We start from the raw sequence: 134,131 nt of genomic DNA on the forward strand, positions 1-134,131 counted from the left end.
TTCCCTTTTGCGAGCGATTCCTACTTGCGTGCGATTCCCATATGCGAGCGATTTTTCTATGCGTGCGATTCCCTTTTGCGAGCGATTCCTACTTGCGTGCGATTTTCATATGCAAGCGATTTTTCTATGCCTGCGATTCTTATATGCGAGCGATTATTCTATGCGTGCGATTCCCATTTGCGTGCGATTCCCTTTTGCGAGCGATTCCTACTTGCGTGCGATTCCCTTTTGGGAGCGATTCCTAGTTATGTGCGATTACCATATGCGAGCGATTTTTCTATGCGTGCGATTCCTATTTGCGTGCGATTTCTTTTTGCGAGCGATTCCTAGTTACGTGCGATTTCCATATGCGTGCGATTCCCATTTGCGTGCGATTCCCTTTTGCGAGCGATTCCTACTTGCGTGCGATTCCCTTTTGGGAGCGATTCCTAGTTACGTGCGATTCCCATATGCGAGCGATTTTTCTATGCGTGCGATTCCCTTTTGCGAGCGATTTTTACTTGCGTGCGATTCCCATATGCGAGCGATTTTTCTATGCGTTCGATTCCCTTTGCGAGCGATTCCTACTTGCGTGCGATTCCCATATGCGTGCGATTTCCCTTTGCGTTCGATTCTTTTTTGCGTGCGATTTCCGAGGTTTTTTAGTGGGTTCGATTCCCACACTACCCTGATCTTTTTTCTGGGATATGGTAATCCCTCAGAAGAGATCAGGGTGTGCGCGGGCATTTTTCCTCGTAAAAAAAAAAAAAAAAAAAATTGCGTGCGTTTTATTCACGTGTGAAGGTTGTATAAGTATATGTGTTGCAGCAGAAGCATATGTGCAGTGCGTGCATGCATGCATTTAGCCTGTTCTACATTGATCGCAAGCGCGAACGCAAGGAACAGGTCTGGTAGAATTGAGTAATTGTATTGATCAAATCAGCCAATCGACCAGCGTGATTGGTCAATTCTACGAGATCTATACCTTGCGTTCGCGCTTGCGATCAATGTAGAACGGGCTTTTTATGCACGATTGTGGTGGATGTAGTAAGTTTTAGTCGGTCGTGCACTATTCGCATGCGTGTACAAGTATTACATATACGTACGCTCATGTGTAATTTCGCATTCGTTCTATTGTGTGCATAAAAGAAGTATCTATTTAAAAAGCAGTTTACTTAGGTGTTATGGATCGGATATGTTACGTGACATATCAGTCACATATTCATGATGATATATTCTGTTTGTTCGCTTTCTTTGTAACGGTCGATTTTACAAATTTCGAAATATCGAGCATACAAGTTTAATAAAATTCGTGGTTTAAAAGGTAGTTTTATATATGTAATAAAGATACACACACTGGAAATGCAAGGTGAAGTAATATAAATGTTGTTTTACAATAAGATTTTATAACAGTTAGTCTCAAAGTTTTCATTGAAAAGTAAGAAAGAAATAGGAAAGTTATTATGTTTGGTGATTGTAAAATTGTAGGTTTGAACATTATGTTATATCGATAAAAAATGAGTGTACCGTATTGTAACGTATTAGTTGTTTGTGAAAATCACATGTTCTTGATTTTTCAAATTCCATTAAAGCGACAGTTTTGTTTACTTTGTGTGCGTCAAAATTGACGCTTGAATTGCGCCAGAAATTGCAAAGCTTTAGAATATCGTCATTATTTTGCGAAAGATAATAGACCTTTACTTTGTTTATTATTTTTAGTGTTTATTATATCTATTTTTTTCGTGTCTAGTATAGTATCTATTTTTTTATATTTATTATGTTATCTATTTTCTTTTTGTGTTTATTATATTATCTATATTTTTTCGTGTTTACTTTTTTTTTGAGTTTTATGATTTTGTATTTCAGCAGAGAGAAGACTGCAGAGAGCGGCTAGGGTCAGGTGTCGATTTGACACTTGGACTCGTGCACATAGCACGGAATAGAACCATGTTGATGTTTGGACATAGTGTACGCACCGACAAGTCGTTCGTGGATATGGCTACGTAGTTGCCAATGTGCACCACTTGTGGACATTGCGCTGACTTACAGGGTAGAATAGCTATTAAGCCTGTTCTACATTGATCGCCAGCGCAAACGCAAATGCAAGGAACAGGTCTGGTAGAATTGACTAATCGTATTGATCAAATCAGCCAATCGACCAGCGTGATTGGTCAATTCTACGAGATCTATCCCTTGCGTTAGCGCTTGCGATCAATGTAGAACGGGTTTTACATACACGTACGCTTATGTGCATCTGCGCATTCGCTCTGTTATGTGCGTGAAAGAAGTAGATATCTATGGCTATGGTTATACTTTAAGTATACATATACTTTATGTCTATGAAAACAGGTTACTTAGGTTGTATAGATCGGATATTTTGCTTGATATATCATATATGTATAAGGTAATAATTTTGGTGGTTCGCTTCCGTCTGATCGTGTTAGGTTTTTCAAAGTTTGAAATAGCGAACATGCAAGTGTAATATATTTCGTTGTTTAAAAGATATTGATACATATACATAATAAAGGTACACAAATGCAAGTTGAAGTAATATAAATTTTTTTTAACAATAAGAATTGATAACAGTTATTCTCAAATTTTTCCGTGAAAAGTAAAAGAATGAAATGAGAAAATTATTAGTTTTGCCGGTTTTAAAAATAAAAGTTTTGAACATTATATCAATATAACATGATTTTACATAACATATTTGTTAGTTTTTGGAAATTACTTGTTTTCGATGTTTTAAATTTTAGTAAATGACAATTTTGTTTGGTTTGTTTGCGTCGAAATTGACGCTTGAATTGCGCCACAACTTGCAAAGCTCTAGCGTTCCGGGATTATTTCGCGAAAAATAATAGACCTTAACTTTGTTTAGTATATTATCTTCTTTAGTGTTTATTATATTATTTATTTCTTTCCGTGTTTACTTTTTTTTTATTCTTATAGTTTTGTATTTGAGCAGAGTAACTGCGAAGAGCGGCTAGAGTCAAGTGTCGACTCGAAACCTGGACTATGTAGTTGCCAATGTGCACCACCTGTGGACATGTGCGCTGGCTTACAGAGTGGAAAAGGAATTACACAGTTTCTTATGGGCCTGGCCGCTCTCAGGTTTCTCTCTGGTCTGCATTCTTCCACGAGCCCACACGGACAGCAAAGACTGGCCGGTGCCTAAACAGTTAAAGGGGCACGGTGCCATAAGTGCAAAGAAGAAGAAGCCCACACGGACAACGGTCTCGCTTGTATGCTTATCCCCACCACGTCGGTGTTCTCATAGCACGGAATAGAATTATGTCCACAAAAAGCTATCGCAGAAATTCTTATGGCCGTGGCCGCTCTCAAGCTTCTCTATAGGTCTGTTCGTTTTGCCTGAACTGGTCGCTCTGGGTCGCTCTGGGTCGCTCTGGGTCAGAGTTTATCCTTCTTTTTCCAACGTAGAGTAAAGAGGATGGGCTCTGACCTGGAGCGACCTGGAGCGGCCAGTTCGGGTAAAACGAACAGACATTATGATACGTAGCTGGAAAGCGCCCCTTATGTCCATGGATGGTGCACATTGGGTGCGTTCAGACAACTCAACAGTTGCACAACGGTTGAGAGATAATCACTTCTGATTGGATCATATGTTTGGGACCGTCTTAGATTTTGAAGAATAGTCCTATCATAAGTGATGATCTTTCAACCGTTGACTTTTCTTAACGTAACCATTGGCAACTACGGCTGTGTTCCAAAATTCACTGCGCTAAAGATCTATAGTTTGCGTCACATATACCATACAATTTTAGTACTGGCAGCGTGCTGGCAGCAATTCTGGAACACAGCTTACGTGATCACGAGCGACTTGTCTGTCTGCTTTAACAGAAAAATGTGTAGATTTTTAATTTTATAACAATGTTCAAATTTGGATTTGCTAAAGACACAATCAACACTAACGAAGGTATGAGTAATTATAGATAAAAAAGTTTTTGAATGATTCAAACTTTGTGTTTGTTACATTCGAGGTTACGGAGCATCAAATTGTTTTCCCGCAAAAATTTAACTAAGAGTACACACAGTGTACAAATTTTTGAACTTTTATTATGCACATAAAGAAAGTTTAATTATTAAAACAATTTTAGAGCAGAAGAAAGATGAACTGGAATGGATTTCTGCTACCAAAATCGAAATAACACCCGAACAAATCCAAGCAACATATAAAACCGATTCTTATATAGAAACAAAAATCTTTTCTCATTACAATCTAGGATTAATTCGCTCCGATAAAGTGTTGGAAGATTTAACTAAGCAAAACTATCAGAATATTGTTGAAGCCGAGTCACAACATTCCGATCTTGTTCCAGCGAAATATGAGGGTGATTCTTGATAAAAATGAAAATCGAAAAAAAAGTTTGACAAATAGTTTATTCAAATAACTAAAATCTTCAGTAATACGTCAAAAACTATTTAAGGTGGATTAAAAATTTGGGAGTGCACATTTGATTTGAGCCGATACATATTGCAAGAGAAAATCGACTTGAAAGATAAACTGGTCATGGATTTGGGATGTGGTGCTGGAGTGATTGGCATTGTCGCTCTTCTCAACGATTCTGCAGTTCATTTCCAAGATTACGTAGGTGTGATTTATATCTAATGAAAAACGCGATATTTGTGAGATCAACAAAATAATTTTTATAGAACGCCGAAGTACTAAGATCTGTGACCATCCCAAACGTAATATTAAATTTTGATAATCATACAAATGTATTTACAAAATGCGAATTTTATGCTGGAGACTGGACTTCTCTCGTAACATTATTTGATAATGACGAGAGTAGAAAATACGATTATATCTTTACAAGCGAGACAATTTACAATCCAAATAATCATAAAAAACTGTACAATGTTTTTAAACAAAGATTAAAAATTAATGGCGCTATGTGAGTATATTTATATTGCGCAGATTCTTCATTTTTTTAAATAAGTGGCTTCAATAAGTAACTAAAACATCGACTTCTGTTAGATTTGTCGCCGGAAAAACCTATTATTTTGGTGTGGGTGGTGGGATGAGACAATTTGAGGATCTCGTGTTGAAAGATGGGTTCTTTGACGTTAAATCTGTCTGGAAAAGTGAAGATGGTAAATTAACTCTAATTATATTTTTTATCTTGATGACATAACATTTTTGCAAATTTCAGGAGTAAACAGAGAAATTATAAAACTCACAAGAAAGGTTTATTAAAGAGATAATGTAAATCGAATAAACATTATTGTCTTTGAAGGAGTACGAGATATCAACTTGGAATGATGCAGCAATATTCTAGAATAAAATATTTTTTTTTCAATATAACAATTATTAATCACACACAGACACAATCGCTTTTTGTCAATAAAGATTGCAAATTGTTTTATGGCGAGAGTCTTTCGTAAATCCATCCATCTTCTCCTTGATGCACGAGAATGTTGTCTATTTTCTCGTCCGATTTTGGGCGTCTAAAGCGAATTCTGTCGTGAAGACGATCACTCTGACCTTGCCAAAATTCTATAGTGTGTGGCACAACAAGATATCCGCCCCTAAAGTATAAATATACATGATTAAATTACACTTTGTACAGATAAATGTTTATATCTAGAAACAGCAGAATGTATACAGGGTGCTTCAGAAATAGATAGCCAAATTTTGGTTGTATTCTACTTTCTCTAAAGATAAAAAAAGGTTATATAAACAATTTTGGCAACTCTTCCTTTTCGAGATTTAAATGCTTTTTTGAAGTTTTGGATAGATATCACACGTAGAATTACAAAAACTGTCAACACTTTTTTTTAAATAATTATTGCGAGCAAGTCACCTTGTTATTAAAGTCTTATGTCGCAGGAAATCATTTTTAGCAATTTCTTTAAGTTACAAGCATTTCTAAAATATTATACATCTTATAAACAAGAAACGTTTATACCGCGAAAAGGAAGAGTTTCCGAACTTAAATTTATGTGATCTTTTTTCATCTTTAGGCAGAGTAGAATACAATAAAATTTGACCACTTATTTCTGAAACAGATATTGTATATAAATGCAACTCTGGTATTTTTTTTGTTTTCATTTTTATATGTATCTTATATTTTTTTTAGCACGTGCGCGGCAAAAGATATATTTTAATATCATAGTAATAATTTAAAATAATAATAATAATTAAAAATTTCAAGTATACGATTTCAAGATTACTTACCAATGATCAGGTCTTTTAACTTGACCTTCCGGAAATTTCGTAAGTAATTCTTTTTCTTTCACAATAAGAGTCTCTCTACTAGCAATCACGGTACTCTGCTCACTGGACATAGAGCCGATTTGACTTTGATATGGCCGCATTTGAAAATACCGATCCGAGTCTTCCGTTGATGTTTTTTGTGCAACACCTTCTATACGAACCTAAGATAATTGATAATACAATAAGTAATTGTGATAATATACTACACAATACTTAATAATTGATAATAAACTACACAAACACTTGATAATATAATAAAATTATGTTACAACAAAACAATTTTTGCCATAAGAAATAAAAGCTAGTGTAAAAGTTTTGCAATTTATAATTTGTGATAAAATTTAGTGTTACTAAAGCATGTTGTTAAAAGCATTTCATACACTTCGGTTAAGAGGTTCCCAGTAAAAAGTCATCGCGACATGTGGATTTTCAGCCTAAAAATACGTCAAACAATGAAATACGTTTCTATACGTTTCACGTGACAATATAAGTTAGTCCAAACTTACAATTTCGCGACCTTTTCTGCTATTGTAATTCGTGAAAAATTTGAAACCTTCTGTGCCAAAAGTTTTTAGCAATACCGCACGCACAGATGGCACACCATCTCTGAAATGATTTTAAAATTACGTAAGTTCGATAAGCATAAAGACAATTATTTGCATTATTGTTTTGACTCATTAACGAGCGTTTTAGTTCTCTTCCTTTCGCAATTCTGTTTTACTAATTATTAAACAATTGGAGAAAGTTATAATTATATTTGTAAAAAAAAACAATGGGAGGAAAGTGGCCAATATAAGACAAAAACCAGATCTTTGGGTCGATAAACTTTTTTATTTGAAAAAATTATTAACAAACGTTTTGACTCTAAATTTGGGTCTTCTTCAGTATCTAAATACAATAATTATGTAAATTACTTATACATTCTAACAAAGTAGGGAACTGTCGCATAACGCGAAATACAGGGTTTGAAAAACTCACTCAAAATTCATAGATATAGGAAGAACTCTGTCCATCAGCCGTGTATAGCCGCTAACAAAAGATAATACTAACGGGGATGACATCTCGAAAAACAACGCGAACTAATAACTAACGCGACGGCCACCGCGCGGTTTGCCTCTGGTTTTTGCCTCGTATTGGCCACTTCTCTCTTATTATAACATTTCACGAGGAAGAATACAAAAGTTACAAAAAACATGGTATTGCATACAGTTTGCTTTCAGTAAAAATATAAGCGAGTGTGCGTATTAATTTTCTAATTTTTTTACAAAATTATTCTAATATTTCTAATATATATTTATACGTAAATTCTTTTAATAATTCTAGAAAAAATTCTCAAGAAAATATTACTTTGTTGAAGTTCCGAGAAGAACCGCATTAGGTTCTAAAATTTGTGGAGTGTTGCAAGCCACTTCGAACCATGCTTTGAATTGTCCGATCGGTTCTTTGCTGGCTAAATGATCTTCTGTGAAAGTTTCACTTTTATCTTTGTATTTTATTCGCATATCTATGGCACATTATGTCGATTAAGCAACTATACATATATGGTAAAAAATAGTAGACAACATTAATATATTGTATTGATTTACCTCTTATGTCAACGGTGTAAGTGTTCTGTGACATGACGTTATTCACTCGCGACTGTGTCGCTGACTCTTGCCACAACTTATTGTAAGATATAACTGGTAGTAAACGTGTATGAATGGCACGTAATGTATCGATACACAAGGACGAAAAGAAAAGTTGCACTGGCATTATCTCATCTTGACATGTCATCCAGAGTCAGCTGACTGAATCATCAGCTGATACTATTAACGTAATCACGTGACGTTACTGATCAAAGTTATTTTAAAAGTCCTTGTGCAAATTGAATTCTGAACTTATAGTTGCGGAAAATTAGGAATAAAAAAAATTTAAAAAGACAGAGTTCATATTATTATTTTTAATATCTAGTGAACTTATAAAACATATTTCTGTAAGATCGAGTTATCATTTAAGTTTTCGAATTTCTATATAAAGATACCCTTTCGTGATTTCGTATAATCCGTCATTGAAACGAATCTTCTTCAGTCGCTCATCAGATGGCGCCGATTAAGAGATCAGAGAGAAGCCTGAAGAGACTTCAGGCTTCTTTCTGAAGAGACTCAGGCTGCGTTTCGTTTCATGCATATGCGCGCATCTATCTATAGTACACGTAACGTATAATATAGATAAATGCGCGCACATGCGTGTGAAACAGAACGCAGCTTTAACGATATAGACTGCATTTCAATGTTCATTTCCAGTACTGGAAATCTATAGAACATGTGTAACGTATAGTTTTTTACTACTGGCAGTAAATATCGAAATCCAGTCATAATTTCAAATTGACACATCACTGTACATTTGTAATTAAATTGTGTATTTAGTACTTAATCTAATATTTTTCTAATATTTAAATAAATAAACAACATATTTATATAATATTTTTAATTCTTTATTATGTAAACTTGATGATTTATTATGTTAAAACTTGATTGAAGGTGTGAGTTAAATTGCAATATAACAAGTCGTTATTTGGGTGTTAACTTCTTCATCATTTTTATTCGGCAAAAATTAGACGCAGTTATATTTTTTTTGCAAACAAAAACACATCATTGGCATTATCATTTATTTATCTTATTTTAAGATATATTTCTTGTCTACTCTCCTCACTTCTTTCTTTATCTCTCTTTCTTAGTTGTAAATTTCAAGTATTTAGTTTGATATGTTGATAATTAAAATATTATATTTTTCTTTCCTAATGGCCATGACGACTATTAAAATATTTGAGATCGCTGCGGATCTAAGCTCTAATGTCTGGCAGTTAATTATTTGACGCAATCAAAGGCACTCTTATCATATCGTCGTCGCTGTTTTTTCCATCGAGAACGCCGGCGATGGTGTTGGTTTTTGCTGCGAGTGGTGCGACAGTCAGCGCGGCAAAAATCTCGGAGCTTTTCGGCTTCGACACTCGTTCAATTTTTGCAGCGCGCTCGCGATTTGCTTGAATGTCACGATTTCGCACGTTGTTTACCGCGATTTGACCGTCGATCTTGCGCATAACTATTGCGTGACGATTGTTTCGCGTGTCGTTGGTTGTTTTGCGTACTCGCAGCCATCGTCGGCGCGTTCTATTCGCAATCGTGGTATTGTTTTCGTCGCTCTTGATTGTCGTACTAGCCGTCTCCATCGTGCTCGGTGTCGTCTCATTTGAATGACGATTTCCGCTGTTGTCAGCGGACGCGAGTGAATCTGTACAATTCGGCGGCGGTTCTCGATGCAGATATGTGATTGGCCAGTGTCTACCGTAGTAACCGGGATCACGCGGACGATCGTGTCGATCGTCACCGATCGTAGGCGGCCTAATTGGTCGCGGACTCGGAAGATAAGGGAAATACTTCTCGCTGCAAGGACGCCATTGTTCCTCCGACGATCCAACGTAGCACCTTGAACAAAGTTGTTTTTATAATATTGTCCATTGCTGATTGTAGAAAGGAACACATGTGAGGACAGAACTGCATGCGAGATTGGTGTTTTAAAATCTTGTCACATTTATAGTTCCTTTACAATCAAATAAGCACATAAAAATATGGATTTAAAGAAAATGTATGTGTACGCAGAGAGAAAATCTAAATAATATACCATGGATAATGATATCCTTGTGAGAAGCCGCAATTATGAGTCGGAGCACAGCAATAGTCCCAACTGCCGTAATCGCCTCCTTCGGTCTCGCAGACCCAAAATCCGGCAATTTTATTTCTCTCGCACTTCGTGCCTTTCTTGCACGGATAACCGTTTACTGTGTAATAGCGAAAGATCGAGTGTTCATCCGCTAGATGATCCAAAGAAAATCCGTGTTTTAGTTGTAAATGTGAAAAATATAGAACAGAAATATATAGAGATAAATGCGAGCCAAAACAGTTTTGGTTCAAAACAAACTTGTTCAAAACACTTGTTTTGGCTCGTATCTATCCTACTATATCCTGTTCCATCTTCTTACAAGATTGCTCAATTGTAAAAAGTATATTACAAAAGATCCACTCACGATTAGATCCATGATCGAATCCACCGGGACGATTACCGTATCCAAACTTATCGTCGTGACCACCGTATCCTCCCTCAGGACGATATGATCCGACAGGATCAGGCTTATCCGGATTAAACGGTCTCACGCCGTGATGATGACCGCCTGGTTTTGGTATCATAAAGAAAGGTCTTGGATCTGGATAAGTACTTTCGGGTCTTACGCCCGGATAATCAGTTCCTCCTAGAGTAAAGTCGGGTCGCGATGGACCCGGAAGTAACGGTCTTGATGGGCTCGGTCCTCCAAACACGTGATCGTCGTCGACAGAATAACCAGTAATCACGCAGTAAGGATCAAGATCTTTCCACGCGAAAAGAACGTGATTGTTGTCATAGATGTAATCCAAGCCTGGACGCAGATCTCTTATAGGTACATCACTTAGCAAACAGTTCTCTTCTTTGCCGTGTGTGGTAAGTCTGGAGACCGAAGGAAGTTGAAAAAGTTAACAATCGTTGATAGAAAAAGAAAGTTAATAGAAGTTTTTTAAATTTTATTAGTCACACAAATCGGCTTCAATGTGTTAAAAATATTTTTAAAAAGTACGTATAAATTTGTTTAAATCCAACAAAATTGTCTATGCACTTACTTGTAACTATAAGACATGCAAGGAATAGAATCAGTTTGTCGCATTCTTGAACATTTCTGCCGACAGTCTTGTTCAGAATTCACATATGTCGCCAAGAGCACGGCATACGGTGTCAACTTGCACGGCTTGTTATATCCAGAATAGCATACTGCAAAAAAAAACAATTGTGTTCAATGATACATTTTATACAACAAAAATTTATATTTCTTGCTCGTAAGTACCATCGTCTCCTTGTGAAGACTGCTTGCCGTTGAATCGTTCCATGTTAAAGAATGGTACGCTATAAGGTTCGCATCCTCTGCCGAAACTACCCCTTTCGTATAATTCTGCGCCGTCCATGTCCGGCATATTGACAGGATTAATATCTTGCGACGGCCAATCACTCAAATAACAATTAATTGGAACATCCGATCGTCCTTGATCTAATCTGTATCTGAAATATTTCGCAATTTATGATAGAGTTTTAAGAGAATCTCAGTTAAACTTGTCTTTATTATCGTTTTATTGTTTTCTATGAAATATTAGTGTCCGAATAATGTGAAACTTACTTGAACGCAAAACTTCTACACGTAAAGTCTTGCGCTATCGTGCATTCTACCTGACAATCTCCTAAATTATCGACTGTCATTGATTTTTTAACAACATCCGTTGGCATTCCGTATCCGCTTCTGACTCTCCAAAAACACTCTAAAAAAGTTTATAAAAAAAACTTCTCGTGACTCTTGCGAATCTTATTGAATAAAACAGGGAAAAAAAGGAGAGACAGAGACGAGTCGTTGTCTGTCGATTTTAGTTGTTACCGGAAACACAAAGCGGAACGCGCGAGATACGGTAACGTAATCGGGGCAGTAGTGCAACGCGCTACTCGTCGCAATAAATAAATAACATTCGCTGAAAGTTACTTTTTAAGTAAACGTTTGGGAACGGGTAAAAAATAATACATTAGAAGTTGATTTCAACTAAATTGCATTTGTATTGAAGATAATTAGAAATTCAATCATTCAATTAGAAAAAAGCGATTAAATCGTCTATACCATCCGGAGGATGTGCGCTCGATTCTCTCCTCGTGCCGCAAGTTCTCGAAGCAATCATAGCGTAAATATCGTAATCGCGATCTGGTTCGAGATCATTGTAGAAATTCAAATCTTTGTACGAAACGTTGCTGAGAAGACAATTGTCCGTGGGATCTGTGGGCGCTACATTATATCTGTAAAAATTAATATCCAAACTAATTAGTGTAATTTAAATTAGTAAATGTTCCAACTTTATCGTAAGTTCCATAGAATTTTATTGAATGTACTTATAACGCGGTAGAAGCACACAATTATATAGAATTTAATTGTTTATGTTTTATTTCTATTATTGAAGTTTACCTGTAACTGAAGCTCATGCAAATGAAATTCTTTTCGTTAATGCACAGACTCTCGCATTGATCCAAATTTGGTGTCAGGTACGTCTTTCGAACGACGCCTCTGCTGAGTCTGAAGCCCGCGCCGGCTCTGACAGAGCATTCCTCGACTTTTCCACTTCCGCTGTAGAGCGTATCCTGATTGGCCGGTATGTAACTGTCACCGTAACCGAAAGCACCGCCGTAATTGTAAAATTCTCCATAGAAATGATCGTTCTCGTAAGGATGCGGTGATTTAGGCTGCGATTTCGGATAATATTTTGGTACGTCGAATTTTCCCACGTAGTTCGTATCATAACCGTAAGACCCGCCGTAAACGCCGTAAGAGTCCCAATTATTTTGATCTCTTCGATGATCTGGCAAATATGAACCGACTTCGTTTGTTCCTACATTGCGATGTAACGGATACGTATGTGTAAATAATAGCTCGATTTCGTTGATGTAAAATGTTTTGGTAACAAAGTTTTATTTGTTGATGTGATTTGTCGATATACCTATGTCGTGAGCAGGTCCATAGCCGATTCTTCTGTTCGGATATTTTGGCGGCGTCGCCCATGGCAGATTTCTGTTATAAAAATCGTCGTCGATAGGCCGTCTAGGTGGAAATCGACCACTGTAGCTGAATCGATCTTCTGGTCTTGCCGACGGATATCTATCTTGAAACGAATCTTGAGGATAACCTCGTCGATTAAACGCATCGTCGTACAGTGTGTGGTGTCCGTAAACTGTGGATGGTCGTCGATCGTGATTTACAGGTCTGTGATCGTAATCCAATGGCCGCGGAATCTCGTTCGTAGGACGTCGATCGTAATCCGAGGGTCGCGGAATTTCTTTTAAGGGCCGACGATCGTAATCCAGAGGCCGTGGTATTTCGTTCGAAGGATGTAAATCCGGAGCGTAGGGTCTTATGCCAAAAATTTGTATAGATATTAAATATGTGTGAAAATATTAAAATTGACATTTTAATCCATTTGTGAACAGTAGATAAAAAAACAGAATTCACGCTCTAGTGATCGTACAAATGAAAACAAATTGCTGAATTGTTTTTCCCGGAAACAAACATATCCGTCGCGTCGTTTAATTACAATCGCCTTTTTTTCACAAACAAATTCGACGTGAACAACTGCGTTTCTTAGGAATTTAACTCATATACGCGGGAAGTGATATTAAACGTAAAATAAGATAAAAAATTTTCGTAGAAATTTTAAATGAAGGTTTGCTTGTGCCGTACCTCGTATCTGGTCTTCTATTGATCGAATAAGGTGGACCGTATAATTGAGTGGGTCTAGACGGCTGATTCCACCAGGATGGTCGTGTTTCAGGCGCGTTTGCCGCGCAATTCGGATCTTTCTCGTAGTAATCGCATTGGGGATCCGCTATAAAATCTCGATGAAAATCCATACGAGAAAAAGGTATTGATGTCAACTCGCACATCCCTCTTGTTCCATGTCCGTAGCGTCTATCGCGCGGAATGACAATATTCAGATGGATTCTTTATCTTAATTTTGCACTTTTAATCTGTTTGTATATTATAATTGTCAAATTGTTGTTATTACTATTACTATTAACTATTATAACGCGGTGTTTTAAGTATGTTAATTGGATGCTGGAAAACACAGTGGCAACTTTTCCAACGCGTGTGCGTGATAGTTCTCCTCGGCGGAGAAGCGTGTCACAGATTGTGGTGCGATCAAATTGTTCGTGATGCAATCGCACGGTGGGTCATGCATATTGTACGTATTGTATTTTGCGTGTGCGTTTGATGATTGGTACCCCAGATATATACGCACGCGTGATATAGAAATGCGTAAAATCATTGAAAAATTCCAAGCGTGAATTAATCATTGTTAACAGTTGCGCACACGTTATCTTTTATTTATTATTTTTGGCGCTTTGTGCGTTATGTTTCTTTCTAATAAAAATTCGTAATTATGTCATTCTGCGATAGATCTTGAAACGCAATATATAAATTCCCATTTTACGCGCGAAAAATTTAACAACAACATACAATTAAAATATTGTAAATATATGTGTGAATTTTGTTTTAATTTTATACACATTTTTCTCTGTGAATTCTTTCTGTGAAAAATTCATTACCTGTAATTGAAACCTTCACAAACAAAAAGTTTCTCGTAATCACAAGCACGATGGCAGTCGTCGATTCTGTCGCACTCGACGGCGCGTCTGACGTGCAGTTCCAGACTCTTCTTGCCAGATAGGAGTCTTCTGTAACACGCTGCAAAGAGAAATTTCAATGCACTTTCTCTGAGCACACTGATTTATTTTTGCAAAGAAAAAACTTACGCGAGCATTCATTGTCCACTATAATGATAGAGTTCGAACATTTGGCCCACCGAGCAATTACGGCCAATACTAAGGTCCACAACCATCGTCGTCGTGACATGATTTTCGCGTTTCAATTGAGACGTCGATTCACCGAAATAAACATATTATTCGAGTTGAGATCGCGAGAGAAGCCACGCGAACACGTTATTCCTAAGCATTTGTCGCGTTTTCCTTCGAGCGGCGATTTATTTTCGCGATACGCCACAAACCGCGACGAAGCGTAGCCATTTTTTTGGTGTCTTCCGAGAAAATATTCGCATTCAAGTTTCCACCGATTTAACGATCCGCACGACGTTTGCACGAAAAAAAAAAAAATGGCGCAAACTGAAAATCGCGCAAAAAGTAACGGAGAAATTACGAGCTCGCATCGTTTTATAGAAAAGTGAACGTTTCCGCGAGAATAGTGGGAGGAACTCACACGTCGGGGGAGGGATTTCAACGTTACATGATCATTAATGATTCTACTTGCTATTATATTTTTCTTTTGCTCACGGACACGCGAGCGTTGCATTCTTTTGCCGAGCATCGCCATTCGGTGCTTTGTGCAATTATGTAGAATTGACTCACGAATGACTTGTCTCGTTTTAAGTAATTGCAGGATGTAAATCTTTAATTTGAATTGAAGCTTACGAACAGGCGTACGCACATATATCGTCTGTTGCTTAGTTATAACGTTGCTTGGTTCATTTTAATATCTCAGATATTATTGTGTGTTATTCTTTGATTGAATTAATATTTACTTATTCTCCAATCTTCTCTATCCGTATCGTTTATTTAATATTTCTTTTTGTCGCCTTACGAATCTCTTCTGTGTGATTAAACAAATAACGCAGACGAAATTAATATTTATTCGCCGAAAGATCTTTACCTAGAAATCATCTGCTGGAACCATTTGCATTTTTCCGTCGTTAAAAGAGCTTTTGTGCCAAGGAATAACAAAGAGAAATGACATCACTTTAGAAGGGATATGCCGTCACACGTCCTTCGAGATTCGTCAGGGTCACAATTAGCTCAATTATTTCAACCAGCCTTAGGTCTTAATGTCGCACCATAACTTTAGTAAAGTTGTATTTCCGCGATTCGAATCAGTCAGTCAAATTTAATTTACGCGGCCTGTTGCGTTTGTTTAACTTCAAAGTTATTTGAAAAGCAAACGTTTGAATGTTATTCTGTCGTAAAAAATTGTGTCGCAATCACAATCGATCTAATCGATTGCGACAATTCCTTGATCAAAATAACAGCAGTTAGGTTGCGCGCGCAATTAATTTGAAGCGCTGGAAGAAATAAGGGACTGTCGAAAGTAAAAGCGCATTATGCTCGTAGATCACGCGAGCCGGAAGTCGGGCGTCCTGTAATGTCTCGACATTTATTTTTTTTCCTTGTGCAACCTGTCATTCCCTGTGTTTGTGGTGGCACAATCGCGAAAAGTCATCGAGAGTTTCCTTTAGAGCTGGGTCGTTGCTCGGACGATAAACTTTGCACAAGAAAATCACCAGTTCTCGAATCTTAGACGTGTCTTTCAATTTCAATGAGTATTTAAGTGAAATTAGTATTTAACTGAGTTTCTGGAATTCTTAACATATATATATATATATATATATATATATAACAGGAAAAAATAGAGAGATTATATTGAGTTATTTTCTGCAAAAGATATGCAAAAGTTACGGCGATAAGAGCGGCCGGAAGCCGATGGATATAGCGAGCTAATTCGCATACAGTTTAAAATCCGTGTCAATGCCGTTGCCATTTGTCAATCGGTCGTTTGCAGATGAGCATGGCTCGATAAACGCTGGTTACACAGCGACCGTCTGGTTGAGCCAGTTGACGGCGCAGGATAACGAATTAACGATCTACGGCGTTGCCATTGTACGGTAGAATTTTTCGGCAATTATTTCACTCGTTCTATTTTTAATAAAATACAACATTGTGATAAAACATCGTATAAGCTAAAAGTACATACAGAAATATTTGCTTCTGAAAATGTGTTGTGGACTCATTAGAGCTGTGTTAACTAGATACACAATGTTATATTTATATATATAGATTTAAAATGTGGAAATCTTAAATAATAGTGATTCTACGGCTTGAAAAAATTAATGTAACGGAACAATGTCGTTTTACGTAAGAGGGTGATAATCAGCTTGTGGAACACAATAAGCACGAGCACATATAATGCAACCGTATGATTGCTGCAAAAAAAAAAAAAAAAATTGAGGTTGCGTCTCACATATGCATCATACGCGAAGTAGCTGCAGCGACAATTGCTCGAAGATTTGTGTCTCCGGTCTTTCGCGTACGCCTCGTTAAAGACGGAGATTTGTGTTTCCGTTCCTCGAGGTGCTAAAATTGCACCGAAAGCTTATGCATCACGCGCAAGTTAATTTGAACGATATTTACAAAAGAAATCGAATCAATTATATGCCAATATTGACAAAATTATTGGCAAAAAAATAAGCGGTAAAAAAGTGATTAAAAGAGATTAAAGGTGTACTCACATTTCGGTTTCTCGGTGATTCTTGCGCCAAAATCGCGAAATCCAGTTGACAATCCGGAATTCCATATTTTAGAAGTGTCTTTGAAATCACTGTTCGCAATTTTTGCACTGGTTGTCTCAAAATTATAAGAAGAACTGCTCGGACTAGATACTTTGCTAATATCATAATTTCCCGTGATTAACTCGTTTTGCTTCGGTCTCGTGATAATTCCCTGATTTTTATCCGCGTTATTAAAAAATTCTTGATTTCGATGTTTCGTTGAGTCGTGATCAGTCCAGAATCCAAAGTTCAACGGAGATTGATTTTTCGAGATCGTATCGTAAACAAAGAGAGGTCGTGAGAATAATTCAAAGGGTCCGTTATGCACAGTGACAGCTTTATAGGAATGAAAATCGCTGTCTGTAGTTGGTCCAAAATTTACGTAATTGAGGTCGGTGAAAGGATTTCGAAAGGACGATCCGCTAAAATCAGGACGACCTTGATTCGGATTTGAATGTATCCTTTGACCAAAGGTTGATTTCCGGTTTGAGTATATCGATGGATTATCGATTTTTGCGTTGTTAGTTCCGAAAGGATTGTTGGCAGGCATCGGATTTCTGTTTTTAAGGATATCAGAGATTCGGCGTTCGTCGTCAAAAGATGGCGTGTATCCTTGTTGGTATAAAGGTTCATCAGAGATGTTACGCATCATACTTTTCATGGTTCTTCAAGTGTAACGTTGCATGAAAAAAAAAAAAATCATAAAAATACAAAGTAACTGTGTCCGTTTTTATATTATATTTTAGTTATAATAAAAATAAAAAAACCGTTAGAATTAAATTAAAATATTTATATTTCATGAGCTATTTGTTGAAAAGCAATCACATATGAATAATATATTTACATACATTTTGACAATCAAGATAATTACTAAAATAAAAACGTTCAGTAAAAAGTCTTTTTTAAATACGTACGTACGAATATTTCTCATGGAATATAATCATTCTTTTATTTCCGTCAGAAATATCTATCACAGTTGCGATAAGATCGAACAATGGAAATATTAATGGCGGGATTGTTCTCCGTTTGCAATTAATAATCGAGTAAACGTACCTCGGAGATGACAGCATACTTGGCATTGTCGGATTCCAAAGACCGCTTCCGAATCTCGTGACTGGCCTTGTCTCGTTTCTTTTTTCCTGTCTCATAATGCCGCTTCCCATTTTGTAGAGCCGATCTGGTTCGCATTGCGGTGAACGTTGACTTCTCACGTAAACGTCGTAATCCGCGTGAGATTGTAGATCTTCGAATTTTGGCGTTCTCGTGCTTAGCGCGCATGTTCCGTTACCTTTGACGCCAATCCTACATCAGTGCAAAAGTATGATTTAAAAAAATATAATTTTTTAAATTATTTGTGTATAAGTTTTTATATAAATTTCTTTTGACAGTTTAGATTTTTGATAAATTAAATGTTCATTTTGTTTCATACCCGAAAGCAAACGCGTTGCAAGAGTTTCTTTGTTTCGAACATTCGTCTTCACATTCCGAAATGCTTCCGACCGCGACGCTGAAGAAGATATCCGCGTCTGGCAGTTTAGATCCGATGGCTATCCTCGTGTAGCAATCTGCGTTATGTGTGTAATATCGTTATATTTTATTTACTTTTTATTTGGTGTTTTTTTAGATAACAATTGCTGTCACTTACCGTTCGCGATTATCACAAGCTGATTGTCAATTGTAAAACCGACCGAGCGCGACACTTGACAAAACCGCAGGAAACAAATGATGAGAACGAGAAATTTCCACTGATTCCCCATTGCTGTTGCTAAATTCTACCTTAAGAACACTTCACTTAATTTCACATGATGCGTAAAACTTCCTGTTTTCATAGTTCTGATGAAAACAAGTGTTCTTTTGTTTTTTTTTTTACTCTCGTTATTGTTACAGCATGATCACCCAATTTATTCTCAATAACAACGTGATACAAAGCGTAACTTATGTCTCAATTAGGCCTGTTTTACTTTTTGCACCTCATTAGTACAAACGTGAACGCTTTAGTTATTACTTTCTAGTCGTTATCTGGCATTCCATTCTATTCGCGATCTATGAATCACGGTTCATTCACACGAGACGTCCCTGGAAGAGTGTCAACGGAAGATACGCGCACGATTAGCGATCACTGTGAATTGCAAAGATAATTGTCAATAGCTTTTCCCAACGATGATTCGAGTAAAATCACATAAACGCTCGGATAAATTTTTTAGGTAGAAAATTCAACAAATTATTTTTTTTTTGTTTTAATGTCACTGTGTAAGAATCTTGTCTTCACTCGATCACCACCTAGATCGATAGCTCATGACAAGCGAGGATGGCGCCGATTCGGCGTCTGTCTTCTGGCGGCTTCTTCCGGCGGTATTAACTAGCGTTCGCTCCTTTAATTAACGGACCGAGCGTAATTAGCGTGTCGTCCTTGCTGCGGTTCATTATACTTTCGCGTACGAACGTTTGTGTCGTGCCTCTTACGAATAGCTCACAACTGAGAGCATCGTGTAACTGTATCATTGTCTTATACAGCGGAGAGCCGGCGGTTATGATCGCCGGCCTCTTCTGCTTCCTTTGCTTGTTTGCCGCTTCTTCTCTTCCTTCGTTCTTCGGCCTTTTCCTCCTACTCGCTCTTCTGTGTGACGCTTGCACGCTCAAAGGAGCTCGTGCTCGCTCGCAGGATTCGCGCACGCGAATCTCTCTCTTCTCTTCCCCTCGCTTTGCGGTTTCGCGTCTGCATTTAATTAAAACGCACCGACGAATGTAGCAGATACACGGTGCTCGTGTTATTGCAAAATCGAATTGTGTACTTCCCCGTGGCATAGATCGTCTGCGATATTGTGCAGATCTTGGTTAGTAGCTTGTTACGACGCTTTTAGTATCAGGATCCTGTACGCATCATCGCTAATGACAAAATATTAAGATAAAACATTATTACGAATATTATGAAATTAATTAAAATACAATTTGAATATTATAAAATTACTTAAAATAAAACATTGAGAATTATGATTTTTGTCTAATGAATATAACTAAAAAAATTACATGTTTATACTCGTTCTTTATAAAAAAAAACAAGTTGACAAAATTTTTTAAACAGTAAAAATAAAAATTAGCGTGTACTAAACAAACAAATTTTATTTTAACTTTTTTTTCTATTCTGTTTTATCTTTAAGGAATTTATAATAACAACTAATCTCAGTTCTCAAAAATTGATTTGTTGTCCCATTTACCGGAAGATCTCGATTACTTGGCTCGAAGAAGCGCGACTCTTTTGTGCAGCCGCGATCATTAACAAGAAGAAAGTGAAAATGCACCTGTTGCAACGGCACCGCGAGATAAAATTCTTCCTGCTTGCCAAACCTCAAAACTCGAGTTGTCTTGTGCGCGTGTCAAGGACCTGGAGGACAATTTTCTTGTGTCGTGGGCGTGTCGAGAAGGGCGTGTAAAAGCGCCCATCACGTCGGTTTTCCTTTGAAACAATCTGGCGAGTGATTGATGTAGCGATTGCATCTAGTCAATCTCTCGGATATAGTATTTTACAGCCTATTGTTTTTAAAAACGGCAATAAAAACCTCATTACGCGCGCCGCGCGGCATGCAAATCGATTCTCCTGTTATTAGAAAACACTTTGCCTTCGACTAATTGGCTAAGCGCTTTTACTCGCGCTCAAAAATCGCGCATTTATGATTGCATCACAATTTACCTACTTTGGATTAATATTACATTTTGGAACGCACTAATATTTTTTTCTCAACAGGTATTTATTATCTGTGTTACAGTTTAACGGTACTCCCATAACGCGTCTAGTTCCAAAGTCAGATCTGAATTTAGTTAACACATATGCTGTGATTTAAGAAGACATTGATTGTTTTCTTTTAAGTACAGCTATTTGCAGTGGCGTAACGCGACGATCTCATTTTGTTAACAGACTTTTTAATTTGACTAACGTCAGGTGATGTCGACTTGACTGTTTCATGTGAAAAAATGAGTATTTTTTCAAGTCAGAAGTGTATTCATATAGAAGTTTTCTTCGGTCATTGAATTCTTTGCATCGCGTGTTTGAATTCTTTCGCCTTCGAGCGCGAAGTTCGAATTACGCCAGTGGGAAAAACATGAGTTTCGGGTTTCTTGACTCCCGTACGCGCACGGTCGACCCTGAGCGTAGAACGCGTCTTTCTACTACGTGTTGCTTTCGAAGACGCCGCAGCGTCCTAATGGGCCTAGATGCATAGCAAATGGGCGCTTACATAATGAAAATGGGATGAGTTACATGTAGACAAAGCTGGGACGTCACGCTCCGCGAGACTCGGCCTGGAGTGAGAATGAGTCATTGTGTGATTATCGCGCTCTTTGTCGTAGCGCGACGAGCAGATTTCCCGTAGAGACGCAGCTTTTCGGATTTCAAATTTAAGTGCATCCCTTCTCAACTTTTACTATAGTTTTACTAGTGTTACAAACACAAAATGCAATAGGTAATTAAACAAACAAAAAGTATAAATTTACACGCTAAATAAAAGATACACAAAATACATACATACATACGTACATATATATATCATCCTACATGTATATATATACACATATAGTATATTTCACTACTTTTATGATAAATTTTGTGTCGCTAATCGCACAGATGCAAAGGGAAGGTCGTGTTTCAAATATGTAAATTTCTGTTTTATGCAGTTTTATTAGAAAGATAGTTTTGTAGAGTATAAAATTCTATAAAGTAATTGACAAGGCGCGTAGCGTATCACAACATGTGTAAAACTAAACTGTTGAAGTGTTGAAAAGCATTGAAAAGACTTCTACGAAAAACAAAAGAACTTAAAGTTTAGCAGTCTTCGAGAGAAAAAAATCATTAACATAAATCTATTCTATTTTTTTTTATAAATAATTTTTGCACCAATATAAATACTGTTATATAAAATTATTAAATAAAAAGAAAATTAGTGAACATATATATAATAATTAACATATAATAATTAGTTAATCAGCTGTAAAGAAAGTAAATTTCTAATGGCAAGATCGTCATTGAGCGATCATTGTCATGATTATGTCTCGTCAATTAGAATTACCAAGTGTTGCAAGTTTTATTTAATCAAATTATTGAATGTAGCTTGTGAAAGTTACAACTGGGTTTTGAACTTATAGGCTCTTACACAATGCTACATTTTCTAGTTTGCAGCTTGTTATGACCTTAATCACTCTGACACGAATTAACGTACCGCGTTAAATTGTACCACAGACACTTTGTTTACGTATAAATTTATCTATTACAAAGTAATACGTTATTCTTCTTTCCATCTTGTCTTTTAATTTACAAAACTGCTCAGTTTTTATAAATTTTCTCTGCTTTACTTTGACAATTGTTTAATCAATATCGTCGATTTAACGCCCGCGGTAAATCGACGCGAACTTTGTCATAACAATTTATCATAACAATCTATCCGAACTCAAAATCAAAGCTTCTTGGAAGATCTAGCGATCGTTCACTTTGCGTTTTCGATAACAAAGACACGTCGTGAGACCGAAGTGACGTTTTTGTGGTTTATCGCCGAGAAAAGAGCAGCAACGAGATCGTGGCTCTTTGGTAGTAAACGAAAGACAATTCTCATCAGCACGAACTTCTAAGCAAGGCGCGATATTTGTTTTCAATTTTCTATCGTTGTTTCTGAACTACAATTAACAGCAAGTGTACGGTTTTTCGTGAATACCGTGTGCAATACTGGTGTTCTGTCCGCTCTCCTCGCTGGAGGGCGAGGGTGGCATGTCGGCGCCGTTGAAAAAATTATTAGAATCATAAATCTTGAGAGTGGTGCCCTTATTGTCCGACGCCATTGTCATTAGGCTCATAGCGATCGCCAGAAATACGGTCTCGACTCCTTCGTTATGTAGCACCGAAATCTCATGATATGTAGCACCAATTGACGTGGCGTATTGCCGGCCTTCTTCACCGTCCACCTGACGCTGATGCGTCAGATCGGACTTGTTGCCTATCACAGCCAATACCATCGTTTCTTCCACATTCTGCTGCAACTCCTTCACCCAACCCTTAATCGCGGAGAACGTGTTGTACTGAGTGAGGTCGAACACCAGCATGGCCGCATTGGCATTTCTGTAATACATCGGCGCCATAGAACGAAATCTCTCTTGACCAGCTGTGTCCCATACCTGTTTATAACGTTCGGTTTACTTTATATTGAGTCTATATCACATATATTAAGTTTTATAATACGTTACGGAATGATTGGATAAAGAATGTAAATTTTCGGATTGCATCAATAACGTAACCTTAATAATATTAGAGACAGCTGATGCGCAGAAAGAGCGGAAAGGTCAGGAGGTTAATTGAAGAGATAACACAAGAGAGCGAGAAGAGAGATAAATTTTATGTCTAATCATCTTTCATTGAAAGACCATGTTAATCTCTTGATATCAATTAATTGTTAGATATATACATAACGTATAATAATAAAAATAGAAATTTTTAATCCTACTTGCAATTTTATCTTTGTATTGTCCAAGGTGAGTTTGCAGTTAAAAAATGATGCTCCTATTGTGGGACTTGCGGGTTCCAAGCTTCCTAGATAACGTCCAATGAGACTCGTTTTGCCAACACCTGAAAATAACAATGTGATTTGTTTGCTAACACTTGTGTTTAATTAAATAATAGAATGAGATTAGTCCGAACATGTATCCGTACATCTATAAATATAGCTTCTACATATAGAAAGTATTAATCTCTTATCTGATAATAAATTTATATATGAGAATCGAGCTTATTTAAATTATCGATCGTATAACACGCGAAGAAATAAAAATTTAGCATTTGGTTAATTGCGACGTACAAAAGTTTAACTTATCATTCGCGTTCTTTTTAATTATAGTGTTTTATAACACTTATGAACATAGTTTTCTAGAAAATAATAAAAATCAGAATTGTATTAATAAAAAGATTTATTGATTAAACAACGATACAGATCATAAAAACAAGACATTCGCGTATTTTTGCTATAATTGAGTAAAACCGATTATGTGACAATTTAAGATTCGAGGAAGTCTCTTTGAGCATATATATAGAAGATCATCATTTTCTTTGCATCTTAATTTCCACCTTAAATCTTCTTCTCCTCTTTTTTCTACAGACGAAATACTTTATTTATGTATACATCAATAACATTAATGAAAAATACTGCAACTGCAGTGTCAGTTTCGTTTCTTAATGCTATTTTCCAAAACTTTTTCAAAACGTTAATTTAATCCACATCTTGTGTTTATTTAATATATTATATACTCTACAAATAATTTGAAAAAGTTAATATTTCACAGTTAAAATTAAATTATTAGAATTCATCTCATATAATGCGATCAGGCGTATGTAACTGTATCAAATGTTGCAACATCTAATTTCCCAATATAGAACACAAACAAGAATGCTGTTCTAACACACACGTTTAACCTTTCTAACGGCGCAACACGTACCAGGAACAATAACGCGATGATTGATTCCGGAAATATGTAAACACGTCACACGCAATTTACAAGTTGCTTTCTCGAAACTGTAGCGCTTTTTTTACATTGCATAACGTAGTAATGAGAAGATAAAATTTTATTGCGCACCAATTATTGCTTACCTTGCGATCCTAACATTACCACTTTTCCTTGTATTGTCTTCATGTTCGAAACGCACTACATAATCAAACTAAAAACCGCCCGTGAAACCGCAAGTGTCATACGCAACAAATCTTCACGATTAAATAAACAAAAATGGCTCATTTAACGTTCCTACGCTTGTTAGAGACAAATCTCGAGAGAGACTTATGGGCGCATTTTACGTGTTTTTGTTTACGAGCGCCGTTCACGAGCGCACATTGAGTACACATGAACTGCACACAAACCGACCCATCAATGAATAAACCTGCTATCTTTCCGATTAATACGGTTCTGTTCCGTGCTACGTACGCTCTGCGCGTTGTTGGGTCGATGTGTCGCTTTGTGCAAATAAAGAATCGGTTCATTAAATAAAGAATCGATTTAGAGAATAAGAAAAAAATTAATGCAAAATGATTGCAAAATGATTAGCACAAATGTACATAGAGAAGCTAACCGTCATTGTTTGAGAGAAGCTAACCGTCATTGTTTGAGAGAAGCTAACCGTCATTGGATAATTTATCTGCAGAAGAGAAAACTTCAACAATATTGTTCATACATTTAAACTTACGTTACAAGTTTCTTATGTTCTTTCATAGGTGGCTATTTTGCACTTCTCATGATGAAATTTAAAATAAGTTTTAAGTTTTTGTACGTGATCGGCTTTTTTGTTTCTACTAAGTTCTCGGCGATGACGGTCTCGCCTCAGTGCAAAGGGCTGCGAACTCGGAAGTTTCTTGAGGTCGAATCCACTTGTGTAACACCTTAAGATTTTTTTCCGGGCCAGTCTTTTTCAACCAAGTTTGATTAAAAGAGAAGAACAATATTTGGACTTTCAAAGATTAATTTAAGTGAAAACTTGAATTTTTCTCTCAATCGATCCAAGTCGAATAGACCAGTTTTTCCCGATTACGAAGTCTGGTGGTACGATAGTTTACCTACCACGAAAGATACAGCTGGTGCATTGTTTGGATAAAACAGCATTGCATAATATAGAAGTGAACAATGATTTTTTTTTTTTAAATTCGAAGAAATAGCGTATGAGTATTGATAGCTCACTAGCCGTTAAATCCAAATCATCTTAGCGAACATGTTGAATTTTGTTTATTTGAGCACACAGTTTTTTTATACAATCTAATATCGCTTTTACACTTAATTGTTTTTACTTAACTGTTTTTACAACGCAATGTTATGTGTATATAGCACAACTTGACATTAATTAACGTTTGGAGCGTTTTATTTCGCTAAAACCGTCCATATCGACGCGCAAAAAACTGCGTTTATATCACGTAAAACTGCACTGTATTTTATTACGGTAGATTGCTTTTATTCGATTTCAGACAGGGGTCTCTTTTTACGGGGCGACGAATAGCCCGCAGACGTTAGTTTAATTCGTATTACTTTCCTCATAAATCCGTCGGGACTCGTGCGGCTGTGTAGGACGGTGGTATAACGCGGCACATAACGCAAAATTCATACACGGTATATACATACATATATATGTACCCCCCGTATATACACGATAAGCGTTCGCCAAAGGATCAAAAGGGTGGGGAAGAGGATGGAATCGTAGGTAGGAAACCACGAGAGAGCTTCACGGTGCCACCGTTCACTCTCAATTCCACCCTGGCGCTTTTCCCTCCGCCTCCTACCCGGTCTCGTCTCTTCTCTCCCTGTGAGCCGGAGCTGTTCCGATTCTAGACAGTTTTTGCTGAAACATCGTACCGTTGATCCGGCATTTTCCAGGCCGCTTGGTTTATCGCTCGGCTTGATCCCTCTGTTCGTACCGCGGTGTTACAAGCCCCTGCAATCGATGTTTTCGTCCCATCTTTCTTACTCCGGTGCTGGCTCTTATACGACCGCCTCCTTCCGCGCGCGCGTTCGTCGCTCCTCTTTCGCGTTCGCCGTATCAGAATTTACCTATTTCTTTTTATCGCCGCAGCGCGCTCTCCTACCTACGCTCCCTTTTTCAACCCCGGCGAGATAACCGCCGCCGTTTGTCTCTCGACTTTTACACGTATACGCGGCAATGTAGAGCACTGTACGGCTCCCTGACCGCGCATTCGAGATCTCGATCTTGTTCGGAAGAGAATTCGACCTGACAATAGCAATGTAGTCGCGATAGAGATGCGTTACCGACATTGATTGAATAGAATTTTACTGAAATTTATTATTAAGAAAAACACAATGCGACAAAAAAAATGACATGTTTTACATGTATATCATGTCGATTGATTTACTTTCACCGTGCGCCTCCAACAATTCTATCCAGAAAACACTATCTTTGAGTGACCGGACCTGTGTGTTATCGATCCGCGATCTCGTTCGTCCATTAGCTCGGTTCCCTTTAATGCATCGAAGCTGCGGCTTCTCCACGCTGTTTTGACACTCGCCGATGCGTAACGTCGACCACTATAACACCGCTCGGTCCATTTTGCAACGGGATTTATTTGCGTCATCCTCCCACCCACCGGGAATCGTCGCGACGCTCTCTCGCTGCCGATAGAATCATCGTCGTATTTCATAGAGGAAGTGGAAACGGGCGGGGTGCGGGATCTCTCCCGGAAGTGAACGAAGTGGCGCAATCCCGAAAGATGTGCGCGCCGCAGACAGGAAACGCGCGGCCAGAGGATATAAATTGAATCGGGGCTTCGCATCCGACGCGTAAAAGCGAATTCGCACGCCCTTTAAATCGTAAATGCGCCCTCTTCTTCTCTCTCTCTCTCTCTCTCTCTTGTTCTCTTTTCTCATCGCTTTATTGCGGCGCTAGACAACCATTACAGAACGGAAGATGCCAATAATTTTCATGACGCGCCGCGATTACGTCGTTTGTGTAACCCGGCGGACAGTTCGGGGGACGTTAATTCGGTGTTCTCGACTTTCGGATGTGTTTGCTCTTTCGTTCGAATGACTTTTCATCCCTGACATAGCGTCATATTGCACAACAGATATTAGAGTATCAGATTTTCGGCAAATTTAAATGTTCTCTTGAAATTAAATTATTCTCACGCAAAAAATAATTTTTTTATACTCCGTTTGATTAATAGGATTTTTTATTTGAAAAAAATTGGAGCAAAATAAAATTACTACAATGTAAATATGCTAAGATGTATATACGCACATGTATACACACAAATTGCAAATGTCACGAGAATGAAATTCATCGGTAAATTTGAAGCTGTCGTAGATGACGGTGAGCCGCAGGATTAATCTGAAGTATTCTCGTACGGGTCGCGGTGACCTGTGGCCAGCCGTTGGCTTAGATACACGGGGCTTAGATTCGCCTTGGGTTTGGTTTAGGCCACCCTCACGAAGGCGATACGTCAACGTCATAATGGGGGTCATAAATCCGGCTCGCACGCGCCTAAACCTCGCTCGCTCGTGGGGGTCGCACGCGGACCACGCATCGCGACCGTCCATAATCCGTCCGCGTGTTCATACCGCCGCCACCTCCGCCTTAGTTTGCACGCTGACTTTGCTGGATATTAGAGACTTCATATTGTATCAATTTTCGCTCGACCGTGAGAAAATGTTCGCAACAAAAATTTGTATAAATATAGAAATATAGAATTTGTATAAATATACACAAAATATGTTTGTGCAAACGTATCGAGAGAAATATCGTCTGTTTTCTTGTAGCAGTAATAATATCGAACAGAATTGATACGCGTAGCAATATATATATTGCGTGTTTATATAATATTATTTTAATAAGTGTACACACAGAAATTGTGTATGAAAAGATTAAGAAAACAAATTAAAATAATTTCAATCTTAACGGTGACTGTTTTTCCGTTAGTCGTGATTTATATAATTACGTGATAATTAATCGCGTTGCAGAGCGACAACGTAATGGCGTCACAATAACGTTATTTCACTGTGAACGTTATCACAGTTTTACTCAGTAGGTGCTAGAATCTAGATTAGAGCTATATACGCGAGTAATTAACAGAAAGTAGTTTGTAGAAATAATTTCAGTCTTATCGGGCGCGAGTGTGTGTGTGCGCGCGCGCGCGCGCGTAAGGAGAATAAAATAAATTTACTACGTCTTTTTTTTTTATTCCGCGTATTAACTCGAGCGTGTTTCACTCGCAATCAGTAGCCCCCACAGCGGTCCGAGTCGCAGTGTCGTTCATGGCGAAATGTAAGTGGTAGCAGTAACCTCGAAGTTATCGTGCGACCAACAGGGTCGTAACGAGCACACCGTGTAGAAATACAGGTTACCGGTCGAACGGTCGAAGGGTCGACATTCTGCCACGGTGTTATGGCCACTAAGGGTTTGTTTACACTGGCGTTGTCAACCGATGTGTAACGTGCACGCGATCGTACATACCTATAAGACGACGGCCGGCGGTGTCACCGTAAAGTCGTCAATCCGTTATATACTCGACAGCGTATATATTATCGCCCGGCAAGATTATTAAACTCGTGTTTATGTCACTTAATAAAGCATCGCATATATTGCGCGATAAAACAGCAGCGAAGGAATTTTTGCTGCGAAAAAATTCGCTCAACGTTGGTCGTGGAATCTCTAAATTAAAGATAGCGCTGCGAACACACGAGACGTGCCGCTGCATGGTCGTTGACAGATGCACGAGATGTTTCTTTTTGCCTTTCAAGTCGCTCTGTCGTGAGAAATAGATGCCATGATTTCCCAAGAGCTGCGGGGATGCTGTATATTTTCACACGAACGTGTGACCACCTATCTTTCTGTCACATAACGTTGTAACCAAGATATCGGGCTTTAAATGGTAATATCATTGCGCGGCAACATTAAGCGTTGAAGATAAAATTATAAATAGGCAAGTGTGGTACGATATCAACTTCAGTCAACAATTTCAAGTAATTAAACAGTGTCGAGTAAAAACATGTATTTACATGTGTTTTTATCGTGTACCTATATACACACGTTCTCGTTGGCAGATCATTGGATTATGTGCTACATTCACTTCGCTCGTATCGGTCTTACTGCGGCAACTGGGTCAATGGCGAAACCATTTCGAGGTCTTCGATATCGGTATCGCGAAGTGATAGAGTTTCAATTCTATTTGGAAAAGTCTATTTCTCGTGGAAACTGGTAGTACATATCTTGTTAGATTGCTCGCGATGTATTCGCAGCGCGAGAAGCAAATTATATCGCGAAAATATTCACTCATCCGCGCTACATTTTTTTTACATGTAAAAATAACAATGAGTGGATAATTGGTTTTATTTTAATAAATGCTGCTATTGTCGTGGTGTATAACGGAGTAATGAAAATGGGAGAATGCAAGCTCGTTCGGAAAATGCGGAGTGATGAAATAACATGAAGCAATATCGTAATTGGTATCTGAAAATTCATGAAAGCGGAACGCGAAACGTCGAGTAGCGATTGAAAATTGCAGAGACGGCCGGATAATTTATCAGTGGAGAAATTTAATTTCTTTGAAAGCAAAATGCTATGCTACCGATGAAGAAAACTCGCGGTTTAACCGAAATCGCGCGCGAAGCTCCGCGCGATCATTAAATAAACACAGCGATTTGAAACGATATCGATCTCCTTTTCTTATTCCACGAGGATGGGGAAAGAAATTTCACGGTAAAACATCGACGAGCGCCTCTCATTTGTCAACCTGGAAAGCGGGAACGGATCGATCAATTCACGCGTATTATTCCGATTCGAGGCTAATCATCGAGCATCATTAAATGCATAAAAAATCGAGGGGGAAACGTTACATCGTCAGCGCGCAGCATTTCCATTTCCCGAAACGTCGTTTAATTCGAAAACGAAGAGGGGTGAGTGAGCAACGAGAGAAGCGAGAAAATGACGAGAGAGAGAGAGGGAGAGAGGGAGAGAGAAAGAGAGAGAAGCGGAAGAGCGTTGCCTTCGTCTTCGAAGACGAAGACGACGACGGCGACACTTGCTGGTCGCCAAGAGCAACGTAGCAACAATCCCGTTTAGTACTCCCAGCGTGTCTGCGCGGTGGAGAGTACAGAAACGTGGTGGTGGCGGCAAGCGAACGAGCTCTGCGGCGGTGCCAGGGGGAGGGTGTGCACGAAGGGTGGATGAAAAGTGAAGAGTGGGGTACCAGGATACGAGACGGCTGGCTAGGACGTTGGTGTTGCGAGGGGCGCGCAGGAGGATGACGGAGGCAGAGAGTCGGAGGATACAGGGGATCGGGCGGAGAGCCATGGCAGAAGGAGGTGGAGGAGGGTGGTCTGGGTGGTTGGTTGGTGATGCATTGCGCGAACTCCCCGCGGCGAGGTCACGTGACTCGTACCCCCGGCCTATCATTGATCGCTCCCCGGAGGAACGTCGGACACACTGTACCCACCAAGCATTGTAGCTTGCACCTTACTAGTTTTTGGAGGACATCCTTAAAACCGAATAAGAATAGAGAGGCGGTGAGGCAGACGGAAGATGTTTCGTTAGCAGCACTTCGAGACGTCTTCTTAACGATGATTGTGATTTTACGCGTTTGCTATTTTATTTGCACAATACTTTATGCGGAATTTTCGGTGAATGTCTTTTTATGATCTGAAAAATCTCTGTCTTTCTTTGTTCGTATTACTGCGTCGCAGCAAACATTCTCTTCGCAAAGTAGGTTGTAACACAATAAAATAGGACAAGCTAAATATTTCATGCTCTCATGTATACACACACAGACTGTTTTACAGGAAGTAACCTGGTCGCGTAGAGAATAACAGAAACAAAGAGAAATATTACGAAGCAGGGCGCTTTTTCCATTTGGAACATAATAATTTATATGCTTCGAAGAATTAAAATTTCCTATATTTCATATGCGTGCGCGGTGTTGAGAAGAGCCAGAGAATAAATATTAATTATTTTAAAATGCACGATAAGAGAGAGAGATAGATAGAGAGAGAGAGAGAGAGAGAGAAAAAAAAATGAGAGACGGAGAGAAAGAAAGAGAATAATCACAATTCCGAACAGTCGACGCGATGTTATGGTTAATTCTCACTGAACACGCAGCCAGAGCTTCCATACATCGAAATAGACAGAATAATTTATGGTTACACGTCGAGCGATGAAGCTAATTAGCAAATGATATTTAACGGCGTAATAACGCTCTCGCATGTCCGCACACTGGCACGAAAATGTACAGCATCCGTTTCGGATTCGTTCAATGTGTAATTATGAAAAATGTGTTTGTGTTTTATATGATTCCTACTGATCGTTACACGTGTGAATGCCACCAATGGCGCTTCTGCCAGCAGATTACAGCTGCTGTTATAGATTTATTGACGTTATCGTTTTGCGTTCGTAGTGACAGGTGGCATTAATTGGCGCAACTATGAAAGTATGAAATTGCACATTGAATATTTATCGAAAAACTTGTATTTTTGAGGGAAGGGCGGGGTTTTCTTTTTTTTTTTTTCAAGCATATTTAATATAAAAGAAAACAAAAGTTTTTGACAATATCTTTCTTGATAAACAAAACAAGAGTTGCGGAACCGTTTATCGTCTCGACGTTTATTGTACAGATTCTCGCTAATACGAAAATAATAACGTCGAACAAAAGAGCACCGGTAGCACGCCGACGATCCCGAGCTGACGTTCGACGGGAATTGGAATTTCCTGCGGTTCTTTTGTGATGCAAAGAGAAGAGGCCGGGAAATACCGGCATCGGTGCGAGGCGGGAGACAGCGATGTCTTTTAGAATTAAATAGTTACGACACCCTCAAAGGCCAGCTGCTCGGACTCGGAGGAATCTCGGCAACCCTCTTCGCAACCTGCTTCTTTCCCGCGAAAACTCTTTAAATCGCTCCTTTCGCTCCTGGCAAGAGTTTATTAAAAGGGTGAAGTCGAAGAAAAGAAGGGTAAGCAACGGGTCTCCTAAAAGCAGACCGAGCTTTAATATATTTTGATTGATAGAATTAGTACTTACCTTCACGAGATTCACGACGGATCGAAGAACAAATGATAAAGAAACTACGTGGAGATTTTACTACGTGAAGATTTTACTTTTGTAAAAAAAAAAAAAAAATATTCGCGAATAATAAGATTTTAAGAGAGAAGAAATGTGCAAACAATTTGCGTGAACGATATATACGCGCGTCTATACGTTTTTCACGAATGCAAATGAATTCCGTTTTGTCTGTCGTAATTCCATAAACTTGTTGTTCGTCAGAACTGCGTGACAGATGGAAGAAAGAGGTTCGAGTGCCGGGGAAATATCTGAAGAGAGAGGAAAGGGATGTAGATGAACCGGATGGCGGCAACGCGGCAAGCCGTGTAAGAAAGAACGAGAGACGAAGCGAAGCGGGAGACAGGCTGTGGGAGGGAGGCTGAACAAGAATAATTGAAGACGAGTTTCCTTCACTTCGCGGATAAGGGTGGTTGCGCGAATGGGCGTGGGGGAGTAGGCTGTTGATGGAGGCAGCACCAGATGTTATCTTCCTCCTTGGGGTGACGCCATCAACTTTTAGACAATGCGAGGACTTTTCGGCAAAATATCAAACTTCGGTCGCGTCTTGTCGACGCCAACCCTCTCTCCCTCTTCGCCCTCCTCTCTCACTCTCTTTCTCTCTCTCTCTCATCCCGCTCTGGCACAACTCCGCTCGCCGATGAGCACACAGTCAGCCATTATTATTAAAATGTAAATTTCTCCCGAGATTCGTATCCGGTGACGGTGTCTGGAATTTGTTCTTATCCACTGTACAATCATATTGCGCGGAAGTTTTTATACATACGGATCGAGGACGAGAATAAACAAAAAATGAAGAACACAAAAATTAGTGTTTCCGTCAACACTCTCTTGTTTTATAAATTAGAACAACACAGAAAATATCCTGTATTCTCGCGGAAACGTTTTGAAATATTGCAAATTACAACTTTCTTAGCGACATTAAACTGAATTGTTGTAGTGCTAAACTGTGTTTGCGATGTAATCTTTGCATTTATCACAATCGTTTATCTTACGTTATCTCTCTCTCTCTCTCTCTCTCTCTCTCTCTCTCTCTCTCTCTCTCTCTCTCTCTCGAAGATAAAGTCGCGTGGAGCTTTTCCTTTGCCTCGTACGTTGTCAAAAGCGGACTATTACTAGCCGGTCGTATCAGTGTGAAGTAAAATGACCATCCGGTTCGCTATCCAGAAAGAGAAAATAGCAGTAGGAACGACCCTCTTTTTCTCTCGAGGTAACAGCAAGACGATTATGGCCATTCGACTCGCGGAAGGGAATCGAATGATTTGATCTCGGCGAGATAAGAGAGCGTGGCGAAGGAAGGACGAGAGAAGAAAGAGAGAGGAGAAACGAAGGCGAAACACGGCCAGTTCGCAGTAGGAAATGAAGGTGGCTCCAGGTACTCGAGGTCGGGCAAGAGAGACAGATACCACGATGCAAGATGGCAAGTAGATGGGAGAGCTAAGTATGAGATCGGATACCTTTATCGACGCCATCCTACTCGTAAATTGAATCAAAAGGAGCGAAATGAGGAACCCGCGCCGAGCGACGACGATTTCGGAGAAAGAGAGGGAAGGGAGGAGAGGTTTTCGTGTGCGACGACGACCGTGGAGGTATTTTACCGGGAGTTAAAATGGGCCTTTAATCAATGTCCTTTCTTAACTACAAGCCATGAGATAAACGACCGGAAATGACGCCCCGATAAGAAAATTGCTTACTCGACGTCTCGGCTCGACGTCTCTTTCGAGAATTGCCTCGCTTTCTCAGCATCCGTTGCGTATCTTTGTCCCACGTAAATCCTTATCAAAATTGATGTCCGCTCTGTTGACACTTCATCCCAGTGTTGATCTGAAAGCAGAAGCCACACAAACATAGCCATTAAAACCGTACTTTGTTACTTCGATATGTTAAAACATATTAAAATATTAAATCACATCATAGAAATTATGTTAAAACTGTGAAACATTGGTTTTACACTCGTTTTACATTCTGTAGAAGAGAGAGAAAGAAAGAAGCAGCTACGACAAATTTTATTTGCACAAAGATTTCGCCGCGAATAGAACTTGTTACTTGTAGAACAGGTTACACTCTCGTTTACCGCGGCAGTTTATTGCAGATATCAATCTTCAGTATGTGAAGTAGTCCCGCGACATTTGCATGCACGGGATGTTTTCTCGGCGACAGGTGCGGCCGCAGATAAGCGGTCGAATTTTTAGGCCAATTATTGGCATTTCGCAAAGCATTTCGGGCAGAGGATAAGCGATGTACTTAACGAGCATCGCGGCATAATGCGTTCTTTTGCTGATGCGGCAACGCTGAGGGCATGAACGCAGGTGCTGGCATCTTCCGCGCGTTCGCAGGATGTCGATTGTTCCGTATTTGGTTGCAATTTATTACGCGAGATTACACTATGTGAGATTTACGATTGCGTCATTTAAAAAACGTTATCTCTTATTTCTTATTACATTTGTATACATACAATGACGACGGTGTGTCAGTATGTTTACGCATCGTGTGCGTAATCTAATAAATAAATTATAACTATTATAATTTATTGTACTTTTTATGTAACTATGTAATCACACGATATCAACACTTGTATTTTGCATTGATAATGCTACACTAAGTTTTCGAACATTACGTTAATATCTCGCTGATTAGTGTGTAAATGACTAACTAAATGAATATGTAGAGACCGCATGTGCGGTAGGCGTAGATACGGTTCGAGAAAAAAATTCGAAATTGCCGCCGCCGAACCCGCGAGCAGTTCATTATGCGTAGATATCTGGAGCAACACTGGTAGCGAATCTCACAGAGAGGGCTGTATGCAACAATTATCATGCAAATAGCGACGGTCGTTTCAGCGAATCGCGCGGAATTGAAATTCCGACCGCGTCTAGGGAAGGAAAGACGCGCGAACGCGGCGGAACGCGAGAGACGAGCGGTTGCCTGTATTTTAATGCTCTTACACGCAGCGCCAAGTATTTAAGATAGTCGGTGGGGAAGAAGGTCGTGGATACGAGGGGAGATGACAACGATAGAACCGGGAGAGAGAGAGAGAGAGAAAGAAAAAGAGAGAAAGAGAGATTAACAAAATAAAAGAAAATCAAAGAGCACGGAGGTGGTGAGGGAGGACATCGTTCTGCGGGAACGGACGAGCCGACACGCTGTTAAGTATGGGTTTACGGCAGATACATATCGCGATGTATATATTGTGTTTTACCCGAGGAAGTACGTTCCGGAGTAGTAAAGGTGCTGGCGAATGGCCGAATATACCGCCGCTAACGTTTACGCGCAAAACGATCTTTGATTACATATTCAGACACGTCGACAATCGAGACGACGTCAGTTCGACTGGGAATAATAACTATATAGATAGAATTTCAATTTGTGAAGCGAACTGTGTTATCCGTAGAGATACTTTCTTTTCCGAAAAATATAAAATTACCATCTTAAGCGTAGAATTTACATGACGATGTAAAAACAAATGATTAAAAAAATGATAGACGAAGTAAATTTTAATGCGTCATATTTTAGCGAATTTTTATATTCTTTATATAGAACGTTGCAATACATATTTGATATAAATATAATTCATGTATCAATTTTATCAATAGATATTATGAGTAGATCGATATTGCGAACAACGAGCATAACCGAGACGTTGTAAGCGGAGATTCCAGTATTATTGAGATTTATGTATCTCGATGGAGTGCATCTCCCGTGGCAAAGGAGCGTTCACGTGAGTTCGCGCGAACGAGAAATCAAAATCTCAACGATGGAGAGCAAAAAGGGACGAGAACGAAGCAAACAGTTGTTTCTGAATGCGCACGAGAGAACGACAAATATATCGAGGTATTCCCGAGGAATTGAGCGGCAGCTCGCTCTCTCGTCGAGGCGCTTTTGCCGCGGGGTCACGCAAAATATGCTCGTTCCTTCTTCGACAATTTGATCTCACCGGTAAGATAGCATTGTGAGCTTCGCGGTGAACGCGCGAGCGAACGCGCGACGACGGCTCGACTGGCTCGGCGAAAACTCGGCAACCAGCTCTTTTTGTCCAACTTCTCTTTCTTTTCGTCTTCTTTCTGCCAGAGTCGAGATATTTATATCGCGCAACTGTGACCCGCCGATAACGCGGGCGCGCGGGTAACGCTCTTTTCTCGGCGCGACCACGCCACTTAGACGATGGCAGTCGAGCTTTCGTGTTTCTATCTAGTATCGTGCCGCCACGCACTTTTTTTTTTCTATCTACGCCACCTTCCCTGTGTCTCTCACCGTCGCGATCGCCCGTCTTCGTTTCACCCGCAAATCGGCCTTGGCGTGAGAACGGTACATTACTATTGACTGAGTTCGCACATATCGTTCGTCTCTTTCATTTTTTTCCTTCGTCTCGTTTTTCCTTTCCCCTTCTCTCTTTTACTTTTTCTCTTTCTTTTCTCTTTCGACTCGCCCTGCTCGTTCTTCGTCCGTAAGTCTATTCCTCTCGAGTTCTCTTTTTTTTTTCTCCCGCTTCCTTTCCCGCCGCTTTCTTCTTGAGCTACGTAGATATGCAACGTGGTCGCATGTTTTAACACGTGTTTCGCGCAAAAATTCACCTCGCGATCCGCCGATAAGCGCGCCGATGTTTCCCCCAGGTCGCGCCGTCTACACTGCCATTATACTCCCGCGGCGATTTCTGGATCTCGTCGTGGTAAATATCCTACGGCCAGTTTCACGCTGAGAGATTCCTTTACTCGCACACGGTTTCGGGAATGCCGTCTCTCACCAGATAGCGATCGCGCGCGAGACGTCTGCGCTTAACCGAGATGTCTCGTATGTAAGCTGGCAAACGCAACGATAATCTTCAGCTTTATTCGAATTAAATTTCTATTAAACAACAAATACAATCAACATCGCGAAATCTCTCGCTAGTTCGATACAAATACCGAATTTTGCTTTTAATCGACAATTATATTTAAAAAAAAAGAAGAAGAAGAAAATGTGACAAATAGACAAAAATAGTTTTGATTTAATTACATATAGCTGATAATAATCAAAACAAATAAATAATTAAAATGTCTCAAAATTATTAAACTTGCTGTTTATTAAAAATATTATCTATTATCGGTGGCTACGTGACTTCTAAGATTTTACGTTAATTTGGATTGTAAAAAAAAAAAAAACTTTTAATTCGGATTACAAATGTAGCTAAAGATCTCTTACAAAGATAGAACACGTGTCCAGTTGCTCGTGAAACGAGCGTGATCTCGGTTTTCACCCATGTCCAGGTAGAATGATGGCGATTTGGCATATCGTCGACAACCACCCGGGCTCGTCGGTGCAAGTTGCAATGCCGCCAGCGTAAACGCTCACGTGGCCGCGTTCGCATGATATAATGCTACGCATGAACGCTACCGGGACAGAGTATTACTGGAGTATGTACGCGTTATAGAGAATAGGGTGGCTGCGCATTATGACGAGGAGTAGATTGGTAAGTACACAACCTACTCGCCATAACTCACACCAGACCGGCAAATTATAAATTATGGTCGACCATCGCGCGCGCGCGCGCGCGCGCGCTCCCTCGCACCTGGTAAGCGGCAACGAGACGAAGCGGAGACTGGACAGGGATGATTTCTCACCCGGATGCTTAACGGGCGGAAAAATTATGTTTCAAGCCTGGGATCATTTTGTCGTGGCCGTGCCGCAAGGTGCGGGCGCGCGTAAAAATTATCGCGCGTTTATTGCGAGTTATCGCCGTCTGGCTTTTTGCGTGTGTATACGAAATGTGCATTATACACACCGTAACGCGTGTGATATATCTTGTAACTTTAATCTCCGAACATAGAAGCGATAACAATAGCGAGATTACGGTGTTAAATAATAATAATATTACATATATAATGTGGCGAGAAATTAATTAAAATCCGGTATCTAATTAATTTCTGCGTGAGAAGTAGATTTGATATTCATAATAGCCTGAGAAAATGTATACCGACACTGTAGAATGCCGTCGAACCGTTCGATGTGTCCGCCAGGCAACATTGGCCGGGTTCCCAAATCACCTTGCCGCAAAAAGAGCCGATCAATTTTAGATTTATAGCTCGATCGCGTTAATTAGTAACCCGGCGTCTGCAACGGCGAGAAAAAACACAGTCTCCCCTTCCTGGCTCTTGAAGTTTCGAGAGAGAGAGAGAGAGAGAGAGAGAGAGAGAGANGAGAGAGAGAGAGAGAGAGAGAGAGAGAGAGAGAGAGAGAAAGAGAGAGAAAGAGAGAGAGAGTAAGAGAGAGAGTGACAAGTTGCCGGTTTTTGCTGGTAGGTCGCACGACGAAGAACCGTTGAATGCGCCGTGATTTTACGCAACGAATCGTGTAACTTTACGTATTGCAAAATACGATGCGATATTGCAAAATATACTAATTAATCAAGAATATATCGTATACTCGTCATCTTCGTGCGAGAGAAAAAATACCGCGTGTGTCGACAGTTGTAAGCGAATATAGATGTAAGAAATTTCGAGTGGACAAGCCAATTAGTGTTCACAGCATCGCGCATCCTCGGGATCTAAAGCGGACAGGTGTGAGATGAGTATAATCGTGTACATGTGCGCTCGTACACGTGAAACGACTGTGTTAACACACGTGCGAATCCGCCGGACGCAGCGGGGTATCAAGTCATTCCTTGTGTCGTGGTTCAGGTTTCTGCGTTGCGTCCTACCTGCTTCCAGCCGGCAGAAATCGCGTCCTCTCTCGTAAGAATAATGCGTACGAAGTAAGTTTTTATACAAGCGGGGCAAGCGCGCGCGAACGCATATCTTTGTGTATTTGCCGTGTATGGCGCTATGTTGCAATTTTATGCAAGAGGGTCTCAAAAACAAGCGTTTCCGTTTATCCGGAAGAGAACCGGGTCGCGCTCGTTATCAATCGGATGACTGTCCATTTTGTCGAACACGCGGTTTGCAACGGGCTTGTCAATAGTATCGTTCCGACATACGGTTATCAACTGCACTTCATCAGCGCGCAATATCGTTTAGACTTTGATGGCGGCGCGTATCGCGTCGCACGCGCGTACATACGCGCCGTGTGCGTACGTGTGTGTGCCAGTTGTGCTTCCTCTGCGGCTACTATCGACTCCGCCCCCGCAAACGCCCCTTAGGAATTATGCGGTCCGTGTGTCACGGAGCGGTACACCTGTGCGGTCGTGTCTCTTTAGCAGAAACGTGACTTACCTACCGATGGGGTTTTTTGGCGGTCATTTGAGAACAACTGAATCCATAATTTCAGGAAAATTAAAGCAACTCGCGCGTTTTACGCGCGTGTAACTTCTCGTTAAAAAAATGCTTGTTCTAAAAAATAGCTGAATTTTTTGTTCACTTATTTATTAACGTGTCAATTTATTTAAGATTTCTCAAAATGAGGGCAGAAATTTCAAGAGTTAGGCATTAAAATCAATATTTTAATGCCAAAAATATACGTCACTCTTGCACGTCTTGTTCGATGATTCTTGATCCTCGAAATCGAGCGGCGTCGCATGTCCCTGGCGCTATACGATCCGAGATCCACTTTCGGGTCGTGTCGGAGAGCCACGAGGGATCTAATCCTCTCCGAACTCGCGCAGCCTGTGCAGCGCAAAATCGCGCCTCTCACGAACATGTGTCTGACATTTTTAATCGTCGGATTAAAATAACTGATGCCAAGGTGTAGCCTCGGAATCCATTATCCAGCGGCGCATGAGAGACTGGCCACCCAGATTGTCGCGTGTCCCCTCCTTCCCCTTCTCTCGAGACCTGCCAGGCAATGTGGACCGCATTAAGCCTGACTTTAAGTCGTTCTGATTTTGTCGTGGAACGTGATACCACGCTGGTGGAACAAATAAAGAATACAAGAAAACGGAGTACTCTCAGGTGAATTTTAAGCATCGAAGCGTGCAATCCGAAATTCTTCTTTCAAAGTAAAAATAATTCGTCAGATATATATCGATAGGTCGGTAACCTCTTGTATCGTAACACGTGAATTGTGTGTAGTAGTTAGAAATGTTAATACCGCTTCTTTTCAAATTCATTGTTTTGTAAAATTCGTGAAACCAGCTTTCACCCTCGCTACATGACGGTACATCAGGAATTGCGAGTAGCGCCGGAGGCACTGCGAGCGAGGGATTCCTTTATTGCTCGGATAATGATCGGACCCTCGGCTGGCTAAAGAAATGCCCGGAGGTTTACCGGTCAATTACCGAACATCCTGCAATTACCGATGTAAGAATCGTAGACTTATTCGGTTTGTAGAAAGTGCTAGTTGTAACGCGATCTAACAAAAGTTATTTCATGAAATTGCGCGTCAATAAATATTTTTTGTAGAAAGAGATACATGTAATGCCCCCTTCTTGCACACTGCGTGTACGACCATCTTCGTGCGAGAGAGGGACATGTGAACGAAAACGGAGGGAACGGGGGGGGGGGAGGGGAAGCGAGGATGCAAGGAGTGTACTTCCGGAGGGCGGTACTTCTCGCGATGGTTCTCTACGTCAGCAATTCACTATGCATTCGTTCATGTTGCGTGGCCTACCTACATGTATAAGTGTTCCAGGTAAACTCCATTACCGGCAGCCATGTTTCTTGCTACCGTGTATCCTCCACTGCTCACAACTACTTTGTCAAGACGGTCATTGCACAAAGACAAATGAAACAGAAGACTGTTACTCGCGCATTAAGTTCAAAATATTTTTTTAAGGGTGTGTTATAAAAAAAAAAAAAATAACCACGAAAAATGATTCTTTTAACAAAGATGCGATATTTGCCTACTTTCAGTGTCGTCGTTAAATACTGATAAAAAAAAAAAAAAAAAAGAAAAGAGCACGCTATAAATATTGTCAATATTGCTCGCGTATTTTGCAAGTTGGTAGTCGTGTTCAGGCTTCCGGGAAATTCGCAGGATGTTTACCGGGAACACATTTGCTCTCTGTCGTGTACACACGGCTGAACAACCTGCTTAAAAATTGAGGCCACAACGGTAGTAGTACGTCGAGTACAAATATGTTAAAAATTAGCCGAGCAAACATATATTACTCTGACGTCACGTTTGGAAATCGCAGAGAGGGTTAATTTATTCCATTTAACGTCAACGCTTGAAACGTTACTTTCAAGCGAAACTACACCGTGCGCGACAGCGCGATTGAAAAGCAACGAATTAAAGCCGTCGTCGTGAATTTCATGGAAATTCTATTATAAAAATTCCGTAAGCGTATAATTAATATCTCACGTAACTAGATATTGTACGCCCGCATGGCAGTCTCGCGAACGAGAATGAAATTGGCATGCGTTAATGCAGCGAGTAATCAAAATTAAAATTCAGTCGCGGGTAGCGCCGCGTCGAAGTCCCGCGGCACTTTGTTCAGCGGGAGATTCAATTTGAAAAACCCGTACCCACATCATTTTATATTCATCCGTCGTTGGTCCGTCGTGCTTCTTTTCGCACACACACTCTTAAGAATAATAATTAAAAATACCCGTTCGCGAATTCCAGCCGCGGTTAATATCGCGGAAAGCGGCTCCGGTCAGCGCCAGCTGAATATCTGCCATATTCCCATTGCTTTTTCCATCCCTTAACCAGCCTCCGCCCCTTCCTCCGGCGTTTATCTCGTCATCGCTCCTCTTTTGCATTCTGGACAGCTCTCGCGGCTCGGCGACGAATTTGCAAGCTTTTAATACAAACGCGGCGCGCGTACATCGCCGAATTCAACTTGTTGTCAACGCCCGCTTTTTTTTTCTTTTTCCCGCAGTCGTTCTGTCCTCTTCTCCATTTCACGAGTTCCCCGGCTGTTCCTGCCGGCGTATCTCGACGGTCCTCCGCCTCCTTTATGAATAAATCGAGAAGGAGAGAGAGAGAGAGAGAAAGAGAGAGAAAAAAAAAGAGAAAAACGAGCTGTTTTCACGTGCAATCGCCGCGATATTCTGTCTCTCGTACGCGTTAGATCCCCACATCCCTCTCTTTTCCTCTTCTCTTCGCGGTGGAAAACGCTGGTCGATTTTATTTATGTATATATATTCGGCCCTCATGTTACCGTCCCGGGTCTGAGCTGACAGATCACACGGAATATGCGTTCGCCGTCGCATTCGTTTCTGTCGGCGTTGTCTGTCAACGTAATGAGCAGACACGTTTTGTCGATCTAACGAGAAGGCTTGACAATTCTGCCGAGCGCTAAAACTCGCGCGCCGCGCTTAAATGCGGAATGTCAATATGTGTACGAGCGAAATTTATTGATAGATACATTAACCGGCTCGCGGCTGTCTTTTAACGTTCTAGGCGCGAGATAATAAACTCGAAACGCGCGCGCGGCGCGCAATCGAATCAGCGACGAATTCTCCGCGATCGAGTTATTATTTTTGACGCGTTAAACGCCTGTACGATAGTTTTGTTTACGAGTTGTCGGCGTTAATTTTACTTGACACCGCTCGAAATGGTCTTTCCGTAGTGTGTCCTCCAGAAATACTCGGAAATATACACGTCGACACGCCGCGGCTACCATAGTTTGCGACATTAAGCTCAAAATATATTCGGGTGTTACTTCTCCAATATAAATGGATCCGAATGTTACACGGACTCTCGTTAAAGTCCTAATAGTCTCGCTATTTTTCAAATGCACTCGAGTGTTACCGGTACGTTGTCGACACACGCGCGTGCCACTGAACTCTACGGACATAATGAAATCCATCATCGAGGCTCGAGATTGATTATCTCGCGACGCATGTCCGCCCATCCACTCAGAGACGGTGTGGGTACAGTATTTTGCCTGGAGGCCATTCTAATGAACGTGGCAAGAAATAAAACAAGCTGTATTGTAGCGCACAACGGGGGCACAATGGGTAACCTAGATGGCTCTTTAAACTACATGGGCGGGTGCAGTCACGTGCCGAAGAAAATGTATCAGCGGTCGTAACGACTCACACGCTTTAACACAGTTTCTTTTTTCTTTTTTTTTTTTTTCTTTTTTTTTTTTATGTTCCCGTACGTGTCGACATGATTGATATACCCGGCACACGGTTTCAAGTAGAAATAGTAGCATTTTGATGTAAAGATCGCGAAATTAACAATTTCGGGATGGGTTTTTCTTTCATTTGTTTGCAAACTTATTTTGTCGATTTAATTTACACTCGGTTTTTGTATTGTTTCGTATTATTATTGTTTATCTTAACATTTAATACCTTCCGCGAACGGAAACGTCGAATACAGGAATACACACACACACAGCGGGTGACCGCGAGAAACATCCATTTCCCGGCATTCGAATGCAGTCTTGTAAGTGAGAATCCGGGTAAAGTCGAGGGAGTCGACGAAGAGGTTGGCGCGAGAACCTTTTCCATGGCGCATGACATCCTTGCTCCGACTACTCGTGAGCACCCTAAACAAAAGGATATTGAGAGACCCTTGGAGAGAGATAGAGAAGAGAGGAGGGAGAGTGTGAGAAGAGCGGCCAGAACGAGGAAGGAAGGATAGGCGGACTACCATCTTAAGGATCAGAGTCACTTCGCCACAATGGTACGTCCCCGGGAATCCAAGGGAGTTTATTAAAGCCGTGGTTGGCAATACAACTCACGTTCTCTGCTCTTCCACGGAACACCCTTCTATCCTGGTCTACCTTCTTCTCCAGCTCGTCTTTTCTCGTTCCAGCTTTCTCCGCAATTATACGCTTAACTGAAGAATGTCCGAAGTCGGATCACTCGCGTTTTGCATTGGACAAAATTATGAATAAGTCGTTTTGTGTTTCGTACTGTCCGGTGCTCAACAAAGGAACGATTTAAATTTAATTCGAAGACTTTTTATTTCTCACAAAGAATAAAAAGCAAAAATACAAAGATAATTATTTTTAGCCAGCTGCAAATTTTACATTAGAATTGAAAAGAATTGTCTGGAGAAGACGCAGATAGCGCGAAGAAATATATTGTCTCTGAGAGAATTTTTCCCGTAAGAATAATTCGCAGCGCGACGAACTTCCGTGGGTCGCGGCGGGATTTCCGGTATATCGCTCTCGACAACATTTGCATGAGCATAATCCGAGGACGAGGATATACGCGCCTATACGCGCGTACTATATTCATACCAGGTATAAATCAGGACGTCGCGCCTCGGGGGTTTTATCGACAGGGACATTACGCGAGCATAGCGATGTACGCGTGTAAGAAGACGACGGTGGGTAATCGGGACCCTGGAAACACGTGTCCCGCATCCTCCGTCTCCTCCGCGCCACTTTCAATGGTGGCAGCAGCCTCCCCCCTCAGAAACGCAGCCCGTCGTAGGAGAAGGACTCTTCGTCGTCAGTGCGACTCCTTTTCCATCGCCCTCGTTGACACGAAACGCGCATTAGGCGCGGCTGCATCCTTACACCCTCCTGCTCGTTTCAACCCTCGCCGCTGCTCTTCCCCTCGCCTTTTCGCATTCAAACCGGTCATACTTTAGACTCTTGTAACTAGGAAAATATGCGTTATAACGACTGATACGTGCGACCGATGGTACACGCATTTGTCTTCGCTTCCGTTCCGAACCGACGCGCAGAATCGTCTCAAATAAAACGAAACCGACGATTTAAAAATAAAATGAAACGCAGAATTGTGGATTTTTTCTACTCGGCTCTTGTTTTCTCTTCTGCTTTTGTTCTTCGTTAAATTGTCTCAAATAGTCTATTATGCTTACGACTTTTTTCCCTACTACTCGTTTTGCGCAGTTAATCACGGCAACAGTAGCCGCCGGCTCAGTTGTTGTGATATCGCTACTTCATTACGCGGATTTGGCACATACGCGTAATTAAATCAGTCAATATTTATAGAAAAAAAAAAAATTAGCACGAAAGATTTTACGAGCAACGTTTTACGTCTTCGAAACATTTATATACATGTGTTGTGTCATATCGATAACACAAATGTCCGCGGATTGGATTTTCAAGAAATAATTATTCTTTCTGTAAAGTGAACAAGGAACGTGTCATTGTAACATTCTGGTAATCCGTGAATTTATTTCCCTAAGGATATATCGTGTTTCATAAATTGCCACGCTCTTCTTTGTAAAGCGGGCCATCTCGCCAAACGCGGCCGAAGAACTCTACATGAATAAGTTTAAGCGCCGGGCGACTGGATATCGCCGGCGCAATTTATGTTAACTTGTCGTGGCCTATTGTGCACCGCTTCGCAGTTCTCTCCCCACCGCGTCCGTAGCAATTTTTTCCCTTCGTAGCGGCGTGAGGTAGATAGAATGGAATTAGCCCGGTACGCGTGTAGCGGAGCCGTCGAGCAAAGCGATAATAAAAGGTCGCGGGGTAAACTTTCATTTTTACTGGGCACCGCTGCGATTTTTATTCCGTCGTCTCCCTCTTTCATCTTTCTCTACTTTCTGCAGCTTCTCTCTTTTCCTCTCTCGCTCTCTCTCTCTCTCTCTCTTTCTCCCGCTTTCGGTTTCTCGATGCATTTATCTGTACGTCGTCCTTCTTTACCCGGCGGTCGCCGGAACTTGCATTAGCGTCTCTTGGCTCAAGCCAGAAGGGTGGTTCGGCGGTGGTGCTGTGCTTCCTGGACAAAGTAACCGCGCCATTGTCGCAACAAACCACCCACACGCCCTCCTCCCGGCCAGCTCGACCTTCTCTATACACCCCCGATTCCCTTGCGAAGCGCGTGTTCATTGTACTCGTGTTGTGTTAACGTATTTGCACCGTATAACACAAGCGACTTAAAAAGTGGCTCCGTCATTAGAATTCCACGCTACGCGCCGCACACGTCTGCTCCTGGCGTGATTAACGGATATACGCGACTGAATTTATGACATAATGAACTTATTTCTAACATCCCCGTGGGAGAAGATCCCGTGAGCAAACGATCTTTTGAAACGAGGGTATAATTTCGATGAGTGATAACATACTAATTTGTAATTATCACTGCGGCAATTGCGGCGTCTAAATTTACGTTACCGCCGAGATCGCGCGCGATCAGATCGCCGCGCTTGCGATATCCGCATTCGATACTCGCCGATCGAAATTAGATTCGAGTTCCGATCCCCGAGAGATACACCGGCACCTGGCCGTGTCACGCTCGTTGCCGAACCCGTCGTTGTCCGCGCAGGAGGGTGCCGATGTATTTATTGCTTAATTCGCGCTTCTTTGTTTCATAAAAGTGAGAAACAGCTTTAATAACAGGCTAGGACGGGAAGCATAATGAAGGGTTACGGTAACAACGGAGATGCTATAACCGCCTCGCGAAAGAAAGCAATACGCCGTAACCCGGGTTTGGTTCTATTAACGTTGACGTTCGAGATTGTTGATTATGTTGAGCGCTCCGCGCAAAGGCTATCGTTAATTCTCGAATATGAGACAAAAATGTGCTCTCTTCGAATTTCTGTGATGAAACGCGAGTGAACGTTCAGTAATCTCGTCGAAACATAATCGTATCCGCGAGAAAAAATCTCACTTGTGTCGTTATTTATAATCACCGAAAAATATATTTTTTTCTCAAACGTTTCTCTTTTGTCCTCATATTCTTGATTTCGCGGATTAATGGCAGAGCAAACAGAGGCGCATGATTTCCGGTCGTAATTTGAACGAATATTTTGTCGGAGTGAAACGACGTTGGACGACGACGACGACGACGGTAGCGCATCTCGTTTCCAGACGAGAAGCGCTTCTCATCGACAGAAGTGGAGAAGGAAGAAGAGGAGGATGATGGTCGTGAAGAAGGAAAGCGGTGGTGGAAACGACGGATTATGAGGACGAGACGGAAAGCGGCAGTGAGGCGATTGTTCGAGGCGTGGAAGCGTGCCTTAGATGCGACAATTGAGGTTCCAGACCGTGAACCTGCAATCAATGCTCTGTCGTCGTCGTCGTCGTCGTCGTCGTCGTCGTCGTCGTCGTCGTGCCGTAGAAAGAGAACTCGAGAGGGAGAGAGAAAGGGAAGGAGGATCGAGGGAGAAGATCGAGGAGGAAGGATCGAGAAACGCGAGGCAGAGATATTCGGAGGGTGCGAAGACTACCGTGGAAAGGGCTGGCTTTGTCTGCCTGTGAAAGCTCCCGGAGGGTGCGCGAAAGAGAGAACACCCCCCCTCAAGAATACGTCTCAAAGGAAGTCGGATAGCATATATCCAGCCAGAATCGCGCGTCCTTATTTCAGTGATGGATCTTGGAACTGAACACTTAGTTTATATTTGTCGTACGAGGAAAAGAGAAGAAACTTAAACTTTTTTTCGAGAACAAGATGAAATATATGACGGAACTCACTCGTGGAGACCTTCGTTGTGATTTCAATGTTAACACTGTTATTATTTTACATAGTATTATTATCGCTGCTATCGACCTGGTGCACATGCAGGAATAATAAGTAATATGGGTATAACCGTCGTACTTTGTAAACAAAAAGCTGTAAAAACCAGTGGTCGATCGATCGTTGTGATCGATCATATTCGTTTCTAAATTATACAATAGAATCTTGCACAAACACCTGCTGCTAATGGCAAAAGTGACTCACCTCGAGTGCAACCGAAGTGAAACAATTTCGCGAAACAAACTGGGCGTTTTAAACGAATTAATTTTTGAAATACTTTTATAAAACATTTTCTTATAATATAATTCCGATGCCGACAGATGAGTCGTTCACAAAAGGAGAGCGTTTAAAAATTAGCGCGCGCAAAAACAGTTACCACTTTTATTCGAGATATTTTTACCCTTTTTTTAATCTTTTTTTTTACTTAATTTGTCGGTAATTGATTAAAATCCGAAAAAATCGAACTCTCTCGCTGTTCTTAACAGATGCACAAGTGCGTCAGTCATCGAGTATGAGCGAATAGATGCGACGAATTTACACGTGTCCCGCGGAGATGGTGAGTGTCGAGCAGGTACAACTGAGAGAGACGATCATGCGGTGGGATTACCTGTGCAATGCGAACCATTAGCTGCCATGTATGCAGTGTACTCGAGCGGACTTGTAGCCGGGTAGCATTTACTGGCGGAAAATACACGTGCATATCTGCGCGCGTGTGCGCGCATGAATGTTTCTCTGCGAGGAAATCAATGAAACTCTTTCGATCTGCGCAATTCCGTTGTTTCTTGAATTGAAAACGTGCAGCTATTCAAATTAAATGCTACGAAAATGCATTTAACTTGCTTAGCATAAGTTACACGCGTGGTGATTTTAGTTTTTATCACATTACACGCACAATTGTTAAAATTGAAAATAATATACAACTTTTATATATTTTATATGTACTTTTATATATAATTCAACTGAAAGAGATTTGTTTAAAATTTATATATATGTATATATACATATATATGTACAATTTCTTCTCATATATTTGTTGATTATAATCTCACGTGTTTATGAGCGTTAATAAGGCATTGATAATAATACATGTAAATGTATTATTCTATCCTATTGATGTACGTTGAGACGCATACAGAACAGTCGGTCTTTACCTTTCCCTTAACAATTTGCCGATTCTTCGAGCGAGCGGCCGCGAGTAACAGTGCAAAAGACGCCGAAACATTCTGTACGTTTGCGCACATACGCGGCATACTAAGTGTAAATGAAGCGGCTTGTAGGCTAATGGAGGTAGCGCTACCGATGTTGGCTGAGCAATTAAGCTGGTCCGCGGTTGAACAGAGGATAAATAACGGATATACAGGTTGTCGTGCGAGGTTACGGCGGCTAAGGAAACGTCTGTCTTTCTCACACACACACACACACACACACATTCGTCTTTTACAAAATTCATTAATAGCAAGAGATAGCTATTAATGACTCTCACTAGCAAGCCGTGATCGTGAACAAGACGAGACTCTGAATTAACTCATGTAAATACTTGATAATGACGCCGTAATTTTACATTGCATTTTTATCAGCTCCGGTAATTACTCGTTAACTGCTCAAGGTAGTCAATAAAGCTGGCTCGGGGAACGGAAACTGGCGTATAAATGCAATAAAACCCTATCTTGTATGTCAAGTTATTATATCGTTTGAAAAATTCCTTTCAAAAAAAAAAAAAAAAAAAAAAAGAACGTTATACGATTGCATCGATGCGTATCAAAAACACGCGCGAAATTGAATATTAGATTTTTTTTATAATTTAATATTCAATTTCGAAATAATTACATACGCGCGATTATTTACGTCGATCTGACATGCAGCTTTGCAGACAATATCCACTTCTGACGAGCGAAAGGACGTGATTCAATTACATTAGATTTTCGAAGTTTCGAGGCGGAGTTTATGATACCACAAAGAGGAGAATCGACTCGGATAATCAATGTCCCCTCGCGAACGTGCACGCTTCGACACCGAAAGCACGGATTCTCAAGCGTCTCTGCGTAGTCGTGCGAGAGTACCATCATGCCGACAATTTCCTGACTGATCCACGTCGGTCGCTTTTATGGCGACGGCGGTTTATTCGTTTATGACTATCCTCGGCCAATTTCGAAGCGACCTCATCCACAGCGCGTTTCACTGCGGAATTACTGCTTTGTCCGCCGATTACGCCGTGCTCCGCTCATAAATACGTGCGTTCGCGTTTAATATACCAGACCATTTCTGTTCCCGACGCTCTTGCGCGTACAAATTAATTGCTATATTAAAATTATTCACGTAATTGACAGAAAAGCACGTCACGTAATGAATTTATAGTTGAAATTATGATTATACGAAGCTGCACGTTATAACGAATGCAATGTAAAAACAAAAAAAAAAAAACGATGTGAGCGGTAAAAAGAAGAACGAGAAAAAACTTAAGCAAACAAGTTATAAGAGTAAACAAACCAATTTTTATATAACTCGTTTTGTGGCTATAAATGCTGATTTCCTTTAGAAGACGTGGGAAGAAACGCAAACGAAAATATTCGATTCGTTTTGATCATTATCCGCCGCGATGAACGCATGAGTTAATTTCCGAGCCGGTCGCGGTCGGTTCGGTAGTGGGACCGTTATATCCTCGAGAATGTGTGCATTAAATCGTGAAAGCAAACGCGCGAGCAAGGAAAAACGACGCGTGGGCCTGAGGCCGGCATTAATGACGGGACGTGCGGCACTCGTTCGCCTCGTTACTGTCGCCCTGGGGCAGCCGTGGCAAGTTGAGACAGAGAGAAAGTAAGAGAGAGAAAAAGAGAGAGAAAGAGAGAGAGAGAGAGAGAGAAAAAGAGAACGAGAGAGAAAAAGAGAGAAAGAGAGAAACAGCCACCCCAACTGCACACATCAAGTCCTCCAGACTCGCCATCGACTCCTTCTCGTAATGCGGCCAGGATATTATTTGTTTCCACTTGTTTGTGCGCACGAGAGCTCCCGACAAACAAACAATCTGCCCTTCCAAGAGCAACGCTGCCACCTCCACCATCCCTCTTCTCCGTCTCTTTCTCTCTTTCTCTTTCTTCTCTTTCCCGCTACGTCCTTTCGCGCATGTTACTCTCGTTACTCGCCGTCTTCCTCTTTCGCACGTACGCTTCTTTCGCGGCATAAATAGATAGTAGAGAAAAAAAGAGAGTGAGGAAGAAGCGCGAAAACGATGCGCGGGTAAAAAAAAAAAAAACAAAAAAAAAAGACGGAGGATTCTTTTCTCATTCGCGCATCTCTGTGTACCGCCAATGAGGCATTCGTCGCGTCCGTGCCAGCCAGCGCGCCCTTTTGTGTCAATACTGCGATAATTATTTCTGTAGAGCGACCCGTAATGGCTCATTCAGACGGTGTCGCCAGCTTTTTTCAATGGTAAATCGCGCCATTAAGCGGCTATAATGAACGCCAGCTCCAGCGCGGTGCATTCGCGATGATATTTATCTTCTGTCGAGCGAAGAAGAAAGAGTCGGTCAGTGTTTCGTGAAACGCGTGCGTCTTTTTTTTTTTTTTTTATTTTTTATTACAGATTTTATTCAGACTGAACGAGCACCGAGCGCTTTGCAGAGAAATGGATCAAGATCGTTATTGTCCTTTCGCGATCCGATTTGTCTCGACAAAGCAAACGCGTGGCGGTGGGCAAAGTTGCCACAAGAGAAGAGATGGTTGCGCGAGTAAGCCGATAAGATCGTGTCGCTGGTTTGTCTCGCGAAACGATTCGAAAGGATAGAGAGAAAGTCAGTGACAAAAAAATAAAGATGTCAGCATTGGAATAGATGTTTCACGGGATGAAGAGACTGACATATCCTGTGACAGGCAAAGCATCGCATGCGCGAGGGACAGCTGGACGCTCGCGATGCACCTGTTCGCAATCGAATGTTTTTTTTTTTTTTTTTTTTTTTGTTTATCGTGGAAATTAAATAGCCCGTAGCGGATGAAAGAATCGCTCGCGTCCATTAAGCTTCTCACATTGATATATCTCCCGTATCTTACCGATAATACGGAATACCGTGAGACGAAGAAACAACCTTGTAAATAATGCATTCGTACCGATGGCAATTAGTACACGTCAGTCACTCGTTGCTCGACGAGTTAAGGTGCTTCAGCATCTTAACGACACTGTTGATATCGTTGTATACAACGCTTCGCGTTATATCGGTACTCTATACATGTGGGTATTATAAGTACACACGTGTCATTTTGCTTACGATAAACACTTATTGGACCATTCGTTTACGATGTGCGAGTAGTTTGCGGACAGATTAATCGATATCGTTAAAGTATTTTCAAAAGTGAACTGTGGCAATTCTCATGAACCGGCTTAAACGTGTATTACACACGCGGCGGTGTGTTACATTTAATATTCCTCCCTTCCTCGTTCCCTCCTGGCTCGACTCGACCATTCCGTAATGATGAACCAGCTCTCGTTCGTCCGCAGATCTTCTTCGCGTTTAAGCTGTATTATACACCAATACTCTTCATCAGCATAATGGCCACAATCATTAGAGTCTGTGTGTATACACGATGTTTTCTGATATATTCTGGGTGTTCCAATTTGTCGCATATATTTTCTCATTAATTGCAAATTGATTTTTATTATTTTTTTTTTTTTTTTTTTTTTATTATTGACGAAAACATATTGATTGCGAGTGATGAAAACAAAATTACTTCGAAATCGGAACATCGCTCTAGATCCGAGAGCTATCGTTTTCTGGATTGCGAGGAAATGGCATGTCTTATTAAAACAATTGTGAGCGCGCATTAAGCGTTATTAGACATGCTCTGACCCAAATTACTCGATCGCGAGCGCGGCTTGAATAAAGGAATATTTTGCAACTAATAAGAAGCATTTGCCCTAATTGTTGGCGCTTGATAAAGCTACTTTAGAGTATAATCGAGCTTATTAATTATAATACACTTCAAATATAGGTGTAATTTGCATCTCAGAGTAGGTAATTTCGCATTAAGCGTCTCTTTCCATTAATTTTCACGGAAATATATATAGTTTGAGATTTCAGCGATTTTCCGTGCTTTGTTACATGTTGTTGTGGCAAATAGCCGAACCGCAGATAAGCGCGCTACTTCGTAAATGTAGAATGTCGTAACTTCCGGAGAACACATCTCGTCGCTCGCGTGACGAGTCGACGTTTTCGTTCCTTATCGCCGTTGATCCGTCGCTCGCGATAAGACAGTGCTCACAATAAGTAAATGAGGGTTAAATGATACTCTCAGCGGCGGAATGATCCACGCCCAGCCCCCCGAAACGCATCATCCCTCGTTCACTCTCCCCATTTTCGTTTTATCCCCAATTCGCGTCGCGACGCTTCGATAATCGATCTAGACTAGACGCGTTAATTATTTATCAGGCGGCACGCGTGACTGGCGATCGTCCAATTAAATTAAAGCAGGAAGCCGGATCGCGGTTATCGGCACTTCAGCGACCCTCTCTCTACTACGTTTTCGACGATGCTATCTGATTGACGCGAGCTGCCAATGTGGCGCTCGATGCTTTCGAGCGCATTCGATTCGAGTCCATTAAAACTCGTTAGTGTCCATATATGCACGCACCTTAATTGGGCGACGCTGAGCTTTCACGCCGGTGTTTTCATTCCGATAATAGTTCGTTAGTATAATTCTTCTTTTTATCTGGAAGATGGAAGTCTCACAAAAAAATGCAATTAATTTTATAGACTCAAATTAGTACAGGAAATTTCTATTATATCACCTTCATAATACGTGACATCTTGTTACGTAATAAACTTTTTTTTTATAATGAGAAAAATGTAGATTATATATAAGCGTGACGCTTTATTCGCGATATACCGACGTGATTTCTTCCGCCCATAAAAAAATTCCGAACTGTCCTTCTTCAGAGCACGACTGTGTAATTCACATGTTTCACGAAAAGTTCGAAAAGTTTGTAAAGCAAGCGGCACTCACGACACGTATCCGCGACTTACGGCTATAAAACGTAATTAAAGTCAACATTTTTGTAATACCGGCATGCGTTTCTTGGCTAACGATATGAGTCTTTATGGCGACGTAGATCTCCCGTAGTGCCGTTTACACGAGCGATTGTGACGCGGTACACGACACTTTGAAAAGGCCTACATAGTCAACGATCCGCACGCGCATACTTTCGACGTAATCATAAATTTTTGCGTGTCATATCGAACGAGGCTGCTTAGCCATTTTCCAGATAATCTTGCGGCAGGTTCTCAAGCGCGCGAGTTCTCCGCGTCGTATTTATACTTATGCGCTACCGAACCTTCGCGTGCAGCTCGCTTCGCAATGGTGCATTCGCGTTCGTGCAAAACCACGATGCAACGTGGTGCAACGTTCTGTCTCACGATTGGAAAGAGAAAAATTTATATAAAGCAATTGTACAGAAGAAGAACAAATATTGTATACATCACGGCCGAATTGAGTGTTGAAGCGTTTTTTATAATTTTTTATGATTTATCGTTACTAACTTGCACAACCATCTCGCTCGTTGGCTCTTCGTAACATCGACTGACTGTGTTGCGGAATTGCATCGCCGAGCCGAGCGTGCATTCGCGCGAAACGATTCCGCGAGGTAATACTCCGCGAAGTGGAGAAATCTCGAGCGTACATCGAGGAAAACTCGCAAGAGAACGCCGGGGGGATGCCGGGAGAGGGTGAGAAGGGAATGCGGGAGGTCGATCGAGGTCCCGATGGTACGCGGTACGTTATACACCCCCGCAAACATATGGGGCCCATTGTGTACTCTTAGGGGTTCCACACCCTCTCTCCGCGGCGCGGCGGTTTTACCGTCGCCGTCGAGATACGAGCCAAGATACGCTCGCCTTTATAGACCCTACACCATGTTTCTTCTGTGAAAAGGTGCGCGCGAGGTAACCTGGAAACCGTCGAGTCGCATTGAACGCGCGGCGCGAAAGCGTGAGTATACGTATTCGACAACGGTTCGCTGGATGTTGACGTCCCGCGAAAGCCGCGACAAAATAGATTTGCACAAATGAACTCGGGGAAAAACTCGGAAATACCAAAACGCGCGAAAGAAAACTTTCTTCAGGAGTACGTATTGTTTTCTGCTATACTTTCGATCGTCTGTGCGAAAACAAATATATGTAGGTATTTACTTTTTAAAGTTTACAGTCTCTCTCTCTCTCTCTCTCTCTCTCTCTCTCTCTCTCTCTTATTCTGGAAGATACTACAGAATTTAATAGTGAGTTACATTTTAAATCCAAATATATATCAACGAGTTAGTATCTCTAAAGTAATTTTAACGAAGTTGACAGCGATGCGGTTATCTGTTTAATAGTCGTAATTTCAACGTACTGTGTGCGGATGTAAACAACAATTTTATCGGAAGCGAGAGCTGTATTACGAGATGAGATAAGAGGGGAAAAAGAGAGATGGGTAGGTATTATCGCTCATCGCGCGGGGTTCCCGGGGGAAGTAAAGATACGTTGTAGTAAAGATACGTCGTGCGAGTTTGGTTATATCCCCGCGTGCGAGGGAGGGTGGACGTGCGCGGGGAGTTGAAAGCGAGAGAAGGGCGGGCTATCGTTTCACCTTATCACCTATCAAATAATAGAGGCATATTGAATAGATAGCCGAACCTAACCGATATCTATCTGATCCCCGAGTCCCGGAGGGATATTAAGAAATCCACGCCCTTCGAGTATTGCTCGCCGGGAGTATATATCGCGGCATTTTCGGAGTCGAAGAAGTGTATTCGAATAAATCCAAAGTCCTCTTTCGCTTTTGCCCTCTTTTGTGATCCGGAATCCGCAGCAATCCGAATCGTTGGGAGAAAAACGATTTTCTTTGCGCTTTTTTTCTCGATACAAGCAAATTTTGTGTCACTGATACGTTTAATGTGCAAATCTACGTCAAGTAAAGCTCTCGTATGCGAAAACTTCGATCATCATAAAAACTGCAGTTTTACGTATTTAATTTTATTATATTATTGCTATTATATCCTTAAAATTATAATATATATTTGATCTATTTTTTGTATATTGGTGGTTTTAACGTTATTCAAATGAAGACGATTACGTTAGAAACACTGACGTTGTATAGGTAATAAGAGTGAGGGATAAAGTGCTTCTCGCATTTCGATTCGTACAAACACACAAACTGCGTCTGTGTATACTCTTTTGTATCTCACTCGCGTGTTTCCCTCCGCACATATATTTTCCTTCGATTCGCGCAAGTCGAGTGCACCGCACCGGCGCGGAAGAGGAGAAAAGAAAATCCATGTGTTCGCGCCGCTCGCTAAGGGTATTGGATTTGTTGGCGGTGTGTTGAACAAATGATTGCGCAGCTACCGCCGCGGAAAAACTTGGGCGGAAGCGGCGGCTCGGCTCGCCCGATTCGCCTATCACCTCCCGCCGCTGCCGCGTTCTCTTGGTTCTCCTACGTATCTCAACCGAGACCGAGGGTTGTCGAACGAAGAAAGTTTACGGGCTACAAAGCACTCCTGGAGAAAGTGTCGAAAGCACAATCATCTCGAACTTCCCCACTTTCGTCTCGCACTTCACTTTTCTAGACGAAACACGTGACTGAAAGATAGGTGGTACATGTTCGCGCGGTAAAATCTATAGCCGTTACGTTGTCAAAGGTGATCATTATTTCTGGCTTCACCAAACAACATCAATCTCGCAAACACGAAACGTAACAGAGAAAAAAAACTGAAAAATAAAAATTTGTCAATTCTAATTTTGTGCACATTTTCATTATGATTTTTTTCGTGCAATTTTGCAGTTTGGAAATGTAGAATAATCCTCAAATAATTTCGCGGAGAAAATCTAGTCATCAGGATGCGGCGCAATATACCGCCGAAGAATTTCGCGAGACGAGACGGCAATCGAATCTCGCTCGCGCGGTACGCATACTCGATGAGGCGAATTCGACGGGAGGGTCCCCGCTTATATTAATTTGCGGCGGCTAAACGCCGATTCCGAGTGTGGTCTCGTACGGAACGCACTCTATGCTTTTTATCACCGTCGTATTATTAAATACGATTTGTGCATTCCATTCGCGGAGAATCGATTGAATAATACGTCTGAGATTTCATCTCCCGGCGCTATGAGAGGATAGAAGAACTTCACGTGATTTTTGATCGTAAGGAATGAGCACACTCTGATAATTCAGAGAAACATTATTTATACTAAAAAACACAAAGATATATTTTCTTATTTGCATTCTCTTATCACGACGTTAAAAAAAAAAAAAAAAAAAAAAATAATAATTTTAAATGAAAGTAATAAGATTGCAAGATTGTTAATCACACAAGCGTATGTCTCCCTTACCTGATTGTGCCGTTCGAGTTACTTCGTGTGTTTCGGAAAAGCTCCGCCACTCTCGCTCTTCGTTTGCGGATTTCGAGCGAGTAAACGAGAGGTGACTTTGAAACGAGCGAAACGCGCAAGAATTTGGGACCGGCGCGAGCAAATCGCGCGCGTGTCTGCTACGACTGGCCGTATCCGAGCACTGAGAAACCACGGCAGGTTGGCCGCAGGTTGGTAGAACGAGTTATGCGGCAGAGGCGAGCGAGCAGGAAAGCAAACGAGAGTGGTTCCTTTCCCGTGAGATGCACGAGCCACGTAATCCTCCCAAAGGCCCCGTCGTCGTCTTCGCTCTCTAGCGGTTTCTTCTCTCGGCCAGAATAAATAAACCGGAATGTTAATGAGCCCATCGTGTTCGGCGAACAATTTTGAAACGTATTATTCGCAAATCCGACCGCGATAGGATGTCTGAATTTGTATCATATATGAAATCTCGAAAATCTTTGAAATGAATCGACAGGTTTTTGCGATATTGATTAGATATATCTAAAGTAAATTTCTCACTTAAATTAGAAACGAAAATAGAAGCGTATAATAGCATGCTGTCAAAATGTAATTTCTCAAGAGTTTTAATAACTGCTATTATTAGACAATTATCGACATGTCGCGATTTTACGATTTATATAGTCGATAAAACCGATTTTAAAATAATCAATCGAAACTTTAGTAATATATAGGAGATGTCGGACAAATTTTGACACAGTCAAAGCGTGAAGACAGATTATTGGAACAAAAATGTTCAGACACCTTGTGTATTGTATGTCACTATATATTTGTATTTTTAAATACGCTTATATAATATCAACATTAATTTATTTAATATACGTCAGTCAAGAGCTAACTGAGAATTCATCAAAGTATAGACGACAAAGGTTTATGAATATTTATTTGAGTACAGCGAGATGGTGAACCGATCATCTTACAGATGAATTAACGCAAATTATGAGCGTCATTGTATCCGTGAAACAAAAAACGGGATATAAAATATTCGATGCGCAATCCTCTCTTTGCGGTTTTCTTCAAATATTAATATCGGTAATGCAATTTTACACGGCAGCCGCACGCGGTGCACCGCGGTCGTCAGATTAATTATCTTAAGGAAATATGAGAATAGAATATCAGAAAGCAATTCATTATTTAATAATCACGATATCGCGACGAAATTCGCGATAATAGATCACGGTTATAAGTTTCATTTGCTGAGATATATTGATCGGACTATATTCTACAGGACAATTCATACGTAAGTCGGTAGTCGTTGCCATAGTATGTATAAGAACAAGTCGGTTCTCACGCGAGTAACATGCATTTCGAGCGTCGCGGTCGCGTTCGTTTGCCCGTCCTGCCATGTCGGACGAGTTCTCCATGACAGACGTACAAACGGAGCTTTTCTTCTGCTCGCGCATTAATTACATCGCGGTTGTCCCGAAGCACGACAGAGACAAAGATCGCGACTGCGAAATGGACCCGCGGACAGCGCTTAAATGGACTGCCAGAAGGATTTCATGAATAAAGCTGTTCCACAGTTTATTAATAAAATGCTTTGTAAAGAAAGTTTAATGCACAATAATTACAATTTGTTATGATTTAAGAAAACTAAAGAAAATAAGAGACAATTTATTTTGTCAACAAAAAGTCTTAGATAGTTTTTAAAACGAGTGTGCTCGATTGTTAAACATTTTCTATATTTGGATAAAAACTTCGCTTTAAACGTGTTTTTCTTCACGATCTTGAATACGCGGTACGCAGGTATGTGCAGCGTGTAGATAATGAGAATACGAGAGATGAGAGCGACGGGTTTTGCGAGAACAATTCGTCGTCGTTGCCTTTGTCTTTGTAAAAGCGAGACACGCGTATCCCCCGTCTTTGGTCACGGGGAATGTTATCGGGTTATATCGTGCAACGGTTTTCATTACCATTCATGCACGGAAGGTTCGCGTATTCGCGACCGGCACCCTGAAAAACCCGATTTGATTTATTACAAACCGCATAGCCGACGTCGCGTAATGTCGTGCGCGTTCGCCCTTTCCGCTTTTTAAACACAAAGTATGCACCGACAAGTGTACAAGACACTCCGCAATGTGTAGATCTTGTCTGAATATTTTACATGACGCGTATGTAATTTCAGAGTTGGTTCTAAAGCACTCAGCTTTTTCTCTCTTTCTCTCTCTTTCTCTTTCTCTCTCTCTCTCTCTTTCTCTCTGTTTCTTTCTTTTTCCTTCTCCTTTCTTATTCTGAAAAAATGATTAAATTAAATTTAAATGATTATAACAAATATTATTTTTTATTTAAGTATAATAAACAATAAAAAATATTTATTAAAGCAAATATTACGTTTTATATAAGTATTTGAATAAAACATTTTATATAATTTTTATATAATTTCCGAAATTCCTATTGTTTTTCTATTGCTATTCCTTTAACAATATATTCCACCCTCAGGCAAGCCGTGTTACGTTTGTCTATTATTATGAGAAATTTCTGGTTGAGATTGGTTCCGCGGAGATTGCCGATAAAATTAGGCCAGGTGGATCTCTCTCTACCGCCGTCGCTGATTGATGACCCATGCGGAGAGTTTAGCGCGTCGGAAGTGCCGATAATTTTAGTCCGGGTGCTGTCCTCGTTATTAAGGAACGATCTGATATTCTTTTCGACGTGAAGCTGTTCAATCAACATATTTATCGGCCACCCAAAGACCGTGTCCATTAATCACTGGTAGCAGACTTTAACATTAAACGTGAACGACACGCGTTTTATACAAATGTAGCGTAATAATTTTAATATTATACTTGAAGCGGATAGGGCGCGCGACGCGGTTAGACAATGACGTGTTATACATATATGTGTGTATGTGTGCGCGCGCGTGTGTAGCTACTCTTTTCTATAATATCGTGTCATTATCTGAGCGCGACGGTCAGTTTTCTTCGAGCAAAAAGCAGCTTGTAACGTCCATGTTGTGCGTTTCTCCCTCCAATTTAAGTACTTCCCCTGTGTTCTGTATCTACCCCGGATCTTACATAAGAATATAAATGTAGCCGTGTGCCGGACTGTTCGGAACGTTGCCAGCGGTCAGAGGATCGATTTCCTGGTAAACGTGAGTCGGGTTGCCGAACGTTCTTTTTATAATTTATTATGCGCCGTTATTTACTATCGCGCTTCGATCAAACTACATATCTACATTGTAATCTGACGTCCGGCGCTTTATTCTTAAACGCTCTTAACGAGATGAACAACTCCATAACATATCTACTAATATGTTATCTGTAGCATGATCTGTACCGCCGACAGAATAAAATAATAAAAATAAAATAAGTTTTACTCAACTATTTGCGTTAAAATTAAAGAAAATTATTATCTGTATGCAACGATCAAAATAGAGATTAAAATTATTATTTATTTTGTCTTACTTATTTTTAGTTTTTGTTTTATTTATTTTGTTTATTTTATGAGAAAATCATGAAAAATAAATAAATATTGATGTTTGTCGTCTTTAATGCATGTAATGCATTAAATTCACTGAAATTTTCTCAAACAAGATCAGCGTTGTTTTTTTCTCGAAAGCGTAGGGCAGAAGCGGAGCATCAACTCCGGCGTCGCTAACTCTTACATTTGTCACTCTGTTAATCCCTATTAGATCAGGCCGGATTTCAAACCCGTTCTAGCCCCCCAGCTATGTGCTTTTGCGTGGCAAAGAGTAAGCTCGTTTGAAAAGTGAGCACACCCCGCGGGGTCGTGTCGAACACCGAAGAAGAGAGAAAAGGCGGACGTGTGTTCGTGCACGGCAATGAGGGGGGGATTTGAGGGGGGAGGTGGCAGGGAGAAGGTACCCTCGGGTCTCGCTTTTTAGATTCGCGTCGTAGAATACAACTAAGATTAAATCGATCTTTTTGTGTTGGGTAAAAATTCAGTCCCGACAAATTTTCGCATTTGTTCGCTCGTTAATCTATTCTTGTAACGTAGTTATTTACATTTATTTTTTTACTTTAATCGAAATCAAATGTGCGTCAAAACGTTCTTTTTAGAGAAAACAATTCTTTCCCACGCGAAACAACGTTCTGTATACTTCAGTGTTTCACGATCCGAGATGATTTGTGAATTTTGCACGATCAGGATCTTGCCCTGGTTTTTTTTTTTTTTTATTATTCATGGCGACAAAAAACGACGCCGGATAAGACTGTCAACCCTGATCGCGAGCGCTATCGAGTGCTAACACCGAAAAGCATCCGCCAGCGTGCTTGGGTTACGTGTCCTTCGGCTTGTCCGTGCGAAACGGACAAGCTGCAGACGGACCAGCGACACGTCCTAATACCCATCGTGAGTTACTAATCCTTTAAACGGATTACCAATTAAACGTGTCGCCCCGCTTTCCGTAGGCCGAGATGTACAGTAAAGTGCGATACCGAGCGGGGTCCGAGAAGAACTTAAGGGCAGCGAGGGGAGGCTCTTTCGAGTTAAGTTTGGAACCCGGTTTGCTATCGGTGGAGGGGGCGAGAGAAAGGGGGCGAGTAGAATCGGCGCAAGTACACTGCGAAGTGTTGTGTTTCTGCAAACGGGTGTTACGTTTCAAATCTCAACAGAGAGAGAGACTCGCTTAAGCGCGCGCGTATACAGCTGCCAGGCGTTGCATATTTGCTGTCATGTCACAAAACTCGACACTGCCCGTCATGTCGTTATCATCTCCGTTACTCCGCACTACACGATCTCACTTCTTTGGTCTAACTAAGCGCATCTCGCTCTCTCTCTCTCTCTCTCTCTTTTGCTTTTTTCTTCCTTTCTTTTTCTCTACCTTTTGTTGCTCTTTGTCGTCGTCGTAGCTGTGCGCTAACTTGTTACATGACAGTTTTTATTTTTGTGATGTGAGGTTTCGTCTATGGCTTCGCACGTACACGCACGCATACACCAGACCAAACTCAGTCCATCTGTCATTTATGATCAACTACCATCCTCCCGGGACGTCCTGGGCAATACCTCTCTGACTGAGGCTGAAAGCCATCCGTCCAGGGACGTGAGTTTGAATTCGCGAGTCATAGCGCGAGCGAGCCGAGCCCTATCCCCGGTTGTGTGTTATCTTCTTAAAGCTGACTCTGCTGACTCGTATAAATTTATTATGGCAGTCGATTCCTAAGAGATTGCATTGTGCGCGTGCATAAAAGAATACGCAATCTCGTCGGAAGAACAAAAATTCACGGCAAGCGAGGAGCAGAATCGGAGAATAAGTATGGTGTCTCGCCCAGAGACACGCCGGTGAGCGCGATGTAAAATATTGTTATGCGGATCAGCGCGATCCTGCCGAGATCCATGGGATTACGTGCGTGTCTCCAAGTGGAAAAGCGTTTCTTTGCAATTTAGCCGGGCGCGAACGAAATCAAAATTCTGACGGAATCGTCAACGTTCTTCTTCGACGGGAGGAACTCATTGGGGTGAGAAATCGAGATTTACAGGAAGAGACACACACATCCGGGTCACTCGCGTCGCGACGACGCAACATTGTGAACACGACGACGCGGACATTGTGTGAATGGATTCCACCATGGAAAATATGTCAATCATTCCGGGGTCCAAGTCCCCCACGACGCGTGCACGCTCCGATTGACATCGTCTCGCATCTGTTGCAGGAACCTATCGAGAGCTCTGGCTTTGTTAACGAGATACACGCGTTACGCTTTACCGTGTTACGAATAATGCCGTCGCTTATAATGCCGTTGACACGATTATTCGAGTTGAAACCGCCGGAATAGCAATCCCGAATATTGTCGCCGGCGAGTCGGCGCCGAAACGGGAGACAGCTTCGAATCAACGAGGCACCGCGAACAAGTATTATACGTCGCAGATGTCGCGGCGATGTAGATGTCACGTAAACGCTTGTTAACGCGCGCGGAATGAAGGCGGCACGTAAGTGAAACGTCGGATACATCGATCTCGCGAAAAGTCAGCCGGTATGACGAGCAATATGCCTTATCGTCGTCGCCAGACGACGACGCTTTGCTCGGCTGCATCAGCCGGGCGTTGTACCGGTAATCGCGGTGACTCATCATACGTCAGCAATCAATCAACTAAGCTCGATCGGTCGTGAGATTGACGGAGTAAAACCGCACACGTGCCACTCGCGACAACGGACGCTCGCAGATTTCCAATAACGATACTTATCCGGTGTATTTATTAAAGGTCTTATCGACAGCTGAACGAGACCACCGCATGAATCATAAATGAAATATTATTAATTACGCGGACTTTAATAAATTGATGATTAATTGGGCTGCTCCCGTATTAAAATATTATCCCAAGATCTGATAACATCGATTTGTGCTCCGAGGATATGAGCTACCGGTTTGGCGCAATGACAAACGTAGTTATACACAATTAAGCAACATGAATGTTAATATCTTCAACATTTTAGCATTTTTTAAACTTGCAATTTTTTATACGTTAGTTTTTGAGTTATATCAAAATGTTGTGCGATACGTATAGAATAATTTATTCGATCGTGAGAAGAGATGCGTCAAAGATTCAGGCGATATAATGTAGTTGACGACAGAGAAGGACGGCACGCATCACAACGATCGTTGCAGCTATCTGTGCTGGAAAGTTCCTGTGAGAATCAAAATGTGATAGATGGTCCGCGACGCGATATTATCTTAAGTGACGAAGTCACGCACGCACGAGACCGCCCGGTCCGGCCTACTACACGCATGTGCAACGTCGTAACGGGTCAGGATGTAACCTGACGAGTGTAGGTGGCCGTCGTCCTTGTCGTTGTCGTCGTCGTCGTCGTCGTCATCGTCGTCGTAGTAGGGGAGGGAGGTTAGTTATCTCTTCGGACTCTCGCGCGAGCTCGCCGCTGAGGCGAGAGAGCAGGTCGCTTGAAAGAAGCGCTTAACGAACTGACGACGACATTATTGTTGTTGCCGGGACCCGGACGGATTCGGCCGACTACCCGTTCCCTTTATCGGATGAAGCCAGAAGGCAGACCTTGCCCGCTTCCTCACTCCTCTCTTCTCACCCCTCCTCCGGCGATTTTCTCTGTCCGTGCCTCTTTCGCTCGTTCGTACGTGAAGAAAAACCGTACAAGCGACGGCACAACGACGAAGGGAAAACGAGAGGAAAGAACAGAGGACCTCTCTCGATTTGACTCTAATGCCGAAGGGGAGGAGGGCTTTAATTAACTCGCCGCTATCTTTCCTGGTTTGTGTTGGTATTTACGTGTGTCAGCGGCTTTAACCGGGTCTGCCACCCGCCTGCGTTTCGATGTTCTCAGGAAAAGTTGTCGATGGTTTTCCCAAGGACGATATGCTTGACAGATTAATTGCGACGTGGCTTTTATTTCAAATGGTTCAATAGATTTGTACTCATTGTACACGTTTCTCGTTTACGACAAAATCGACAGTTTATGTTTGGTTTTTTCTTAACGAAAACTTTTATACTTTGTACAAATTATTACAATGTTAACATTATTTAGTGAGATAATAATTTATAAAAAGTTGTATGTCTCACTCACAATTTATGTATTTTGATTTATTTGTAAAATGTATTACGATTTGTTTCGTATATTGAGTAATAAAAACGTTCACACTATAACATCCGACGAAACTTAACAAAAGAGAATCAAGACACGATCATCAGATTGTATTTAACAGAGACTCGCCGAATGTATATATTGCTAGTCACAGCATGCGACGACGGTGGCAATACTATCGTCGTGGCGAGGTCATCGTCTTTCAGGATTCATTAAAGACTTTTATCGGGAGAACACAGGAGCGTCTATGTACCAATTCACTTAACGTAACCAATCTAAAAATGCTCATCAGCAATTTAAAGCGACGAGGGCTTCGGAAGGACAACGGCGACGGGGTTGCACAGAACGGAGATGGGAGGGTAGTCAATGGGGTAGTCAGAGAAGAAGGACGAGGAGAAGAGACTTTCGTGCGGCTTCTTCGGAAGGGGGCGGTCGGTGGTGAACCGCCTTTACCACGGTGGCGAGACGTGGCTGCCTTCACGCGGCCAGGAATAGGACGGAGGGTGGAAAGGAGATGAGAAGAGTCAGGAGCGTATCTTTGTAAAATTCAACGAACTCGAAATTGTTGCGTAAAAGTAAACGTTAATACGATTAATTTAAGTACTCATTATTATAAACGAAGCATTCAGATATTCAGATCACACAGCTCTTAATTGCTGAATTTTATAAAAATTGTTCAATAATATTTAATCTTTATACAATCTTTTTAAGTTATGCGCATTACATGTACATGCGTGAAAAATATGTGAGAACATTGTGTTTTTTCCTCATAGTCGAGCATCTAGAATACTGATAATTTTAGGGTTGAAGAAACAATCATCCGCTCCTGTAAAAAGCGGAAGGCGTGAAAAAAGAGAGAAAGAGAGAGATCCATTTACGAAATGCTCATCGACCGTCGTGGGCTTTTTTCCGGATGTAGGGTGTATTCCGCCCTCTCCCCCCTCTCCCGAATCAGCGAAGCGAGCGAGCGAGCGAGGGGGAGGGAGATGTGCTTTTCGAGAACGCGCAGAGGAGGATTACTCTGATTCGTTTTGGCTTGCAGATTTCGCCTTTTTCAACCGCCCCGTACCCATCAGCGTCCTACCGGTGATTCGCTACGCGAGGGGTGGGGTGGGAAACTTGAGGAACGGGGACGAGAAAACGTACAGAATGGTTGCCAGCGCATTACGATAACAGTGAATAAAATTCTTCGATCTTGAGGCGCAAACGTGGCACATTCCATCAAAGACTATTTTGTCTATCGTGTTCAAGAAAGAGAACGTAAAACGTCTAACTTTTTCCGAAAATTTGGATTTTATAGGAGAAAGATTTGCGCTTTTGGTTTATTCAATTTTTATTATTGCTTTAACTTTTTCTTCCTAACGCAATAAGAGCAGAAAAGATTAATTTATATATACTGATAGGGAATCACTAAGTCGTATTGACAGAATTAACAATTTTGTGCGAACAAACTCATAAATAGAAAAAATGGCTTCGTAATCAAGACACAAATGTCATTCGTCACGACGTTACAGGGAGATAAGGCCATTGTGCCGAGTCTGCGGTTATCGGTTTTGCAAGAGGAAAAGGGAGAGCGCGGGGTAATGCCTCTGCGCGCGAAGTCGTAAATCATGGTGTTTGCATAAAATATTAATAAGTGACACGAGTCAATCCGGGATTAGATACAAGGGAAGCTGCGAGAGAAGGGAGTCTTCTCTACGATATTCGCGCCCGCCACTTTATCTATCTCTATTTTATTTTGTTTGCGTTGGCTTTTCCCACGAAGGGTCGAGACGACCCATCGCGCGTTCTCAACGCTGTTCGCGATACTCTCTTCGAGTACAAATAGTAATAATGCGAATTGACACGTGACGCCGTTGTCGCAACAACGGCAAACACACTACAAAGGGAGAGGGGAAAGGAAAGATTGAGGGAAAGGCGTAGACTACGCTTGGAAAAGATACGTTTACAGTCTCATACGAGATACGTCTTCTGTCACACTGTCGCGAATTGGAAAGACCGATTGCAGGTCGTTTAGAGAATTTCATCATGCGTGAAATCAACGCTCAGATCAAATCAACATACGGGAATAAATTAATCTGAGGTGTACTTTTAAAAGCAAATAGCGACACGTTGCTGGAAGGAGGGAACCCTTGTAGCGAAAGCCAAGAGAGTGGTGTCCCCGATTAAGAAAAGTTTTTGCAATGACGTGTGTAGGATAATTGCAAACGGCTGTATCAGTGACCCACACTCTATACCGACACGTGTCGCCTCGTGTGCTCGTTGCTCTAATCTGGCGACTGCTCTGCAGTGCGTTGCGTCTCTCTCTTTCTCTCTTTCTCTGTCTCTTCCATTACTCGTAATAATATATTCTTATAACTTTGTACAGCTCTCTCCCTTCACTGATGGCGGATAAAGAGAAGGAGCGAGAGAGACACGGAGGAAGCGAGAGAGCGTGCTGCAGCACACGCGTTTGTCAATGTTTGCCGGTGTCGACACCCACCTACTTATGCAAATCATTTAATTTAACCCCTCCATACCGCGCGTATCCCGAGAGAGATCGTATCTCGAAACCTATTCGTATTCATTGCCTCGACGGTGGGGAACGTCGCGCCGCTCGTTCGACCCACAGCAGCCATACGATCGCGTTTCTCTTGTCCCGATGCTACCACCGACCGTGTTTATATCGACGTAAAGTCTTGCGCCACGCGTGCGTTACGCGCGTCGTTCCACTCGAAGAAATACTCGCGGAAATTGATGCACCTCCCATCCAACCGCGCAACTATGCAAGTACACGCGGTTTTACGACGTCATTGAGAAGACGCATTGTATTACCTCTTCTTTTTATTACAATGCACTTGCGCATGCGATTATATGAGAAGTGGTCAAAAGAAACAGTTTCAGCAACAGTAACGATTCAACGATAAATCTTACAATTTCTAAAGCTTAATTAATAAGTGTGTTTGATAATCTGATTTATTACACAGACGCAGCAATATAAAAATATTGTATTTTTATAAAAATATTGTATTACATTTATAGAAATATATTTTACTATTATAGTATAAAAGTAATACGTAAACTTAAATCATTATAAATATGTAGTAATACAAAAAACAAATTTCTCTACATGAAAATTATCAAAGAAACTTATTTCAAACTAAGCAAAATAAATATAAACGGACATGGGAACCTTGCATGTAAAGATTATAAAATATAAATATATATATTGTTATATATTTATTATACGCAACAAAGATCCAGCATAAGACTTCCATGATCGTTTAAATTTCGCGTAATTTGAAACTTAAGAGTCTAAAACTCATTATTAATTGATAAACTTATTTATTTCGGAGCCGCATAGTTGAATTTAGCGCTAGAGGATTTTTTTGACGTATCTTAAATATTCTGAGAGTAAAATTTAGGTAAATATTCTAATTTTTCCTATCTCATTTTATTTTAAATATGTGGACAACATTGCGTGAGCCATATTTAATGACAAAATTGTAAACAACCTTGACGTCTATATATAATTCTCAAAAGATTACAATTTACCTACGAATTATAGATGAATAATGTTTTAGATTTACGTATTATTTTGGAAAACAACGTAATCAGTTGTGATTGGTACAACAAATCCACATTTTCCAGAAAATATCTAAATTATTTATCTCAAAACCCGATATGTCACTAGAGAGATCGGCACTATTTCCACTTTAATAAACAGCGATATTATTATATGATTCTAAATTTCATCAAAAAAATTTATATTATTGTATAGACACGCTCAATATTAAGAATAACTACTTATTATCTTTAAAATGATTCACAGCATTTGAGATCATTGTTTGTTATTAAACTCAATAATCATGAAGAAGATCAAAAGCGCAAAGATATAAAAAAGACTATAAAACAATTTTCTATTTGGACCGTTTATTTTGAAAGTGGTGTAAGTCCATTTTCTTTTGTTTCGAGAAACTAGTTATACATAAAAAATTTACATTAAATTAAGCATGAATTACGTGATATCTCATTTTTTTCAAAAATGGACTTACACCACTTTCAAAATAAACGGTCCATTTATGATTTTATTGTTTCGTATGTTCCGATTGCAAAACAAGTTCTTGTGAATAGTAAGATGTGTTTCTCTGTACGAACGGATCTGTCTTTTCTTTGTATAATTTTTTTCTTACATTTTTTTAAGGTTTCTCTCGCGCAAAACAAGATTTAGATGTAAAAGATATGGAAGCATTGTAACCTAAGAAGACAATATATTTATCTAAGTTTCATGAAAGACATGAAAAGTGCGGAGCTAACTTCGCATAGATATGATTAGGCCAAGCAATGAACATGTGGTGTTTTTCAATTAGCGACACAAGTCGACACAGAAGTCATTCTGTTCTTGTTTAATATTCGGTAAGAAATAAAGACAGAATGAGACTCTTGTGTCGACTTGTGTTGCTAATTGGAAAACACCAATAGATAAGCTATAAAAAATCACTCATAAAATATCGTTAAATTTGTTTGTAAAATCGCAAGTAAACATATATCTTTTGTAGAATACGGAAACTGTCATGCAATACAAAAGCGAAACGAAAGCACTTGATGTGTAGATACATATATCGAATAAAAGTGATTGAACGTGTGGCGGTAGCAATGCGATTTTCATTACTACGGCGTGCGAGTGAAAATCGGGAGTCAGGGACGATTACGATTGGCCGGCGATCGTGTTCGGCGCGCCCTACGGTCGGTCGTGAACATCGCGGAATGACGTATCGGTCGTGCGGTCGTTTTAACCGTTTTAACGGGCCGGCGGAAAACGAGTGTCGGCAGCCACGCCGAAAGCCGTGTACACACACTCGTGACCGAGACCGGACGGATGCTGCAACGATATGATATCGATTCCAATTCGAGCCCACTGAATCGAAGCCAAAGAGCGCGCGAGGGGCTTCGACGGGACTCCGCTGAATTAGTAGCATTGTTAATGCAGTAATCGGGTGCTTCATCGTTGGATGATTCCGGCGCGCGGGGGTGAAGTGCCACCGCCACGCCGAAATGATGAGAGGTGGCTGGAATGTGTGGCCTATACGAGTGCACGATATATATATATATATATATGTATATATATACATGTATATATACCAGCACACGTTTGTACACGTATCTACCCATGTGATACAACGTGTTGTCATTCGGCTAACGTGTATATTGATGCTGAATGGCAAAAATGTCTCGTCGCAGATGCGGTAATTGTTCTGTCGATGGAAATTCGGCGGGTATTAAATGCGAGAGAGCACGTTTGATAAATTTTCCAATTTGACGAGGTCGACGATTTACGCCAAGATTTCAACTGTGTACAAAGATTTAATGAGACTGAAGTATTTTGTCTGGTTTTAGAACAGAACCGCCGACGCGATAAAAAATTGTTTTTTTTGTTTGTTTGTTATTTTTTTTTTTGTTACGGGCGTATTCATAATTCGCGTTAGTCAGAGAACGAAATGGAAGCAAGAGCTCCATAAACGTTCGCGCGTGTATTCATGTAGACGACGTGCGCACCCGCCGTTTGTCGCCACAGCCGACGTTCATTTGTTTTTTTCCCCAACAAAATGAAAAAAAAAAAAAAAAAAAAAAGTCAGCAGTGCATTGGCGTGATTCGTGCCGACGACGAATGGGAGCAATTACAAGAGGCAGTAGCGCGATTTTTCCTCTTTCAAAAGGATTATTTAATAGCGGAAATTAGAGCGTATCCAACAAAAAAAAGTGCACTGAAACATGTTTATTTATATATGCAATTAAGTTTTTTTAATTCTGTTAGTTTTGGCAAAATCCTAGGAACTGTATGGCACATATATTTCTATGCAGTTTTATTTTTATTTTCGAAACACAATTATCTTAAAACAAACAATTAAAGCACCGAAAGAGAATAGCAAAACGTTAAAGCCAATTTTATTCCGAATAACGCTTTATCGATTCGCACCAACCTCGGGTGATATCCAACTTCCTGATATATCTCTTGAAGATGATCTCGCCGAAGCACGCCTGAATATGCCAGTTGCAGTGTACGGGGAGCGAAATGTATAAACGGCCGCTCGTGTATTCATGTACTCGACATGTACCCGCCGTTTGTCGTCACGGTCGACGTTCATTCGTTTTTCCGGCCGAATGAAAAAGCCAAGCGGCGCACATAGCCGCGCGCGATCCGCAGCGCGCACACACACCGATGTTGAGGCGCACAGTGGTGGGTGGCGAAGCGAGAGCGCGTCTAGCCCGTTTGTCAAAACTCTTTATTGCCGTCCTCCGGGCGCTGTATTCAAAGCGAGGACTCGAATGTACACCGGTCAGAAAAGTGCACCGCTTCAGTTTTATACATATATAACGGGCGCGGTTTGAGTTGTTTTATGATTACCCGCGCTGGCGAGAAAATATGCGACAGGACACGTCGACACGTCCGTGTTTTGCCTCATTCCTCCCCTTGCGTCTCCTCCGCCTGGCCTCGTTCTCCGACTCCTCGAACAACGACGACCGGTGGTGTCAGTCCCCGAAGAGGTCCGCGTCAAAAGCGCGACCGGTGTGAGCGACCTTTTTTTTTTTTGTTCCCCCCCAACTCGCGTTTTTTCCGATTTCCATTCTTCGTTCGGAAATAATATTTCCGCAATGCGCGCGACTCGGCGAGAGAACAATGAATCAATGCGCGCGTTTGTAATACGGCGATGATGTTTAATTACTGAACACGATAGATGATTTCCCGGAGTTTGTTTTTCTTGCACTATTCATTAACATTGATGTTCAGGTTTTTAGCTTGAATGCGGAAAGTACTGCTACATATATGCGAATATACACCTCGCGTGTATCCATGAATAAAAGCGCGAATAAGGTAAATACAGCACGAGGCATTAGCGGAATAAAATAGCCGTAATACCGACTATGTTGAACATACTCGGAGGTTGTGGCGGAATTTTATTTCTATAACACTCGCTTATGAGCCGTAGTAAATTTTCATTTTTTTCCTTCTGGGCTTTTTTTTTTGCCGCGAGCAAGCGTCTAGTTATAACTTCGCTGCGGCTAAATGTTCCGAATAATTAACGAACAACGTCGTAAAAACTATCGCTAAAACACGATAATCATTTATGTAACTATAAGTCTGAAGTTATCTCATAATTCACTTCCGTTAACAGAAATTTTATCTCGAATAAAATTATTCTTAATGTTCATTAATGCGCTCAAAGCGACACACATTAGCAAACAATATGACGAAGAGAGAAAATATTATTACAGTACGAAAGACGAAAGAGATTGCGTGTAAGCCCAAATGTTGTCATTCCGATAATAAAATGGCTTCTTTGTCTCCTCTCTCTCTCTCTCTATCTCTTTCTCTCTTTCGCCGATACGTATAAACTTTTGTGACGAGAATCTCGCACGCCCTTTAGACGCTTCCGCGTGTTCGTTTGTGTACATAATACATATGTATGTATTGAAAGGATTTGGACAAGAACTCGTGTGTCCTTTCAAGGAAAGAGGGAATGTCTGGATTCTGAATAGCAGAACGGGGGAAGTAGACTGACACCTTCGGAGTCGCCAAGCATGACGTGTCTCTTCGAATCCAGACGTTCAATTTGCTTCGAGAACTTTTTTACTGTTATCGCAACGTGTGTGACACAAGTTCAATTTTAGACAGCAAGAAGTTTTCTGTCAATCCAAACTTTTGCTTCGTTTAATTCGTTCTTTTAAACATTTACTATTTTATACTATCTATTTTCTTACGTATCATATTAAATATGATACGTCCGACACGCAAATTTTCAATTCTAATTCGTAACTTGTCTTTTTCTATTCATTTCATTTATTTGCGTCATACTCGACCGCAGGGCACACGCAGGGTGTCATAATCTTCAAGCAAGATATCGTGGGAGAGAGTTGAAAGCGTGAAGGAAAGACAATCAATGGTCCAGACAACACACCGAACGTTCGATATTGTATAACGCCTGTTACGACACGCGCTGCAACACCAAAAGTGCATGGCGAACTGGGCAAGAACGCTTAGCCGGGTGAATACACGATGTGCATTCTCTGCCGCACAGGGGTCGGCGCACAATAGGCATGAAATCCGAAAAAGGGGGAGACTGCAGATAATTGGCCGGAGCGTTTGCATAGCGTCAAATCGCGAGGTCAATCCGCTCGCATTGCGAACCTGGCCCCACTTTCCCCTGCTCTTCGTTCGCACACGTTCACGCGCTCTCACCTCCGCTCTCTGCCTCTCCTCGCCCACTGACTTCAGCGGTGCCATCGACGAAGGGGATGAAAATCGAGGTCTAGCCGGGAATATAGATGACGCGGTCATTCGCGCTGGCGTCTCTGCATCGCTGCACGATTCTACACGTGCTTTTGTGTACGCTCAGATCAGCAAAAAGCTATTTTTTTCTTTCGAAGAGAGAGAGAGAGAGAGAGAGAGAGAGAGAGAGAAAAGATAGGCCGGTTCGGCCAGTCGGTCATTGTTAGATTTTATTGGAACGTATATCTGGGTTTACCTGGGCTCTAACTCACAATGCGACAGGAAATAGAATTTCGATTACGATCGCGCGCGCAGGGTGAACATTTCGCAAGTGATACGCGGTATAACGCTGATAAAACATACGACATGAATTTTCGCGGGTTTCGAAATTCGTTGTGTGTTGCGTCCGTCGACGAGTCCAAAAATTTAGTGCGCGAGCACGTAAACGAGTTTGTTTTTTATACGGTGAACGAGTAAAACACACATAGACACACGCGCGCGCGGCATTATTTATGAGATTATCGGAGATTATGGAAAACGTGATCCTAATATCAAGTTACTCGGTTTCTTCAAGACCGATTACTGTGTCACGCGCATACTTGCGTCGTACATCGATACTTTCACACATTGTTCTTATACATTTGCTCTTATACATTTGAAAAAAATGTGAAATTCGTGTTGTGTTACAAAAATGTAAATCAAATCGCATTATAATAATGTACGTGCATAGAATAAATCAGATTAATTGCGGACAGATTTATACAAGTTTTGGATTTCGTGCGTGCAAGAGTATATACAATCGCCTCTTATATTTTCTTATACTTTCGCGCACCCCAAGAGTATATTTTATTCTGCGTGTCACGCCACCTCGTTTCCTCGTCTATATCATGCGTGTCTATTATGCGTCCATAGAGTCGCGAGAAAGATACACACGGGATCCCCGTCCTAATCTGGCACGCTCTTAGGGTGAATTCGCCGTGGTATTGCCACTCCGATAAATAAATCAACTCGTAAGCAGCCACCATTAGGGTTCTGCGGCGTGTACGCGCAACTTTCTCCCCTGCGTCTATTCGCGGCGCTTTTCCTATCTATTCGCCGGGCACTTTTCGAACTCGCTCGACTCGAAGTCAAGCGAGTCGAGCTTCTTATCGTAACTTTTTCGCGCGCGCCGCGTACTCGCGGCTTAACGTTATTCGTTTTGTACGCTCGTAAAAAAAACGACCAGGTTCGGGACGGTACGTGAACGTTTTTACGCAGTGTTCGCGCCGTTTTATACACGTGCAGTGAATAGCATCGACGCGACGTAACTGATAGCACTGGTACACGCGAAACAGTGTCAAGGAATTATATAACACCCGACGTGTGATACAATAAAATAGTATCGTACACGAGTCTATCTCGTGTACAAACACATTTCGATTAAGTTTGCGTGAAAAATATATGGAGATAAATCCATGATCTTCATGTGCTTTACGACGGATTATGAGATTTCATGCAATAACGAGAATAACTGCGCGTTATTACCGCGAGTGTCGGGGCGATTAACGAGAATTAAGTTGCAGAGAGAAGTTTCTGTTTTAAGAGAAAAATTTCGTCGAGCTTTTCACACGAGCGAGGAATATCCTTCTTTTTTTTTCTTTGGAAAAAGAGAAGATTTTGGGATGGTTCAAGCAGAATAATCCCCGTCACCGTGCCACGTCTACCGTCGTCGACAAGGGTGGAAAAACTGGATAACCCTGGTGGAAGTCGCTCGGCCTAAGATGATGAATCTAGCACGGAAGCACTTATGACGTACGACTCGGAAAAGCTTGGTAGGGTGAGTCGTCGCACCCTGCAGCTTTGTTTTCCGCATCAGTGGCGCCGCCCTTGGTTGGATCACCCGGGGTGATCAGCTATGAAATTAACTCGCTCTTCCCCACGCGTTTTTCATCGCGCTGTCGCTTCTCTTTCGTTTACATAACGAGAGACCGTCGAAAATTCCACAACGCCATTACTACAATTCCGCTACTTGTACATTATGTAATTGTTGTAAAAAATTATATTTTTCATCCGTTACGGCCGAACAAATTTCAAGTTGCGCACGTCAGCACAGCAGTTTTCAAAACAATTATGTGAATTAATGATTTTCACATTTTAAAGAACATGCTCATTATAAATACGATTTACATCTTATTATACACCTGAATACCCAATCTATACAGGTGTTTGCTTTCGTTATGCCATCATATATAATATTCCGATCGCGTCAGTTTTTAATGATGCTTTTTATCGCTTTATCATCGCGCGCCAGCAGCATTGTACCTTTAAGCAAACAACGTCATGAACGCAAGAAGCATTCTCGGTGCCGAATGGCGGTTGAATGGACGCTTAATTTACCCAGCATACCGTACATGAAAAATACTACTAAGTTAAACGGTGAGTCGTGGCCTGGACGGATCGTTCGTGGATCATCCTATACCGCGGCCGATAGGGAAAAGGTCGCGTCATTGTCGGGGGCGAGAGAGCCTCCTCGATCATTCAGCACGTCGGCTGTATAAATATCTTCTTCCTGCTCATAAAAGATACCCGTAATTACGGCGCTTTCGAACAGGAACACGTCCGGCACTTCTGCGAAGTCGATGCGTCACAACGGTGCTTCGATAGCGCAAGGGAGGGAGGAATATACAGGATGGTAGATCGAGTTAGCCAGCGGCTGTTTTGCCACCGTAGAGTCGCGGTGAGATCCGCGGATCAGAGTCTCAAGCACGTTCGTGATAAAAAAAAAAAAAAAAAAGAGAGAGAGAGAGATAGGGTCAGAGAGAAAGGTAGACATAATGATCCCGGTTTGAAAAACTCGTGACGTGGTCGAAATTATACTTCAGCATCTGCTTGTTCTATAAGCATGCGCGGTGTTTTCGGTTCGGTAGTCAAATTCCTATGTTGAATAAGTCGCGTGTATTAGCATACGTAATCATCATTTATCAAGCTTCCGAAATTTTAATACAATGTAGAAAAAAAGCAGTAGATTTTACGAAAAAAAAAAAAAAAAAAACATGCGGTAGCTCTTTCTTTTATGAAACAGACGTTTTTTGTGTAGGTATATCTTTTTTAGTATTCACAAGATATCTATCGTATAATGATATATCCTGCTTGTGTTAGAATGAAGCGACTAGTTTATTCGGCAAAAGCCGCGAGAATCCGTCGTGCATATATATATATACATATATATATATTGTGTATATATATATATATAATATATACTATATTTCCGCATCTGCTTCCCAGAGTTTCTATTATGCGAACACCATCTGCATCTTTTTCGTGCGAATGTATGAATGCCGGATACACGTCACACGTAGCTTATACGTGACATCGACGTCAAAAGTTTTCGACGGAGCCGCTCGCGGGTTTGAACACGCCCGGTGAACGTCGTTTCGACGAGATCGTCGCGCAATTTGGAGAACTTCTTTAGGATCTTTCTCTCTCTCTCTCTCTCTCTCTCTCTCTCTCTCTCTCTCTCTCTCTCTCTCTCTCTCTTTCTCTCTCTTTTTTTCTCTCTCCTCTCCCTCTATGCTTGTGGCTCTGAGAGGCAATTGCGCGAACTTTTTGATGCGGATGCTTTCGAAAGTCAATCTTGTGGCTTTGGGGAACCGACTACTTTCAAACTGTTACTTTTTCAAGATCTTAGACTTCTATCGCGCGATTCGTCTTACGTGTAATATAAACTTTCAAGAAGGGTTGTCTTTTTATCGAATCGCGTTTTGTCAATCTTTTTATTAATTTTTCAAATACTAGATTTTTTAGTACTTGGAAAAAAGTCCAAACCAAAAATAATATAATCATTAATATGGTTGTCTCGTTTTTTTCCGCAATTTTCTTGCGCGCTATCGCATTATATACAAACTCGTTCATTTTAACGAGTATAGGAAGAGAAGATTTTTTGTGCGCATTTGCTTAAGCTACATATAACCCGCTCTTGATGGCACTTACCCAACTGAACGCACAGTTCTTGCTCATTTTCCTCGCTAGACTTGCAAGTGGCTCAACGGCGTCGAATTGGGTGGGGGAGAAGGGAGGTTACTTATGACGCGACGCAGGTAAGTAGCGATGTAAGTGGTTGTAGACAACCGGGCCCAGGCGTCATAAGCAGCAGCCGCTGCCTAATGAAACTACAAATCTCCTCGCCCTTTAGGCACCACCTGTTCTTAGAGACCCGACACCCACCCGCTCCCGCAACACGCGCTTGTGTGTGACACACGTTGCTTATGAGATTCAAGATTATTGCCTCGCGTCAACCCGCTGACACGCTGATATCTTCGAAAGCGTTTTCTTGGCGCGACACGTCATGCGGCAGAGCGCGATTAATGTTCACGTTAAATTTACGCTTGAATTTTTGATAAAAACTATATAATAGTTTTTAATATTCCATGATATTGTAATAATAATAACTTTTTTAAGTGTAACAACATATAACATGTATAAGAATAAAATCAATATTTACAATTGTAAGGAATAATCGAGATTTGCGTATGGTATCAGCTGTTCACGCGTACATACGCGTGTCACGCTCATTTTGCGTGATCTGTGTAAAGACAAATAGCACTCGCTGGTGATCGGCCTTGCCGATTATTCCCGATCGAGGACCAGAGAGTGCCGGCAAATTTACGACAAGTCTCATTCGTCTGCGAGCAGCCAGGACTCCTAGGCAGCTATTACGACCGCGCAACAAAGTAGTTGTTCATTTATATCAGTGTTAAAAATAGCATATATGAACATAAAAAAAAAGTGTAGTGCTTTATTCACCCTTCACCCGAATCCCTATTACTGATTACTTACACAATAAATTAATAGATTATTGTTCGGAAGTTCTATTTGAGATTTACAATCATGTAATTCCAAAAAAAAACTTTAGAAATCAAATCAACGGATCAATTCGAGTGATCAAGAATAAGCTAGTTGCTTAACTAAAATGACCAGATATGTATGAAACTGCAAAATGAGGTTTCAGCCTGAATATCGTTCGGGAACAAATTGAAAAATCTCTTTTTTTTTTGTGCCTAAATTTAAATACATCCAGTTAAAAAATAACATTTCTTCGTTGTGAAGTGAAGAAAAATGATGAAATTATAATTTTGCGGCATAATTTTTTCTCACATCGCACAAGAATGTAATTAGTTTTAGAAAAAGATAGTTGATGGCTTACGAAAATGTGTATTTATACGACGCATATCAACCGCGCGTATCGAACCGAGTTTTTGCTAAACGTGTCTCGCTTTGGAAATAACCTCTTCAATTATTCGCGCGTACCGACACATTGGCTCGACCCTCTCTTTTCATCGAGAGCTCGCTCGCTGAAAAGGGTATGAAGGCGCGCATATATCCCGCTTGAAAATCGTTCGGGGAGGGAGGGGCGATTTTACGTAGCCAGCGCAGAGCTCTATCGGCTGCGCCGATGGCGCTCCAGTCGTTGTAAAACAATTATACGGTGTCGTCGGGCGCGCAATCGATATTTCATCAATTCCATTGTCATTGCCGGGCAATCCCGCGTGTCATGATTATTGTTTGCAGGCCGCGTGTACAATGAAAGCACCCGCTATTGCCGCTGCTGGTACGGAAGAGCGGTACAGGGGCTGTGGACACGGGAAAGAGAGGGAGGGGTCTGATAAACTGCACCCATTATCAACCGACGATTTCGTACTTTTCACAAACACGTTCGTTCCGCACCTATTCATCCTCTCTTTCTCTATCGCCCATCTCTTTTTCTCTTACCTTCCCGCTTCTCTCTCTTTCTCTCTCTGTCACTTTTGAGCTTCTTTCTCTAGCTTCCCCGCTAGTTCATTCTATGAACGTCTCTCGTTTGCACTCGCGTTCTCTCGTCCCACTCGTGCACGGACACATTGATGTTTCATCGGGTGTTCCAGCTATCCATAAATAAATGCGCTTGTTACCTACACACGGCAGAGACTCACGTAAAGCGAATATCTACATGCTCGACATTAATACGCATTAACATCGGTGCGCGGGGGCGTTGTTGATGTACCGTCGGAAATCACGAGCCGAGCTTGTTAATTCGTTTGACGTGTCACGGCCAGCGTCGGAACATTCAACGATAAAAATTACGTCGCGTTGTGTTGTATTTGCTCCTTTTTTTTTGTTTTTTTTGTTTTTTGTATAATGTTCGCGTTTTCCATGGCTTTTCGACGAAACGCGATTGCAGGACTGCGCGGACGATGAGGAAAAGTCGATGGCTCGTAAAATGATTAATTGGATGAGTCCTGAAACGAGTCTCTGTTACGGTATGTAGGCCCTGTTTGCGCCGTGAAGGCAAACTAAAGGCTGTTTGCGCCGTTTTGTTGCGGTCGGTGAAACGACCGGTCGTCGTGTGCTCGTCGTCAATGACGTCCCTCTAGTTTTAAGACGCTTAATTCAATCATCATTTCGCGCGCCGACAGCGCGCCAGCGGTCCCATCGGATCTGTCTGAACACACATCGTAAAAACGTTAACGCGATTGTTATCACCCTCGGTCGTTTCACGCTCGATGATGACTCATAATATCGAGTTCGAGATACAATGGAAAATATCGCGCACACGCAAAACGTTTTTATATTTTCTCGCGTGAATATTATTTCATACTTGATTAAGGCAAAATAAATTCTCTCTCGCACATGTCCGACAGTCTCACAAATTGTTTGTGTATAATCTCAGATAAAAATGGCTTATTGATCGGTCAGACTATTCTCAAGATGCTTCTTACGGATATTAAAAGAGAAATATCTTTAAGCTGCTCATATTCTTTTTTTTTTTTTTTTTAAATAACAGCGATCACAAAACTTGTACTACAAGTTTTTATAAATTTAATTTATGTGTCCGTATTAATGCGGATAATTATTCGAGTCGACTGATCGGTGCAAGGAATATCAATTGAGTCGCATTTGCAATGTATGCGCAGCATTAAAGTCGTTGAATAATTCTCGCGGAACGAAGAGCGATGACGAGTAACGAAGATAAGAGGTGACGGGCCAGACAATCCGGTATTTCTACACTCGATTCCTCTTAGAGAGGAGGGCGATGAGACTTGATTTTCTGCACGACGCTTGAAATTCTCGCGGCTCTCAATATCTCTCACCGGCGTCGTAGTCGTCAGTGCGGCAGCCTTGCGCGCGAGACGCGCGATATCAAATATTCAAGATTTTACCGATGGCGTCAGCCATGCCTGTCACACCTCGCGTTACACAGGTTTCCAGCCCTCCGCTGGTTCCTGCCAGCCATTTAGCTGATTTAGCGACTGCGAGAGTGGAACACCCTCCACTTTTCTAGCTCTCACCGTGTTCCGCGTGCCGTGACACGCGAATCGAATTTGTCAAAGAAGAAGTCGTTTTCCGTCGCTACCTTCGGCGGCCCGTCGCTGCTACTTTCATTTCTCTTTCGTCACCGCTTGCCCAAGTTGCTATCCTTCATAGTAGCTGCGCTAGGGCGAACCCGAAGAATAAGGCAGCTGTCAAGAATGCTCTGATTTACCGGAATCCGTTAATGTTTTTTTTTTTTTCCGAACTGTAATGTTCGATACCATACAAATTGGAATGCCAGAAACGATCGGTTCGAAAATTTTACTCTCACAAATAACTGGTACATGTAACAACCGACATAAGTGTATAATTGAAATAATTATACATTTTTAAATATCTACGTCTGCGATGCAACGCGAAACACGCGAATAAACATTAGATTTTTTGCATAATGAGAGCGTTGATCGGTAGATTTTGCTACAATTGTAACGTATACCACTTTTCACTAGAGGTCAGTCAGTTCTCGGTATCACGGAACAACTTCAGCGAACGAGATTAACTCCACGAAGCAGTTCTCACCGGATTCGATATAATCGGATAAGCATCGTTCGATGCGCAATCAAACAAGTGAACCCCTTTATGCAGACGGTTCTACCCTTAGAACGATCGCGATCAGCATATATATTTGTATGCATTTGCACTCACCGGCGAGAAACGAGTTCTAAACGATGGGTAATTTGAGAAGTCTTGTCGGTGACCAATCCAGCTCCGAATCCACCCCCGACGCGTGTGATGCCTCGCTGGCGAGAGGAGAGTATTATACGCAGGGGTTTTATACACATAAAAGGGGCCGAGTGGTCCTGATCCGGGGTCTACGTAAGTAATATAAGGGTTCCCCGCGACCCTTTCGCATAAGGGTTGTATTCTAAGAGGGCATGAATTCGGCGGGCGCGTACTCCGCCTGCCTCACGACCTTCTCTTCGCCGAGCCGAGTTGAGTTACATTGCATAAGTAACGTCATGAACCCTCACGACCCTCGACTGTAAACTGTGCTTATTTGGCCCGGCACTGGAGAATAAGAGCGTTCTCCTTGAAAATAGGCAAACGACCGTTTGTCTGGCGTGCGTCGCTCGCTTTCGTAACGGAGCCTGCCGAGAAATTGCCTACCATTGCAAAAACTCATAAGGCATACATAAATATACAGTATGGAATATTACTGAAGAAAAAGATTATAATATGCGTGATACTACGAAATAGAAAGAGAGGGAGTGAAAGAGAACGCTTCAAAAGAAATCGTCAGCAACGTAACTAATTCAGCGGTGAATAAATTGTTAGAATTATGTGAGAGATGATTTCAAAGGGAGAGGAAGGAAGATTGAGAGTTGAAGCTTGGTAGGAGTGAGAGGCGGTAGCGTGTAAACATGTTCTTAACAGATCGATTCACATGCTCTGGCTTCACGTACCTACCTTCTGACACAGCCAGACGGTCTTTCGGGATACCTGGCCCGGCTGAGTGACAGCCGCCTTCTCCCCGACAAGCTAATACCAGCCTACGTCTGTACGCGCGGTATAAAGAACGAGGGAGAGAGTCAGAGAGGGAAGGAGGAGTCGATTTCGCGTTTTGCAGCTTTCCGCCTTCGTTTTGCCGGCACAACCGACGTGTTAATCAAAATGTTAGACAAGCCACTTACACGATCATCGTGACGTTTCCATTTAGGCTGCGCGATATGTTTCGACCTTTATATACGTTGAAACAGATCCTGTGAGCGACGGCATGACGGCGTTGTAGCTGGCTGCTAATTAATAGTTACGGTAACAACGGCACGTCGCTTTATTGCCAGCCCGCATCAAATCCATAAAAGCGTTTATTCTTTGTTTTTCCGTACTGTATATATTCGTTTATACATTTGCAATTATTTAAGAACAGCATATGTGAATATTATTTAATTTTTATTATATGAATATTTTATTACATATGAATATTATTTAATTTTTGCATTAGATAATATTGCTGCTGCAAGCAAGATTTGTGATAAGAAAACAAAAAAAATTGTGCACAAGAACACATATTAAGATATATAAGTGTGTAGGTGTAATATGTAACAAATAAATGAAAAAAAAATGTGTATCTGTGTGCAACATCAATATTGGTAGATGGAAAAAAAGATTTATTACGAGCAGAAAGAGAAGTGAGAGAGAGAATTGGAACTCCGAAAAAAAAGTATACCAAAGAGGAGGTTTGACGAAGCAAAACGCCTCGAGATATGCAGCCCAGCAAACTTGGACGCACAGACAGTAGCAAAACAACTGATCGTCCTTCTTCCTCCGTTATCTCTGTTCGTCTCGCTTTAGCGATTGTTTGTAGAAGCGACAGAGTTGTTTCGGTTCAGACGAGCGCGAGAGAGCGGGCTCGGGCTCGCGCGATGAGTGTTTGCCAAATGTTTGATCAAAACGTTTGTCGTTTCTTGTGGGAAAGGGGACATCGAAATTAAATGCGACGGTCTGATTGCTAATATTCGAAATGCGTTATGCGTCGTGTCTTTGTCGATTGAAGCCATCGCTGGAAATCCAGCTGTACCACGAGTATGTGTGTGCGTGTGTGTGCGCGTCGAGAATATGTAGCGCAAAGGATGCGACGGTTAATATCGCGGGTCGTAATTAACTATTCGTGGAGCCATGTACAAAGTTTTTTTTTTTTTGTTTTTAACGGACGGTTTCTTTACAAAGCGTTTCTTACACAACTGCGTGTGCAAATACAAAACTGGTGCTCGAAGAAGTATTATGTGCGGCTCGCATCATCAACAGACGAGCACGTAGCAATATTGGTACAATCGCGTTTTCGCGCTTTGTCGTACCTCGTTCACGGACAAAGTCCATGTTCCACGCCTCTATTCACAGTCGACGAGCTTGTCAACGGATAATGAAGACACTTCCCCCTTGACGAGTGAGGACTTGCGTGCGGAGGTTTAACTCAGCATCGTTTTTAATGCCAGCCATGGTTTCCTCCTTTGCTATACATCACAAAACGCGCGATCTCTCTCGCAATCAGATGTATATGCACGTACCTTATACCGTTATTACTCGTGGCAGGCAGCCACTGAAACGTTCAATTATCCACGCTGCCTGCATCACCGGCCATTGTAAGGCCTTATATTCGATCCGCGTTTGCGTTGAAAACAGGCTGCCTCGAAAAGTTGCCCTGAATGAACGTCAAACGATGTTTCGAATCATGAATGTCAGGTGCTCGCGCATCGGACAAGTCCTCGTCTTCTTTCCAGTTTATCTCTCTTTCTTTTTTTTTTTTTTTTGCTCGGTCTTCCCTCCAACTTCGCGCCTCCATGACTTAGGAACTTATGTGAATGTCCGAGGGATCCATGAGTCGCTAATCAGGTCCTTCGTCGAGCATCGACAGCAGCAGCTCCTTCTTCTTTTGTATCTACTGTGTATTTTGACGAGCTGAAGAATGACGGACCAATTACGAGGCAACGTAAGGCCGCGGATTTTGACACCTGAATACGCCGCATACCTCTCTTACAGTCATTATGCTCGAATCGAGCGGTGGTGGAGACCGGTTGACTGGTCTCGCTCTGAAGGCTAACGAGCGATAAATCGCGTGGGCTCTTCTCAGGAGGAGGCTCGTGTCGTCGACTAGTCGATAGAGAAACGATCGAGCTGTAGCAACATGAAAAGCGCATTGCTGCTACTGTAATAATAACATAAATGAAGATTAATTTATAAACGCGATTTTCATCGCGTTTAATACAGCGTGATATTATTTCTTTAACAGCTATAGTCATATTTTATTTAACATCCGAATATGATTTATAATGGTTTAAAATTTTCATACATTAATGTGTAATCTCCTATATAAAATTTTCGAAATAAATGGGACTTGTAACAATATGCTTTAAATATGAATAAATGTTACCGCGAATTACTGTTAATTATTAACGATACGCGGCTATTAATTAATTAAAACTGCTCTTCGTATGAACGATGTGAATTTCGAGAGAAAGAGGGAGAGAGAGAGGGAGAGAGAAGAAGGAGGAGTGAGAGAGAGAGTTTATTGTTGGCGCAGTTCTAACAAGTCTAAGGTGGCTGTAAACGGAATATGTAGCCGTCTCCGTATTCCTGTTTCCGTACTCGCCCAATCTACTCCTTCTCCTTCACCGGCGCAGACTCGAGGAAAGTTAGGCGAATGAAAAAAGTTGGCGCAAACCCTCAAGAGAACGCTGAGTAGTTAGCGGACTTCGGAATAATCTTCATTGAAAAAGTTCGTCTAAACCTTAGAACGCCGCGGCTTGTATGCGCAGCTCAATATGAAGAGGTACAGGGAATGAGATATTTTAGCTAAAGTCGCGCGAGATAATGCGCCAACGAGTCAGCAATTAAAGAGACTTAAGCTTTCTATCTTAAAGGGAAATAGCTAAAGAGAAATTAGTGAGACGAGAATTCTTTTTTTTTTTTTCTTTTCTTATTTGTTCCTCTCTAACGTTTAATCCGACTCAATCTTGTCGTAAGCAAACCACTGCCTCCACGGTCTCTCTATAAAGTCTATTCTCTCGCGTGAGCTTGAAATAGAATCCGTGAGTCATTCCTTTAAGCCCCATTGTCACGGTCAAGTTTGAAAAGGCTCGTTTTTCAGGTGATTTTTCGGTTAACTTCATCCGTGTCGTTTTAGTTCAGGTAAACAAAATACATACATATATACACACACACTTGTCCTAGAAAAGTCCGCTGTCGGCGAGAACAAAAAGAAATGCTGTTCCACTTATAAACACCTTTCACAATCCTATGTAACCAAATGTATTGTCTTTTGTGATGTGCGGTAACGATATGCTAACATCTGTTCCCAAGTCAAATATCTATAAAATACAAAATAGACATGTTTTTCTATACAATACGTGTAAGATTTGATTTAGTATAATTTCATAAATGTCAAAAGAGAGGAGAGAAACAATGAGACGCGCGCGCGGCAGGAAAAATCTATACTTCGTGAAGAAGCTTGTTTGCGACAGGCGTGCAAACTTACGATATTTAATAATTCGGTTGACGCCACGAACATCTGCCGCTCTCTCGTAACCCTTTGCTCGTTCCTCGGGTCCTATTCCACCCCCTCTATCGCGCTATTGTTTAATTAATCATGTTGTATTAATAAAGCTCGCCTAATTGAATTCACTGATTTCACATCGTTAATACGAGTTTCATTTAAATTGAATGAAATGTCGCACCATCTCCACCCACCTTACGCCACACCATTCATCCACCCTTCTTTTGCTACTCGTTTCTTTCCCCCTCTTTTTCTCTCTCTTTCCCTCTCTCTTTCTTTCTCTCTCTCTCTCTCTCTCTCTCTCTTTCTCTTTCTCTCTCTTCTCGCCGCACTCCCTACCCATCAAACGTGCACCGTCGCTGTGAAACCGGAGCCACCCTCAAATTGTTCTTTTTCTCCCACTGTTTTATTGATCTTCACTTCCTCCGACTACAGAGTTCTAAAACGATTTAAAAGATAACTCATTTCTCATCGTCAGTAAGCACAGAGCACTGAGAAATTCGCTTTTTTGTTTTTTTTTTGTTTTTTTTTTTTCAGATGTCGATACATGTTTTGTAATATATTGCAAATAAGTAACAATAATATGAATAAATATCATTAAAACTCGAGCAGATAATATCAAAGATTTTAATATCTACTAATAACATCACCTGCTTGTTTGATAAAATTCAATTTACAATTCAGTGTTCTACAGATTGCATTTTGAAAATATGTATGAAGTGTGTATTAAATAAACGCAGAAGTGTGTGAAAAATAGAGGAGCACGTTACGTGTCGGAAACTCACAATACAGCAATTCGAATGCGTTATTCTTATCACTCTCTTCGATCTCGAGTCTGATATGTGGTATTCTTTCCATTACTGCATAAATTTCAAAACCACCACATTCGCATCCGGTGTCGTTTTTATCACCAGATATACCACGGGTATCATTGGATGTTTGGATCAAAATTAGATGTGAAATAATTTGTGTGCAATAAAATCACGTAATAATTCCTTTGATCTCGTGACGTGAAGACACGTGAGGGAGTGAACGACGAGTGTGCGAGACACCGAGCGACACCGGGCCAGGTCTAGAGTCCTCGACTCGAGGCGGTGGAATACGTGCCGGGAGTACGTTTACGGCACTTGCCATCAGGGTGCGTCCAGGCTGGTGGTCCGGGTAAGCTTCCAAGATCCATATAACGTGTGCCGTTTAGACTGTGTTTGCCTGCCCCGGCAGCTTGCGAGCTTATGGGAGGAGCGTACGCGAGAAGGCCGCACCTCGAACTCCGCCTCCATCCCGAGTTCTTGTCTTGCTGCGAGAGGCGCTGCTGTGCTGTGCCACAATCTACACGCTGCACCAAGGCACGAGCGGCTGCTACGGACACGCGTGAATGTTGTCTTCACGTAGAGGCACACCTTGATGTCTTCCGGATTTGATACGGTTCAAGCGCCAGAACAATGATTCGAGTAGAGAGCTTGTGTAAGAGAAGGAATCGAGATCTTCCTTCGCTGTTGTACATATAGTGCTGTAGGAATTATTGCTCATTCTCTCCCACCTTTTGCTTAGGAATATCCATTAGAATGTATAGATGTGTTATTAATGAAAACTTGATAGATTGGGATCATAAATGCGAAACGCTAATTTGCTTCTAAATAACGAATTGGTTTTTCGCGCTTCTTTTCTTTATATATTATAACAATTGTATTAATTGCAAATAGATTCCAAGTTAGCAAACAAATGTACTTACGCAGATAATCTAAACATTTTTGTTGGATGTACGTGCGCGTCATGCTTTGTAAGATGTAACAATGTTAATTTTATTATGTAATCACAATGTATGTGTACAGTACGTTTTCCCACTTTTATATCTGAACGTGCAATAGAAGAAGATATTCCTTACACAAAGGCGGTGCACAGACATTGAGGACCGCGAGCATACCGCCTTGTCCACCCGCTCCTTTATTTCCGGCCAGTGCCTTTTCACATCGTGTTGTCTGGTTTTTCCAAGTTGTCCGAGGGTCGGCCGCCAAGTTTATTCAGTCCGCCAAACTTTGTAGTACACCGTGTCGACCGCCAGAGGGCAGTAGCCCGACGGACAAGAGGTGGGAACCGGAACTGAACGCCTGGCTCCGGACATAACCGTCTCCCACTTCCCTCTGCCGCCTTCAGCCTCCTCCGCCTCCGCGCTTCTTCGACCGCGCGCTCGCGCGCACACATACACGAGTCGCGCTTTGTCCGGTCTCTCGGACGCAATTAGGGTGGGTCTCGGCCTTCAACCCCCTTGGGGGTGCCCCTTCGCTAAGTAGAAAAGCGTGTATCCACCTCCGACCTGGAAAGGCGGTGGGGTTTGTGTCTGGCTAGAACGGATCCGGACGGACGGACGGATGGACTGAGCTGACAGCAGCTGACTACCAGTTCGACCTACTCCATCTACAATCTCTGGCTATTCTCTCCCTCGTGTCGTCCAGTTCTACTTCCTGGAGTCTTGGCCAGGAGTCCCGGACTCGTTGCTTCTAAGATAAACGTTCTCCGATAATATTCCTATATTTTTTATGGCGTGCATATATCCCAATTATTTTCTCAGTTACTGACTGTTGTCACACATCCTACAACCCGAACCGAGTGGCGTAAATAAGTTATTCAGACATGGAATAAAAAGACAAAGTTTGTACATAAAAGTTCGATAGAAATCATATGAGTAATATGAATTTTTATAAATAATTTTTATTAACAAAATGGAAGAATATATTAGGCTTTATAAAAACTGATGAAAAAAAAAAAGAAAAAGTTAAACAATTTTTTCTGAAAACGATTTTAGTATTTGTCTCGCGGGACATATTCAACGTGAATTGGCAGATTTATCGCAGAGATCTTAATGCAAGATGGCAATTGAATACTGACAGTCTCGTCTAAACCAAACGTGTAAATGGAGGTAATTCTCGCTCGTCATTCCCCTACCTCTATCTACCCTGTTAGCAGACAAACTACGAGGGAGCTCTAATATTACGCGAGTACGTACATACTATTACATATCCTGCCAGCAATGCCCGGGCAGCCGCGATACGGTCGGTTGGTAGAATATCCTTTGGAACACCCCACAAGGGGCTCGTTTGTCTAACCACCCCTTCCACACCCTCCGTGGCAGCGTTCCACGAGCACGTGGTTATGCCCACTTCGTCATCGAGCAGGGAACGCGCGAATAGAAGAGACGGAGAGGGGTGGTATTCTGTGCGCTGCTTCGAGAGACCGCACAAGCCATTCCTCTACGCTACCTACCGCACACCACCACCATCACACCGCCACCCGGCATCGTTGTCTCTATCTTCTCGGGCGCGCGTTCCCGCTGGTCCATTCGCCCCTAAATTGTGAATAATGTTGATTATGTAAAAAGACTTTACGAGACGTTATTACCGTCATTGCGATTACGATGTTATACGAGTCGCAGGGCGCGCGTGGCCCCGCGACGCTCGTAATCCTCGAGCCACCATCGTCCAAACACCTTTTCTCTCATCTCACCCTCACTCTCTCTTTCTCTATCTTTGCCGCTCTCACCGCACGTATCACCTGTAATTCACTTACGTTATAGCCTCCACGAACGGTTACGAATGTCGTACTTGCGGGTCGGTGAGAAAAAAAAAATGAAGAAAAAGTACGCCTGTGAAAATTGCCGATAAAACCGTTGCCCCACGACCTCTTTTAACTCAAACGAGATATTTCAAGCGTATCAAACTTTTACCCGATGTGAAAAAAATTGTATATTTAGTAATTAGTAATTTGTCGCGTACGAAGAAAACATTTATATGTAGAAGTAAGCAATCACACACAGCGCACGTTAAATATTTTAATACTATAGAGAGAGTGATAAGGATTTTAAAAATAGTTTAAAAGATAGTTTTTAAAACTAGTTTAACTGTTATTTTAATTTTAAAATTATATATTGTGATTTTTTAAAAAAATAATGCGAAAGATTGTCAGACTGGTGTTGATATGTCCATTAATAGAAAGCGTACGGAGGCGGAAAGAGTGTTAGTGGCGGAAAAAGACAGACGCGCGCGCGGTGATCGAGGAAAGTCCGCGGGGCGGGAAAGAGGTGTGGCGGTGGTTTGGTACGGCACTGGGTGTAGCAACGAACGATGATGCGCTGACGAGATAGGGTAGATTGCAGGCCCGCGCCGCGTGTCCCGTTGGTACGCGTCGGTATCCGCGCGCCTGGCCAGAGCTGATACGGTCAGCCCCGGGATAAAGTAGATATTAACACGAGATGATCCGTTAATGAAGCGTATGTTCTACGCCGCGCACACGCCGAGCTTTCTCTCGCGCGTTCTCTTCCTCTCTCTTCCTCATCTTCCGTCCCGTTTCCGTCTCTGTCCCGCGCCGCTGCCGTCTCTCTCGTAGGGCAAAATACATACCGTACCTACCGCCTATTACCAGCAGCCTTTCCTGTTATCTTATCCGGACACCGCCGGTCCGGTCGCGAATTATTATTAACCTGCATGCACGTTGTCCCACCTCTACCCTTTACCGCTATTCCCCTGTCACCCGCCCGCTGTTCTCGTCAATGTTTTCATCCTCTGTAACGAAGCAAGTCGCAACACGCAGCGCGATACTTGTAAGTTTCAACCAATTTGTTTGGTTGGATAATGCTCTTGTAAAAAAAAATGGCGTTCTCGTAAACGTTTTAATTGAGTGACGTAATCGTGAAAGAATGTTATTCGATTGTACGTGTTGTTTCTGTATTTAAATTCAATCTGTAATAAATTAGCGCGTGAGACTATGTTACGAGATCTATTCTATTCTGTCAACGCTCGATAAGTCTGTAACTTTAGGCCATTAATTTCTTTAGTTCGCTGCTTTCAATACAATTTTAGGCAACATTAAATTATCGTTTGCCAACACTATTTCTAAATCTTGTAAATCACGTGCTTTCACTAAAACGGAATCTGACGTAATACATGCATCATTTAATTAAAGTAGTTTTATTAATTTCGTTTATCTTTATCGTTATAAAAGTATGTGTATTTATATACTGATTATTCTTTTACTACTGATATCACTAGCCATTGCAAAATCGAGCCAGCAATCACAAAGAACAATAAATGGTTTTTGTTCGAGTGCGCGGCCTTGGGAAAGAGGGGTCATCATTGGGATATTCGCGTGTAAGCGGATAACGACGTGCATAAACGAGTCATCGAACACTGGATTCATTCACAGCTGTCCTCGTTATTGACCACCCACGACATCGATCGGTCGAATGTTCGGACTATCTGTATCAGGGAATTGGACAACGATTTCGAAACGTATTGAATCGGCTATATAGCAAACTAGAATATAAACACGTTTGCAACTGAATTTTTTTTCTGTAAGACCTCTTTACATATCACAGATATAGCGGTGTTTTTATGGAACATTTAAAACACATTCACGTGTAAACAATTTATTTATATTACTATTTAAAAAATAACAAGTAATTAAATTTTTTAACTATATATTTGCCAAAGTATTGCGTAACAATTAATAATTAATGTCAAAACAGAATAATAATCATCGATCATCCGATCGATCAACTTGTAACACTTTAAGAGAAACTGCAAACCATAGTAAGAAGCAGTAAAAAAAAAAAAATTAAAGAACGTCTACGAGAGTCAGAGTGCAATCGTCAAGCGCGATATCAAGGCGGGCATCTCGGGCGGCGCCAAGGCCGTAGTTAACGAGGACCTCGTCTGGCCATTCAGTTGGTTTCCCTTGTCGCCGTTGTCGATTCTGCTGCGTACCTGTGGCCTGAGAACTCGCGTATTGAAAAGCGCTTGTAGAGTTGTGCTGAAAACAGCGCACGGTGCAAACAGCACATTTCGTCTTAACAAAACCACAGCACGACCACTGTGTTACGCGTTCTTGTTCCTTCTCGTTTGCCAAATAATAAAAAGCGGTCTCTAAGTGCCAACATAAAGTTCGAAGAGAGACGAGAAGACACGAGGAAAAGAAAGAAAATTAGTGCGGCAAGAGAAGACGAATCGAGTGACTTTTCGAGTCGTAAGAGAGAAAACGAGAAGAAGTGGGAGAGAGAGGACAAGAGTCAGTAAACCCGTACAAACCATTCACACAAGCCCTGCGGGCCGTCGGAGTACCTGGAAACGGTTCTAATGATATGCCCCGAGATCGCTGGTCGTGAATGAAACCTTTCGGGAATTCTCCGACGGTTTCGAAGAATTAGGAATTCCGAAGACAGGTTCTGGTTCCCTCCTTCCCTCCCTCCTTCTCTCTCATCGTTCGTCCGGCTTCCCCTTTCTATATCGTTCACCCTTTCTTTCTGTCTTTCGCAAAGCGGTTTCAGAGCTGACTCCATAAAGAGGTTGTTTGTGGCGGCAAAGAGGCGGGTGAAGCGCTTTGTGAAAGACGCTTCTCCCTATCTTCTCACACTCTCGTCTCTTTCTCCCTCTTTCCTTTTCGCTCTTCTTTCGTTTTCTCCCTTCCCTTTCGTTCTCTCTCTCTCTTTTTTCTCTCTCTCTCTCTCTTTCTCTCTCTTTCTTTTTCTTTCTCTGTTCCTCTTTGCTATGCGCCGCTACCGCTGCAGGCTGAGATTTATAAGCGCGAGCGAGTCTTTCAGGGACGCGCCAGCGGTTCATCCTCGAATGGGAACAATTTGGAGGATAAGGATGCGATAGCGCGAAAGCCACGGTTAGGAAATACTCAATGGAGAAAAAGAGGAGTCGGTCGAATCATGGAGAAAATCCGTCTACGAAATTGTATTCGGTCGCCACTGTGAATCATTGCGAGCGAGACTGTGTTATTTTATCTCTCGTCAGAATATCTTCACTCTTACGCTTGTGAATGAACCAGTCGCAACGCGACGGTAAAAACCGGTAAACGAGCCAAGTGTTGCAGTTGAAACTCGTAAAGGTGGAGACGTCAAAATACTTTTAAAAAACTTTAAAGAGAAGTAAAGAATTTAAAAGATTTATATTTGGAAGAATCGCATTCTAATTACTTTTGTATCATATTTTTTTAAATCAAACAATCTCCACGTTCATTTTACATTGCTTGATTAAGCTACGAACAAACAATACACAAAAATACAGTAAAGAAGTAACGATAACGGAAACAGATAAAAGAAACAAAGTTTTTTGTTGCTTCCCTACTTCACGCGGAGTTACAAAACTTATAAATATACATTGTTTCGAAGTCTCGTATCGCGTGACTCTCATGCGCGCAACATGAATTACTTTACTTGAAAACTCTTTCGATGAAAGCGCGTCCCCAAGTTCGTCATTTGTTAAACAATTATAATGATAATTATACATACAAGACATACTAAAATGACATAAATAAAAATTAATTAACGTACAATTCAGCGACGAAGCTTACCCTAAATGTGACCGAATTTTCCGCCGTGGTTTACCTTAAAAAAAGTGTTACTTTTATCCGTTTTTTCTTTCACTTGCTGTATCTTTTTTATTTTCCTGCCAAGATTGTACAATTCTCTTCTACCTTTCGCATTCTCCTTCTTTCTCCTGCATCTTCTACATTGAGTGAAAGAGAAGAAAAAGTTTATTTTATTTTATCGGAATGGCGAAACAGCGTGAGAATTCGTTTACCTTTTTCCCTATTAAGAACCGACGCTTCTTCTGTCGACGACGGGATGGGCTTTGTGGAACCCGGGTTGCCGTGTCATCAACGTTTTATTTCCACGGGCGTGCGGCACTCGCGCCATAGCTCCAGGAAGAACGCAAAAGTTTAATTAATTTCGAGCCACGGCATTAAGTGGCGGTATCGGAAACCTTCCTCTAACACCTCGACGTCCTCTCGACACTTAAGAGACCGCTTGTTCCTTTACTGCGGCTTGACTATAACCGTCTCTCTCTTTCTCTTTCCGCCCCTCTCTCTCTCTCTCTTTCTCTTTCTATCTCTCTTCTATCGTCGCGAGAAATATCAAATTTGTCCGATTAAGAACATTATTGCTACTGATTCCCAATATGTGTATCAGTTTTCATTTATATGTTTTATCCTACATATAATGTGTGTTACGGTGATCTCTTTTTTTTGACGATACGATACTTCCTCTTCAAATTCGTCAAAGTTCTGACAGCTCGGTTATAGTGACATCACCTTCGCCCTACGGTCAAGACAAGGTATAACAGGTTTGTTTGTCTCTCAGTTGGTACTCGATGACATTGGTGAGTGATCACCTACGAAATCGAGAAGGGCGGCCTCACTAAATCCCCGACGACATGGGTTACCGCTGTGGCTTACTGTGCCAAATACAACGATTCTTGTGGCAAACTAACAGTACGGTCTTTTGTGGCTGTTATATTACTTCTAACGTTTCCACTCTTTTAAGTTTATATCGTCAGAAAAATTAAAATCAAATTAGTCGGAGAACTGAAAACGATTTTCGAGATACGTTATTTCTTCTTTTCGAGCTGTCGTTTGCGCGAAGAACCATTTCTGTTCTTTTACTCGTGCCAAACATCTAGCGCGCCAACAACCACGCGAACCATGCAGCATTCCTTCAAAACTGTCGTACGATATTTTCTCTTTGCTGCTTCTGTTGGCGCATTTTTTTTTCCGTTTGAAACACGTGTCGCCGTAGTGGTGGTTTGCACTTTGCTGCGTAGTAGACGCGGTCATCGAGGTGAACGGGGGATATATAGGCACGTGCGTGCATTCGCGTCAAAATAACGCGTCGACGTATCCACGCGTGCCACACGCGTGTAAATGCGTCACGTGTGTATTTTCTACACTCAACGCACTTTTACGTCTCCGAGGAACGCCTCGCCAACAAATCATCGACGCGTCGCCGCTCCTCCCGAGCATGGAGCGCGTACCGTATCGCGGGAACAACTCTGGCAAGAGTGTTCGACAAAGTCCGAAGAAACGTCCGGCAAGTTGATGCGAAGGAAGACAAGAAGGAGATTCATGACGCGCGGACGGGAATAGTTCCCCTCGACAATGTCGCTTTCGTTGACGACGCCTTCTCGGGTCGCTCTTTCTCTTCAACCGACGTCGTTGCAGACGCGGAATGCGAACTTCCCCGACTGTTAACCTTCCAACTGCACCTTTATTTTTCTTTTTTTTCTGTACCATGTGTAAAGGCGCGTGTTTCGTGAAACAAGCGTCGCGATGCTTGAACGGCCGTGTTCTTCGTCTGGAGCGAATGCACGTTTATCTTGTGCGCGACGTTGTTTCATGTGCCGTTAGACTCGCTAACTTTAAGTTTTTAATATATAATGAGATATATAATTGTTAATCTTCGAATTTACAAATATGAGTAGTTTATGATCAGTAAATTCAAAATAAAAGGGAGGCTTTTGATACAGCTCCGGATTTTTAAATTCGCGTTCGCATCGCAAAGCTCTCACGTAACTTTTCAATGTACCAACTCCGCGCGGAAATTTCTTAGTTCCGTTACCCTAAAAGTGACACGGTGAGGGAAAGAGACGATCGACTTTCTTAACGCGGAAGAAAACCCCTTTCGCGCTGTTGGCTCGACGGGAATTATTTAAATGGATTACCGCGGCAACTCCGTGGCAAAGTTTTCCGAGGGATTCGCTGATCCGCTCTTAAAATTTAGATGGATTATAAGGAGAACGCGCACACACACACAGTGGAAGAAGGAGTCTAGGTGAAGTGTACGAGTAAAGAAGAGAACAACGAAGCGGACGATGAGAAGAACGACGACGACGACGACGACGACGACGACGACGGCGACGACGACGACGACGACGGCAGCGGCGGCGGCAACAACGACGACGACAACGACGACGACGATGACGACGCGACGAAGATGAGGACGAGGAAGACTACGGCGCGCCGAGCTCTGCCTGCAGATTTCATACTTATTATACTTAACGGGGGACGGCGTCTTTTTAAAGAAGCTAACAATGAGGGATGGTAGATCCCTGTCGACCTCCACGACGTTCCCGTCCTCTCTTTCCTTTAAGAAAATGTTTAATGCCGCGGAAAGTAAGGCGTGGTAATTAATATCCATTATCTTCTACGTTGGCGACCTCTATCCAATTAGTTCCGCAGGTACCTGCGGAAACAAAGACGCATTAGCAGCGTCTCTACAGAACGGATATGACAAAAATCGGCTTAATTCGCCGCTCGACACCATCGAGAGTTTTCATTGAGTCTTTTATCTCTCGCATAGATTCCCTTCGATTAATTTCTATATTTATTTCTTTTTTACTCAGAAAAATTGCGTACTCAGAATATTATATCTGATAATCAAACGTATACGTGACGAGATGCGAAACAGCCGAGCCAATGTGCATAGGAGTACAGATCTATCAACCGTCGTTAGGTTAGAAAGTGAATTTCAACGACACCGCACGTACAATGGACTACAAGTGAGGATCGCATTTAGCTCGCAGAGATGTTACAATTACGGTAGCCTATAGTGGAGTTCTACGGGTGTGTTATCACTTCGAAACGTCGGGTATTAATCCGCACGGGGAAGGTACGTGCTCGACATAGTCTCGCAATAATACGGCAGATCCGTCGATCTACAAGACTGCCGGCGTTACCACCGGTAGACGCGACCGACTTGTATTCGCGGTTAAGTGCAGTTGTAATCGTAGAAATTGTAGCAACGTGGGAATCCATCGTCGTCGCGACGCGTACATATTCACGCGCGTGCATACCTCGCACACATCTCGCTGAACACGTACGTGTGTGTGTGTACGTGGAAGGATGTGATGAGTAGCCAAGCTTCACTTGCTTCGCTGGTTTATTAGTCTTCGTATATCGCGCGCGCGCAATAAGCGTTGCCAGGCGAGCTTATATTCTTGTATAAAAGAAAAAAAAATGTATATTCCTTGAATTAAGATAACGTTTGCGTGACCAGCGCACTAAACGACGAAGACGCCCGGTGCAACTCTGTTGCACGTAATTAGTACTTCCTTTGCAATTTTCACCGTTACGCTTATATAAGTCGATTATTTATACAGTTTATTCCAGTACGCACAAAGTAATACTAGATCAGAATATATTTTTTGTTCCCGATAGTTGCTGCATCTGAATAGATTGAGATCAGATGGAGTAAAACACACGCACGCATTACTTACATTACTTACATTATTGCATTTTTAAAACACAAAGTGTGTTTTTCACTCTTGCTTTACTTTTTTTTTTTTATAATAAAGTAACATAGCGATAATTAAGTGCCGATTAGAATCTTATTCGCAGAAGCGCTCACATAAAAACTATCGGAGCTTGAACAACAATTGAGAAATCTTTTACTGAGTAGCTTCGTGAACGCGGCACGGCAATGTTACAATTAAACGCATTAAACGGCAACGGTCCGTTTCGCGGCGCAAGATGACGATACTCGGCTTCGATTGTAGCAGTAAACGCAGCGAACAGAGTGCGGGGAAGCGAGACGTGAAAAGGGCGGTGTGTGTGTGTGTGTGTGTGTATGTCTGTACGGCTTCGCGGTGGCGGCGGATCTAGAGCGAACTAGAAGGAGCGCGCCATGATAATAACAGCGATTATCGCTGTATTCGGGAAATTACTGGTAAGCGGCAGGCCCGGTACATAATTGAACGCCGGCCAGATACTACTCCCCCGCGCGTGTGCGTGCAGAACGCGCGCGAGAAAGGCAGCGCAGAACCGCTCTCGCGTGCGTCGCGCGCGCGCGCGCGCGCACACATGCACACACATTGATGTTACGTATACGCGTGTACGCGCACACATACACAAGAACTCTCTCGCACACTCCGGCGAGACGATCTCTCGCACATTGCGCGTGCGGCGCCGCACTTACACTTCCATACGGAAACACGGCTATCTATCCGGCGGAGGTTTATACGCGTGTTGCCGCTGTAAACTCGCGCCCGGGTACCGGCAACGTAATCGTACGAGATCCCATTGCATGAATATAATTTGCATACAAGTTGGTTATATGGCGGAGGCCGGCATCAGCTGGCTCGCCCGTATAAACGATTATATGGACCCAACAGATGTAGGCGGACCCGCGACCCCGCGCAGTCCGCGATTGGCGTTGTACCCTTTTACGCCCTCCTATTCCGCTCTTCGCTCTTCCTCCCCCCTTTCCTCCCTTCCCGGCGCTGCGTTATCACAAAATGCCCTGCTAATGGCAAGGGCAATATAATTTATAGCTACCTGCGAATGCTCCGAGCGCCCCTTATGCGAATTGCCGCGCGATCGGACCGCCGGCGTTTAACTTCGCGGAATATAGCACCTCATTTTTCAAGTAGACGTGTGTTTCTCGCACGTAGTTCTCTCACATCCGACATAAACCGTTATCAATGCCAGTGATGTGAAGAAAGTAAAGAGTAGAAAAAGCTTTGCCCATTTAAAGATAATGTTTTTACTCTTCTCTTCTGAAATTTTTTCAAATGCTAAATATGCTCAATTTAAATATCTGATGCTCCATACACTTTTAATGGTGCATAATTTATCATGTTTTTGATAAAATTTTTGAAATATATAAAATGTCAGATTATCGCTTTTGATCCTGAGGGCTTGAGATACGTATCGAGAGGTTCAGAAGCTCAGGATAATCAGAAAAGAGAGAAACGACCGGTTCAAGTGCGGTTTGACGTGGAAAAGAAGCTTCGCACGGTGCATTCTTGACGGTTGCATCCTCGGGAGCAGAGTGCAGAAGTGGATCGCTAGCACACGGCACATCATTAAGCCGGAGTGGTCGTGTCGTGCTATCGACTTCGTCGTTTTTTCTCCCTCCTTTCTATTCCCCTCTTGATTCGTCCAGACTGTCTCGGAAACCTCTTTTTCGTGCGACGCGGCATCCCACATCGGACCCGGACACCTAATCTAATGGGTGAGACACGGCGGATATAGGTGTGGGCATTTTAGAAGAAAATACCATCGGCCAGGCCGATTGTCATTTGAGAGAGAAGAGCGGGATGAGCGAGATGGAACTGTTAGTTTGTAAGAAAAAGAAAGAGAGAGAGTTAGCGTAACAAGAATGAGCGAGTAAGGCAGAGAGATATTCTTTGAAGCAGCCGCCACCACTTGTTGGTCGATCAACGGCTCCCTTTAAATCCGATCGCCGGTCACCTCATCCCCTTCCCACAGCTTCTTCAGCATCGGCGGGATAGGCGCCCCTTTTAGAGGTGGATTGCGTTCCTGTGCACGCCTCACCAACCACGCCACGCCGCCGCGGACGTTACAGATTTTCGTTTACATTTATAAGTCCGAGAGAGGGCCAGCCGCAGCTGGCGTGCCAATAAATTCTACGGCGTTCGTCGGGAGAGGGCCTTTAGCGCCACCGTATATTGTTGCGTGTGGAGGGGGTGGCTCTCGTTGACGACCTTCAAAGCGAACGAACCGCTGTGTCCGGTGTGGACGTCATCGGAACATACCTTCGATAGGCGGTAACGCCTCGTTTTATTGGCGGTTGATCCTTTATTCCGTTTATGCAATATCTAGCCCGCAGAAATATTACCTTAAGCGCCGCTTCTCTGGTATCGCAATATCGGTGCTACGCGTAAGGCGTGTCACCATGCATTTTCATCGATTGCCGAACGCATCGCCACGCAAATGTATTCGATCGTAAAATCCACGTGGTGATCTATTTCTATTTGCATAAGAAAGGCGCAAGTTATATCTTATGTATATCTCTGTGATAAACCAACGGTCGGAAGATCACAAGCCATTAGCTCGCCCGCATAAATCAAAACGACTAAACGAGCGACAGAGTTAGATTAGCTTACAAATTATGAAAGGATCTTTAGCGCGCAAGTATATTGGTCGAGTTTACCGAGTACATCGAAAATCCATCTTGCCTGCTTTAGATTTAACACGAGGGGAAGCAAATCGTCGAGCTCGACTTGGTTTCGTAAGGTGTTTCCTATCGTTGAAAACGAACGGTTTCTGGACCGGCGCATTGATCGCCGGGGGTGAGTCGTCGGGGTTTTTCCCCGCGAATGGCGTAAAAGTAATATAAAGTCTGGAAGCCGCGGTCATATCGCGCTCGTAAACCAGAAGGTTCTCCCGTTTTCTATCGCGCCTCGCGTCTCGAACTTGTAAGAGCGTTCCTTCTCGTATTCGTCGAGCGTGGAGAGTCTTCGTGGTATGAAGCAATTTACATGAGGGTCGACGCGCGCGTGCTCCACCCTCGCGTCGTAGCAAGGCATCCAGAATCGTTCGACACACACCGGAGGTCTTGTTAGACTGTCAGGTACTATTCGCGCGTGGAAAGAATTGTGCGATTGGAAAATTGGTGTTACAAATATCCTGAATTTAGTAACGCGACTCTGTAAAATCAATATCAAAAAAGGAATATCAAAAGAGTTTTCAAGAAAACCAGAAGAAAATAAATTTATAAAATAAAGAATAATTTATAAAAATAATTTTTTCAATAGTCTACAGCATCAAGGTTGATTTTGATTTTTGAATTTTATTTATATTTAAAGCCTGTTTCAATTGTATTTCGTTTTTTTTTTTGGTAAATATTATTTTAATATAATAATGTTTTTTACTTATATTAATATGTACATTTTATCTTGCTTACGCCAGATTAATTAAGAAAGTTTGACGTATAAAGTTTCGGTGTGTTGTTAAGAATGTTGATAAAGGACTAATTGCACAAGCCGCTTGTTTTCTTTTCTATCAGTTATCAGTGAAGTCTATAAATTTTATTCCAATGGTCTACTTGTAAATATTCAGATGGCGTGTTCTGGGGTCTTTTAAACAGCTGCACAGTAATTACTGTTGATTACCTGTGTATATCAGGGATGCTCTGACTGATGTAGAGTGGGAAAAATGTTTGGCTAGTTTATGTGAGTTTTCTTATCTAGACTCGAAGAAATTAAAAGTTTGTTTGTCGATATCTCTTCTCTTTCTGTTAGGTGTATATCGTTATAATTCAATACTGCGGTTGCCGCAGACTCAAGAACCATTATCTTCGGCACGGAAGCCGCTCCGTAAGAGCTACCCTATCTATACGCGGCGTGTACTCGATAATGCCCGAACAAAGTGCTGTCGCCGGTGAGTAGATTACACGAATACTCGAAAAGTGCCAAGACAAGGAGCAGAGGGGTAGGAAGAAGGAGCGGCGGCGAACGCCGGCGTGAGGAAACGCGAGGAGAGAGGAAGGGCTGCGCGAGAGGGTGAGGGAAGTCGGCCATGTTGAAAGGGTGGGATGCGAGGCGAGAGGTGGCTAGACGAGAGAAGGCGCCGCACGGTCGCGTCTTCGACCGCACGAGAAAGGCCACGAAAGCGATCGCTACGCGACCACGACGCGGTGTCGAGAGTGAGCACCATCTTGTTAACAGCCGAGTTCTTTTCCCATCGGCGTCGGCTCCGATAGGCCTGCGGGGCCACGGTGGGCGTTCTTCCTCGTCTTCCTATTTTAACCACTCGTACATGCTCCGCCTCGAGCGATGCTCTCGTGGTTCTCCGTGCACGTGATCGCCGCGAGTATAAACGCCGTGCACGGATTGCTGCATTGGTTCCCCTTATATGCGTTCTCCGATGAATCCACAGGTAGGTGAAATGCAACCAGTTCTTGCGGCCACATTCTCGATGTAGTAACCAGACGTGTAACTAGCGACCAGACGTTTATTGTAATTGGCGTAATATTTAGATTTTGCGTTACTCAGGGAAAATATCACTTGTATTCATGTGGAGGCATATTAATCTCTGATTCTTGTGTCACTTTAAAATTTCTCTGGCAACGATATGCTGATTTATTATGTCAAGAGGATTTAATCTCTATTGCGAAATGTAAGATTCAATCATTTGCAAATTTCTATGTCAAAAAGGACTTATCGTTTCGCAAATTTTCGAAAACTTTTTTGTGAAGCACGCAATTTTCGCATAAAAAAATAATTTAGTATATCCGGAGCATATATCGACTTTAAATTCTCACTCAACGTGTTCATACTTGTTGGTTTACTCTGACGGCGTTTAAAAGACAGGTGCAGATTCACAAGCACGACCTGATAAAACATTACCGGCCACCTGCATTTCTTTCTCGAGCGAGCTGCTGCCACGCAAACACAACTTGAGAGGCGGATAGCAGGCGGCGACAAAACCAGGGAATAAGAGAAGATACACATCCATTACCATCAGCATGCAAATTAGATCGAGGATTACCGCAAATCCTTTCGTAACAATCCTTCGCGCCGCGAGCGGGGATCTTGCGGATCGCCTCGCTCTCCACGAACGCAATGGTCCTGAGAAAAAGGGAAAGGGAGAAAGGGAAAATCTCTCCTGCGGAGGGAATCCGGGGGCGCGAAGAAGGGCGAAGGGAAACGCCGGTTTGTACAAACTCTTAACTCGGAACTTAATTAACGCCTGCCATCGCGATACCATGGTATGAATGTTCTCGTCTACATCGGTACAGATACGTGCATTCTCTTTTTCGACCAAAAAGAGTTCGTATTATGAAAAAAAAAAAAAATTGTATATATTTACGATACACACACTTGCGGCGATATAGTGTGAAGTTACAGGAAGAGATTCTATGTGCGAAGAAGAGTTTGTGCAACACATGCGTGAAAGAGAAAAGAATATTAAAATAGAGAGTTAAAACGTAATAATATTAAATTAATCCGTTCCACATATATAAATTAGACAGTTATCGCATTTCCTACAACGTCACTTTCAATCCTTTCCTCTTTCCTTCATGATTTCATCAAGCTATTGATGTATCTTCCTCTTCACAAACGTATAGAATAAAGATCTACTGTTCTCTCCGAACGTACAACTCTATCGTTGATCGGCAATACTGCGCGGAACCTGCGTCATAAATTTCAATTTCAGAGCCATTAGGTAAAACAAGACCGGGCATTGAGCCGGCCAGTTCTGTAATGTGCGTTCTCATATCTCATACGACGTGAATCGCTTAGTAGTTACACATCGTGACTGTGCGGGAACTTGATGCGCGCGTGTGTGAAACGCCTTTCTATAAATTATTAATTAATACCGGAAGAGACGAGATCCCCGCGAAAAGAAAAGAGCCGTTCATTCATGTCTAACTTATGCTTCATTCAGCGTTTAAACGTTCTGCGTTTTGTCCTCTCTGTCTCTTCCTGCATCTTCGCCTTCCCTCGTCTCGCGTCAACTCAAACTTGCCCTCACCGTTATCGTGGAACTTTATGGTTATTGTCCCCGTGTCGACGTACACGCTCGTTGAACAGCGACAACAGCTGATACGGAACTCGCGAGTATCCGAGAAATCGTTTGCTTTAACAGACTCTCGGAGCCAATATCGCGGCTCCGAAGACGAAAAGAGAATCAATCGAAAATCACATGCATCATCGTTGTATATGTTTCGAGACGAGACGCAAAGTTGAATATTAAGAGATAAAACGAGGAACTGAACTTCGGTCAAATGTAACCGCGTATAATCGCGGCTAAGTACTTCTGTCGTTTATGACATGCTTCGCTCGATGATATGCAAGCGTTTAATTATTGACACTCGAGTCATAAATAGCAAATGAATTACTTTTGCATTTAAAGCAAAGATACGAGTTCGCAGTATGCGTCAATGTGAATACTTTTCACTTAGCCTGCTATGTATACACGCAATTCCGCGAAGAAAGCGAACGCGAATGATAACGGTGGCTGCAAACATAGCCACGGAATGATCCGCATAATACAAATTTCCTCAGCGCCGAGCGCCTCGTAAAATGTAAGTGCGTCGAGCGATCTAGCACTTGATTGTGCATTAACATCACGCTGCGGTTAATTTACGTCAATAGATACGCGCATTCAATGTTATTCAGTTATTACAAATGAAAATTGTGCGTAAACAGAATCCCATCGGAGAAACGCCGTGTTATCCCAAGTAAGACGGGAAGCAAAAGTGTGGACACGCAGAGATAAAAAGCGAAGACGAGCCTACCTACGCGATGTGAGTGTGTTTTATAATCTTGCGGAATGTACAAACAGAGTACGGGAGAGAATTGTGAGAAGATCACGAAGAATTCTTGACAAATAGCGTAATTAGCGGTAGGCAGCCGGTCGACATTTCGTCGCTCATAATAGATAAGTGCTCCGCGAATTATGTTGCTGCACGCGTATTAACGTCACGCGGGAACCGCCGCAACACGGATAATGTTCCCGATAAGCTGAATGGCGGGAACGCGAAAGGTCCTTTGCGTCCGCGGTCGGATACGAAAATTAAATAAAGTGAAACAAGGTAGAATCGCGTGTATCATCACAACCGAGATGCGAAGTAATGGATCCAGAGAGATAACGCGTTCGATGAGTGCCGGAATATATTCGTTCACCGCATACGCGCGGTAATTTATTTTATGGTTCCATCACGAAACAGAGATATTATGTGAAAAGTAAACCTTCTTCAGAAAGATAACACGCTTTGCAAGATATAACGTTTGAATAAATTGTACAATCATGAATTTCTCTCCCTCTCTCCCTCCCTCCTTCCCCTCCTCTCTCTCTCTCTTTCTGTCTTTCTCTCTTTTTTCTCTTTTTCTTCCTCTTTAGCCCTCAATCAATCAATTCATCTCTTGTTCTAGCATTACGTTTCAAATCAAATTGATGTTAAGTACAGTTAACATTATCACTAGTAGTATAACCGATTCGAGTCCGGTGACACACCGTGTGTGTCACACAGTACCTATCCAAAGTACTCGATGACGCACCATATGCGTCATGTGAAAGAATTTATATTATCAGTCAGTATTTTGAAAAACAATTTCGGAGAAGTAAGATCGCGTAAAAGAAACTTTAAAGAGAACATTGTTGTGAAATTATTATAAAAAGTTGTATGTGGTTTGAAGATAAAAAAAAGAGTTTTATTAGAATAAACAAAAATATGTTAGGTCGTTGAGCTTGTCTTGTCATTTGCGATCGGGCTCGAAAGAGATAAAAAGTTTAAATATATTCAATGGTTATTTAGCGTGTTTCTTCTAAACGGAAGGAAAAATTGCTAATGATTACGTGCGATCTAGGTGGAAAAGGGTGCTAGAAATGGTAGAAAGGGTGCTGGAAGTAAAAGTGGCGAGTGCTGCGGACATTGGACGGAATCCAAGCGGTTCCGCACGGGCTATAAAGCACGAGAAAAGTCCTTGAGGTGTATCCATTAAGCCGCGGGCAAACAAACCCAAAGAGCATCAACGACCGGCACTTCGGTCGTAATATATTACGACGTGACTAACACACGCTAAATCGCAGCCGCTTAAACTTCATCTATACGCGTGCTTGTCACATTGTATTTTATAAATAAACAGAAAGACCTCATTTTATAGAGCATGATACAGATGTCACGAGCCTTGAAAAGTAAAGCTTCAACAAAATTTTGTTATAATATTCGTTGTAGATTATTGCTGAGAAATATTTTTTAATGCTACTAAGATAATGATATAATAATTATAGTGACAAACGACATAAAAAAATAAATTTTCTAACAAAACTTTGAAAGTGCTCATGAATAAGATAAATAAATAAGTTTGAGTAAAATATATGATTTGTTACATGTTACTAACAATATAAGATGTAGTCGGCGGCGTAGATGTTTTAACACATGAAAGTACAAATAATGCTTTTCATTGATTAAGATATTATTAATGCGACTTCATGTGCTGGGACATCGGCGCCGCCGATTGCTCATATAATTACACTGAAAGGAAAAATTGTGCACATTGCGTCGCGTATAGACTTTTCTACCTTTTCTACGCTATTGCGTATAATTTTAATCACGTTGCACAAGAATATCAATCTGAACTACATTGTGTTTAGCTGTGTCACAGCATGTTAGCAAGTCAAATTAAAAAATAACAGGAAAAGGTGTCGCAATAGAGTTTTGCAATGGTAATATACCAAGACATACTAAAAGAAAGAAGAGGCTAAACTTTTATTTAGATTGACTATATATATTTAGATTTTATATTGCTTAAATAGTTTTGAACGTGTAAGTCGCTAATTGTTACATTAAGATAAAAATACTAAAGATATTTTTATTGTATAATAAGTAGCATTTGATAATAAATTGTATGGAAATGGAATTACCTACATATATTGTGTGACAAATCTTAAACGTAAAATAAAAATTACTTATTTTCGGAATGTAGCACCACAAAATTAACTTTATTTTGTATATCTTTTACTTGCTTTGGCAAATAAAGTTAAGTAGATTATACTATAAGTATACATGTAATATCGATGTAATATTTCATAAGATTTCTTGTGCAATCTACTGAGAATATTATAGATTCAATGTTGAGCAAGAGTTGGAAAAACACGCACCAAAAACATATATTTTTCTCTTTTCCTTTCAAACAGTTTATATTTTTTAATATTTCTCTTATGTAACATTTTGAAAGATCTATTAACATTAAAACTTGAGTGAGAGAAAAAAGAATAAAAAATTATTTCTTTATCGTGTAATTCTCGTAGAAAATTTTGTGTGCTTAGTTCCAATTGTCAACAATCACATTTCTCAATGACGGCTAATAGAATATGTATACTTGCCCCGGCCGACCTCTCGTAAGTTTATATACCTGTAACGAAGTCGCGCGTGCAAGTATCTCTATATATTACCTCTATAATATGTCCTCCACATTATCGGATAGGACATATGGAATACATGCGCGCTTGGAATGAAAATTCACGAGCGTGACCGAGCGTTAAACCGATACCTGATATCTCTTTCGATTAAGTTCCGATTTACGGCGATATTGCGATGCAGTTTTCGCATATTGTTTTCCGATTGATAGCTTTTGTGAAAACAGTTACGAAACAAGTAACCACACGATCTGCCAACACAGCAAAATTTAATTACTGGATGAAACGATACACGTCACTCAATCAAATTTATTAAAAATGAGAGATATAACTCAATTCTTTTAAGTGTATCAGTAATTATGAAGTAAGAAAGAGAGAGAGAGACAGAAAGAGACAGAGAGAGACAGAGAATGATCAGATTTTGATCAAGATAATAAAATTTGATATTGATCAAGATAATAAAATTTGAAGTGCAGAATATCGCTTATAGATTTGCTAATCGTGTTGTTTTGTTCTTATTTTTCATATGTTTTTTGCATCAATGTACGAACAACGTGAAATAAATCTCGGTTACGTCGCTCTCTCAGGTGAAGGATTAAACTGAATACCCTTTAGTCGGAGCGTCATTGAGTCTCGTCGACAGTGTCAAGCAATTCAGGTACAGCTACATGCGTGTTCATGTGGCACGTTAGGCGCACACACGCGTACAGTGTTGCCGCTGCATAAACACTAAGCGAGTAGTATTCGTGCATGTATATGCGTGCTTAACGTTCACGGAGCGAACGAGCGGAGCATATGTAGGTAGTGTACTCATGCGCGAGCATGTTTAACGCAACGATCCGTGCTAAAAGAGAAAGACGGACCGAGTTTCGGTGACAGCCGAGATGAGAAAGCGAGAGAGGGTTCCGAATAAGCGCGACAGGGAACACGAGTTTTTCCCGAGATGTGCTCGCCTTCCTCGAGGTTCTGGTTTTCGCGTCTGGTTAGTGTCCGAGGCCTCTCGCGGTCAGCTTATCGGTGTTTATGTTAAACCGGCGCGTTTAACAGCCACGACGGTTTATCTCTCCGATAAATAACCAGGGTGAGAGACCACGAGCCGAAGACACTCGTGTTCTCCTTCTCGAGTGATAGGTTGCTTTCTCTCTCTTTCTTTCTCTCTCTCTCTCTCTCTCTTTTTTTCTCTTTCTCGCCGTTATTGTTCACGGAAGATCGCAGAGAACCGTGTTCGTTATTAGAGAGCTCTTCTCTGTTTTATAATTCAAAGATACATACCGCGCGATTCTCTGTCTGACGTTTCTTCTTTTGTTTCATTACTGTCAATAAATTCTCATTACTTCGAGAAATTCTTTAAAAACATTTACCTTGTGCGATGTAAGTAAGTAAAAATATCTTTTGTCTTTCCTCTGTCTCTCTTTGACATTTCTAAATGCGTATACTTTTGTGAAAAATACATATGTTTTTGACTGCAGCAGCGCGACGTTAATAATATCGTAAGATCGTCTAGGAATGAAACGTCAATAATCCCGGTAAGCCGCGGCATTTCATCCCTCTCGAGAGAAAAAGTACGACGAAATAAATCTTAGAGCCCGCGTGCGCGCGTATCAGGCGTATATACGTGCATACATACGTGCATGCATACTAATGGAGCAAGTATTTTGAGCCGTGTCGCTTGACGCTCGCAAAGGAGTGTGCGCGCGCGCGCGCGCGCGAGCTATTCGTTTGACGATGAAACATAAATTCGGAACGTAGGACGATTGCCTTGCCTTGTCATCTTTGTCATTTGTTGCTTATAAATACCGGCGGTTCGTAAGTTTATTCCCGGTTTTCGCGACGCTTCCCGTTGAGTTCCTTTCGTGCCAATGTCCCCGAATAGATTCATAAATAGAGAGACGAGCTAATATCCTCCGTTCTTTTTCTGTATATGAGTCGGGTGCGCGCGATCGCAACGAGAAGCGAAGCTCTAACGAAGCTTGCGTGTCCGTGCGACTCTCGAGAGCTTTTATATTTGGCTGCTTAATTTAATTATCATGTCGCTAAAGTTTTCATGAGACGTAAAATTACCAACTAATCGAATGTAGCTCGAAGAGATAATTCAGTCCTCGCGCGTCGTGTAAAAACCAATCTTGCTTCTCTCTCTCTCTCTCTCTCTCTCTCTCTCTCTCTCTCTCTCCGAATAGATCTATCTTGGAGATTCTGATTTAATGACGACATAGGTATATAAATTCGCGAAAGGTTTCTTCAGCTTAAGTGCTCGCACACTGTGGTGAGATACATGTAATTTACATTATGGAGAAAAATACGTAGCGATTGGTTTTTGTTTTTTGTTTTAAATACTTTCCTTCAAATGAAAGAACATTCTCTTGAAAAAAAAGCTTTAGCACAGAACAAAAAAACTGAACGTTCGTCGAAACGGATAAAGGGAGAGGAAAATGTAAGAGGAGAGGGAAGAGAAAAGAGAGACAGAATGTTTCTACTACGATATACGATTTCTTTTCGTGAAAGAAAACGTCGTTCCTCGTCTTATCGCACGGTTACCCGAGAACATGCGAGCACGCGAGTGTGTTGCCAGCGTACACCTCGTCGTGAAAACTACCAAGAGCGTGAGGACCTACGAGCGCTGACAGACGCTGAACATGCACTCACGAGTGTCGCCGCTTTTTGTCACTTTTACGGCCCCCGGGTCCCGAAAATATGGCCATTAAGCACAGCCAAGAGAAACACGCTCGTCTCAAAGACCCGTAAACACGACACGACCGACAGGGCCTCGGTCAGACGAACCAACGAAGAGTCATATTATACGGCTCTCTTATAATCCGTCGTCGGCACGCTCTTCCGTTCGCGAGCGCGTTTCTTCGAGATTCTCAGCGCGCGGACAGAAGAACAGCGAGCTGTTTGTTTATTTGTCCCCGCGGTCGGATTCGGAGCAACGCGTGTCACCGGAAAACACTAATATCAGCTCGTAATGATTTATTTTGAGAACTGATTTTCTTTTTCCTTTATATATATTTTTTCGGAATTTCCGTCGGGAAAAATTATTTAACTTTAAAAAATATATCGATTTATGAAACGCGCTATTCGAGACACGTGTTGTTGTTTCGTGGGTGGTCATGCCGTCTCGTTCGACAAACGATTTTCTAGAAAATAGATCAAGTTTCCTTCAGAAATGTCTACATATGTGAAAACGTGAAACGCGTGTGTTGGATCTCGTTGTGTTAATATATTTGTAAACACAACATTTACCGGGAAGATTCAAGAAACTGGCAGGCCGCCAAATTTGACAGATAGTAGCTTGAATTGGAAAATACGCCGTTATTATTCAAATGAATAACGAACAGTTGGATACACACATTTATAACAAATAATTTTATTACACCACTTGTAAAAAAATATACAATTGTAGAATTGGTTTTTTTTTTGTTTTAATCGCTTAAGCGAAATTCTATCTTTTATGCAGAAAACGTTTGTCTACAACTTTTGTCGGCATAGAAAGTTTGTCGAGACCAAAGTTGGTTGCCACTCGAGGGGGAAAGTCCAAAAGCGAAATACACTCGAGGCTCTTCGCGCAGTTTAGACGTGCGTGTGATGTTTCCAGTTTTATCAGCCAACATACTTGACTCGAGTTTAAATCCGTCGGTTTTTGCTTCAACAGCGCAAAACGAACGAGCTCGCCCAAGCTCACACCCCACGCAAATAAAACATGCTCTTTCACGGGTCTCGAGACAACAGCCTGCGGATTTCTCGAGTTCACTTTCGGCGGTTCCTCTTTTACGAATATACGTGTGACCGCCTGTTTGTCGACGGATCGGAATATTTGCACATCGGGATTTTTTTTTTCGCCACTATCTTCTTTCTCTCGCGTGTCATCCTATCGCTATGCAAACACGTCAAAACCTTGACTTTACAACCCGACCTGGATCCTGCGTCCATCTTCACGGTATTTTAAGAAAACTCGCTTGGATAGCAAAACAAGTGTGACGTGTTCTTATCAGGAAGTGAACATGATTGATTTTGCGATAACTCTCGCAAATGTGAAATCTTTACTTCTCTAATGTGATAACGCTCGAGAATCGAGACATTATCAGAGTCAGTTATCGTGCACAACAAGTATGCATGATTCGAAAGCAAATGCCTATAGATAGGTCTTCCGCAATACGTGAAATATCAGACGAGATCTCTACTGTCACGCCGCGCAGTAAATCAACTAGAAGTTACTGGGCGGACTGTGACCAGCGATACAGAAATACAAAGCTCGCGCGTTCTGATTCAGACTGTTCGTAATTGTTGAGAAGACAAGACTTGCTGACATACAAGAGATATTTCTACAAGACGATTCAAATAAACCTTATCGATTAAATAAAAAAAAAAAACATCTCTTTTATCATTTATATTTTCGACTTTATTTACTACGACTAAATATCGTAGTAAATAGAGATAGTTTTGTTTATCGTATCTGAATATAAAGATATGCAAGGCGTAGAAAGTAAAGAGAAACAACAAGGAGAACCAAAAAGGTCTTTTGACCAAGCCTGTATGTAGATACGCACGAATTTCACGGTGGAGCGAGCCGGGAGCGTTGTCTCCAGTTCGCGAATATCTGGCGGCTATCTCTTGGATATCGGAGGGTCATCGACTAGGTGCCCGCATAGGTATATCTGCGTATATATCAAGCGACAAAGGCGAGAGAGAAGACGTCGAAGGAATAGGAGCGAGACAGAGCCGTGAGGAAAAGTTGGGGGAAAAGAAGGGAAGGCGCGCTGTTCCCGCTTGGCGAGAGCGGTGTACACCGAAAGCGAAGAAGGGAGGTCAGGATAGTGTAGGAAAGGTAGGAGAGGCAGAGAGTCGAAAGAAGGAAGACCGGCGGAGAGCAGGAAAAGAGGAGAAAGGCGACGGAGGGGAGGTGGAGGATGAGGGTACGTTGAGCTACAAGCTGTCGGGCGACGATAGCATCGCTTATCGACCCCTAGGATCGTCCGAAGAGGTTTTCCATGTTCTTCTTCGTTATACGATCTTGTACGAGGAGCGCTCGTACGAGGGTGTGCAGGTAACAAACACCCCCAATTATGTCAGCTTGAATTAGTAGTGGTCCAACTATTTTGAACCTAACGAGCCGCCTTAGTCCGTATGCCGCGGCTGTCTCTGGTTTCTCCGTGGTCGACGTCGGGTCGCCACGCCGTGTCGGTCTTGTCCGGAGTCGGTCCGGTCCGGTCTGGTCTATCTAGTTTGCCGTCGGACACACCGTGAAACGATTTTTCATTTGTCGCGACGATTCTGTATACGGTAGTCTGATTCGGAAGAAACAATCGTTGTCTGTCGCCAGGAGTGTAGGAATCTTTTATCGAGATTTCGTGAGAGATGTCGCTCGATAATTTCGTGTGATTATAGGAAATCCGAATATTTACTATGTAAAGGCAATTTGTTTTTTTTTTTTTTTTTTTTTGCACTTCGTGCACACGTGTGCACGCGTGTGCGTGAGAAACACACAAGGAGATTATAAGAAATTTATATAATATATAAAAATCTTTTGGATGATACAAATATTTTCCTAGGATATAAATTTCACCGAACAACTTGACAAATCTTGTCTCTACAATATGGCAAATGTCACGTCTATTGTCTTCTCCTGTGTTATTCGTTAAGGAGTTTCTTTTAAATAGAAAACATCAGGGTGAGAAAGGTATCATGTTGATACTTCACGAAGTGAATGTAGACATAGTGACTTTTAAAGAAACGGAGACGACAGCTCTTTAGATACGCTGCGTCGGAAAACACGACTTTTCTCTTTCAGGCAGACGGTACGGTCCCACCCCTACTGCGAACAACAGTACTACACAACGAAAAGAGAGTCGTCCTGCTAATTTGTTAGACGCTATTTTCCAGAATCTTCTTTTCGCATAGGATGACATATTTTTAGTTAAATGACGCGCGTTCCGTACAAAAGACTAAAAGGTTTTGTCCGCAGGAGATCGATTCCAAGAGATATGCGGTCGGTCCTATTCGCATTATGTAATCGGCACATTTTTCCTCGTCGACCTGTAAATGTGTATCGATTAGAAGGATATATATTTCACATAGGCAACAGCTGTTTGTTGCCAAATGTTTTCCGATTTATAGATATCTTTACTTTCGTATGTGATATTTTTATAAAATAGATAGTTTTTGTGTAATATTTTAATAATAACAGAAGTTATAGAATGTTCTCTGCTTTGATATTATTAACACGAATAATGCACGAATAATTATTATTTTGTTCTTATTTTTTGTTTTGTTTACAAATTTATATATTTCTCAAAACATGGCACTTGCAATAGAACATGTTACGTGGAACCGACCCGGAGATCGTCTTCTACAGTAATCTAAAGTTAGTGCTGCCATCATCTTGAGTGTGTATTCGTACAAACAAAACGATTTTTTTTTTAATTCAAAGTTTTTGAATTCAAACGTCTATAAACTACATCTTTTTGAACAAATAAATAAATCTAACAATAAGCGGGCAAAATCGTTTCAATTGCTTATCTTAATTTTTATATGACGATTCAGGCAGATATGAATCGTTTACAAGAGCGTGATTGGCTAAACGAATAACGTTTATAGAAGGGTGAGATTGCTGTAAACAAATCGTAAAAAGCGCGAAAGATCCGTTTTCGAGCAACCGACGTCGATATCTCGCTATTCAAGCGCCGTAATAGACTTGGAGCTGAGAGAACCCTTATAAAACTACTCTTCGTTTCACTGACTACTCCTTTTTAACGCGACGATCGTTACAGCCATAAAAGTCGAAAACCTTTGGAAAACGAGAATTCTCCTTCAGGATCGATGCTTAAAGCGTTATCGACAAAAGTTAGAAAGAAAAGTTAATTACACTAGAGAGGTCTCTCTATTTTTTTTAAAATTATATTAAAATAATTTTGATATATAATTTTCACTGTCAATGTGATAGTCTAAATAACATGTTAATGTGATATATTCTAAATAGAATATAGGTTAGTATTTTCAGGCTAGTATTTTTTATACTTTATTCTGCATTCTAATAAAAAAAAAAGAACTTTAATTAAAAATTTTAATTTTAATTAAAAACTAGCTTGTTATAAATAAATCTAGGAAGAAAAACGTGTTTTCACGAGTTTGTACATCGAATCGAAACACAATAGTCTACGCGTGACCAAAGTATCTTATCCGTGGCTTTGCCTCTTCTAAGCAAATATCAATAAAGCTCAGTTTACGCGCTAGTAATGAAAGTTAAATAAGGACAGGCGTTCATTTATTGGTCACAGCAAGCCGGTCATTATAAGAACTTTATGTTCTATAAACATTCGTAAAGAATAAATAAATCAAAGGAAGGCAAGTAAAAAGAGCCACGTATTATTAGATACGTTTGATTTAAGTTTGCCTATGCACACGGTATTACATGCGTCGTCTTTAGAATTCTTCGAGGTAGAGGCACGGGGCAGAGGCACACCTCTAAGCTTCGATTATCTCGTAAAATACTCTTGACAACCGTAGGTCTTATTAGTTATAACCGGAAGCAACAAATGTCAGGACTCAAGGGATCTGAAAAGAAGAGAGAGAGAGAGAGAGAGAGAGAGAGAGAGAAAGAGAAAGAGAAAGAGAAAGAGAGAAAGAGCACCCAAGATTATACACCATGTATGTACATACGAAAAGCCAGTGCGTGGGTAAACACGCATTAGTAACGTGACCGGTCTTTATCGCGCAAGTTCTGGATGGCTCAGAAGAAAGAGAGAGAGAGAGAAAAGTGTTCGTAGAGCCGATTCAAAATGAATCGAGGCGAGTCCTTCTTTTCCGGTCGTTCTTAAGCCTATTACCGACCTTCTTCGCTCTCTTTCTCTCTCGCTCTCTTTCTCCTTCTTTCTGCGTCGCAACTCCGAGAATTGCCATTCAACGATACCAGCGCGAGTCGCTCGCGAGCATCCATAATCCTCATGTGTCTGTATTTACAAGAGGCACATGAGGCAAACGGAGAAAGAAAGAACTCACGTACAATACAAGCACCGAATCTTGGACGGGCCACCAGGGGCGCGCGGACATTTTTCTTGGCCACACTGTCTTTCTATTTAATCCGTGGCGAGAGGAACGGAAAGAGAAGTGCGAGCGAGGCGAAGGAGTCGCACGAAAAAGAAGACGAAGCGCGTCCACGTTCCGGGAATACGACTATCTCCCATTCAAGACTTCGGTGTGTAACTCCCGCGGGCTAGCTCGTCGGAAGCTACCTGTTCCCGCGCGCCGTTCGTCCTTTCTTGAGCTTGCCTTCTTCGAGCTTAAGACGCCTTCGAACCTTAAGACGGTCATCAGTCATCCCACATCGCTTTTCTCGTGCATCACGCGGCGCAAAGATGTCAAGCCGGCCACGTTCGGGAGGATCCCATTATTCGTCATTACACGGTCATTCGTGAAAACACGTTTCGAGTGATTCTTGCTCCCCTTACGACTCCGCTCGCTCGAGGCAAAACGATATGTCGCGCATTCATACGTCACGGATATCGTTTACCATACGACGAAATAGTAGTGGGTCGAGTTGTCAATATTTTTAGAAACTATTTGCTGACGTTGAATGGCATTTATTGATTTGCATTTCTTCCGTGAAATCGCAAAGTATCAATAATGCTTTTGATCGAATAATGCATAATATTCGCAGAAATATTGGCGTTTTGATAAAATATATATATATATATATATATTTCGAGAGAATTCAAGTATCAAAGAGTTACAAGGATTTATAAGAGTTTATAATTCAAGTCACACACGTTTAATTTTCTCGTGATCGTTTCCCTTTATTCGGATATCTTATGTCGGATATTATTCTGAGGAGTAACGCCTGTCGGGAGAACGTTCGGTATAATTGAAACTCGGATCGGGGTCTCGAACTGATCGCGCAGTCGGGATAAGTTTCATACAGAGTACGATCTCGGAAGCCAATGCCCAGTCTAATCACAACTCCGTGCGGAGGGCACGCGCCAAGCTGATGGGTTCATTAGGCGTCACGACGCCACCCGCATTCTGATCTTACTTTTCTACCGGTAATGGCTCCTCCTCTCATTCGTCGCTATCCTCGCGGGATTGGTTTCAAGTTGTACGCGACTGGATTGCTTAGTGCACTTCTCGGTTATCGAACGAGTCCGTGTAATTCAACGATCGATTGTCTAGTCTAGATGTAATAAAAAAGAACTGGTGTTTATTAAATTAAGACGTTTTCATGACAAAAGATTCATTTGGTTACAAGTTGAATCGCAGTATATTATACTACATAATATTTTATTTATTTTTTTAATAATAATCTATGTAATTTGTATAAGAAATAAGAAAAAATAATTGCAAAATTGAATAAATTATTCTCTTATTAGTTTCACACACGTAAGCTTGACAATAATTGTCGCGGTAAATAGATTAAAAAATATAAGAAAATATATATGGATAATTGTGATAAGTGTTATTATATATCAGCCAATTTAGCTGTTATAAACGAAATCGTTGCGGTTGGGGCTATCAATATAGTGAGATAAAGCATTATTAGCTAGTTTGCCGGAGTGGCGAGCCAATAATTACACTATTTCGCGTTCCGTTCTTCTTCTAATTTATTTTATTACAGATGACTAGGCCAGCTTTCAGACCTGCACCATCTACCAACTCTGACTCGTAATTGAGAAAACCATTAAGAGCTCACTGTCGTTTTCCGCCGCCCCTTAAATTCCTTAATGAATTGAGCCTAACTGCGATTATGCCATCTTCGCCGGTGATGTCTTTTGAAGGGACGCGACCCCTCTGGGATTTGACGTTTAATTTTTTTCGCGCCTCATCTTCTTTTCATGGCTACCGAGTGTCCTCGATTCTTTAAGAACTGCTTACTTTACGTTGCTCTTAAAATTGTTTCACAAGTCTGCAAAAGAGAGTGGAAAGATAAAGAAAGATTTAAATACCAATGTAAATATTAATTTCTCAACGTCAACGAGCTCGTTAATGTGTTTATCGTATTCTAATCAATCAACTTGTTCAATTTTATTCGATGTGCGCGATACTGATATATCTAATGGAAATGTTTGCGAGCGAATTCGTGCGTAGTCGCGACCCTCGCACAAATACGCCGGCATACGTGAGAAATACAGAAACGGAGGAAAACGAAAAATAAATAAAAACAAAAAACAAAAAAATTTGTGGCACAAAACAAAGGTCCATATACGGTCATCCGTGCCGAAAATCGGTCGGATGATCGGCCAGTAACCGTCGGAGCGGTAAGCGATGCCCTGGCGGAATAAATAATTCGTATGCACGCCGAGGATATAGAAGCTCTCTCGGTGCTGCTCGCACTCACACACACATACATACACGCTTTTACGCGTACACATAACGTACACGTGCGCACAGATGCGCACACGTAACGCGTACGTGAATGTACGTACGCGAACGTATAGCGATTTCATTGCTAGCACAGAGTGGCGTTTGACCGACGTGTGATATGCAGCGACGAGCCGTGATGGAAGCGAAAGCCCGTGGAGGTGAGCAGGTGGTGCAAGGTGGTGTAGATAGAGCGTGTGACGCCACCCAACGCTATACCCTGACCCCCTAGCCATCGCTCGATTCACTCATCCCGCGTTTTCTCGTCTACCCGCCCTCCTCTCGTTTCCCTCACAGCCACCCCCTCTCATATCTATCTCTCTTTCTCTCTCTTTCCCTCAGCACGTTCTCTCGGCGTTGCAGCAGCCCTTTCAAACAGCCGATGCAATATTCAGCGGCTCTTGGCAGTCGTTTGTGGGGGAGGGTCGGCCATCGCCACCAAAAAAAGAGCCCCACGTGGTCGAAGCCTCCAACCGTCAAATTGGCGCCGCTGTCCATCAACGGTTGCGCGAATGATCGCTCTCTCTTTTGCTTCTCTCGTGTCCGTCCTTTGCCCATCGCATGTCCTGTCTTTATTCTTCTCACACATTCTCTCTTTCTATCTCTCTCAGTCCCTCGAATTGTTCTCCCTTCGCTCTTTTATGTTTTTATCATTTCTCTCTCTTTCTTTCTTCTCATTCTCTTAATTGCATTGAACATCGTCCATTAGACATCGCATCACGGATGCAATCTTCGAGTAGGCGGTGATTCCTCGCGCGTTGAGGATGTAATCTAGATATTGTTTCTTTTTTCTGTTTTTTTTTTTGTGTGCCGCTGCTAATTTTGTTTCTTTTTATATAAATCGAATCACGCTAATAAGATCTGCGTTTTTTTAAATAATTACTTTTTCTTCTGTTACATTTTATCATATAGTAAACAAGAGATAAGAAGAGTAAAAGTGAATAAAAATACAAGATAATGATAAAATAAGAACCGGAGTAGTACGATGGAGAGCATACAGTGTTGGTTTGGCAAAACTAAATAAGACTACCACGTGTATATCTGCACTTTGTGCAGCGCAGCGAGATAGGAGGTAAGGCGAGATATAAAAAGAAAGAGAAGAAGAAGAAGAAGAAGAAGAAGAAGAAGAAGAAGAAGTGAGGGGAAAGCGGAGGAAGCATAAAAGAGTCGACACTCCGTTATAATAAAGTCCACCCTTGGAAGCCTTCCGCCCTCTTTGCGCCAGCCTTCCCCCACTTTTCTCCTAGCGGCAGCAGCAGCAGCATTACGCCATCCAACTTACTTTGTTCCTCAACTTTATTAATTTTTCCCTCGGTCTTGGGGGAGCGTCCGTTCCCGCTACCCCGTCGCTCCCGGTGGTTATATCGAGAATCTAGCCGCCGGGGGGTTAGCAAGCGAGAAGAAGAGAAAGAAGAAACAGTGGCAGGAAGAAGGAAGGTATGAGGAAGAAAAAAGAGAGCGAATGGGTAGAGAAGGCGGTTCTTCCTTGTGACGGGAAATTTAAAAATCTGTCTACGCGTTGTCGAACCACCCGAGAAAACTTTATTATTAGCGCCGCGCGTGCAGGAGGGGATGGCGACGTCGTAGACGACGACGACGGCGACGGCGACGGCGACGGCGGTTCGACGAACTACACCGCGAACGGAGATATTGCCTTTATAAACTCATTTGCAGCCGCGACCCGAGAAGCGAAAGAAGAAATTTTGTCCGCTGCTCAGGCACGACGGCGCGCGCGATTCGGACAAGAATTACACGATCGTCTGACAAGGCGCTGGTGATTGATGCGCCCCACGAACTAAAGACTCACCGATGCCGAATAATTAGAGAGGGGCTCTTCGACACTTTGCCGGAGGTGTTGGCTTTTTTTACGCTGATAGCTTCGCCCTCATCCGCCTTCGTGCAAATCAACTCGCTGCAAATTTTCTAGCTAACTTTTTAGAAAGTCGTAAAATTAAAGGCTCGCGACCGATCGATAATTATGAATTTTTATAATATAAATATATACAGTGTATATGTATATATATACATATATGTGTGTGTGTGTGTGTGTGTGTATAGAAAGAGGGAGAGAGAGAAAGAGAGATCTGGAGATGGTGGAAAAACATTTTTTCTATCGATCTATCTCAGACTGTAAGGAGATTTCGATCGCAAGAGCTCTTCCGAAAAAATTCAATTGTCGACGACATCCGTGAACCGATTAGCGGTGCCCGCACTTCCACGAGCCTCTGCAACATAAATATTTACGACTCATTCACGAAGCTAATATAAATGCGATTTGGGCGTTTGCTCTTTTTTGGTGCATGCTCTAATCGGATTAGACCCGGCGCGCAACAACGGACCGCGGCTGCTCGTATTGTGCTCCGTGCCGCGCGCGAGCCCACCTTACCCCCTCTAGAATGGGGAAAAGGGGTCTCTGCCCTTGTGCATTTCACTATACACGCTGAACCGCGCGCTACTGTGAGATTCCCCGTCGCCCGCCCGCCCGCCCGTCCCTCTTCGTTATTCACATCGCTATTCCTGACCGGTGACGCGGATTTAGTCACTTCACGTCTACTCTATACACAGCAAAGATATAAGTTGACACGTCGTTCCTACGTTTCGCTCCGATGCTCCTTTCGCAGGTCGCACGGGATATAGGGCTAAAACTTGCGATGCACGCGGATCGCGTTGAGGCCCGCATTGTTACCCCTATTGGCTTAACTGCTTTTCTCTCGTACCATATTTCGACATTCCGCGCGTTTCCTGTATACACGTGTGATGGGAGCGTGTCAGAAGACCTGATGACAGCCGAAACGAACGACGACAAATCATTTTTCTTCTGCTACTACTATTGGACATATCCGATGACAGAAAGCTACTCTTAAAGCGATTTTAATCTCGCGGTTTCCATTTCGTACGCGATTATAAATATTACAAAGTGTGGCTCTCACGCCACTTCACATATTCCGAGATTTTAAACGTTTGGCTCGCGAATCTAAATCTTTCGAAGAGTAACATGTCTCGCGATATAATTTGTCATTTTGTCCGGCACAGACTGGAACATTAAGCAAGGCGGGAACTATACGTCGCGGACACTCTCGTTACACAACCACGTGAGCGTTCTTTACGACTTCGGGAGGAAGATGAGAGAGCGAGAGAGGAGCGACACGAGAGACAGGGCGACCGTGTGTAAGCGACTCTCCACCCCATTGTCAGCCGGAACCTTTTCAGAGACGCATTTGTTATCCTTTGAATGAGGAGCAAGCTATTATTTATTCCATTCTTATTTTTTGTCAGGCACCCGTTGTGTAGTAAATAGATATAAGTCAGCGCGGGCGAGCAGTGGCTCTGTCATTTTTATCGCCTCTCCCTGAATTAAGAAGGTGGAGCTCGCGACTTCCTCCTCCGCGTTCTCCCTCTTTCTCCTCTTCCTCACCTCTCCAGTCTCGCGGTCTGTTTCTCTCTTTTCCCACCGTCTGTCGTACGACTTCGTTCTTCTCTCTGTCTCTCGTACGCTCTTCCTCTCTACGTTTCCTCTTGCTCTTCTGCTATCTCTCGACTAGCCGACGAATTGAATCGAGCAGGAGGACCGCCATATTTCTGCCTTGCCGGTAGGGTACACTCTCCGCGTCATTGTTCCGATTGTGACCGGACCGAAACGAGTTGGGCGTTACTACTCGCTGAACGTACGATTTATAGGATCGAGTTAGCACGGGAGACGAAAGAAAAGTTGCGAATCTGCAACTGCAACGTTGCTATTGGTCGCCGCTGTTTTTCCGATTTCCGCGTTAAACCTTGAAGACATTATTTTAGTTTCTAAATGTTACGCGATCTTCCGCGCGCAATATATTATTTTTTTTCAAAAGTGTCTCGCATGGCGCATTTAACATATTGTTCGCGACCACTGTTTATTGAGAAAAGACAAGAATCAAAATGATTTAAAATGACGAGTGGATATGATATAAGATAAATACTCTGATACATCTTTACCTTGTATTTTAAATATTTAGATGCACATCTGACGATGAGATTAACGAGAATCATGGTTGTTGTATTTTAGAAAGAAATTCTGAATTCAATTTGTGTGCTTTTCATATCGTTTGAAGACTGAAACGTTTCTCGAGAAAAAAAAATTATATTTCGCTTCTCTATTAAGCAGTAACATAAAAAACATTTTTTAAAACTACATTATCGTATATAATTATACTTTAAGAAACTGATATTATATATCTATCGTACCAAAATATTTTATATACAATATAAGCCAACCTATACTAATGAAGTACATAGGTACATTAATACAACAGATTCTTGTACCAAAAACCAAAATTTTTCCTACGTCTCAATAGATATACAACTATGTTCACTTTGTTACAAAAGAAGACCCGAAACATTTCCGTATCTTAAAATAAACCATCATTGCAACGACGCGTGCGAATCAAGAAAACATTGATGACGTCTTTCTCAGATTCTTGTTCCAAAAAGTAAAAGTCTTCTTACATATTGACAGACATTATACGATGAAATATAATATGCTTGCCGCAACAAAAAGGTCGGTCTTCGTCAAAATAAGTTTTTCACTCGACGAACGTTCCAAATTTTAATGACTTCTTTTTCTTCTCTTGAAAAAGTTCAATTGGCTCGAGCGCCGTGTCTGAATCATGGTTCTGCCGACATTAACCGGGATTTCGGTAGTCGCTGATATCGCGCGAGGGGATCCAATAACATATTTGACGGATGGTGAAGGGTCCGTGAAATCGGATTGACCAACGTCCATATTGGATTCTTCTTCCTGCACCGCTGGCTACCTTCTTTCTTACACTGCCCCTTTATGGTTCGGGATTACCGCGGCGAACAGACTAACTTCGATCGCTCGTGGAAAAACACGGATCTTTCATTTTATTCCGTGCTCCTGACAGATAGAGTTTATAGCCGGAAGCGTTTTCAAGAGTTTTTCTTTTTTATATTTACAAGTTATATTAATGATATTCAACATACATATGCATCTATAGTTTCTAATTACACGACAGTGTGTTATACGACAGTACACATGCTATCGCGGTCTATCTCGTTACGCTAGATAATTTCTTTCAAAGTATTCTCAGACTTTATCTTAAGTACCGATTGGACTGTCTGAGGTGAACGACGAGGACTTATTTTATTTCGTTTAACTACAGCTTTATTCGACGGAGAGGCATCGTAAGAGAGAACGAACTGAGAAAGAAGAGGCAAAAGATGAACAAAGACAACGAGTTGGGGATTAGCCAGTGGTAATAACCGTCTCCGCGGTTTCGAAAGCTCGCCAACCAACAGCCACAAGCTCGTCTCTTTCGGTACGGGAGAGCGAAGCGTGAGTGGAAAAGAGAAACCTTTACACGAGGGAAAGAGAAAGCGCGCGGGACCGTGCGGTAGTAAGGGTGGCTTCACGGGGATGATTTTACGTGGCGAGGCAGAGAATGTGGGCCTACACGGTAGTCGTCGGTGGCCGTGTCGGTAGGCGGTCTGAAGCAATCCTGTTGATTAAAAGGTGGGGAATCGACCCAAATAAACTCGCCATTAAACCAGATGAGTCTCTCCGCACGATCGCACTTCAACCCCGTTCTACGTTTCCACAAATGTCCGTATGTATCAGCGAAGGTGGCCTGGTGGTGTATATCTCTTTGTATTTGTGTACGTGTATACAATATATACACCCTCTTTTTCCCGTCTGCCGCCTTGCCGAGGTGGGAGAAACTCCGAAGGAGGTCCAAAGAGGGGTGGTGCCCGCGAGGTGGGGAAGGGAGAATAAATTGATTTCGTTGACTCAACCAGCCGTAACGCCCCCTCAGCATGATATCAACCCTAAGCCTCGGTTATCTTTATTTAAGCTTTACGAGAGTCTACGCCGGCGAGAGAATCGGGGGAACTTCGTGGGAGGCTCTGTTCGTCCCTCTTGCTTCGCCTCACTCTTTCGATCTCATATTCCCTCGTTGGTAGGTTATAAGCAAGAGTATACTAAGCGGAAAAAAAGGGAAAACTTTAACCTGTTTCTTCTACATTTTTATGCAACTGTATTTTCTAATAGATATCCGTAGGAAATTTCTCTAGAGTGGCAAATTGCATTAACAAATGCATTTATATTTTTTGTTCTATAATACACATTATGAATTATTATAAACGCGTCCTATGCTGTCTTGTCATTTGTGATGGTTAAAGAACATCATTTAACTATCACAAATGAGAAAACAGCAAGTTTGTGATGTGACATCTGAACAAGTAACATTATGATGGATGATAAAGGCGACTGGCATTCCGGATAAATTACGCTTCAATATACGCGCGTATGCTAGACCTCTTATTCGATCCCTCGCAGTTTGTCTCAGACACTTTGCGTTTCGTGGCCGGGGACAAATGGCGTCGGTGCGTGTGCATGAATATAATGAAATCGTATAGAAACGAACGCGCTCGCGCACCAATACGCATACGCGCCCGACGACGACGGCGACGACGACGATATTATAATAATGAAGCATGTCATTTCTCAGAGTGTCAACTGCACTGAATCGAAGGATGGGTGGGCATGTCCAGAGAAGAGCGATGCCACGTCTAACATCCCCAAGGGTGTCGTGAAGCCTCAGAATGGGGGACGCTAGGGTAGCTTCATCAACGGATATTAAAGGATTTGCATGAAGTATTATTATCGTTATTGCCAGCATACCCCGACGACGAGAGAAGAGTGTAGATGTCGAGTTAAGCGATAATTTTATTCGACACTCGTTCGGCTCAAACACGTTGTCAGTTTCGTTGGCCGGCAACGAGAGTGCGATTCCGTGTTAATTAAACGCAGCTTCGAGAGAAAGAGAGAGAAAGAGAGAGAGAGAGAGAGAGAGAGAGAGAGAGAGAGAGCTGCTTGATTGATAGAATATTCTCATTGGTCGTCAGATGGATTTGTATTTCTCATCTGGACGACATATTTACACGCTTACGTTGTGAGTGAGGCTTTACTTTTTTTCATTTCTACGCAATCGGTTTTGCACATTAATTGATCAAGTTATGCAGCGACGCTTTGTGAGGTATTAAAAGTAACCTGTTACTTTTAAAAACGACAAGAAGGTTTTTTCTTCATCCAATCCTTCGCAGCCACATTGCCGTGTAATTAAACTTTAGAAACGTAATTTTGCGCGCGGCTCTCGGCTGGTATAAGCGGCATTTTTACCAGATTTTTAATACGAGCGCCTCAATAAAGGCGTCGGATGAATGACATTAAATTATATAGGATGCTGTAAGGCGTTGAACGAGGGGGGTTTTGTGCGAATAGCAAGCCGCATCTGTGGCCCCGCAGAGGGTGTAAATGTTATAACGGGACGAGGGCGTCGATTTTCGCGCTGACTTGTGCCCGCTTCCACTTCCTATCCCTGTATACTCCCTTTACTTGGCGCTAACTTTATTGCGTGGCAATTTGCTTATTAACTCGCAGTTAGTCTCGGCTGTGCGTCGATTAATTAATCGACGCCGAGTCGCCAGATGGAGACACGCCCAGAATCCACCTTCTACAGCGAGCTGGCGAGATTTGTACGCGTTATCCTTAAATACTTGCCAGCCCCACTTGCAACTCTGCCAGATTGTCGAACTTTATTCAGTTGCCGCGCTGCCAGTACGAGCTCCGAGTTCGTCAAATAGAATAATAATGCTGCACAAAAATAATTTTCTCATTGGAATAAAAACAGTTTTGTAATTTTCTATTATTTGAGATAATAATTTAAAAAAAAAAGATTATTGCAGACGCGCTTAGTCTGTGCAATTCAAGATTAAAAAATAAAGATAGTAAAATGATTCGCTAACGGAAAATTCGGAGTGTCGAAGCGATTTATAGTCTCCCCGAAGATTGAGAAAAAGATTAAGATGGATGGTCGATTCTTCTGTTGACACTTTTAAAAGAAGGGATACAGTTGTATGTGTATTTTCCATCATTTCACGTTTCCTATATCAAACGACTTAACGCTGTCATATAACTAGCATCAGGCAATATACCTTATTTCCCTTGTCTTCACCTGTGCCTTTACCAACCATCGATTGATGTACACACACCTAAGCGACCGACACTGCGGCATTGCGTAAACGTAACGCGTTGACGACGTACGTTGGCGAATGCAAACATTTGAGCAGCTTCCTTAGCCGCCGCATGGTAAACTCGAACCGAGATTTCGCTCGCTGATGCTATACATATACGTACACAAGAGGGTGTCGTAACGAGCTTTGATGTTACTATTTGGCGAATGGTTGATTGATCCACTTGGCTCATTTGCTGTTTGTAGTGCCACGTAAGAGACATGTAACATTCGAGTTCAATTATATTACAAGAACTCTCTATATTCGAGATTTTTGAATATCAATAGATAATAATAAAAACTCGAAAGCTTTATTTTTTTGGTTTGTTTTTTGTTTATTCGATAAAAGTCCGAATGAATTAACACATCAAAAATTACAATATATAATTGAATAATTAAATAATTTATAAGTAGTATTTGCAAATAATTCTTCAACAGCAGATTTTTGCAAAAAAACTTCTTGATTTGGTAGTTAAGTGGTCAAAAATTATTTTTGACTAACTATTTTTGACTATCAAAAAATTATAGATATAAATAAAAAATTGATATGAAGTCAGCTGTATTTTGTGTTTTTTTTAAATATGTAAAAATAGCAAGCTTTTATTTTATGACAAATATTTTTCTCGTATTCTTCCTACGTACGTGCACCAACGTTGGCATACTTCTGGAGATGTATATGTGCAACTGCATGCTTGTGTATGCGCACACTGGGATATATACAACACGCGAGCAGCTAGAGCGCGAAGAGCCAAGCAGAAAAATCATATTGACCCGGAGCCATATACGCGCTTCGGCCGACGGGTACGAATCAATAAAGATTTCCCATCGCGAGTCTCGAGTCGGACGGGGGAATATTTCAAACATCCCATACCCCACTTACTCTCGATCACCACCGCTATCCTCCCCGGTCCTTGCATCATACATCTCCTTTCCTCGTTTCTCTCTCTCTCTCTCTCTCTCATCGCACCCCCGTTGCTTATTCGCACTTTTATTATCTCGGCGCGAGAAACATTTTTTATCGACTGCCCCGGCACGGGTCTCTCGGACATGGGCTGTAAACTTTTCCTTCTTTTTATCCTACAAGAGACTCTTCTCTTCTTCTCGCCTCTTATACATTTTTATCCGTGCTGCCGCTGTCCACGTCTCTTTTTTCCTCATTCGTACACTTTCTACGTCGTTTTCCCCGACATGTCGTGCGAGCATGAATACGTAAACCCCGGTTTGGGTTTGTGAAAAGTGAAATACATGTGTGGGCGGAAGATTTTATTTGAATATCGGAATATAGGAAATGCTCCCTTACGACAAGTAACATAATTGATCGAATTCGGAAAGAAACTGACAAAATACCAATTAGTTATATTCTAGATTCTCTTCTCTTAGTATTTAGATTTAACTGAAATATATAAAATCATTTAAAAGTTAATTCTTTTAGTGTCATATCTTAGGAATAAATGTATATTATTATTAAGTGTTTGTATGTATGAATATATATTCTCGAAGAAAAAAGTTGTGGCGCATGTATATTATTTAAGAATATTCTATTGTTCTTTCATATATACATATATATTAAAGTGAATATAAAGAATGTAAAAATAACTTATTCCGACTATATGTGTGTGTGTGTGCGCGCGCGCGCGCGCGCTGACAATTTACTTATATCTTATCCGCATTGTCTCCGGTTGCCAATTTATTTGAGTCGAATATTTTTGCCACAATTTTGCTACTTACAGCCGTTTAACTGACACACGTTTAATAACGTAATTAAATCACTTCACTTACGCGATCACAGTAGAATAAAAATTAATTATCCGACACATATTTTCGACGTCGCTCTCGGCAATAATACACGGAAATATCACGCCAGTGTCGCAAAATAGAATTACGATACCAGAAATGGAGTCGATCGGGATTAAGTAGATAGCCGATCGTTTTGCGCACCTGTATTTTGCAAAGTGACGGATTAATCATTAGAGACACGTGATACGTGACAGACAAGGAAAACGAAGAATATTTGAGACGAATGCAAATATAGGTATAATTTCATGTTACATGCTATATGTCTGCTGGCGAAAATACATCATCATTTGAAACAAAAACAGTTTATTAAAAGCAAATTTCGAAATGCAAGCTGTTTAAACGTTCGTGCTTATCGAAGTGCAAAAAAAGATATGGAAATATTAAATAAAAGAATAAATAAAAACGAACATAAATCGTTAACTATCTATCTTTTCTTTAAAAATAACGCACAATAGCTTCGACAACATCGCAAGTAATTTACAAACTGGAAGGCGACGATGTCCGTCATCCGGTAATTGAATGCTCTCTGTGTGTCACACGAGGGTGACTCGTTTCTCCGGATTAACGTTCCGCAAGGCTCGCCCGAGAGTGGCTCGATAGTGCGAGTTAAGGGATGATGGTGAACCTAAGCCAAGAGGAGGAAATGCCCAGGGGATGCTCGAGACATTTGTCAACGAGACGACGAGCGGTGAGTGGACCGGATCTTCTCTCTCGTACCGCGGACCGTACGTGTATCCCGCCGAGACCGCCGCGGAGAGAGGAGGTGATCTTCCTCTCTCCCAGGTCAGGCAATATTAAACCGCATACGTCTTCGGTGTCTGATCAAAGAAGTGACCTCCCGGACATTTCTCTTTCCTCATGGACGATTCCTGCGTCTGCTTGTGGAATAATGTGCTCTCGACGCACGGGGTGGTACGATAACCAAGATCACGTTTGTCAAAAGACCGATGTTATTTATTTTTTTCAATTTCACTTGCAAGATTGATAGTGCTTATCAGTCTCGATAACTTTATTTTTTTCTTTAACAAATGCAAGTAGCCAAGTGCCGCACATACGCGCAAATGTTACGATGCTCGGAGTGAGATATCACCACGTCGTTATTATGTAACTGTGATTGTAGGTTAACAACGTTACAACTCGTACATTAATTAACTGGCTCGGCTACTGTGTGTTTGCGTTTGTAGACCCGTTTAGGCGGGATGACAGACCGCGGGCCAATATTATTACAAAGACAAACGGACCGACGTTATCTATCATCGAGGGCTTTTCCACCCTTTGCTCCCTCCGCTGGCCTCTGATAGTCTGTAGTCTCGAGGGTATATTCATCAGGACGAGAATAGACGAGCGACTCGAAGTCGCGGACAACGGATTTCAAACGAAACTCTTTTAACAATGATTTTTTTTTGCGACAAATTCGCTTTTTCATGTGTGTGTGTGTGTATGTGTAATTCATCTTATAAAAGTTAACGAGTGTTATAATACTCATACGTCAATATATCATCGCGCGATACTGGTGTGAATAGCGCTCTTTTTGTGAATACATATAGACTGTAGTAGTTATCGTCTTCAAAATTAGCAATGACACTCGATATCGGAGAACCGTTTAGAGATATAAGTTCGCGGTTGTATCGCGCCTTGTCGCGACACGGTCATAAATTCTCCATTGTAAATAAGGCGGTGACCAACTCTCTCAGCATTGGGAAGTCTTCCCACCGTAAAATATCGGGCGCTGCGTATAGAAACGGCGCGATTTCGAATTCTCCCTCTGTCTCATATCGAATAGGCTATGAGGTACGATCTCAAGTTGCGAGAGAAATGCGAGGTGAATAGCAGTATACATATATATATATATATATATATATATATGTATATATGTACATATACATACGAAGAGGAAGAGAGCGGGATCGAGTAAAGGGAACCACGAAGTGAGTCGTAGGATACGCGGATAACAGCGCTCGCTCGGTTACGGTGGGGGTGTGTCCAGGACAAGGAACGGGCGGGTTCGAAATCGCACTGCTGAGCTGGCTGACTCGCATCGTTCGCCAACATTGTTCCCCTTTATTTGATTACAGGGCATTCGTATACACGATTCCGCAGCGTAGATTCTTCTTTCCGTACCATTGATCCGTATTACACGCCTGCCATCGTGCCGTAGCGCCTTTATTTGGCTATTGAGCCGCTCGCGGAAAACACGCACGCAGTTATCTCGATCTCTTCGCAACGAGTCTTCGACAGAAAGTTACAGAACTATCATAATAATTAAATTAATTCGTTCATATTGCTAGCAGAGAGAAAATTTGTCACTTGTAAAAACAAAAAGGCTGAATTAACAGACTAATTAAACATTTTTTACGGTGCTGCAAATTTTACCGCTTCTTGATATTCTTCTCTAACCTCTACAACTATTCTATTCTGTTCGCCGGTGTAAGCCAAAAGAGAGAACAGAATATTCTTTCGTTTTATATAAATGGAGCATTGTAAGCATGCCCCACAGGAGCAAGCAGGATTTCGCACGGCTAACAGATGAGGCATTAGGCACCGTAATGGCTCCATTTCCCTCGTGGGGGCAGCGCGCGAAAGAAGGGCCAGGACCGAAATATTTCTACAAATCATTACTTTTAATTTGCTCGTCCCTTTTATCAAGACAAATGTGCGCGGCGAGCTCGGCGGCTCGTGCACACAAAAGCAAGCCGCGCGCACTCCGAGAACTCTTTCATATATTCCATCGCCCATACATGCTTAACTCTTACGGGGTAACGTACCTGCTCATAGGCAACAACGCGCGCACGAGATAGTTAAGTTGAAAGCGCGTGCGAGCGAAACCATCAGTGCAAATATATTATATACATATACACGTTTTATTCATGTGTGCAACGACAATGCTCGCGATGCGGTGCATCGAGGAATCGGAGCCGTGACCGAAGACCAGCTGGCTTCGCCGCGGGGCGCCACCGACACCAGCAAAGCTAAGCCAACAACCGTCACCGACATCGCCGTCGAGAGTATCACGGCCATCGACGACGGAGCCACGTCGCAGTTCTACGTAGCGCGGTGGTAGGTCGACACCGTGAGACGACGATCCCGGTGGGGGATCCGCAAGAGCGAGAGAAGGCAGCAACAATAATTTTTCATAGGCAGAAAAGAAAAGGGAGGATGCCATTCATTAGCCCCGGCTCGGTTGGTTCGCACGTTGTTGGTACTGCTGCCTGTGACACCTCAATAACCGACCAACCAGCCTGCTGCACCGCCGATGGTGGCGATGGTACGCACCGGGTATACATGTCTACATGGACGTCCTATACACGACTATACCCGCGCGTCGTATTCCCGTATATAACAGATATATCTCCGCGCACCGACCATTGTGCTCCTATACTGATATTTCTGTTATTGCTGGATTAAATGCGGCACCCTGCCGCGCATTATTCCGCAACGCGACGGGCTATTGCGCTTTTTCTTTTTCTATTTTTTTCTTTTCACGAGCTGCCCTTCTCACATCGTAACACGAGCCGTTTTTCTTGTAATTTGATGATATTTAAACAAACGATTATAGAAGAATATCCAATGTTACAAACAAATTACTTAAAATTTATCTCAAAAAAACTTCTTGTATGAATTTTGTTTGTTTTTGTTTTTTTTTTTTTTTTTTTTAATCAAGATTAAAAAGTTAACATCTCTATCTTTACACTGGAATAAATTTTACCCCGCAATGTGGTAAAGCTATAAGTGTGAGCATTAGGGCGAGCTCTCACCGTCTATTAACGTCGCCCCCGACGACCGGGGGTTTCTCGCTCGGTCGAGCGTGTGCAGATACAAACGTTTGTTTTGCAAAACATCTTGGTCGCGGGAGCGACGGTGCGGCACGAACCGCAAGAGAAAGAGAGAGAGAAAGAGAGAGAGAAAGAGAGAGAAAGTAAGAGAGTTTGGGCTTCGCCGGATGAGAGAGACGAAAAGGGAGTAGAGTAGGTGAGAAGGGCGCCGCAGGGAGGGGCTGAAGAACCAGGGTAACCAAACAGGGTATAAGTCACGGACACCCCGTGGTGTACCATCCGGTAACTCGACACCGTCGTTTGTACTCCGGTGTGGTAGGAGTGCCTGGCAGCGGCAGCACGGCCGTACAAGAACACACGTATGAATACGTACGACAATGGCAAGTTCCACACAGTGGTGTTGGGCCGGCGGGGCTCTGCGCCCTCCCATCAGATAGATCTGCCCGGTGCTTGGTGTGACATTAGATACCATTTAAGGATTAATATAGCCATAAATAAGACTGACTCTCTCCTTGCTTCCGTCTCCTTCTGCCCACGGTGCCAGATCCGCGTGACAAGCGACACAATGAACACTCTCTTCAAGCACCACCGACGACGATGTTTGATTTCGGAAAAGACTTGACCAAAACATCGAGCGTCACTTTGCCATGAAACCACAAGCAAGCGCCCTTAGAATTCCGGATCTTGCTGCTTTCGGATGCAAAATCAATTTTTGCGTCGAGTACATTCTTCGCGTATATTCTTTATTTCTTAAGAAAAAAAAACGCGGAGGAGAGTACAATATCTTTCTCAGAATTCTCGACATCATCTCTTACATGTTGCCGTAAAAACCAATTGAGGCGGTCGTTGTTTTGCGTAGCGGCGCGTACAATACTCAGGGATTGTTGAAACTGGTACGAGACGCCGTTCAACACGTCGCTATAATATAATATAAGAAAAGGCGGGTCGCGCAAGAGGCGAGAGAGCATAAAACACAGCTGCCGCGGTGCAATCAACACCTATATACCGGCATGTAAGGAGGAGAAAAGCATCCTCCACCCTTCTCATCTGCGCTCTCTCTCTCTCTCTCTCTCTCTCTCTCTCTCTCAGGCAACAGCAACGTTCGGTTATATATTCCTAGAAGCGAATAATTTCATTCATACAAACGCGGCGCCAAACACGCTCTGTATGCCCCGGGTGGCACGACTGCTATTGTTACTACCGAATAACTACCAGCCTGGTACACCCTTCTCGCACGAGTTTGCTATATTTGCAACTCTATTCGCTGGTACGTCGGCGTACCGGGCCTACGAAATTTCAGCAAGTTTATTGTCCAAATCTACTTCCATCATGAGAATGAGAAACATGCTCAAATGATGCATTTGGATAATGAAAACAGAAAACAACACCGTGTATATAATATTTATTATGACTATCACATTTACGATTCGATAGGCATTGATGTATTTCAAAGAGATTTTTTTTTTTTAAACGACGCTGTCACTCGAAATGTGACAGCGTCTTTTTGTTTCTTAATCTGCTTCTTCCTCAGACTCTTCTCACTACGGATTTAGATATACATACGTCTCGGCAGTTTATAGCCACCGCTTTCGTTCTATTCGGTTGGGTGGGCGGTGGCGGCGGCGGCGGCGGCGGCGGCGGCGGCCATAAGCAAAACACTTGTCGCCGGCAGTCACGACTGCGCGAGTTCTAATTTCATTGCAGAAAGTTGTCGCTTGAATAATTAAAACACGTTGGAAACACGCAAGTTTTTCCGCCTGATTTGCATAAGAAGTAAACGAACGCGACGGCGATGACGGCGACGACGACTCAACGAGAGAGACTCTCTTATATATTCGTAGGTATATACAAAAGTATGTACGACGTTTATTTATTTCTACGTTTTCACTCTCACGAGGGACAGCGCAAAATTAACTGGCTCTCGAGCTGGGCGCCGTTTAAATTGCACGAATCAGCCTCGCACCTTCCCACTTGTACACAACCGTACTTTCGCGACGTAAAGAAAAAATCTCTTGAATACTTTTGATACTTGTTACTTTGTGATACAATTCAAAGATAAATAGATGATAGACACTTCAAAGTCTGGCTTGTATCGCACCATGTTATTGCGTTATATACAGCAGATAGATAGCTAGCGGCATGTGTTCCGACGTCAATTAATTTTCATCTAGTTAAGCGAAGTAAAATCGGGTGTTCCGTTACGAAAAACGATTAGCTTCGGTATCGAGGGGAACCTGCGGGAAGCAAATGAGACAAATAGATGGGCCATTGGAGAAGCAATCACATTCAGTAGCAGCGATATCAGCCATCTCAGGCATAAATATGTAGCGCGCGAACGCATTAACCGGTCGCGCATATACATACATCGTACGGGATCGCTTGTAGGCCGTTGCGACGCGCGCGCGCGCGCGCGCGTATGCATCGACGTCAGTGCAGCAGAGCGCGCGAGCGTGTGTGTACGCGGGGCGTAGGTGTGTTGTTGCTTGGCCAGGAGATAGCCGAAATAATCCCTGGTGATGGATTACCGCGCCTAAGCGCTAAGTGGAATGAATATAAAATTAAATTGTGTTTATTGTCGGGAGTAATTGGCCATCTGTGACTGGCTCGGAACTGGTCGTTTCTCCTTTTTCCTCTCTTCCCCCGCCCTCGTAACGAACTTCTCCCTTGGTCTCTTTCTCTCTCTCTAGATTTTTTCTTCCGTTTCTCTGTTTATATCCGTTTCGTCTGTACGTGCGCAAATGCTAATTCATTAAAATCGAAATTGTCGGTAAATTGTATGGTGAAGATAGCAGCTACGACTTCGGAAAATCGAAACTTATACTCAAAGCCGATTTATTATTCTTTTGCGAATAATTATTAATTAAATACGTGAAAAGTACACATGTTTTCTGGCTTTGAAAGTGTAAACAATGATATGAGAAAAAATAGATACAATTTCTCAATTGCTTTAGATAGATATTGTTTTTTTTTGTGTTAATATAATGATTGATTATACAGTTCGTAATTATATTTTTGCGAATAACATATAATCACTAGATTATAGATAAAGTGGCCATTTCATATGTAATAATGCACTCCTTGCTTATTTATCAAATTGCGGCAAATGTTTGAAAGTCAAAAAGGGACGCATAATGACAATGAATTAACGATACGAGGGGAATATTGTGGAGTCACTGTAGTGACAAAGAGCAGTTGGCAGTAAAACACATCAGATACAAACTCGTCCTTTGCAGGATTGGCCATATGTAAGATGAATCATGAACGAATTCTTATCCGAATGAGACACCACCAATGTAACGAAAGTTACATTGTCCTCGACACTCACACGAATTCGTATTATAATCGAATTCGTATTTATAATTGTATTTAATTAAATATCAGACATTACGGATGCACAAAAATTAACATTAAATTAAACATATATTGTATTGTAATTACATATTCTGTTTTAAATTGCCGGATATTACATAGATTGGTGTTCTACATTTGCTTGCGCAACTGTTATGAAGCAACGGCAACTGCGTTATCGGACATGAGCGTCTTTTATCACGCTGAATTATTCCTGAGCGTCATCGAACAACCAGGTGAAAGTCGATATTGTCAAACGACAAACCCGACGCGATCGCAGCAGCGCGTTCATAATCTCGCGTTCACAACATTGTTTAATTGTGCTTGTTCGTTGTTTCGCGAGAAAGTGAGATTACAACGCGTTCTTAAAACGAGCTCTCGTAAGAAACGTTTCTCGACACGTTTGTTAAGCAGTCGATGACCGACGATATGAGGCGTGACCTGCAGGCGGATACCTCGGATCATTGTGCACCGGTATGAAACACTTTCGTGAACACGCAATCGGACTACCGGGACAGTGTCACGAGCCGTTGCGAATTGTGAAATGGTATTTTATTTTTCCTCTTCGATTATCGCTTGTTTATTTCTTTCGTAGAATTCGCCCACACGAAATAGAAATACACCGGTCAACGCAAGTAAGCGTGACGAATGGCCTTGATAATAATGCTTTATATACTAATTTGAACGCAAACATTCAGCTATAATCATTGAATTATTGTCTTTCTGTTTTTTTTTTTTTTTTTTTTTTTTAAATGGCAAAATATAAATTAGAGAGGCTGGAGTTAAGACGTGTGGTCTTGCCATCCCAGAATATTGTTCCGTTGTCATCGTTGTCTTGGTGTATAGAAGTTCTAATAAATTCTTGCATAGTTGCTGTCATATAATTATCTCTAATCCTAT

At 41.8% G+C, this 134,131-nt stretch overlaps 3 protein-coding genes across 7 annotated transcripts; 1 reads left to right on the forward strand and 2 right to left on the reverse strand.

Annotated features, from left to right (window-relative positions):
- Window positions 1–3,020: 3,020 nt before the first annotated feature.
- On the forward strand, window positions 3,021–5,363 carry LOC109860145 (histidine protein methyltransferase 1 homolog). Of its 2 annotated transcripts, XM_020439034.1 has the most exons (7): window positions 3,021–3,330; window positions 3,494–3,533; window positions 4,097–4,325; window positions 4,422–4,582; window positions 4,648–4,889; window positions 4,973–5,088; window positions 5,148–5,363. In XM_020439034.1, exons 1-7 carry the CDS (start codon window positions 3,299–3,301, stop codon window positions 5,189–5,191), a joined length of 864 nt encoding a protein of 287 aa, XP_020294623.1. In that variant the 5' UTR covers window positions 3,021–3,298; the 3' UTR covers window positions 5,192–5,363. The 2 variants fall into 2 exon arrangements, with proteins under 2 accessions (XP_020294623.1, XP_020294624.1); XM_020439035.1 differs by lacking the exons at window positions 3,021–3,330; window positions 3,494–3,533 and adding an exon at window positions 3,626–3,910 and having other exon boundaries at window positions 4,092–4,325.
- LOC109860144 (pyridoxine/pyridoxamine 5'-phosphate oxidase-like) lies at window positions 5,166–8,014 on the reverse strand. The gene is made up of 6 exons (XM_020439032.1): window positions 7,798–8,014; window positions 7,559–7,715; window positions 6,718–6,817; window positions 6,592–6,645; window positions 6,173–6,372; window positions 5,166–5,523 (listed from the first exon to the last, which is right to left on the reverse strand). The coding sequence occupies exons 1-6, from the start codon at window positions 7,982–7,984 to the stop codon at window positions 5,358–5,360; spliced, it is 864 nt and encodes a 287-aa protein (XP_020294621.1). The 5' UTR covers window positions 7,985–8,014; the 3' UTR covers window positions 5,166–5,357.
- A 696-nt stretch (window positions 8,015–8,710) lies between these two features.
- On the reverse strand, window positions 8,711–57,555 carry LOC109860143. 4 transcript variants are annotated; one of them, XM_020439031.1, is made up of 18 exons: window positions 57,349–57,555; window positions 34,448–34,577; window positions 23,673–23,794; window positions 22,863–23,346; window positions 18,620–18,755; window positions 18,244–18,492; window positions 17,152–17,855; window positions 14,405–14,543; window positions 13,539–13,766; window positions 12,802–13,211; window positions 12,273–12,693; window positions 11,934–12,106; window positions 11,448–11,586; window positions 11,121–11,332; window positions 10,900–11,047; window positions 10,275–10,729; window positions 9,872–10,061; window positions 8,711–9,675 (listed from the first exon to the last, which is right to left on the reverse strand). In XM_020439031.1, exons 2-18 carry the CDS (start codon window positions 34,497–34,499, stop codon window positions 9,054–9,056), a joined length of 4,884 nt encoding a protein of 1,627 aa, XP_020294620.1. In that variant the 5' UTR covers window positions 34,500–34,577; window positions 57,349–57,555; the 3' UTR covers window positions 8,711–9,053. The 4 variants fall into 4 exon arrangements, with proteins under 4 accessions (XP_020294620.1, XP_020294618.1, XP_020294619.1 ...); XM_020439029.1 differs by lacking the exons at window positions 22,863–23,346; window positions 23,673–23,794; window positions 57,349–57,555 and adding an exon at window positions 18,836–20,076 and having other exon boundaries at window positions 34,448–34,469; XM_020439030.1 differs by lacking the exons at window positions 22,863–23,346; window positions 23,673–23,794; window positions 34,448–34,577; window positions 57,349–57,555 and adding exons at window positions 18,836–20,076; window positions 20,406–20,620 and having other exon boundaries at window positions 12,273–12,663.
- Window positions 57,556–134,131: the final 76,576 nt, after the last annotated feature.

The sequence above is a fragment of the Pseudomyrmex gracilis genome, unplaced genomic scaffold, assembly GCF_002006095.1.
Source record: "Pseudomyrmex gracilis isolate BER0280 unplaced genomic scaffold, ASM200609v1 scaffold_336, whole genome shotgun sequence".
Taxonomy (NCBI): Eukaryota; Metazoa; Arthropoda; class Insecta; order Hymenoptera; family Formicidae; genus Pseudomyrmex; species Pseudomyrmex gracilis.

Bases quoted from the DNA above. Each gene is read 5' to 3' on its own strand.
- LOC109860145 (XM_020439034.1), top strand. From the start codon at position 3,299: ATGGCCGTGGCCGCTCTCAAGCTTCTCTATAG. The intron at 4,583-4,647 runs GTAGGTGTGATT...TAATTTTTATAG, and splicing joins CAGTTCATTTCCAAGATTAC to AACGCCGAAGTACTAAGATC. The intron at 5,089-5,147 runs GTAAATTAACTC...TGCAAATTTCAG, and splicing joins TGTCTGGAAAAGTGAAGATG to GAGTAAACAGAGAAATTATA.
- LOC109860144 (XM_020439032.1), bottom strand. From the start codon at position 7,984: ATGACATGTCAAGATGAGATAATGCCAGTGCAACTTTTCTTTTCGTCC. The intron at 6,646-6,717 runs GTAAGTTTGGAC...ACGTATTTTTAG, and splicing joins GCAGAAAAGGTCGCGAAATT to GCTGAAAATCCACATGTCGC. The intron at 5,524-6,172 runs GTAAGTAATCTT...TTTATACTTTAG, and splicing joins GTTAAAAGACCTGATCATTG to GGGCGGATATCTTGTTGTGC.
- LOC109860143 (XM_020439031.1), bottom strand. From the start codon at position 34,499: ATGCTGAGAAAGCGAGGCAATTCTCGAAAGAGACGTCGAGCCGAGACG. The intron at 23,347-23,672 runs GTAGGATTAAAA...CGTTATAAACAG, and splicing joins ATACAAAGATAAAATTGCAA to GTATGGGACACAGCTGGTCA. The intron at 11,587-11,933 runs GTATAGACGATT...AAACTTTTTTAG, and splicing joins GAGCGCACATCCTCCGGATG to AGTGTTTTTGGAGAGTCAGA.